General features: G+C 39.3%; 1 long non-coding RNA gene across 1 annotated transcript; it reads left to right on the forward strand.

Annotated features, from left to right (window-relative positions):
- The first annotated feature begins 14,380 nt into the window (after positions 1-14,380).
- Positions 14,381-116,165, forward strand: LOC122789429. The gene is made up of 3 exons (XR_006362809.1): positions 14,381-14,521; positions 43,035-43,073; positions 115,565-116,165. It is a non-coding gene; the product is annotated as an uncharacterized LOC122789429 (long non-coding RNA).
- Positions 116,166-144,179: the final 28,014 nt, after the last annotated feature.

Consider the following 144,179-nt stretch of genomic DNA (forward strand, 5'->3'; position numbering starts at 1 on the left):
GCTACTTAATGCTAGAAGTCTAAACCTCAAAATGCACTCACTCGAGGCACTCCTTAAAATGGAGAACATCGACATCTGTGCAGTGACAGAGACCTGGTTCAAGGCTCCAGAGAGCACCCCTGCATTACCGGGCTATAATTCATACTACACCTTTCAGCCACTTAACCTGGACTGAAGCACTAAAGGCTGAGGCGTGACCATATTCATTAAGGATATCCACATCTCCAGGCTAGTTGCTCAGCATAATGCATCCGAGATTATCCAAGTGCAACTAACTCTGGGCAAGACCGCAATCCAAATTGTAGCTTACTACAGATCCCCCACCATGCCCCAGGATTCCCACTCCTCATTTCTTGATACACTGGAAAATATGAGGGTGCAACCTAACACCCTAATAATGGGCGATTTCAACTACCCCACCATTAACTGGGAAAACTACTCGTACCAACTCTTGTGCTCAACGTTTTCTGGAATTCATAAATTCCAACGCCTTGGATCAACTTATCCACACCCCCACCAGGGGCAGCAATATCCTATTCCTGGTCATTACCAACATGGGTAACCGGTGTTCCACACCAGAGGTCAATTCCTCGTTGGTCAGATCTGACCACAAGTAAATCACCCTAGATATCCACATCTCACCCCCACCCCCCCATTAGGGAAACTAACGTAAAAAATTTCTCCAAAGGCAACTTTACACTTCTTAAGACAGAAGTGGCAAACTTCACAACACCCATGCTGATGGACAATAGAGGTACGACTGCTGAATCCGATACAATTGCACTTTATAAGCACTTACACGAGTGCATGGATCGTGCAATCCCTAACAGAACTAAGATGCTATCCTCCAAAAAAAGGAAGCCAATCTGGTGGCCCCCTGCTATAAACAAACTCTACAACAGAAGAAAGAAACTGTTGTAAAAAAGAGTAAAATCCCATGATTGGAGGAACTCCATGGTCAGCCTCAGTAAGAAACTGAGATCCCTCATAAAATCCTCCAAAGCTAGTTATGAAAACAAAATCGCTACTGATTATAAAGACAACCACAAAGCATTCTATAGCTATTTCAAAAATCTCAATAGCAGCACTCAGATCTGCTCCGAGTTATAGCACAATGGCACTAAATATACAGAACCAACTGTTATTGCCAACATCCTGGCAGATAGGTTCAGTGCTAACTTTACCCCTCTCTCATCCCCCTAAAGGGCCCATCTCTATACCGGAAGAATGCAAAGTTCCTGTAATCACAGCTGCACAGGTAAAAAAAAACACTCTCCAAAGCCAAGAACACCACATCCATGGGACCTGACAACATCCCAGGCTGTGTTCTACATGAACTACAGTAGTCAGGAAATCCTTCTACGTGGCACACCTCATCACAAAAGGTTTCTCATCCAGGAAAAAAGAGGTCATTGTTTCCTTCCACTCATCACTCATTAGACCCATTATAGAGTACAATGCCCCTTTTGGTATGTACCTCACAAGACATCTACAACAATTGGAAAGGCCACAGAAATACCTCACAAAGAGGATTACTGGCCTCAAACAGATGCCCTATGCAGACATCTCAAAAAACTCCAGCTTTACTCTGTCGCATATCACCTACTCAGAGGCGATCTCTGCCTAACATACAAAGCTATGTCAAATCCAGAGCTTTTGGACATGCTCCACGTAAAGAAATCCCAATCCCTCCAAGCTACATCCTCTAGGGACCTAAACCTTGTCACCACAATAAACAGAACATGCTGGAGGGATAGATTCCTGTCCCAGAGACTTCCCATACTCTGGAACAAACTACCTATCTATATCAAACAAAGCTTCTCATTAGCACTCTTCAAGAAAAATCTTGATGATTGGATAGGAGATAGGAAATTCACCCTGGGGATCACTTCTGTGGCTCTGCTTGACAGGGGCACAGGAAGATAATTTTCTTGGGTGGCAAAAGCAAGGGTACCATTTGGCTAGGCTTATATAGGCTCTAGGGCCAATAGCCTAGTACCTACCTATGAACTTATGAACTTGTACATCTTTTTCCTATTATAATTCTGTACTTAAATAGGGAACATTTATCTGAATACATAAATGGTCATTTTCTATGAAAATAGACAACCACAGGGATTGTGCAGGTATTCTCTCTCTTTGGATACATTTTTGGCTCCTTCCTCAGCAAAGAACCATCAGCTGCTCACTGTACCCCCTTCACAATTTCTGGCTACCTCAAACCAGTACTCAGGCCAGAGAGGAATCCCAGGCATTTCAATATTTCAATCCAGTGTCATACATGAATCTATCCTTAACTCAGGCTGTGACATGAAACAACAGCTACTGCAAGCCATATCTGGCTCTAGTTGTGTGCCCGTAAATGCTTTTGTCAGACCAGCTTATGTTGATCTAGGCAGAAATTATTTAAGAGCATGTGGGGGGTAGGTATACTGTACAGATTTTCTACACCACTGTCACACTTCTCTGCCTTTTATACTAAGCATTGCTTAGGCCCCAACATCTACTATTTGCTTGAGGGACACTTTTCTTCAGTTATTATTATACCAAATAAACGTTTAGTGTGTTTAACCATCCATGTTGTACCTTATTCTTATGCTTTCTTATCTGATATTTATGGTTTTATTGTTTTTTTTTCATTCAGGGTTAACTAACACTAAAGTTTCTCAAATCAGTTCTGACTGTTTCTTCTTCACCACTGGCTAAACCATAAATTAAAAAAAATAACAAGCCTTAGGAAGAGTGGAACATGTCTGAGTTTGCAATGCTCTGCCCTTTTACAAATTATTTGACAGGCTAGCTGTTAAACACATTCACTCTTGCTTTACATGTGTTATTATCTTGAGAGTTTTGGATGATTTATGTTGTCATTGCTAGCCAAATAGTTTGAATAAACTTGGCAATATATAGTTTCTGTAAATGTGAATTATTTGTTAACATTCTTTTATAGTAACTGTTATTTCTGTGTCTTTCCCCTTAAAGTCAAAGTCCTTAAATCTTTCTTGTGCTCAGCTGAATACACAGAATCACCAGCCCACTGGAGATTATAAGCCTCCCCTTTATGATCTAAACTATAAGATACAGTTTAAACGAGACATGCATTTTCCAGGTATAGTTTGTATACAGTGGCATACATGACCCCCCAGCCACCCAGCAGCTGCTTATATGTTCTTGGGGTACAGAATTGCTAGCAATATTAAATACAACACTATGAGGGTGTAAGGGAAAATACACTATAAGGTGTTAAAAATGTAGACAGGGCTAAGAAAACTAGTGTGTCAGTCACTCTGCTGCCAGACAAATGTGTTATCTGATAAATGGATGATCAAATGTAACAAAAAATATAAATATGCATATTAATGAGTATCCAAAGTGATGAGGCAAATGCCTATGTCTTGTTTTCTTTTTTTTAATTCTTTTTATTTGTTTATAAAAAGATTATACATCTACAGACATTAATACAAAAGAACATGCCCTACAAACAGACTTAACTATATACCCTTATACAGTGCCCAAAAATAACACACGTGAAACTATGAAATGTTACAATCATTTTAAAATGTATTCAAAAAACATCCTCCAATATTCTTTAAGATAAGCTTTCTGATTTGGTTTGTGAAATAGATACCTATGAGCCTTAAGATGTTTAATTGCAAGTAACTTAAATCCTTCCCATGAAAGTGAGTGTCTGTTTTTCCAGTTTAGTGTGATGTAATATTTTATTAACATGAAAATGGAAATTAAAATTCTAAGTTGCACCTTTGATAGTCCCGGAGGGGGGATATGTAACAGTGTAAATTTCCATGACAAAGTTGATTTTTGTAGCCTATTTTTTCTAACTGGACCCTTAGGGCACACCATAGTTTATATGAGCATTTACAGCTCCAAAATATATGTACGAGATCATCTTTTTGATTTTTGCAGAATTGGCATTGAGAAGAAGAGCTGGGGTGAATTTTATTAATTATGTTAGGTGTAAGATAAGCATTGTTTAGTAACATAAGCTGGGTGTAATTGAACTTTTTTAGAGGTATAAGATTGGAGCTAGTCTTGATGGCATTCAATATTTGAATGTGGGAGATAGAGGGATCCTGTTTCAGCCAGTAGTTAGAGTATATAGGCTCTTTTTGTGTTTTAAAGGACATAATGATTTTGTAGGTGTTTGAAATCATTTTCTTTTTGAGGAGGAGAAGGTTCCAAATTACTTTGCAGGAGGAGATATCTTTATCCGATAGCAAAGGGTGGTTTAAGAATTTATGGGATAATTCCATGATTTGTCTTAGTATAATTGTATACTTTTTGGGAAGATTCATATTAGTTCTTATATCTGATATTGAGAGGTGTTTAAAAGGTAGGAGATCTATAATATTCTTGTCCTTCAGAAGGGGGAATTGAGCTAAATTTAACATTATCCCATTCATTTTTAGGTTAGGATTAAGATGGAGTGGTTGTAAAATATTAAAGGCAGGGGTCACTTTTATGGAGTGAATATGTTTTTGTAATGTTCCTATTTTGGTTTTTATATCGCTATGTATCCTGATTTTAATCAGATTTTCTTTTCTAAGGGGTTAAAATTCAGTGATTTAATATAATTGTTGTAAAGTATGACCCAGACTGAATGCCATATGTTGGAATCCCTATTGAATGTGGCTATGTTAATTATCCTACTGCAGTTTATAATTTCGTAATATAATTTAAAATCAGGTAGTCCTAGACCTCTTGTTCTTTTGGGTATGAAAGTTTAGAGTACCTAATCCTAACGGATTTAGGAGACCATATAAATTTCGAAAGGGATGAGTATATGTTTTTGAAAAATTTGTTGTGTAGGATAATATTTGTTGCATTGAAAATATATAGGAATCTGGGAAGTATGTTCATTTTAATGATTGCTATTCTTGCAAGAAAGGGTAGATTAAGCTTAGCCCATCTGTTTAAATCATTTTGCACATTCGACCATAATCTAGTAATATTACCCTGGTAAAATGCTGTAGAATCTTGAATGAATGAGATTCCTAGATAATGGAAATGTTGTTTAATGTTTATACCTTTAGATGGGAATAAACTTGGGTATTGAGTCAACATATTAATAGGGAATATTAAGGATTTGTCTTTATTGAATTTGTAGTTTGCTAATTTGGAGAAGGTATCAATGGAAATCATAATTTTCTCAAGGTCAGAATTAGGTAGAGTAAAATAGATGTTTAACTCATCAGCATAAGCTGATAAGGATATTTTTGTGTTGTATATCAAAGGAATGTGATGAAACATTTTCTGTTTGATTAATAGAAATAAAGGTTCAATGAAAAGATTAAATAGAAGGGGGGGAAGGGGGCATCCTTGCCTTACACCATTTTTAATGTCGATCCTGGATGATACTTGTTTATTTATTTGTAATACAGTATATGCATTAGAGTAAAGAATTTTAATGATGTTAATATATGAGTGTGGTATAAGTGGTTAAGTCTGTGCTGATTCGTTCAAAGGCTTTGGATGCATCTATGGCCAGGGTGTAAATAGGTGTTTTAGCGAGAGTAGAGAGCAATATCAAGGCGTCTAGTGTAAGTGTATGATCAACAGTTTGTCTATGAATAATAAAGCCTGATTGTTCGGGTGATACAATACTGAGAATGGCATTTTTAAGTCTATTAGCTAGGATTGTAGCCAAGATCTTCATATCTAAGTTAACGATAGAAATAGGCCTATACATCCAGGGATTTTTGCTGTCAGAATTAGGTTTTGGAATAAAAATAGATCTTGATGTATTTAGATGAGCATTTTTTATTCCAAAGTGGATAATATGATTAAAAAGTAGAAGCAGGGCATTGGAAATTTTAAATAAAAAGCATTTATAGAATTCGGCCAGGAAGCCATCTGGGCCTGGAGCTTTCAGGTTGTTGATAGCGTAGGTAATTTCTTGTTGTGTAATTTCCCTGGCTAGGATGTCTTGTTGATCTTTAGAAAGTTTGGGGAAAGTTAACTTGCTTAAGATATTTTGAGGCTCTATTTTTGTCTAAAGGACTTTCCGGAGGGCTATATAGCCGAGAATATAATGATTCAAAGAGTTTAAGTATTTCTTGTGTAGTCTGATACCCTATCCCCTGATAATGAATTTCTGGTATAGAGGGAGATGGCTTGTTTTGATTCAAGATTCTGGCTAGAAATTTAGAAGGGAATTGGGCCCATTCAGAGTAGTTGGGTAATGTTTTTATTTCCTGACAGGAAATATTTTCAGCATGAAGAGATAGAAGTTCCTCTTGTAGTTGAATTATTTCCTTCTCAGCTTGGGGAGAGTACTTTGTTTGGATTTCGGCTTCTAACTTAGTTATATTATCTGATATAGATGATTTGTTCTTGTTGTAAAGTTTTTTGTAGCATGATGCTTTATTTATAAGCATTCCTCTAATCACTGCCTTAGTGGCCACCCAGGAATAGTCTATGGAAGATAAATCAGATTTTAAAGATTAAACAAATTGATCTAGGTAGGACTCAATTTCTGAAAGTATGTCTGCCTTCTTTAGAAGGTTAGAATTTAGCTGCCACCAAATGACTTTGGAATTTGAGAATATTTTGGAAATCCATTGAATAGTAGGGAAATGTTTGAGTGGTCCGAGAGAAATCTGGGCTCAGTATCAAATGTGATGTCAAAGTTATTAAGTATTGAGGAAATTAGGAAGAAGTCCAACCCAGACCAAGTCTTGTGACAGCTAGAAAAGAAAGTGAATTTGTTATTTTTGAGGGACCTTTTTGATAGATGTAAGGATCAAATAAACTGAAATCCTCCTTAAGTTCAATAATAGTTAAGGTAACGTATTTATTATATTTAGCATTAATATTTGATCTGTCTGTCATTGGATCTTGTATAGAATTCCAATCCCCTCCCACTATGTAGTAATGATTAAGAAAGGATGCCAATATTTTATAAATTGTCATAAGAAAGTTTTGCTGTGTGGTGCATGGGGCATATATATTAAAAAATAGGATAGGTTTATCTAGGTGTGTACACCGGGTGGTAAAGTGGCACCATCTACCCTCTTCATCAGAGTCATAATTAATTATGTCTTGTTGGAATGAATTTTTGATAATTATAGCAACCCCCACACTATTAGTTTTAGCACCTGATACAATAATAGTTTTAATCCATCGCTTCCCTCTTTCCTGTTCCCACTGGTCATTAGATAGATGAGTTTCTTGGATGAAAATTATATTTGATAAAGATTTGAACACCAGATGCATAAAAAGATTTATTTTCTTAATTGCTTGTAACCCTTTAATGTTCCATGACTCTAATTTCAGCATCTGTGCTTTTATTATTTAATAAAAAGAAGGCTATAGGTGGAGAATGTAGGATTATTTATGTATAGATAAATGGTAAACCTGTATGTTTGGGCAAAGATAAGAAACCCTTCCTGCTTATAACCCATGCCTAACCACCTCCCTTCTAGCCTGGAAGAGACTGGGATATTATGTGTTGTAGCAGTACATAAATATAAATTAGATAAAACTTGTAGTGAAACTAATATATTGAAACTAAAATATCCCAGTATGAACCAACAATATCTACAGAATCTAAAATGCATAACAATCCCAAACAGAGTAAAGAGCCAAACTCATAGCTCAGCAAACTTGAATTTATATGTATGTAAATATAAACTAAATCCATACATGGTACATACCAGCAAATCCTAGTGTAAACAATTAACGCATGGATGAGAGGCATCTCATACTCAAAACCATAACCCAGAACTTCAGCCTAGAATTTCCAAAGCGCTAGGAAGACTCAGGTCTGAATGTGTTGTATTATGTTCACAGTACATGCAACGTTTTGAGTACAAACAAGGTTGGAACATAATAGAAATATGACTTTAAATTCCAGTTTCCTTAAATGCAAAGTTAATACAATTCCCATGTTGTTAATCAAATAACTGGGCTCACATTGTGAATTGCTTTTAACCCATAATTAGCAATATAAGAGAAACTTTTCAGATTATACCATTAACCAGGTTATATCAACAAGAATTTAAATCAAAAAGAAAAACAAAAAGAGAAAGAAAAATTTCACACTGTAAAAATGACAATCATTACAAAACCTGTCTTGAGTATTCATTCCAACAGTGTTTCCCAGAATGTCATTATAACTATTAGACCCGTGGGTAAGCAAGGTAAACAAAAAAGAACTAAAAAAAAAGGCATATTGTCTATATACCAGAAAGTGTAGTTCAATACTACCTGTTACCCACAAGCCTTGCTTAAATCTTGTATATATTCTATCCCCACTAAATCCTGCACATAGAAAATCCGTGGCTTTGTATATTCAAATCTGGTTGATCCTCATCTAGATAGTACATTGTGAACAGCCTGTATTCTTTTTCATAGTAGAACCAAGCCTTGCCCAGGTACTACATATATGCTGCTCATGGATCTGTTTTTAGAGTCGAGATTTCTCAAAGGCTTCCCTACTGCCATCAGCATTGAAAATGTGATATGATCACAAACCTGTCCCTCAAAAGGCATCAAAATACCTTTTAAAAACCTTAATCACTGTTAAGACAGCCTCCCCCCACCCCAGGCGTTGCGTGAGCGGTAGATTAGGTGTAACTGTCTCTTTAAATACCTTGTAATGTTCCTCCTCGATATTTGGCTTAATATTCAGATGCCTGTTTCTTTAAAACATCGTGGAATTATGGGAGAGCTAGGGTCAAGGAGTGACATGGAGGTGAAGATTGTGGTGGAAGTGGAAGTTGTAGTCCCTTAAATAAAAACCTGGATCCACGAGGTAGAGAGGCCTCTCTCTCAGCCAGCTATCAGACAAGAGGAAATTCAGGAGATTATGGCAGATCACAAGAAGAACTGTAAACTTCCTCCGAGGTCTGGTGGCATCATCCAGAAGTGAGTAAAACATACAAAAAGGAGAGACACGATGAAGTAAGTTAGCGGTTTTGTTGTACTAGGTCAGGGGATTCATTGAATGTTTTAAAGAAGACCGATGTGGCTTCCTTACTTGCATGCATCCTTTGTGTTGGAAAATCAGAGTGTTTGGGTATTTCATCTGAAATTTTATTTGTTTTGGTATTAAGTATGTGCAGAAGGGTGCCAACTTTTGTCTCTCCATTTTTAACTGTGCAGGAAGGTCTGATGCTAGGTATATTCTGGTTCCATTCCAAACAATATATTTTTTGTTTTAGCTGCAAGCAAGATTTTGTTAACATGCTGGTAGTTTAGAATTTTGGCATAGACAATTCTAGGATTATTTTGGTCCAAAGATGGTTCTGAGAGCCCTGTGAGCTCTTTCGATTATTATCTGGTCTATAAAGGGAGCATTGTCCAGGAATGAAGCAAATATATTACTAATGGTTTCTGGCAGAGTGTTATGATCTATCCATTCAGGAATACCCCTTATTATGATATTGTTGCATCTGGATCTGGCTTCAAGGTCCAAAAGTTTCTGTTGCATATCTAGCATAGTTTTGGCATTGGAATTATGATCTTTTTGTAACTGCTCTATCTTGATTTCATTATCCATAACCTTTGCTTCAGTTTTGTCAATTCTTGTAAGTATTCTGTCTATGGACTCTCCAAAGGTTTGTAATTGAGTGGAAAAGCTTTGTATTGCAGCTTGAATAGGTTGCAATGCTAATTTCAATTCATCCATATTAGTTAGGTCTGTTTTCATTTTGCCAGTAGGTTTAGTACTTTCCTGTTGCTTACCTGTTCTTGCCCTTTTGGGTAATGTTTCTTTTTCCGGGGGATGCAATTGACGAATATTTTGCTTTTGTAGTTTGAGCATCCATGTGTATAGAGTCCTGTGACATAGTTGATTTTCTTGTTTCACTTGATTAGGAGATTGCAGGCCGAGGAATTTCAGAATTCATGGATCGCAGATGTAAGGAAAAGAAGGAAAACATCATCCACAATCCTCACTGGATTACAGCTCTTCCTTGTTCCTGACCTGGTATGTGGTAAGAAAAAGTGTTCCTTTATACCAAGGTAAGGTTATTATCCAGGTAAGTTAATTCTCTGATGCTTCTTGAAAGTAATATTTCTTGATATATTGCTGAGCTATGATCCAACACTGCTTATAGGATGGCAGCCATCTTGATCTCCTATGTGTTGTTTTCTAACAGTGCTCACTGATGTCAGCTGGTTCTGAAATATGTTTTTCTTTAAATTGCATTATTGTTTGTATCACTCCTAACATTCAAGTACAGTTTTTCACAAGTTTGTATGCATTACAGACGTTCCATGCATGTGACTCTGGAAAAGGATAACTTACAAGTCTGGATATGCTATTTTCATCTCCTGCATATTGGTTTAGAAGAAATTGAATAAATTTAGATCTGTTCTAACACAACTACGTGCTTTGCGAGGAAGTGCAGTAAAATCATTGCAGAATTTTGTTAAATAAGGCTGGCAACAGTATTATTAAATTAGATTTTCAGTACATTTGCTTTTGCTGACATGTCTTACTAGTTTGTGGAATATTTAGTCCCCTCATCAGACAACTGAACATTGTCCTTTAAACACAGTGAAGTATTACTGTCTTGGTAACCATTGTAACATCTGCTATTGCAGCATTCACTCAAGTATATGTTGCTGTGGTCAGCAGGCCCTGTGACATTCTGAATAATTATTTCCAGATATTCTGTAATCACCATCTCCATCATAGCACATTAGCATATTTTCACGCATCATGTCTGGAAGCCATTGCTTTCCCCCTGCGTTGCATTGTTTATGCAAATATTTCATATAATTAAAATTGAAAGTTATAAATACATATTCCAACATGCAGATTCAAATAAAGGAGCAGAGAGACAGACAAAATTTAGCAGAGATGACTGGCTAGGATGTTTAGACAGATATGCTTAGCCAATAACATAGAAGTAAACAGGTAACGTTAACTATTTACAGTAGTGTAAACACCAAATGAACTGTCACAGAAGTAAGTCTTGAATGGACGATGGTCTTGTCAGATGCAGAAAACACTAAAAACAAATGATTCTCAATTTGACTGACATCACAAAATGTACATCTTTACATAATGGCTTGGCATGCAGAAAGTCAGCAATGAGCAATAATAATTTCATAGGGTAATGGAAAAAACTCGCAATTCAGGTGTGTTTATTTTATGTAAGGGCTATTCTATGAACACACCTTTGCTGGAAAAAAATAGCAAATAATCCTTTGTTCTGTCAGTATTCAGACTAGTTTTAAGTTTTCAATCATTTGTTACATGGACAGTTGTACTATTCCTGATGGCCACTTTGAGACGAGATGCCACTTAACAGGGCAATATGACCTATAATGTGTCTGATAAAATTATAGTCAAGCAGAATTAGATCAAGCAATACATCATAAAAATTACACTACAGTATAAAGTCATAAAATGACAAAATGGGGCCTAACTTCACTGGGTGGCAACACTTTCAAACTATTTAGGTTTTATATTTATACATTTTGGCAACTGAATTTGCCTGCATATTTAATGAACTGCTAATTTAGTCAGCTTGTATTCAGTGTTGGGCTGTGTTTGCCTGGGCGGATGCCAGGCGAAGGAAACTGTTTTACAAATGTTATGTTTTTTTCTCCGTCTGTCTTTCTGGGAAAGTATGACCTTTACCTGTTTTTGAATGCAAATGGATATATATTATTATTATCTCAAAAGAGGGTTATCATTTACCACTGTAAGCTAACAAGCTGTGGCTCCCCATAGGTAACTTGAGATCTCTATACAATTCTATAACTATGACAGTACAGCCATGTCAGAATGAAAGATGTGTGGATTTGGAGGGTTCTGCCAGCCCTCCCTCAGAAGTAAGTGTGTGTGTGTGTGTGTGTGTGTGTGTGTGTGTGTGTGTGTGTGTGTGTGTGTGTGTGTGTGTGTGTGTGTGTGTGTGTGTGTGTGTGTGCATTTATGTACGTATATGTGAAAATAATAACTTATTTGAAAGGAAGTTGCTGTGGCTAAGGGGCACTGGAACACATTGTGGTTTACAGAGAGAGTGCTGGGACAGTGAAGCCTGGGGTATTAGGTCAGAGGCTAACCTCTGCTTGTCTGCAATCTAATATGGGGGTGGATTTTGAAAGCTCATACCAAGAGCAGCAGTGCATGTTCTGTTAATACTGTTGGGCCCAGGTTACATTTAGTAAAATGATGGTTGAGTAAGACTTGTGTACATTCTTCTTGCATCTTTACCTGCTAAGTAACAATAATGTGGCTTGAGAGACTGTCCCTCTTGTGCCAGACAGAGACTTTTTTCCATGTTTGGTTAACAGTGTATGCCAACAGTCATCACATTTTGTTGGCACTGACCTCCATTTCATCACATATTTCACTGGCACTGGTGAGATTCTAATATCATCTGTGATGTCGCATTGTAGTTGCCATTGCTGTGACTCAAACCCATCTGTGTCACTGCCATCAAAGTTTGGTGGACAGTTGGTGGAATAATGGAATTTAACATTTCAGCCTACAATAGTTTTGTTACCAAAGGAGTTTGTGTACTGTATCAGCCACAAGTTAAAATACCAAAGAGTTGGTTGGGCACAGCATTTATTTTATTTTATAGTCAGTTTAGTTTAGGAAAACAGGCAGCAAATGAGTACTTCTGACTATTACATGAAAATGTTAGTGACAACTACAAAGTAAAAGAAATCCAGCATTATCAGATGTCCAACAATGAGATGGTATCAGCTGTGTTTTCATCTAGAAGGCAGTCTGGCAGAGCTGTTTCTGTGTAGAAGGAAGACAAAGGACAATCTTTTTCATCTTAGAGGGACCTCAACACCCAACTGGAATTACAGCGATTGGAGCTTGAAATGAAGAATATGGAGCTTGCAGCTGGAGGCAGAAGAAAAGGAGAAACTGTGTCAGCCTGAGATAGAGATGATCATCTCTTACCAAAAACAGGTACTTCACGGACAGGGGAAAGCCAAGCCTTAGAACTCCAGCTCAGTGTAAAATGTCTTCCTCAGTATAAAGAAGGGGGTGATTAAGACAGCTTTATAAGGGCCTTTGAAAGGGTGTGTATTCAGCACCAAGTTGACCAAGGACAACGGGTGAGGTCTTTAACTCCTTTGCTCATGGGTAAAGCAATGCATGAAGTTTCTAAACTCAGAGATGTTGACTGTTTAGAGTATGCTAATGGTATGGGATGTTTACTTTTATGTTTTTAACTGAGCAAAGAGATGCATAGAAAGAAATATAGAGAAAATAGAAGAAAGACAGATGAAAGGGTGGCTGAAAATATTTCAGAAATCAGCGGTTATTTTCTCAGATGGGTGAATGGATGTAAGGTTGTCAAATTTGAAATGCTTGCTGTTCTTTCAGTCAGGAAACTAACCCTCAGACTTAGACTGAGGATGTGAAGATTTACTTGTCAGTTTAGAGTGTAACTCTGCTGGGGAGATGGGTAGGAAGGATGACCTCTATCCAGCTAGCAGGGTGTCACTGCATAGGAGGGGGTCACTGGACAATGATCTTGTGTACAAGGGAATCCAATGGGCAGTGCAGACCATCCCATTATTCTTGGATAGCTGGAGCCAGCTGTCAGTGTCCTCACTGGCATGGATGTTGAAATGGCATTCACAATCCAGCTGTGATATCATGACAGCATTCTCTGTTCCTTCCCTGGATTTTGGGGTTAAGAATTTATTATTTTAGCATAGGCTTCTGAGTACATAAAGGATCAGATCACGAAAACAAATAAATACTGGCATTTAGTGAAAGTCTTAAGAATTTGGATTTTTGAAGGCAGCCACATTCCTGTTTGCTCAAAAGTAGTTGAACTGACACATATTACTGATACGCATTTTTGTGATAGAGGCTCCTTATAGCACCTTAAAAAGTTAAGTATGCATTTGGGATACCTTGAATAAACTATATCATTAGGGCCAGTCCATCTTATATTTCTTACAGCAAATGTGTTTCACATTTCCATTTTGTATTGCTGAGGGAATTTCCATAATGTGTATTCTTAATGGCATTTTCCTACACCACTGCTGTTACATCACAAGCAACAGACTATGATGTCATTAACATTATGGCAATGAAGTACACAGTAAGCAAAAACAGCATATGAACTAAAATGAAATGTAAAAAAATATATACTCATGCATGCACACAGTGAGATGCACATAAACTGAACTGTTAAAGACAGATAATAAATCTGCAAAGAAAAAAATGCAGTTATCTTTTCAGAAGTTTTAACTGTAACAAAAGTAGTTTTGCAAAATTTAAATTATTTTTTCTATGAACAAAGTCCCACATACTAAATAAAAAAAAAAGTAACTTGATAGCATAACTACTGCCAGCTTACTAGTCTGAACAAGGAAGCAATGAACAAAGGACTGGCAAATATGCCCTGCAGCTAACAATGTATTTTTATAAATACCAGGTGTTCAGAACACTCCTGATAGCCTTTTAACTCAGAGGAGTAAGTACAACACAGAAACAGAATGAGGATTTTAAAACTTTTCACTTTACTAGCACTGCTGATTCTCTGCCTCTCTTCCTTTTCCTCTGCAGGTAAGTCTAAACCAAAATATGACTTGTTTATGAAGTTATATTAAAACATTTTTGGCTTAAGATTCCAGCATAACCTTAAAGGCATTTCAAATCAGTTAGCTATAAATTCAGATGATGTGAAAAAATATTGATAGGAATGTGTGGTAAATAAAATGCCAAGGCAGTTATTCATTTCCACAGAGTAATATTGGTATGTGTAAAGTTTTTTTTAAGTTTACACTACCCAAATTTATGGAGTATTCAGACTTTATCATAAGTCCCTAAAATACAATGAAAATGCATTGTTTGTGAAAAGATGAAACTAGCTTATATAGTTTGATGTTTCCAACTGTCTTTAACATGGATAAATAAATCAGATCAATTAAAGAAAGCAAATTTTGATAAGAAAGCTCATGAAGTTGCAAAAATAGAGGGTTGTTTCATTTATCTTGCATATATCTCAGACTTTTGATAAAGCATATAATATTAGTCAAAGAATGCTGGCTTTTTATTTAAATAAAATATGAAATAATCGGGTCTATATTATATACTCGAAGTTTCAAAACTTCGAACCTCATATGATTGACACCATATGAGTGAAGTCTGAAACCTCGAATATATAATTAAAAAGAAAAAAAAGAAAAACTTACCTAAACGCTCTGAGCAGGGGGGCAAGCACCCCCCACACCCCTGCTACTTAAATATACCAACTCCGAGATCGCACTTCAGTGCAGAAAAGGGAAATCTTCCCATTCTGTGCTGTACAGAACCATTTGTTTCAACCTTCGAATTTGTAAAAGTTTGATCATACGGTGTCGACCATGTGACATTCAAACTTTTGCAAGTTATAATAGGAACCCAAATAATCCATACAATACAGTATGAATTGTTAACAGTATGAATATATTATTTCCTAAGGCCACACATTAAATAATTGCAAAATTTCATGAGCAATGCTCCCTGCACAACAAAAAGGGGGAGAGGGGGTTGGGGGTTACCAATCTGTGAATTACTATAGTGATACTGTAAACCTGGAACCTATAAATGCATGAGATTTCCAAGTAAGCTATTCTTCCATTCGTTCATCCTTCTTACCTCCTAATCACATAATTTCTTCAACCTTGTATTGTGCCAAAAGTATTGTTATGCCATTCTTCCAAGCTTTGATACTCTACCAGGTCCATGTGCCACCAGTGCATGATAACAGATCTTATTTTTTATTTATTTATCTGTTTTTTTATTTGAGATTTTCTTTCTTTAGTTCAATGCCATTTTCTTAGAAAGAATACTGAGCTCTGATATTCACATATAGCTAGATTCAACTTTTTCTCAATTAAATTTTTGTTTTGGGAAACAAAGAACACACTCCATTTATATCAAAGTGGATTTTGAGCTTTCCTCAATAATGTATATGATAAATTGACACAGGAAAATAATTATGCTTACCTTCCGAAGAAGTTTAAAAGAGGTGTAGAGAATGTATGAAAGAATCTCAACTCATACATTTCAGTCAGTGGAAAGTAATGCATGTGAGACTGTTATTCTGTGAAAAGACCCTCTCAGCAAATTAATAAGGTTTAGTGTCACCTTAGTTCTGAACTGCAGCAAGTATATTTTAACAATATGGAATTCATATAAACAAATATTACTGCACTGCTAAAATTCACAAGAAGAAATAACCACAACATTTAAAAAGAGCCAGATCGTTTCATCCAAGAGTGTACAAGTTTCCCTGCCTAGCAATTAGCTGTTAGTCCTAGGTGACTAATACTGCAATCTGATGTTCACTCCTTGGTGGAACTGCCCAAACTTTCTTAAATTCCAGTATGTTTGCTGAACCATTTGGTATTTAATAAGACAGCTATATATACAGTGAGAAGAAAACATGACTTGTTGTTGCCTCCTTTCATTTCACATTATTTCAGACATAATTGTTACTATATTTTTTCAAATTATTTTTGAGAAAAAGATTTTGTACCAGAATGTCATCCATTTCAGTGACCATTACTGGTGTCTACCGGCAGTCACTTCCCGTGACTATACATTCTGCGACATGCTGTGCCAAACTCATACCTTCCTCTCTGCTACCCCCCAAAACACTAACATCTAATGGAGATGATAATGTGGACAGCACTGAATGTACTACCTACACTGACAAACCTCCCTGGTCAAATTCCAAAAGCTGGTTAGAGTGAATACTGCAGAATGAATATACAGTTAATAAGATTTTTGTCATATTTCTACATCAAGTAATAAGCACAACAGCATATCAGAAGAAATACTAGTAACCATATGAGACATGCTTACCAGCCAAAATAGTGTGTATAGTACAAAGTACAGTTTGTGTGAGTGTAGATGGGTATATACGTGTGTGTGTGTGTGTGTGTGTGTGTGTGTGTGTGCACACCGATGTGCTCATGCACGCACCCACCCACCCACATAGCCACACAGTCACACACAAACATACTGATTCTTTCAAAGATATTGCAGCAGAACTTGTAAAGTTGTGCCTGTTCTCCCAGCTCTGGTTGACTTGACATCTGTCTGATTAATTTATTTCTTTGGAAATAGTGGTTTCAGCAGGGAAACTTCCACAGTGATTTCTTTCTCTTTCTGGTTTTGTTTTTGCATTTGTGAATATGTCTCCATATATGTTTAAGTAATGGTAATGATTTTTTTTTTAGTGCAGCCCGCAAAAGTTATTTTTAAAAACCTGGAATACAGAATACAGTTTGTTTAAATTTAGAGAAAGTCTGAGCAGTTAGTTTAATAAAACTTTGTTTCTAAAGTGTAGCCAAACTATCTACATATGCTATGCTGTTGAGGTCAATAAAAAGGCTGAAACACGCATGTCCACATCTAATGGGGTTTGACTTTATTGGCCTGAATAGAACTATAAAAACTTAAAAAGTAAAAAAGTCATGGAGATGAAACACTTGATGCCGTTAAGGGGTGATCTGCATATATCTCATATCCTCCACTGCAGGAGGCTTAAGGTATCATATAGTAAAAACCCTAGCTTGGCTAGGTTGTTCTTGCAATTTTTAGTGAATGGTTTGTCGGTGTGTCCTTTTTACCCTGTGGTTTGGTTGTTTTATATATGTGTATGTATATTAATATGTGTGTGTGTGTGTGTGTGTGTGTGTGTGTGTGTGTGTGTGTGTGTGTGTGTGTGTGTGTGTGTGTGTGTGTATATATATATATATATATATATATATATATATATATATATGTGTGTGTGTGTGTGTGTGTGTGTGTGTGTGTGTGTATATATATATATATATATATATATATATATATATATATATATATATATATATATATATGTTCATAGGTAGGTACTAGGCTATTGGCCCAAGGGCCTAAGTAAGCCTAGCCAACAAGGTTCCCTAGTTTTCGCCACCCAAGAAAGTTATTTTCCTGTGCCCCTGTCGAACAGAGCCACAGAAGTGATCCCTAGGATGAATTTCCTATTTCTCATCCACTCATCAAGATTTTTCTTGAAGAGTGCTAATGAGGGGCTTTGATTGATATAGATGGGTAGCTTGTTCCAGAGTATGGGAAATCTCTGGGACAGGAATCTATCTCTCCAGCATGTTTTGTTTAATGTAGTGACAAGGTTTAGGTCCCTAGAGGGTGTAGCTCGGAGGGATTGGGATTTCTTTAGGTGGAGCATGTCCAACAGCTCTGGGTTTAACATAGCTTTGTATGTTAGGCAGAGATCACCTCGGAGTAGGCGATATGTTAAGCTGGAGATTTTTGAGACAGTCAGCATACAGCATCTATTTGAGGCAGGTAATCCTCTTTGTGAGGTACTTCTGCAGCCTTTCCAGCTGTTGTAGATGTCTTGTGAGGTGCATTGCAAAAGGGACATTGTACTGTATAATGGGTCTAATGAGCGACGAGTAGAGGGGAACAATGACCTCTTTTTTCCTGGATGAGAACCCTTTCGTGATAAGGTGTGCCATGTAGAAGGATTTCCTGACCACTGTGGCGATGTGATTATCAAAGGAGAGACTTCAGTCCACCTGGGTCCCAAAGTCTATTATCACACTTTCAGTTTTAAGTAGACTGCCACCTATGTGGTAGTTCATTGGTACAGAGTTTTTATCTAAGGAGATGACAATGCACTTTTTGGCATTGAGCGTTGGGCCATGGCCCTGACACCAGGCATCTGTCTCAGTGAGGCCCTTCTGTAGGATGTCCACATCATTTGGGGACTTGACTGTGGCTCCTAGTTTGCAGTCATATGCAAACTTCGTTAGCCAGAGACCTTCTGTGTTAGCCTGTACTTCAGAGAAGTAGATACCAAACAGGAGAGGACCCAGGACTGAACCCTGTGGTACTCCACTTGTGACTGGTTTGAAGTCGGATTTGGAGTTGGCAACTTTTACAGTGTGGGTACTGTCAAGTGAGCCAGTTGGCAACCCATCTTGTGCCGTAGGGATTTATACCTAATTTAGTGAGCTTTATCTATAATTCCAGAATGGGGGATGGTGTTGAAAGCCTTGGCAAGGTCAAGATATGCTGTGTGAACCACCTTACCCCTTGTCTACAGCTTTGGTGACTGCTTCAAAGAAATCAATCGGGTTCACGAGACATGATCTGCCTTTCACAAACCCGAACTGAGTGGGGTCTAAAGTTTGGAGGTTACCAATGTCTTTGTTTATAAGTTCCATGATGATACATTCCATAGTCTTGCAGGCCAGGCTTGTCAGGCTAATAGGGCGATAGTTCCCGGGGTCCAGAGTGGCTCCCCCTTTATGGGGTGGGATAACTGTTGCTGTGCGCCATTCAGTGGGCACAAAGCCTGATATGAGGCTATGATTGAACATGGTACTTAGGTGGGGAGCCAGTTCGTTCTGAAGTTCGTGTAAAATGCAGCCTGGGATGTTGTCCAGTCCCATGGATGCTGTGTTCTTGGCTTTAGAGAGTGCAGTTTTTACCTGCATAGTTGTGATTACAGGAACTCTGCATTCTTTCAGTATAGATATGGGCCCTTTAGTGGGCGAGAGAGGGATAACGTTAGCACTGAACCTATCTGCCAGGATGTTGGCAATATCAGTTGGTTCTGTAATTTTCATGCCATTGTGCTGTAACTCAGAGCAGATCTGGGTGTTGCCATTGAGATTATTGACATAGCTATAGAATTCTTTGTGGTCATCTTTAGAATCAGTGGTGATTTTGTTTTCGTAACTAGCTTTGGAGGATTTTATGAGGGATCTCAGCTTCTTACTGAGGCTGGCCAGGGAGCTCCTCCAATTATAGGATTTTACTCTCTTTTGCAACAGTTTCTTCCTTCTGTTGTAGAGTTTCTTTATTGCAGGGGACCACCAGATTGGCTTCGTTTTTCTGGAGGATAGCATCTTGGTTCTGTTAGGGTAGCACAATCCATACACTCCTGTAAGTGCTTATAGAGTGCATTTGTGTAGGATTCAGCGGTAGTACCTGTATTGTCCATATGCATGGGTGTCATGAAGTTCACCACTTCTGTCTTAAGAGGCATGAAGCTGGCTTTAGAGAAATTTTTGTACGGTGGTTTCCTTAATGGGGGCTGGGGGCGGGATGTGGATATCTAGGGTAATTAGCTTATTAACGGATCCAAACGAGGAGTTGACATCAGGTGTGAAACACTGGTTACTCATATTGGTAATGACTAGGTCTAGGATATTGTTGCTCCTGGTGGGAGTGTAGATAAGTTGATCCAGGGCATTGGAATTTATGAATTCCAGAAAGCTTTGAGTGAAGAAGTTGGTACATGAGTAGTTTTCCCAGTTAATGGTGGGGTAGTTGAAATCACCCATTATTAGGGTGTTTGGTTGAACCGTAATACTTTCCAGTATATCAAGAAAAAAGGAGTGGGAATCCTGGGGCATGGTGGGGGATCTGTAGCAAGCTACAATTTGGATTGCAGTTTTGCCCAGAGTTAGTTGCACTTGGATACTCTCGGATGCATTATGCTGAGCAACTAGCCTGGAGGTGTGGATATCCTTAATGAATATGGACACACCTCCACCTTTAGTGTTCCGGTCCATGTTATATAGCCAAAAGGCGTGGTATGAATTATAGCCTGGTCATGCAGGGGTGCCCTCTGGAGCCTTGAACCAGGTCTCAGTCACTGCACAGATATTGATATTCTCCATTTTAAGGAGTGCCTCGAGTGAGTGCATTTTGAGGTTTAGACTTCATTGAGTAGTATTGCCCTTAGTTTTTGCTTGCCTGTACCTGTTACGGTGGTGAATTTGTCATTTGAACCTTGCCTAAAAAAAGGTACTATGGGGCGGCAAGAGCCTTAGCCAGTATCCAGAATTCCAGAGGTGACAGGTGCAGGCCATCTCTGGCAAAGCATCATGGTTTGTAGACCATGTCATCCCAAGCAGATAGATACTGGATCCCCTTAGAATGACACCAGAAGCTTAGCCAATTGCTGAAGTCAATCATTTTGTCCTTGTACTGTGGTATCATTCTGGGTGATGGCAGGATGCTACTCAGGGCTAGGGTCATACCTGCCTGGGCTACAAGATCGGAGTGCCCTTCCATGTCTCTTTTTATGTAGCCCAGGGGGGTACATCTCGGGTCGTTCACACCAACATGGACAATGACAGAGTAATATTTGTACCTGTTGTGGAGTGACCTGAATGCATGGGTTATGTGGTAGATCCTGGCACCCGACATGCAGCTGACAGTAACCTTCTCCTTGTTTAGCCTGGTGAGTGGGACATCAGTGTGCCTGACTATAGAGTCACCTATGACTAGAGTATTGGGTACGTTGTTTTGCCTTATGGGCTGTGGTGGAGTGGCACACTGAGTTTGTGGGCTATGTATCACTTGGATTTTATTGGGGAGGTGGAGGTTGCTTTTGTTTCTACTTTGGAGGTCTCTGTTGCTTGGGCAGATTATTATTGACAGCCTCCATGAATGTTTTTGTGTTTCTATGTGTGGATTTTGGTGGTGTAGGTTTAGTGGGACTTTGTAATGAGTGTGTTGTGGTGCAAGTGTTTACCTTATCCTCTTGGCTTTCAAGTTCCGTCTTGGTTGGAGAGAGCTTTGCCCTCAGTTTGGCTAGATAAAGGCATCTCTCACAGGTTGTGGTATTAGGTGATAGGAGGAGAGCGTTGTCTGTGTACATGAGGCAATTGCTACATTGCTTCAAGATGCCCAGATTCATCAGGTAGACAGGAGAAAACACCGGAAGCTGACACTTGGACATGCCTGAATACGTACTGAAAAACTATTTGATATATATATATATATATATATATATATATATATATATATATATATATATATATATATAGTGAGAGAGAGAGAGAGAGAGAGATAGTGTGTGTGTGTGTGTGTGTGTGTGTATATATATATATATATATATATATATATATATATATATATATATATATATATATATATATATATATATGTATATATGTATATAATGAAATCGCCTAATAATGGGCGATTTCAACTACTCCACCATTAACTGGGAAAACTAGTCATGTACCAACTCCTTCACTCAACGCTTTCTGGAATTCATAAACTCCAATGCCCTGGATCAACTTATCCACACCCCCACCAGGGGCAACAATATCCTAGATCTAGTCATTTCCAACATGAGTGACTGATGTTCCACATGTGAAGTCAACGCCTCATTGGTCCGATCCGACCATAAGCTAATCACCCTAGATATCCACATCCTGCCCCCATCCCCCATTTAGGAAGCCACAGTAAAAAATTTCTCCAAAGCCAACTTCATGCTTCTTAAGACAGAATTGGTGAACTTCATGACACCCATGCAGATGGACAATACAGTTATGACTACTGAATCCTACACAATTGCACTTTATAAGCACTTACACGAGTGCATGGATCGTGCTATCCCAAACAGAAACAAGACACTATCCTCCAAAAAAGGAAGCCAATCTGGTGGTCCCTTGCCATAAACAAACTGTACAACAGAAGGAAGAAACTTTTGCAAAAGAGAGGAAAATCCCATGAGTGGAGGAGCTCCCTGGTCAGCCTCAGTAAAAAGCTGAGATCCCTCATAAAATCCTCCAAAGCTAATTACAAAAACAAAATCACCACTGTTTCTAAAGACAACCACAAAGCATTCTATAGCTGTGTCAAGAATCTCAATGGCAACACTCAGATCTGCCCTGAGTTACAGCACAATGGCACTAAATATACAGACTCAACTAATATTGCCAACATCCTGGCAGATAGGTTCAGTGCTAACTTTACCCCCCTCTCACCCCCTAAAGGGCCCATCTCTATACCGTTAGAATGCAAAGTTCCTGTAATTACGGCTGCACAGGTAAAAAGCACACTCTTCAAAGCCAAGAACACAGCATCCATGGGATCAGACAACATCCCAGGCTGCATTCTACACGAACTACAGAATAAATTGGCACCCCACCTAATTATCATGTTAAGTCATAGCCTCATATCAGGCTTTCTGCCCACTGAATGACGCACAGCAACAGTTATCCCACTCCACAAAGGGGGAGCCACCACAGACCCCGGGAACTACCGCCCCATTAGCCTGACGAGCCTGGTCTGCAAGGCCATGGAATGTATCCTCACAGAACCAATAAACAAAGACAGTGGTAATCTCCAAACTCTGGACCCCACACAGTTTGGGTTTGTAAAAGGCAGATCATGTCTCCTAAACCTGATAGACTTCTTTGAAGCAGTCACCAAAGCTGTAGACGAGGGTAAAGTGGTTCACACAGCCTATCTAGATCTTGCCAAGGCTTTCAACACCATCCCCCACTCTGGAATTGTAGATAAACTCACTAAACTAGGTATAAATCCCTATGTCACAAGATGGGTTGCCAACTGTCTCACTGACAGAACCCACACTGTGAAAGTAGCAGAAACCAAATCCGACTTCAGTCCAGTGACAAGTGGAGTACCACAGGGTTAAGTCCTGGGTCCTCTCCTGTTTGGTATCTGCTTCTCTGAAGTACAGGCTAACACAGAAGGTCTTTGGCTAATGAAGTTTGCAGATGACTGCAAGCCAGGAGCCATAATCAAAACTCCTAATGATGTGGACATCCTACATAAGGGCCTCACTGAGACAGATGCCTGGTGTCAAAGCCATGGCCTCAAGCTCAATGCCAAAGAGTGCATTGTCACCCCCTTTGGTAAAAACTCTGTAACCATGAACTACAGCATAGGTGGTAGTATACTTAACACTGAAAGTGTGATAAGAGACCTTGGGACACAGGTGGACAGTAGTCTCTCCTTTGATAATCACATTGCCACAGTAGTCAGGAAATCCTTCTACGTGGCACACCTCATCACAAAAGGTTTCTCATCCAGAAAAAAAGTGGTCATTGTTCCCCTCTACTCATCACTCATTAGGCCCATTATAGTGTACAACACCCCTTTTGGTATGTACCTCACAAGACATCTACAACAACTGGAAAGGCCTCAGAAATACCTCACAAAGAGGATTACCAGCCTCAAACAGATGCCCTACGCAGACTGTCTCAAAAAACTCCAGCTTTACTCCTTCGCATATCGCCTACTCAGAGGTGATCTCTGCCTAACATACAAAGCTATGTCAAACCTAGAGCTGTTGGACATGCTCCACTTAAAGAAATCCCAATCCCTCTGAGCTACACGCTCTAGGGACCTAAACCTTGTCACCACAATAAACAGAACATGCAGGAGGGATAGATTCCTGTCCCAGAGACTTCCCATACTCTGCAATAAACTACCTATCTATATTAAACAAAGCTCCTCATTAGCACTCTTCAAGAAAATCTTGATGACTGGATGGGAAACAGGAAATTCACCCCGGGGATTACTTCTGTGGCTCTGCTTGACAGTGGCACAGGAAAATAATTTTCTTGGGTGACAAAAGCCAGGGTACCTTTTTGGCTGGGCTTGCATAGGCCCTAGGGCCGATAGCCTAGTACCTACCTATGAACCTATTTAAATATATATATATATATATATATATATATATATATATATATATATATGTGTGTGTGTGTGTGTGTGTGTGTGTGTGTGTGTGTGTGTGTGTGTGTTTGTATATATATATATATATATATATATATATATATATATATATATGTGTGTGTGTGTGTGTGTGTGTGTGCATGGTACCTTTGAATGTTGATGGCAATATCGTCAAAACCGTTGTGCGAACTGCAGACTGCGAAATTCCGAAACCGCGAAAACCGAAGTGCTGAATTCCAGAATCTTGCCCCCTTTTTGACCCATGGTAGCACTTGTTTCAGCGGTGGAGCAATTGGAAATGTCGAAAGTCAATATTTATTCAACATTTCAGGAAGTCGGTGCTTCGGATTTTGCGTAAACAGTTCACGGAGGTGTACGTTCGACGAATGTGCTTTCACACATTCAAAGGTAAACAGTGTGTATGTATATATATATATATATGTGTGTGTGTGTGTGTGTGTGTGTGTGTGTGTGTGTGTGTGTGTGTGTGTGTATATTTCTTTTTCCTCTTTCTCATGCCTGGTGAAAAGGCCAAAATGTAGGTGACTGTTTCTAGTTTAATTTGATCTATTTTTGTCAGTGTTATGTTTTTGGGGGGGGGGTGGGCTGATTTTTATTTTTCTTAAGTTTGGTGCCTAGCTAACTTTTCCTGTAGTTGGTCAAGGGAGGGGGGGGGTATAAAAAGGACTGTGAAAAGTTTCCTGAAAAGTGTGTATAAGTTACTATATGTATGTAGCACATTATATTCCACATACGTGGCACCTATCCATTTTTATGTCATTTTAATGCTTTCCTTCCCATTCAGTTTTAATAGCTGCAGTTTTATATATCCTCTTTGGAGTAGCACTACCTGAATTGTTTTGTTTTAGTGAATAGGTCTCATCAAATAGGGATATAAGATTAATGCAAGCTAGTATTTTTCTTTCTTTTCTTTTTTGGTAATGTGACGTTACAAACAGAGTTGTACAATAATATGTAAATCTTCAACAGAATGTTCCATAAAATGATACCTTGAAAAATCCATATAAAAATTCCACAAATTTCAAAGTTATAACCCTTTACAGTAAAATTCAATTTGTTACAATGGATGGAGGAACTTTTTTATTACATTAAAATACATTACAACACATAATTACTCACATACATACTGCTAAACATAACACTAAAACTGCAAAAAAGGTGGACATATGTTTTTTTTTAATTTCTTTTTACCTGTAGAAATTCATGTTGTGCGTGTAGATGATACAGAAATTACCACACATCCACATCCTGGAATTCTGTATATGCACACTCTTGTGCTATAATATATATATATATATATATATATATATATATATATATATATATATATATATATATACATATATATATATATATATATATATATATATATATATATATATATATATGTGATATACAAATCTTTTTTTAAAACTTTGTTTATTCAAGTGATATACAAATCGTAAGTACTACAATAAAGTCAATGGTGTCCAAGTGGTACACTGTTTCAAAAGAGTTCGATGTGAAAATAAGATGGCATGGTTTAAAGATCCAGTTTGGAAGGCTCAAGGAAGACACACTGGAGTATTTTTCCCTTAGAAAAGGAGGTCTATGGCTCAAGCAGCCTTCCTGAAGTATTGAAAAGAAAGGTAGTGTCAAAAACAGTAACAGAATTCAAGAATGCCTAAGACGTACACAGGTAAACAATACACTCACACCAGCATTCAGTATCAACATTTCACTCAAACTTAAATATCTAGGAGTAAAACATAAAGCTGATATTCACACTTTTTAACTCTGGACAGTATTAAAGCTGACCTAGAAAATGGGAAAGTTTGCTTAGAGTATAATAATCCTCCAATTAGTTTGAATAATCATTCACATCCAGTACAAAAAGATCAGTTAAAATTACCCAGTCTTCTATGTCTCTATATACAATTTTGATAGTAGTTGAATTGCTTAGCATTTTTTGATATTTCTCCAGTAAATCAGTTACATGTCTGATCCTGTCAAACCCAATGACCAGGTCTTTCATAAATAACCTATATATTTCAGCTAAATTTATTCCTTTCTTTTAAGACATCATTCATTTATCCACAACTCCCACCATACATAAAGTTGAAATACTGAATATTTTTTAAAGAAATTTGAGTTGTCTATGGATTTCATGCTTTTATGACCATCATCATCATCATCAGCTCCCTTTTTCCCATTTTTTTTTCTACATGGGGTCGGGGTATCATGTTAACTGTCGCCATCCTATCGATTCAATGCCACACTCCTGCCTTCTTCGACATTCATGCCTGATGTCACAGATCTTTTCTCACACAATCCATCCACCTCTTTGCTGGATGACCTCATTTCCTCTTACCTTCTTCCTATCTGTCCCAAATCTTCTTCACCAGACTGTCTTCTGCTTTTCTGCACATGTCCAAGCCACCATAATCTACTGTCCTTGAGCTTTTCTGCAATTGGAGCTGCTTTTGTTTCTGTTCTTATGTCTTCATTTCTTCGTCTGTCCCACAGTGTGCATCCTACAACCCTTCTCAGGCACTTTATTTCCATCACCTAGAGCTTCTTCATCTGCTATGCCTTTACTGCCCAGGTTTCTGTACCGTACTGTAGTACTGGTTGCACCACTGTCTTCTTCACCTTACTTTTCAGCTTCTATGGCATTCTTCTGTCATACACTATACATGAGACTCTATGCCAGTTGGCTGCAGCCTCTCTGACTCTAGCTTTGACCTCTTCATTCAGACTTCCCTTCTCCTCAACCAACCATCCCAGATACTTGAAGCTATTAACCTGTTTCCCGATCATCCCTTCTGTCTCAATTCTCAGCTTCTTCTGATTTCACCATTTTGCTACCATTACAACTGTCTTATCTGTGCTTAGTTTCATCCCATGTGCCTTATAAACACTCAGTGATAATGCTAAGTCCTCAATAACCAATGGATTTTTAAGGTTGCCACACCTTCCTTTTTAAAACATCTTTGTTTGCATCATATCATAGAAAACAATGTACTAATTTCAAATGCAAAAATGATATACCATTCCTTCATTTAAAAGGTACAATCTTGGCAGCTTAACTTGATATTGATAGCTGTTTCTAAATTTTCTTCACTCTTTAGATATAGTAATAATAAATTCAAATCAGGTACATTATAGTTGAGATACATGAAAAAGAAGCATTTGGGAAAAAACTATGCACAGTTGCCACTCTGGCCTTTACAGTCATTAATCGTCAGACACATACAACCAAGTTTCAAATTACTCTTCTAGACCAGATGAAGGAGGAGATTGAGAAGGTGTCTAATAGGAATTCAAGGGAAAACATATTGGATCTCCCCCAGAATTATCCATCTAAGTCTAGGCCTTACTGTTGTAGGCATGGAATTCATAAGTATGCCAACAGTAAGGAGGTTCAATATATGAAAAGATGTCAGGAGACCAGCAGGGGGAAGCCATGGACCTGTACTCTTGGGAGCACGAATGACCATATGGATTTTTTCCTCCCATACAACCTAAATCCTCCATTCCAGTCTTGTTCTCAACTTATCTTATGTCTAGACAGCAGGAAGGGTGATCCAATGAACATAAAATGGGAAAAGTGGCACAAAATGCAAACTCGTGTAAAATAATCCCTCAGGGTGCAAACCTCAGTTGTTAAGAAAACCAAAGATGTCAGTATTCTCTCTATACAAAAAGATCAAGGCATCTAGCTTGCCTATTCCATGAGAACTTCTTCAACTAGAAGTAATAGAACCTTTGCCAAAACAAGACCAAAACAGGAGGTTCTACTCAGGACTCTTCCTACACCAGGGAAGGAGAATTTGATCTGTCATGGATCTGTTAAGACTAAATACCTATCTATAGTAGAGAGGGGGACACATTTGTTGTTTTGCAGGAGACCCATTTAGGAACAGAGAAGCACTGTAAATTTGGGAGGAAGGCCGCTAGGAGTGATAGCTATACTTAGTTATGCAAGAGGTAGGCAAAGTGGTCTAGTACTATTAGCCAAGAAAAGATTAAGTTTGAAGAGTGAAGAGGTATTAATGAATGAAGACAGGCAAGTAGCTGCATAGAGGGGATGCTATAACGGCCAGATATGTACTTTGGAGTCACTGAATTTTCCTCCGGGAGCAAATGTAAGCTGCTGAGAGCCATACTGTTGAAAATACTGTAATTACAGGAAGGATTGTTAGTTATAGCTGGGTAGAGGAATCTTGCATTATAGCAGGAGCATGGCAAGCCTGACCAGGCAGGAAAGAGCAATGCAAACGATGATGGAAAGGTTTGGGATGATGGATGCTTGGGAAGTTCGTAAGGTCAGGATGCAGTGTGGTTACACACAGTACAGTGGTAAATAATAGTGCTGGTTGAAGCTGGACAGATTTTTATGTCTCCAAGGACAATAGGGGTGTAGGACATATTAATGCAGATTCACTGCTATACTCTGACCATGATAGGGCAGGTAGAAATATCACTGGGTCAACAGACAAATGAAAGACATGACTGACGATTTCCCATCTTTCTTTTGAAAAACAAAAGAGATAATTGAAAGCTAACAGAGATATTACAAATCTTAACAGAGGAAATGTGTACAATTTCTGCAAGTGGGTAGGAAGATCTAAGGAATCGGTTAAGGAGGAAGATATAGTATATAGTTTGAGTGGGCAGGTTGACAGAGGATTGGAGAATGAGCCAGTTGATGGAAATTATAAGAGGAATTACAGTTGTTCAGAGGCAAACTAAAGCAGGAGTAGGAGAAGTGTCTTAAGCAGAGCTTAGTGGAGATACAGCAAATGGAGGACTTCAGGATCCTGTCTCAAAGTGTTGCTATTCGAGAGTCATATACCTAATTAATGCCAGCATCATCAATGGCCCTGGCTACTAGATTAAGGCAGGAAAAGCAGAAAGGGCAGTCTGGAGAGGAAGAATGAGAAATGATGGAGGGGGGTGATGGAGGAATAAGAAGAGAGACTAAGATAGTCTGCAGGATATTAGCAGGCAATGGAAAAGAGGAGAGGAGGGCATACTATTGCCAGCTAGTTAAGAATACTATTATTGAGGGAGGTTTTGGAACAGGTAAAGGAGCAGCTACTGGTGGACATCCTAAAACTAGAAATTCGAAAAGTGATTGGAGGGAGGGCACCAAGTAGTGCTGGCCTCCCAAAAGAAATCTGTTGAATGGCAAAAGATCCGTAGGAAACAGTAGGTGCATCTACCCTCCTGGCAAGTAAAAATAATAGCACTTATGCTTAAAAGAGATAGTCATCTTGAGGATTTAGAATCTCATCATCTGACAACAATTTTAAATTATGATTATAAAATCCTTATGAGCATTCTGACTAATAGATCGGCAACTATTCTACCCCTGTCATCATACATTAGGACCTATGTGGCTTTATTACTGGGAGAGGATATTTGACAACATTAATAGAATGTTAATGGTAGTTCAGGAAGCTGCTAAAATAAAGGGAAAGGCAGCCTTAATGGCCTTAAATGCTGAAAAAATCATCTGATAGAGTGAAGTGGAAGTTAATAATTAAGGTTATGTGGTAAATTAATTTCCCATATAACTTTGTAAGATTGCTGCAAAGGATATATGAAGGGGTGAGCACTCAAGTGAAAATACTGGAGAACTTTTTCAAGGCTGTATGATAACTATGACATGCTGTATGTTAATGTTAGAAAAATATGTATTAATGTGTGTATGCTTAATGCCAAATTAATAATCAAGTGTTTTTAATATGCTTTTCATTCTATTTTTCATGCACTATGTTTTATATAAATTGAGTTTCATATGAGACTGAAAAAGATGCTTTTTGAAAACTGCAGCATGCTTTCTGAAACTTTCAAGTTGCCCTCTGACCTAGTAACTGCTAGCACAGCAATATTCTTGTTTATGCCTTGTGGAAATGTACTTGAGAAGCAGGTGTTTATCTGCTAGGTCAGAAGTATATGAATGAACAATACCTTTTATTATAAATGTAATGATTCTAGACAAACAGCCTTGTCCAGAGGATGGGAACCTCTGCAGCTGCAGTAATTTAGAGATAAAGTAGACAAAGGATTATTAGAGAAATGAACTACTAGCATTGTGCTTGATTTAGCCGTAGTATCTTGAATGTAACATAACAAGTATCTAACTAAAAGTAACCAAGGCCATGTTGTTTTCCTCAGGAAGTTTCACATAAAAATTGTTTAAATCAGCAGAAATTCATGGGAAAGATGGTCAGCAGATGATGATGAAAAGGTGTTAATCTGTTACGTCAGCATGGTAGGACAGGACTAATTTGATAACCTATAAAAATGAATGTATTTCCTGTTTCTGGTTAGACAAACTCTGTATTAGCATGTTTTTGTCTCCTTGCTGCAAGATTAAAGTGCCTTAACCTAAACCTATCGTGTTTCGATCATTTTTAAAGTATATTTTTCCTTTGACAGTTAACTATGGCATGCAGTAGGCTGTATGTTAACTATGGCATACACTAGCCTGTATGTAACTATGGCATGCAGTAGGCTGTATGTTAACTATGGCATGCAGTAGGCTGTATGTTAATTATGGCATACACTAGCCTGTATGTTAACTATGGCATGCAGTAGGCTGTATGTTAACCATGGCATGCAGTAGGCTGTATGTTAACTATGGCATACACTAGCCTGTATGTAAACTATGGCATGCAGTAGGCTGTATGTTAACTATGGCATACACTAGCCTGTATGTTAACTATGGCATGCAGTAGGCAGTATGTTAACTATGGCATGCAGTAGGCTATATGTTAACTATGGCATGCAGTAGGCTGTATGTTAACTATGGCATGCAGTAGGCTGTATGTTAACTATGGCATGCAGTAGGCTGTATGTTAACTATGGCATATACTAGCTTGAATTTTAACTATGGCATGCAGTAGGCTGTATGTTAACTATGGCATACACTAGCCTGTATGTTAACTATGGCATTCAGTAGGCTGTATGTTAACTATGGCATGCAGTAGGCAGTATGTTAACCATGGCATGCAGTAGGCTGTATGTTAACTGTGGCATGCAGTAGGCTGTATGTTAACTATGGCATGCAGCAAGCTGTATGTTAATTATGGCATGCAGTAGGCCTGCCATGCCATGCTGCAGCTATTCACTAAATACCTTGAGCTTTTAGCCAACATGATTTGGCTTTTGGAAGTGAGAGTGTACATCTGGGACAGGCTGGAGTTAAAAATTATATGTGGATGGTATAATTCTGAAATTAGTATACCCACATGAAGACATGAAGAAAGTTTATGGGATCCTGTGGAAAATTTGCAGAGTTCTGAGGGTACCTAGCTGTCTGGCCAAAGGAGACGTATCAGGGCTCCTGGCAAGTCTGATATGGAAGGTTAACCTGTAAGTAGCACAAAAATTAGCAGAGCTGGAAATAGTTAGGTTTGGACCTGGAAGAAACGGTGAAGGTCTTACAGTGGCACATTGGCCACCATGAAACAACTACTTGGAGTAGATTTCTTATGCATATTCAGGGATACAAGATGACTCAGATCATCAGTACTGTAATAAACATGAAGAAAAAGGTCCGCTAGGGTCTGGCATTTGGGTTCGGTATAAATATTTACTTTTCCTTTGTTATTCTTTCTTTCCTTTACTTTTCTTCCAAATCGTGGTCGACTATAACAGCCCTAAAATGTATGTGAAAAAAGGTGAACACTGTGAACTGAATGGCTAGGGACGCAATAAACCATATTATTATTATTATTTTTTTAATTTTTGTTTTGAACTTCAAGATAATAGGAAAGTAGAGCTTCTAAAAAATGAACAGAAAAGATAGAATGTATTTCAACTGTAAGAGAGCATGTGGAGAAGTCAACACACAATGATCATGAACAGTAGGAATGGATAATTAAACACTTAACATTAAGAGCCCTAATATGGTGAACATTCAAGGCTGGATATTAATCAATGTTAAAAGCTGTGTAAAAAACTAAGTAGTTTATGTAATTAATTTTTCTTGTTGTTAAAACATGTTCCTGCTTATTTGTTAATTGCTGCATGAATAAAGGAATGTGTAACATATTGTATGCAACATTTAATAATTTGGGTTTCATTTTTCTCATATAACAATGTGGATACTGGGAATAAAGAGAGGCAGCATTTAAGAAAAATAAGACTAAATATCTGTCTGAAGGTTCCAACATTCAAAATGCTGACATTGCAACCCTAATCACTCCTTCTCCCTCTGACCCTCATGCTTACCTTGGACCTCAGTGACACCTGCCTTCATATACCTATTCAGAAGGATCACAGGTGCTTTCTCACATTCAATGTGTGTGTGTGTGGGGGGGGGCTCTCATTATCTGTTCATTTCCTTGTACTTTGAATGGCTATTGCACAAAGTGTTTTTACCTAGTGCCAGGATCCAATAATTCCTTATTATGGAACTGAAGGCAGTCCACTCTTCCCAGAAGGAAGTGGAGACAGCTCTGCATTTCACCTTGAACTGCTTTCAAAGCTTGGGGCTTTCCTTCAACTTGCTCAAGTCAAATCTCACCATCTCCAGGAAAAATAAGACAATGGAACACAGCAGTGATGTAATACATTTAATTGGACCAACACGGATTTTACAGTTACCTGATCTTTCAGAATAATAGGAGTGCTTCATCTGGATTCATGTACTGATGCAAAATATAGTAATTAAACATCCACTACACAGTGTATGTACCTGAGGTGTACATGTTCTAGTAAACATCTGAACTGTAAATTTTGTTTCCTCATTGGCATGTTTCAAGTGTCAATTTTTAGCATGAAATAAAAAGAGAAATTATGTCCTTTCCTTTGTAGGCACAAGTGTTTCTGTTAGTGGACTAGTACAACATTTTTTTAAATTTTCTAATCACCATATGCACGCTCTCCCTCAACGAACGCTAAAGACACTCCAGTTAAATCACAAGGAAAAGTTCTTCTTTGCCCATATGTTTAAAGGGCAGCTCTAGAGCTAGTAATATGAAAGGTACAATCCAAAAAGATCCAGAGCTTGAACGAAAACACAGTTTTATTTCCAAACAGACAAAAAGTGAGCGCTTTCGCCAAAAGGCTTCTTCAGACTTATGCAGTAGCACTCATGTACATCAATTTAAATATAGCTTCCTCTTTAGCTATTGGTTAGAGGCTTTTCTTAACATTTAATTATATACACGCATGTGTGATTCTATCAGCATATTTAAATAAATACACAAAACACTGGTTAAAAACATCCCTAGAAGCTTTTTTTTAAAAAAGCAACCCTTATATAAAAGCACATACATTTAAAACAATTCATATTGGCTCAACTATGAAAATAATAAATAATTAGCCATTTATTAAAAGTCAATCAGGGGTTATTTTGACTAAAATACATAACATTTAAGGAAAATATATTGGCTTAACTGCAAAAAATAAGCCATTTATCAAAAAATCAGAATGAGGGATAATGAGTAAATACAATAGCAATGAACTGCTATTTGGGTCTAAAAACCTTCCTGTTCCTAAGTATGGGTCTAATTTGAACCTTATCGTTCAAGCCTGGTGGTACATCAGCTTTTAACCTGATGATCCATCTCATTTCACATTCCAGCGTCACATTAATGACATCTCCTCCTCTAAAGCTGTTATATATCTTCTGTAATACATGGAATTTAAAAGTATGTTGTGTTCCTAAAGCCTGGTGGTGTTTAGCTAGAGCATTGACATCCGAGCCTATTCTTATATTATAATTATGCTCTCTAATACGATCTTTCAGAGAGCGCTCTCTAATACGATCTTTTCCCGTTAGTCTTACCTACATAAAATGAGGTGCATGAAACACATCTTGCTATATAAACCACATTAATACTGTTACAGTCAGTCTCAGTATTAAAATAATACCTTTGGTTTGTGACTGGATGGATAAAAACAGTTTCTTTACTTATATGCACACAGTGGTTGCATGCACCACATGGCAAGGTATTCCTAGCTATATTATTTAACTTCTCATTAAATTTCATCTTCTTAGGTGCACACAATATCCTTTTCAAATTGGGCTTGTTTTTGAATGCAAAGCTTGGTTTTGGTCCTGCTAATTCCCTGACTTCTTTATCAGAGGTCAAGATGTCCCAATGTTTACTGTACAGTTCCTTCAACATTTTTGTATCCCTTGTGTAATTCAAGACGGGTCTTACTATTCCTTTAGATAATTGTGTAATACCTTCATTATTTCTATCAGCCTCTAAAAAATAAGGTTTAGCCGTAGTGGTGCGTAACAAATCAACCTCTGATATCACCTTTTCAATCAAACTTATTTCATACCCCCTTTCAATAAATTTCTCTCGTAACTCTGCTACTTCACATTTATATTTACCTTCAATTGGATTATATCTAGAGGCTCTCAAGAATTGGCCTTTCAAAATGTTATGAAAGACATGACCAGGATGCATACTATTTTGGTGAAGCAAAGTGTTCCTATGGCATAATTTCCTATGGATGGATGTATTCAATAATCCATTTTCAAGCCTAGTTATTTCTACATCTAAAAACGAAATGCTAGTACCTGAATGATTAAGAGTAAATTTCAAAAAACTGGTGGACATGTTCAGATAATCAACAAAAGTATACAATTGTCCAGCATCTCCATACCACAGAAAAAACAAATCGTCTACAAATCTGCGATAAAATCTCACAAAATTCTTAAAATAGTCAGATTTGTACAATATCTCATCTTCCCATGCAGCCATTACCAAGTTGGCGTAGCTATTGGCACACGGGGTGCGCCCATAGCTTAGCATCTCTCTCTCTGAAGGTAAATCTCCTCACCAAAAACGAAAATATTATTATTTAAAATAGTCTCAAGATATAAAGCTATGAGATCTATTTTAGTTGGTAAAAAATTCGAATGAGTGGTTAAATAGTTTCTTACATAACTTATGCCCAATTGGTTCGGAATCATGGTAAATAAACTAACCACATCCAGGGTAACAAACAAAAACTCAGTATTTCTATTCAAGTTCCTGGTGTTCGTATACAAGTCAAGCATAAACTGCTTACTATCTTTCAAAATTGTGCTATTCCTATCTACCAAAGGTCTTAAAGTTGTCTCTGTATATATAGACAGAGGTTCAGTGACCCATCCCTGTCCCGCCACGATGGGTCTCATGGGCGGATCCGTGTTAGATTTATGTATCTTTGGTAGGCCCTGGATCATTGGCAACCTAGGACTATTGACTTTAAAGTACATATATAGTTCATCGGTTATGCTAGAAGTCATAACCAAATCATCTAACATATAATGCACCTCAAGTACCTTCTGCTTCACTACTTCCATATTAACTTTAAGATAAAAAGTCTCATCACTTAAAAGGCTATGCATTCTATAATCATAGTCCGATGTGTCCATCAGAACAATAGGACCACCCTTATCTGCTGGCCTAATGGTTAAAGTATTATCATTCTTTAGAGTCCTTAGTGCACATCTCTGTTTATAATTTAAATTTTGACCATGTTTCGTATGCTTGTATGTTAAAAAATGTTGATGTGTTTCGTCCTCTAATACTCTACCAAACACCTCTAATGATGGACATAAAGGTGGTATATAAGTACTGTTTGTACGAAAACTAATTGGGTTGTTATCGCTGCTACTTGCCCCAAAATTCGCTTTAAGCTGTAGATTCCTTGTAAATAATTTAGTATTAATAATCGAGTCCACTACATCATCCCTGCTAGTGGGTATGAAGCTTAAACCTCTATTTAACAGTTGTTCTTCTGCTTCATTTAAAATCTTTTTCAGAGTGGGACCCTGATATTCCTTTAACTATCCCCCTTTTGTGTCTTCCCCTGCTGGCAGATCTTCTCCCTATTGGGCCCTTGTCCTGTACTATGGGGAAAGGGGTATAGCTATTCTCCTTCTGTAAAATAATGGCATTACTACCAGTTAATATCTTTAATCCTGTTGTAGTGGGGTAAAATCCCTATTCGCCTCAGGGTCTACATTAATAACATTATCATGTGATATAACATCCATAGTTTGCGGTATTAAAGTTTGTTTGTTAACTATAGCTAAGGCAGGCCTCAGTTCATTTCTACTTATACCTTCCCTATTAATATAATGCTAACTTTTTAAATTTTCTACCATTTCCAGGCAAGTCATGTTCCTGGGTTCCTTACTTGATTTCAGCAGCTAGATGGACTACCTCACCTCAGACAAGATGGAAGATCTAGATTCGTACTTCTGATAATTGGCTATAAAATTGTTACAGCCAGAGAATTCCTGAGAGCACTGAGTTTGCAACTCATTATGTAGGGCCTGTTGCAGCACAGTCCTACCAAACTATGCAAATTTATATGTTCTGGAATCATCTCAGCAGTATGGACATCTGCAATATTGATATGTACAGTTCTGTTTCCCTCCCACCATCATCTCTTCTTATCTTGGGCATCCTGGGCTGGAATGATATAGTCTATCTCTCAACATTTACTCCTTCCTCATTGCTTTCCATGGGTTTCTGGCCTGCTCAAGTCTGGGTAACCATGTTTAACCTATTTTTCTAGGCCTTTGCTTCAAACAATGTGCACGTGTCCCTGTTTTGATAGGAATTTTAGGACCTTGCATGTGGTCATCTTGGGCAGTAAAGTTTTAACATGGCCTGGACATCCTTAAGGGTAGACAACCACTTGGCCTAAAGTGGGAAGGATACTAATCATGGAATGTTGGGCTGGACTTCTGATCTTCTGTGGCAGAAGTCTCAATAGTAAGGACTACTATGACAGCAATTTACTCAAAAAATATCCTGTAGGATCGTAGGAGATACAAGGCAATTGATTCACAAGGTGATTTATACCATGCCAATACTCACAGTCTTGGTGTAAATTTATGAGTACCCATCTAATCATTCAGGTTTAATTTCAACTTTACCAAGATGTTTCTTCAGGAGGTAGGTCAGATGCCAGTAATAAATGTGTCTCTCCAACACATTTTATTTAAGTTCTGGAAGAGATTTAAGTCCCTGGTTCTGGTTTTAGTGAAGCTATTTGACTTGTGAAGAAAGAGTTTATCAAGGAGAAATTGGTTCTTAATGGGATGGAATAATTTCACCCCAACAAGAGATAACACATCAAGCCTTTCCTGGTTGCTCAGAGATGTTGGGCTAGCAATCTTCTTGGATAGAAACCTCTGGGGCATTTCTAGTTGCTTACTGTGTCTAAAAAGGTACATGTCAAAGGGTACATTGTACTCAATAGTTGCCCAAATTAAAGATGCATACAGAGGGGAAGGTAACTTCTTTTGACATAGATGACATGCCTGTATATAGTGTACTTTTCTTTTCATGTGTCAATCATCTAGTAGTCAGTGTTGCCTAGTGTACATAAATAGTGTACAAGCATGTGTGTCAGCTACCTAAATAGTTACTTTTGTACTATAGTTATTTTTTATTCTGTAATACCTCACATCTGTCTTTTTCTGTTTTCTCCTGTAAAAGAGCTGACACTCTAAATTTCATTCAGGTAGCACTTGCGTTTCCTAAATGACAATAACGTTTCTTTGAATCTTTAGATGTTAGTTGTGCTAAAAGGATTTTCTGATTAATGTTGCTACATGATGGTTAAAGGAGAGGAGAATATCAATTCAGCTCAGTATTGGCTAGGCTTAAAATGGCCCATATTAGCCTAGTAATTACCTATGAAGCTTTGAAAAAGGAGACTCCCACTGCTAAGGCCTGGGGCACATCATTAGTTGACTTTATACTTTCTGAGGAGATACCTGACACCTTCATGATATGGGTTCTGTCTTTCAGCCGGTTGGTTATATACCTCACCATGCATCAATCTACTTTTAAGGCACTTACCTTATTAATATTGTCATTATATGGGATAGTGTTGAATGCTTTGGTGAGATCCAAATAAGCTGTAGGAACAGAATGATCACTGCCTACGGCCTGGGTGACATTATCAAGGAAGTTAATTAAACTGATGTCAGCCTAGCTTGATAAGGTTTTGATATTACACTTTATGAGGTCAGCTAAGATGTGTTTCATGGCATTGCAAATCAGACTAATCAGGTTATTGGATCTCTGGTTTTCAGGGTCTGTGATAGGGCTGCCCTTGGGTATGGACATCATTACTGCAGTGTGCCATCCCTCGAGGACAAATCCTGCATCTAAGATCAGCTTAAACAATTTAAGGAGGGTCCACAAGGGAATGCTTGATGCCATACCTCTCAGCTGTCCAGAATTTTGTTAAATGTCTCTGATTTTGTCTCATATTTTTGCTTTGTCCACTACAAAATGTTTCATTTTCTGGTAAGTCACTTAAGATTACAGATGGTTAATAATGCCAGACATTAGAGTTACATAATTCTTATTGCTGAGAAAATGCCTGTTGATGCAAAACCTGTTGTTTTATGTATTTTTAAGAGAATGAATTAGAGTAAAATTTTTAAAAATTGTCCTCGATTTTGGGCTTGTGTCTCCCATTATTCATGTTTTTTGTCCAGAATTCTTCTGTTTCTTTTAAGCAGCTTTATTAAATCATCAGATAGATTAAAAGGAAATAAAATAAATCATAGTAACAGTTTCCATTGTTATTTTTATGTACTATACATATATGTTTTCTTTTTAACAATATTCATTCATTCCAGGATTTCTTAACTTGTTCAATTCCTGCCTTCCCTTAAACCTTACTTCTCATCATGATGCCTTTGGTAATTTTCTCCAACTGGTTCCATCCTCCTTTTACCTATTTCTTATGTCTCTATTTCCAGGCATACCTATTGGAAAACATAATCATTGGTAGTCTCTGTTTCTGCACTGGCTTAGTTCTTAGAATACTTTCTGCTGCTTTATAAATGCAATACTCTATATGGTTCTTATTTTCTTTAATGACCTGTATCCAAAATCGTAGTCTCTATTTATCTCTTGATCTTCCTCCCCCATCCCCATTTCATCATCCAAGTAACTTATCAGGTCCCATGGATGATGTATTTGTGGTGCTAGAGAGCACCTTCAGTACATATTCTTTTGTGATATTGGGAAGTGCAAGAGATTTGAAAATTTGTGGAGTTAAGATAGTTGGTTCAGGGGTGTCTGCACTACATTAATCTGATAGTATATATGTTACGTCTGCTGGGTCTGATTCTGTGGCTCTATTTTAGATAACTTCAAAGCATCTCTGTATGCTATTTATTAGCTACATAATTTAACTAAGAAGGATTTATAGTTATCTTTGGCTTCAAAAGATAATTTAAGATCATGATAGTGTTTAATTCCTTACTGATATTCTTGATGCAATCTTTAATATGAAGAATTTTTGATTAGTTGCATGGCTTAAATTTTTTTCTCTTGTTATAGAATTTATTAAGCTGATGGACCACCTAAATGGTTTGTTTATATAGGTTCCACGATTCAGACCTGGTACCCTTAGTAGGTATAAGCAGGGGCCTGGGAGATTAAACATTTACAGGCTGCCTGTGTCCATTAGAGACAGAGGTGCCAAACCAGGAATGAAATTTCTGTTCTCTACCTAATTGTCCAAGTTACAGTTGAATTGGGGTTAAGGAGAAATTATGCTTCACATGGGAAGGGGGCCTGTTCCAGACAAGGGGTAGCCTCTGGGAGGCAAAACCACCTCTCTAACAGGTTGTGTCTACTCCAATCACATCTCCAGGACATAGAATCTAGTCTCCAGACACATTCTAACCACTGCTAACCCCCCCAAATTTAAAACTCTTCTCAAGTCCCACCTATCTAACTCTTAAATGCTCTTGTCTAAATCCTGACTGAATATTTTTAATCCTCCCTAAGAAATTCTAATAATAGATCTTGAATTTATAAAGCTACTCTTACATCTCTCACTCCTATCTTTTAACCACTTAGAGATATATCTAACTATGTTTCTGTAAATATTATAATGCTTTCCTCATAGCTGTGCTGTTTACCTAACAGTATTATGTTTTCTAACATGTGTGATTATTATTAACCAATTGAGCTAAAGTTGATCATCTCCCAATTTGTTTGTACTTCTCTTACAGTACATAAGTATTGTTTTGTAATTTATGCGACATTCTTTTTTTTTTTGATTGTCTCAACTTAGGTTAGTATTTTTTCTTAGATTCTGTATTCTCTGTGGAATTATTTCTGAGTGTCTCATCTTATGCTTACAATTTCTTGCATTATGTAATCACTGTAACTAATGGAGCTTCCCCCTGATCCTCTGCTGAAAGTGGGATACCCTCCCAGTTTGACTATCCTGGTAAACAAACATAAAATAAAATAAATAAAAATTAATAAATATTACAGGCAAGGTTTATGTTTTTAGAATGTGTAATTCTGGTGTTGTTTGTTTTGTGAATATGCAGGAGGTCCATCTGAGTGGGGTCTGATGATGCCTTGTATGTCAGGCATAGATCACCCCTCCACAGCATGTAGGGGACAGAATACAATGGTGGGGTTTTGAGGTGGTCTGCCTAGGACATGTTATTTATGCTCTGTATTCTTTTAGTGAGAAACCTCTGTGGATGTTCCAATTGTTGGATGTGCCTGGTTAGGTACATACCAAAGGAGACACTGTACTCAATGATAGATCTGATGAATGCCAAATATGAACAATAACCTCCTTAGACCTAGATGCTACACCTTTCTTTATAAGTTGCACAACAGAGGATTGGTTCCTCACTACCATAGACATGTGATAGTCAAAGGCTAGATTACTGTCTACATGTGCCCCCTAGTTCCTGACTACTGAGTTGACTCTTAGAGGTGTGTTGTAAATATACAAGGGGTGTCTGACTTCCCAAAAGATACCATTATGCATTTCTTGGCATTTAGTTTTAGTCCATGTCCCTGACACTAGTTATTTGTCTGTGTCAGCCCTTCTTGGAGAACATTACTGTTGGTGGGGGATTCTATGACTGCTCCTAATTTGTAATTGTCTGCTGATTTGGTCAGGGAGAGGCCCTTGACGTTGGCCTTATCTTCAGAGAAGTCGATGCCAAGAAGGAGCAGTCTCAGGACCAATCCCTGAGATACTCTGCTGGAAACTGGCCTATTTTGTAGAGGTGAACTCTCCAATTCTAACTTCCTGGGTCTTGTTTATGAGTCAGCTGGCTATCCACCAGGTGACATAAGGGTTTATACCTAATCTCTTGAGTTTGTCAACAATATCCAAGAGGGGTATTGTGTCAAATACTTTGATGAAGTCAAGGTAGGCAGTCTGAACTGCTTTGCCCTCCTCCATTGCTTTAGTAACCCTCTCAAAGAATTCCACTAGGTGGAGAAGGGATGACCTGCCCTTGATGAAACCAAACTGGGGAGAGTCCAGTGTCTGTAGGTTTTCTGTGTCATTATTGATCAATTCCATGATAATTTTTTTCCATAGGTTTGCAAATGAGACTAGTGAGATCTATGGGTCTGTAGTTTCCAGGGTCTGTAGATGGCCCACCTCTGTGCAGAGGGATGACAGTTGCTGTACTCCATTCATGAAGCATGAAGCCTGCTTGGAGGCAACAGTTAAATAATGATTCCTGAGGTCCTGATAGGTCCTGCTTCATGCTGTTTAGAAGGCAGCCTGGGATATTCTTGGGGTCCATTAATGCAATGTTTTTGGCATTAGACAGAGAGCACTGAGGACCTGTTCCCAAGTGATAGTGGGGGGAGTTATATTTAATGGTATTTCCTGAGTTATATTTCATGGTATTTCCTGAGGGGGAGGGGTAAAGTTAGAGCTGAATTTGTCTACCTCTAGGTTTGCTATATTTTCTGTCTCAGTATAGGTGGCTCCCTTAACAACACGTTCTGCACACAATTATGTATTGTATATGAGGTTGCAGACATAGATAAAGAATGCCTTGTGGTTGTCCATGACCTGGGAGGCCAAATTGTCCTCAGATTTGGCTCTAGCAGACTTTAATTTTCCTCTGGGTTGTTTGTTTAATTTGAGAGCACTTTTATCCTGCTGGACATCATACCTCCTAATTTTTGCCATAATTTTTGTCCTTCTGTTATACATCCTATTGATGTTGTGATTTCACCAGGATGGCTTGTGTTTTTTGTGGTTCTGTACTTATTCCTGCCTCGACTATTCTGTGGGCTGACTTTACCAGAGAGGACATAACACTAGTGGGTGTGCCATGCTCTCCCATATTAGTGAGAACTGTATCAGGTATGTTTGTACCTGGTTACTTTATTGAAAATTTGGCAAAGAAGTTTGTGTTTACAAAAATTCAGGAATCTCTGTATTTACGCATTTGGTGTTATATATGATTCCCAGTTAATAATGAGGTAATTAAAGTCAACCAAGAATATGTTATTGGGTTGGATGTTGAGTGTTTCCAGTAAGCTTAAATACCTTGTGGGTTTCCTTGGTCAAAGAGAGGGACCTATAGCTTGCAAGGAAGTGGTATGGAATTTTGTCTATTTTGATTTGAATGTGGAGAAGCTCAGATGCATTAAACATGTATTTTATGAGCTCAGTAATGTCAAATGCAATGTACTGAAAATAAAAATGTTCATTCTTTAGTATAAGCATACATTATATAATCTGTGTTTACTTTTTTTTTTTTTTTTTTTTTTTGCAGGAAGGTACTACAAAGTCAAGATTCCCAGGCAAAAATATGGTAATCATATCTGTGGCACTTACACACTGTCTAATATTCATACTGACAACACTTATAACACAACAGTTTATATTGTGCAAAAATTCTACACACAGAATGGCGAACAGTAGTACTTGTTTTAAAATTTGCTGATTTTTTTCTTAAAAAACATAAAGAAAGAGAGAAATAAAGACATATGAGTCTGTAGAAACATAGTAGATGATGAACCCAGATTTAGGAAAATTTATAATGATGCATAAAATGACACATAACTGATTGCAAAAGAATGATGCCAAGTGTGACAATGCTAGAGTTCACAGCAAAGTCACCAGTATGATGTGTACTTGAATGGACAGGGAAGCAAGTAATTCATTGGTTACAAGCTAACACATGCAGATTCTAAGCAAAAATGACACAAGGACAAACTTATAAACTGAGATAGCATATTTTTTTATAAGATGAGTATTTAACAATCAGTACGGTAGATAATACAATCCAGAATAGCAATTTGTACACTGGCTGTTGGGAACATTTGTTCTTGTTAGCAGATAAATTGTGTTACTTAGTTTCAAGAGGGGCTCTTACAGAAAAATAATCAGTAATTTACAAGAGGCAGAGTCCTGTATCTGCTGCTGCCATGCAGTGACTATAATCAGCTCGAAAAGTTGCTGCATTGCAGTTAGTGTCAGTATGCCGATATTCAATCACCCTTTCTTCATCTTCTTCCTCCTCCTCCGGTGATACATATTTGATCCCCTCTCACTACAGTGACTACCCTTTCTACTGTGTGTAATGTTTGAAAATAATCTACTCCGACCTTAAACCATAAGCTTAATTATTACCCAAAGCTACAAGGAACATGATTGGACAGAGCACCTATGGACATCTGTAGGTACCCTAACAGGACTTTCTCCCAGCCTCTGATATACAAAGCATCAATATAACGTCATCAAGGGCTTGGTGTACATCTGTGAAGGTTCAGCACCACAAATCTGTGATGTTCTTGTTTCCCTTCTTTTCAGATCTGTAATTGATTAGTATAAGGAACTTGTCAGAATCTGAAAGCAAAGTATGAGATGTAGATTAATAGTCAGTGTAAGCAGTAACATGGTGAATGACATATAATTACAGTATTTGTGTTTTATTCTTTAAGCAGTTTTCTTTCATTTGTGATTGGTACTTCTTCTCATATCTGTTTCTTTTTATTATTTTAATGTGTATAAAATGACACTTGCAGATTCAGTACTTCCTCTTAATGGCTGAAACTTCATCTCAGCTGACATAGCAAGTAATTGGCATCTCCTGGGAGTTTATGTATTATGTAATTGTTTTAACAAATACCTGTAGTGAAGATATAAGGGTTGCTATTAGGCAATCCCTGGGATTCAGAAAGGGTTATTGTAAGCGAGCAACTTCCCCTTACAGCTACCTTTATTGAGTCATGCACTGCCTGACCGCTGAAGATTCCCACAGTGACAGCATCACTGCAGAGAGAGGTCCTGCTGGACAGGCTACTTATTAATGAGGCAACCCAGTAGTGCAGCTAATGGTAGTTAGCAATATGCTCTCCCCGAGTAATGCCTGTGGCTCCCAATTTACACTAAATTTAGAAGGGTGAAGAGAAAAAATTATCACTGTCAAAAGATGGTGGTCACACACTGACTCCAATGAAGGCAGTCCTAGTGCATGTAAGTAAAGTGAAGTTCATTGAAGATACGGGAATGGGGTGGGGGGTATTAATATGTATATTTTGTGGAAGTCAGTTTGCAGGCCTGCCTGCAGGACAATGAATGAAGTGTGTGTGTGTGTGTGTGTGTGTGTGTGTGTGTGTGTGTGTGTGTGTGTGTGTGTGTGTGTGTGTCACAGCATGCATGTGGGTGAATGATTCAGTGTGTCTGTAAGTTTGATTGAGTGGTTTTGTGTGTGTGTGTGTGTGTGTGTGTGTGTGTGTGTGTGTGTGTGTGTGTGTGTGCCCGTATGCATGTATGTGTGAATACAGTGTGAGTGTAGTGGATATGCCATTGCCAATACAAAGTACTGGCTTCCAGAGTAAACGCTACCATCATCACAGGTCATATACTATAAGCAGTAAAAAAAAAAATAATTGTGATTCAGAGATCATTGTGAACATAACTGTCTCTAAATTGCATGTTCACCAAGTTGTGTAAATTGACCTAACTGCAGTGGGCAATTTACATAAGTGGTAAATTGTTTCTTTAAATAATTTAATCACAAAGAAAAAGTCAATTCTGTGGAATGTATATGGAGAAAAGCAAAGCTAGAAATGCCAGGAATATCAGCATATTTTGTGTCCTGTCTTGGTCTTCTAATGAAAAAGGAGCACACACTGTTTTACATAATTTCATTACTACATCAAGTGTAGCAAACAAAACTTAAAGAATTATCTGTTTAAAGACTCAAACCACCACTGATAAATGAAGTAAACCAAGTAGAAATAATGAAAAACCCTTTCCACAGAGAACAGAACCCCAAAAATAGGGTAAAAATAACCACTTTCATTCTTTATTAAATAGAACATATTCAGATTACACACAGTAAAAAGCCACAATCTTTTAAAATGTGAACAAACCAGTCACAATGCTTAGTGCAATGAAGGCTGAATATTTAAAGGAACAGACCCCCAAATTCAACATACATCATTAAAATATATTAAATAGCAACAGTTTCTCTGATAAAAAGTAACAATCTCAACAGTAAATACTTAAGAAAAAATAATGTTACCACTTTGTTCACTGCTGGAATAAAAATAAAACAAAATAACACAGTGCAGCATTCAAAGTTCATCTGCTCTAATATGCAATGAGCTAGACAGAAAAATCCTGTCATTTAAACTAGGGGTTTGTGTTGCATTCAATAATACCTGCCAAAAACTTCCCTAGTCCCCCAAAAGGCTGACCAGTTACCTCCTTGTGGGTTAAAATTAACTTTCTCCAACACACAAAAAATACATTTGTTAAAACTAGTACATATACCAGTATGTTTTGCTAAGGCATTAGACATGTTCTTAATTTTAATAGCATAACAATGCTGATATATCCTGGATTTTAAGCTTTTCTCAGTTTTTCCATCATAAAAGGCTAGACGGGATAAGCAGGTTGCCAAGTAAACCATACCACCATACCAGAAATCAAAGGAGCCTTCTATACTAATTACTTTAGGATAATTGTCCACCACAATACTGGGTCAAGTCAAGGGGAAACTGTTACTATTTAATATAGTTTGATGATGTAAGTTGAATTTGAGGTTCTGTTCTTTTAAATATTCAGCCTCCACTGCACCAAGCATTGAAATTGGATTGTTCACATTTTAAAATACTTTTTATCTGAAGACATTCTATATAATAAAGAACAAAGAAAGCACTTATTTTTACACCATTTTTGGCTCCGCTCTCTGTGGAAAGTTTTTTTGAGAGCTTTTACTTTGTTTAAAGAATCAGAATGGAAGAACAACAAAAATACTATTAAAAATCATATACATATTTTATCAAATATTATACAAATTTCAATGCAGCAGCAACAAAGAATAAAAGCCTTCATGGAAAGTGACCCGATCCTAAAATATACATTGCTCTATAATAGAACGATACAACTCTATGTCTGAGAATACAGCGGGCAAAAAATAAAAAAAGAGCACAATTGTGATACATATATGCAGACTAATGTCTAAATTGTCAAACCAGTCAAACATGTATACAGCCTCCAAGACATGAAGAATATTAGAGGCCACTGAATTATTTAGTGTGCAAAATTGAAGTGGTACATTTTCTCATTAAAAACTGTTATCCAGCACAGGCTAAACAATATCATTATTTTGGCAAAAGTAATCGTGTTGCAAAGTGGTGTAGATAAAACCTATGAAAAAAAGTCAAATTCAATAAGAAACCACAAAGGATAAATCACACTCAGAACAGATACAAAATATATCAAATTGTAAATTACAAAACACCACAAGAACAAGTCATAAATATTAACAATCTAGATACATATGTGTACTGTATTATATTATATTATATTATATTATATTATATTATATTATATTATATTATGTTATATTATATTATTGCTAGCAAGTATGGACAAAGGTTAGCAAATGCTGAAAGCCTGTATACAGAATATTTTAGTACCACTTTTGTAAATTAGGAGAAGCAGTTAACACCATTAGGAAGATAATTTCCTTTAGTATGCATCCAACAACGATCTTAAAACTAGCAACACAGCCCACTTCAAAAGAAAATAAATTTTACCAGTGAGGGATATATTTGAAACTAATGATAAAATCAAGTCATAGGTTATTAGTAGGCTAACAACCACTACGGTCCTTACAAGCCTAGTCATGCACCCCAAACCATTTGAGTCGCTGGTATCATATGGGGCGGCATGTTAGTAGGCAGGTAAGGATTTGTAGGGGGGGTGTTACTAAGGATAATACCTTTCTTTTTGATGGCCTTTGTCCATAAGGGACATGAGGAACAGATCAGGGGTAAATTTATGATTTCCCATTCAATTGTAAAGGTTTTGTTTGAAAAGCATCAAGGATCAATTCTGTTTTACATGGATGGGGAGCCTATTCCACAGTGCAGGAATCCTTTGGGATACATATCTTTCTCTCTAGCATGTTTTGTTTATGTCATAAGTGAAGTTAAAATCCCTGGATCTAGTGTTTCTGGTGCTGCTTGTTTTGTGCATGTGCAACAGATCTGTCAGGCTGGGTCTGAGGAAGCCCTTTAAGACAGACATAGATCCCCTCTCAGCAGCCTGTAGGAGATTGAATACAGAGACAGAGCCTGCCTTTAGGTGATCAGTATAGGACAGGGTATTCATGCTATGAATTCTCCTAGTCATAAACCTTTGTGGGTGTTCCAACTGTTGCAAGTGTCTGGTTAGATACATGCCAAAGGGGACACTGTATTCAATGCCAGGTCTGATAAGGACCGAGTAGACTGGTACTATCATTCCCTTGGACCTGGATGCCATACCATTACCTATAAGTTGGGCGAGATAGAATTATTTTCTTATTATCTTAGCTAAGTGTTGGTCAAAGACCAGATTGCCATCTACATATGTTCCCAGATCCCTTATTACTGGGTCAACTCTTAGGGGTGTTTTATCAATGGAGTAATTAACTTGGATTGACAGTTTCCCAAAGGCCATTATGAGGTATGTTTTGGCATTGGGTTTTGGGCCATGACTTGGCACCAGTCATTTGTCTGTGTTAAATACACACTTGCAAGATGTTTGTGTCTGGGGGGGAATCTATATAATAACTCCCAATTATCAGTCATTTGTGAACTGGTAAGCCAGAGGCTCTCAATGACCCCTTCAGTAATATGTCAATGTCTGCATGAGCATTTCACGGATATCAAAATTAAATGTTTACCCTAATGATCACTTCAGTAATTTGTTTATGTATGCCCAACCCCTTCACTGACACTAATCAAAACATTTCCTCCAATGACCCCTTCAGTAGTTTGTCCATGTCTGCACAAGCACTTCACTGATATCAGGATAAAACATTTGCCTCGGCGGCCCCTTCAGTAGTCTGTCCATGTATGCACAATGCCTGCTTAAAGCTATATTCAAGTAATCTAGTGCCTTAAATCAGAGATACACTCAGTGATTGGGACTAGGAGATTACTAATAATCTGAATAAAAGCAGAAAAAAATTGATATTGTCAAGATACTGAATTAAGTCATCAAAAGTAAAAAAAAAAAATTGCAAGCTGTTTCATCCAGCACTGGAGTTTCAGCATCTCACAACCTGGAGTTTTCATTCACTTTTTATTCCAACAAAATTTTATTTTCTGTGCTGGTCTTATAGGTCTTTGAATAAACAAACAAAATCTAGAAAATACTTTTTTTGAATAATGAAACAAGTTTTTGTTAAGGAGGTGTAGACCAACTAATATATCGCTTTCCATTAATTCCCACAGATTCTAGACTATCTTTCTGAATTTCAGTGGCGATGTGCTAAGTTTGTTTGTTTGTTATCAAATGAAAGGCTTAGAAAGTGAATTTAAAATACAGATAAAATAAGTGAAACTATAACTTACTACATATAAAAGGTAGCTTTTTTTTAATTTTGAACCCAGTCTGAACAATCATGCAGCTTCTTTCGCAGTTGTGCAGAACTGTGACCTGCTGCCAGATCTGAACCTTGTTGAGTCATTTATTACGGTATTACTGGTAAATTTCTGCATGGTCTAGGTCCTTAGTCAGTGGTAGGTTTGCAGTAGTAGCAGTATAGTGAATTCTACTCAAGGGTTTGTGCTTCTGTACTTTTTATAGCTGTATATACCTGCTTAAAGTTGTATTCCAGTAATCTGGTACTTTAATCTGTAGTGGGATCACAGTAGTGGCAGTAATGTGAATTCTTTTCCAGGATTTGTGCGTCACTATTTTTATAGCTGCGTATACCTGACTAAAGTTGCATTACAGTATTTCTGTTTACTTTGCTACTGTTTTTTTTTTTCCTGTTCTTTGAGTCTGACCCCCCCCCCCCCAACTGAGGCATTAAAGTAAAAGTTTCTGACATTCTAAGCATGGGACTTGAGCTCCAGTTTGTACTTTTTCCCCTCCCACCCTTTCCTTGTTGTGATTTTTAAAAAATGTGTTCTAGCTTCTGCCACTTATGGTAATCTGACTTCCAAAGTCTCTCCCTTCCCCACTTTTCATTGCTATTGTCTGTGTAGCCTATTTAAGTACTTTCCCACCCATTGTTTTCCATATATTAATAATATTAAGTGCCCACCCAGCAAACCAGTATTGCACTTGAGTAAACCTTCCTTACTACAAATTGTCTCCTGCTCATTTTCCCAGAGCTCCCAACTGCTTGGCACTCTCATCACACTCTGAGGGGTCTTGGGTTAATCCTGCTCCATCCTTGGAAGGTGAAAGATTTGTTTTATTTAGGCAGTTGCAAAATATCACAAAAAAGCCATACTCTCTGACAAAAAGAACTACTATTGCAAACTACAGCAAACTCACCACAATAATCCACAAAGGTTTTGGTCAGGCAAAAATAGACTCCTACACCCTGGTCACTCTAGCACACCATCTCCACAAGGAGCTGATAATAACTCCCCCCAGGATACTGCCAACGCATTCAATTCCTTATTTACAGACACCATACAGTCCCTAGCCCGTCAACTGTCCACGGACAACTCTAGTCTCCTTATCTTCTTACCTGATACTCTACCAACCTTCCAATTACAACCTATCCCTACTACTTGCATCCAAAAAATCATCCAAAAGCTTAAGCCATGTACCCCCTCTGCAGACCAGTTACCCTCAGAATACCTGCAAAAGGCTACTAAATACACTGCCTACCCTATATCCATCCTTGTAAACAGAACCATAAATGAAGGAATCATCCCAGACATCTGGAAAATCTCCCACATAATCCCATTACATAAAGGTGATAACTCCACTGATTATTCCAGTTACCCAGGTTTGAATGAACACATCTCTATTTTGCCACTATTAAGGTTAAAAGCTGTTAAGATATGATCAAACAAACCACAATAAATAAGGCCAGTAGATGGCACTATTTCATAGTAAATAGATGATAGTAAGTGATTTTAAGCACCATGTTCCCAATAATGAAATATAAAACAAATACAAAAACCCACGAAAGACACTACATTATTTAATAAAATTAATGAATGAATTTAAAAGTTTTTTATATAAAAACCTTGATTTTAGCAAACACTTTTTTAAGATAGTTGATTTTAATATTTTAACTGAATAAGTATGACTGTATTATTCAGTATGATACAAATAACACTGAATTTCATTTGTTCTTTTTTGGAATTGGAAGCATAACATGATTGGATAGGAATGAAACAAATTTGTATAAAATGTTTTTAAAATATGGCAGTTTTATCTGATGAAGTCTTTTGGACGAAAACGCAGAATCGAATAAAGCGTTCATTGTTTTGCAAAACTTTTAAGTGGATTTGGTGCATCTATTTCTTCCCTTTGCTTCTTTTTTGGAGTTTTATTTGTGACTGTGGAGAAGTTGGCCGTAGTGATTCTTGACTGGGTAGAAGCCCATTTTCAGCGGAGGCCTGTGGTGAAAAGCTCCAGTGTATTACAAAATATTTTAATAATAATAATTTTATAGTCTTTAAAAATAATACAAAAAACAACTACAGTTTAAATAATTATACCAAATTAGACATAATTTGAAAGCATTGGTTAAGAACAGATACAAATTCAATGGCAATGATTTAATAGAGAAATTTTGGAAAGTTTAAAGGTAAGTTAGTATAATGCAAACAGAAATTGCAATACAAAGTGAGGAAAATCAGTCTTATGGTACATTTAGACAGAAATCCAGTGGAGAGAAAGTGATAGCAGTAATGGAAGCGAGTGAAGAAGGGGGAGTAAGGCGATGCAAGGTATGAAGAGGTATTTGTCAACATGTAGGGGTATAAGTTATCCTGGTGTTGAGCAACAACACACCCAGCTTTTGGTTAGGACATCTTTCAGAATGGTTTTGAAGGATGGGAGTGGGGGTACTGACCTCATGGATAGGAGTGCACATGCTCCTACACCCAGTGGAACCCCAAGAGCAAAGCCCATATCATAAGCCAACATATTAGCAGGACTCTTGTCATGAGGGACTCCATTGTATGACCCACAGATGTCCCCCTCACCAGACTGAACAAGGAGAAGATAATGGTTAGTTGGTGATCTGGAACCAGGATTCGCCAAGTTACAAATGTACTGAAGTCACTACATTACAGGTACCAGTATGATTCTATCATAGTCCATGTGGGTGCTAACAACCTCAGATATTCTTTGTTGGACAATAGAAAGATTTGCCAAGTTACACACGTACTGAAGTCCCTACATTACAGGTACCAGTATGATTCTATCACAGTCCATGTGGGTGCTAATGACCTCAGATATTCTTTGTTGGACAAGATAAAGATTTGCCAAGTTACACACGTACTGAAGTTTCTACATTACAGGTACCAGTATGATTCTATCATAGTCCATGTGGGTGCTAACGACCTCAGGTATTCTTTGTTGGAAAATATAAAAATTCGCCAAGTTACATATGTACTGAAATCTCTACATTACAGCTACAAATATGATTCTATCATAGTTCATGTGGGTGCTAACGACCTCAGATATTCTTTGTTGGACAATATAAAGATTCGCCAAGTTATACATGTACAGAAGTTTCTACATTACAGGTACCACTATGATTCTATCATAGTCCATGTGGGTGCTAACGACCTCAGATATTCTTTGTTGGACAATATAAAGATTTGCCAAGTTACACGTGTACAGAAGTTTCTACATTACAGGTACCACTATGATTCTATCATAGTCCATGTGGGTGCTAACGACCTCAGATATTCTTTGTTGAACAATATAAAGAGAGACATGGTTGATCTATGTGCCTTGCATCAAGCAGCATTCTACCTTCACCAAGGATGATGCCACAGTATGAACAAACGATGATTAACTTCGATATTTGGTTTAGTTTCTGGTTTATTTTCAGGGGGGTTGATATTTCTCAGCGTGGGAGGACATGGTTAACAGACGATGTTGCTTTGCAAAGGATGGTCTGCACCTGTCTCCCCTAGGCTTCAGAATATTGGCTAAAATTTTATCCACCTTCTGAGAGCCATTTTTAGGCAATGCCAAACTGACAAACCTGCCAACATAGCAAATATAACCCAAAGAAACCTAAAGGTGTTACTGCTCAATGCTAAAAGTCTAAAGAAGAAACTCCACACCCTACAAGTTCTCCTCAGTCTCACTGACTCACATACTCACTGGTTAGTTGAAACACAAAGCCGTCTCCTTCAAAATAAAAATCATTTCTGTAACCCATCAAACTCTGTAACAGTGAGGAACTATTCCAAAGCAAACTACTCTTTACTAAGAAATAGTTTATCAAAATTCAGTGCCACTCCCATCCTCAAGTAAACAACAACAACCTACTATAGGTATCACTCAGAGGAGTTTAGAAGTGATTAGGAAGAGAGACTAGAAAAGCAATTCACAAAAAAGCAATAAGAGGACATGTATGAGTCTCAAATATGTAATAAAGTCTAGAAGATTTAGGGATTTTGCTTGGAAGTGTTTGCATAGGTATTTTTATACTCAAGCAGACTCCAAATAATTTTCCTTGGGTAGATGGCAAACGTTAGAGGTTCTGCTAGGAAGGAAAGCGATAACTGGGAACATATGTTTTGTGAGTGTAATGAGTTTGGCAGACTTTAACAATTCCCTACAGAGTTACATTGTCAGAAATATTAGGTGAGCAAGAGTGTAACTAATGAAATTGTTTTTTAAGCTGGGATACAGGATCAGAATTGCCTAGACATAGTAAGGCCTTGTTAAGTTTAATTCTGGTGGCTGCAAAAAAAAAAAAATTACTAGAAAATGAAAATCAAAGTCTAAACCAACTGTATTTGAAGTAGTGAATATTATAACAGAAATAAAATAACAGGAAATGGGATCTTTAGAAAAGGGTAGGAGCAAACTACATAGAAAAATGGGAATTGTGGGAGTAATCCATGCAGAATAATATTAATAGTAAGGAGGAGTGAGGTTTAAGGGAAGGCACAACTTGAGCAATTTATGTAATGCTGGATTAATGATAATTGTATAAAAGAATACATGTGTTGCCTAATGTTTCTAACTGTGAACATGCTAACATAGTTTGTTTTCTTTTCTATAAATGCATGTCTGCCTATATCTTAAGTGGTAATTCACTAAAGGTGTTAGAAAATGTCTGCTTGTGATCAAATGAATGAAGAAATAACACAGTATTACTGCTCAGTGCTCTAAGAACAGTATATTACAAGGCACTACAGCACCCTCACGCCCTCCCAGTCTCTTAGAAAAGGAATTAGAGATCAACACTCAAAATCAGAAACACATTTTAAATATTCATCTTAGAAAGTTGTTACTATAACAGTTTTTTAATTAGCAGACCACAAATATGAGTTAAAACTGGGAAGAACTGAGAACTTCTCCTCCCTATATATACATACACACCCACCCGCACCACACACACACACACACACACACACACACACACACACACACACACACACACACACACACACACACACACACACGGTCATCAAGTACTGTCATTTGTAAAACTGTGCATCTCAGATATCAGATAAATGCATAAACAATGTCTCAGAAATGTATCACAGCTTACTGCTACCAGACATGTACAGCACAACCACTGCAACCCCCCCCCCCTTTGTACCTTCAACTTCTTAGCTAAAGAATTAGAGGAAAAGTCCCCAAATCAGGAACAGCTTTTACAACACTTATCTTCTAGACTTATAAATTGTTAGAATAACAAACTTTGTATTAGCATGCATTTTCTGAAGGATACATCAGAAATTCACATGCCTGTCATTATTTAGTGTCTGGAATCCACAGCAACTTGCTAGAAAACATCAAAAGTTAAGAAGAGCTGACCAAAATACTTCCCATATTTGCTCAAGAATTCTGAGTAAAGCCAAAAATAAAGGAGGACAAAATTAGGGGGCGTTTTTAATGTTACTCTGATTTACTAAGAAGGTTAAAAGAACAGGTTTTGCTTTGATATGCATTTCAGAACAATAAGAAATATGAAACTGGAAACTTTAATGTCTGGCATCACTGACTGACTGTAACCTATAGTGATTTACCAGAAAATCAAACATTTTATGAAGGGTAGTACAGGCAAAACATGAGACAAAATCAGGGTCACTAACATTCTGCAAAATTATGGACAAACTGAGAGTTATGGGTAGGTAGTCAATAACTTCATTCAACCGATGGATGACAGGGCTGAGAGCCCCCAGTGAAGGCACAAAGTTGTTAAACCATTAAAGAAAGAAAAAAAATGTGATTGTATATTATAGCATCTGGCCATCTGAATGGCAGGAGAGGAATGCCACTTCAATGGGACCAAACACAGCCACAGACACAGCCAGTGCTTCTTCCTTAAAAATAGAACAATAAAAAAACACAGAAATCATGAGAAGTCATGATTTTATTTGCATATATCCCATGTGCCTCTGATACAAGAGGTTTGGGAGGTCACTCAGTGGAAGTTCTAGCTTTGCTAGAGTTTTCATTTTGTTTTTACTGATTGGTTTGTTAGTGACCTTCTCACTCATTGTTTTAATTCTGGGAGACCAGAATGTCACTCATGCCTAATATACTTGCTACATAAAAAAAAAAAAAAAAAAGCATAGCTATTGGACTACACAGGTACAGCTGTTGCAAGTTGCAACAATACAAAACTTACTTTTTATAAATCAAACAGAGCCCCTCCTTTAGTTAGAGTATCCAAGTCACCCGAGGCATCTGCAGCAGGCACTAGTGTTGCATTCAACACATTTCATTAAATTTGTTAACTTGCTTGTTAGCAACAAATTCCCATGAGCCTGTCACCAAGTCTGATCACGGCCATGTCTGCCATTGGGGGGGGGGGGGGTCAGGTTGACCAGATAATGGGTGGGGAGGGAGTTACAAATCAAGGATGACAATTAGATTGGCTACACAAAGAAGTGTGAGAATAAAAAACACTGACTATAAGATTTAAAAGGAACTTTTGATCAATGTTTAAGTTTAAATTAAAAAAAAATGGAAAATGCCACAAACCTACCTATCTCAGTGGAAGAAGCCAAAGTTCATCAAGCAAGGTAAATTGAGATTTTGGAAAGCAGAGGCGATAGGTCAACAATTCTAGATCTGCTAATTTAAGGAGATGGGCTACTGAGATGGGGAAAATAGAATTTCTTTACTACTGTTGAGTGCTGATGTTTGCACAATCCAGTTGAAACTTAAGGCTGAATTTTGTCAGGTTCTGACTCAACTGTGCATCTGTCAGAACTTGGAAAAGACACCTGTGGTGACACTGACATTTTTTGGCCCCCTAGCTAGAACTGGACCCTAGGGAGACTTGTACTGGATCCTGCCCTGCTCAGAACCTGGCAATTACATTTTCTTACACATTGCCAATGTCCCAGAATCACTGCTGTGATTTCTGTAAGTAAAAGCAAATACACACCCTTTAGGTTTTGACATTTTTTTTTGTGCTCTGTAAGAGGAGTGAAGTTACTACAGTATTTATTTACTTATTTATTTATGCTTACTGGAGTCGTGCACTGATCAATACTGACCAACTTCAGGCTCAGTCATGTAAGCAATAACAGAATAGTTCAGACTAGTTATACAAAAAACAATGTATGTACAGTCTAGTTAACAAGCACAGTGCAAATATAGAATCAAGCAGAGTGTAATGTACAATATATACATTAGCTTCTAATATGGATCAATCTTCAGTAAATGTTGAAAGAGGAGATGACTTTGAAAGGTGAAAAGGTTAGTGTGTTAGATGATGGGTTATGTGTTGGACTAGAAGCATTTGGTTTGGTTGAAGAAGTGTTTTTTGAGTTGCATTCTGAATTTGGAATAAGTGTTGATTTCCTCTAGGTTTGATGGGGACAGCTTGCCAAAAAGTAGGAGCCTGAGGGGTGAAAGCAGGTGCAGTGGTGTGGAGTCTGGGTCTAGAAGGAATTAGGGTCTGTGTGGCTTGTGAGGAGTATTTCAGGTTGTATGAGGAGTTTTTTTTTTTTTTTAATAAAGCCTAGCCGCAAGAGGAGTAAATATTTCTAGTGTGATACAGTAATGCTTACATGGAGGTGAGTTTGTAATGGAGGGAGAAGCAAAACCTGGAAGCCCATATTCAAGTTGAGAAAGGAGAATTCATTTGCCAGTGGCTGCTCTGGGTGGTATGGATAGAAAGGGGAGATCTGTTTGGCCCAGAAGGGGAGGTATTTTGGCTCTCACTTTGTTTATGTGGAAATGGTAATTTAGTGATTGATCAGGCGATAATCCTATGTATTTGAGGTGGAAGTTGATGTTGTGTAAGTAAAAGACAGTTAAAGAGTCAGGTGACTGGTGAATTTTCTGTGGAGTTCCAAAAGGCATAGTTTTGGTATTGGTGGGATTAAAGAGTAGTTTATGGTTAATGAACCACTGATGGAGCTAATATAAGTCTGACTGGAGTTGGCACTGAATGTTGCTGTGAGAGTGACCTGATCAGTAAATGACCATGTAATCAGCATAGAGGATAAGTGTGAGATGGAGGAGGTCACAAGGAAGATTGTTAATGAATATGGAGAAGAAGATGGGGTAAGCATTGATCCCTGTGCTACACTTTTGGTAATAGATGCAGATTCAGAATGGGAGGATCCTGTCTTACTCTGAAGTGTTTATCAGTAAGGATGTTTTTAAACCAGGGAGTGGCATCTGGACTGATACCAATTTAAATTATTTTGTTTTGGAAAAGACAGTGGTCATTGAGGTAAAATGCCTTTGTCAGGTCTATAAATAGGGCATTTGTAAGGAGGCCACTATCAGAGTTTTCACAGGATGTAATCATTTAGGGACCAAAGTGGTGTCATAGTACTTCATCCAGGCCAGAATCCATGCTGTTTGGAGGAAAGTAGGTCATGCTGCTGGATATGTATATATACCTAGAGAGAAAGAGACAGAGAGAGAAAGAGTTGGGTATAGACTACCTTTTATAGATGTTTGCCCAGAACTGGAAAGATGGATATTGGACAGAAGTGAGAGGTACCTTTTTTGGGGTTGGTTTTCTTTGCAAATGATTTAATTAGAGCAGTCTTCCAGATCTGTGACATGATGTTTTGTGGGAGACATAGAGTATATATGTGGGTGCGAGGAAGACACAGATGTTCTTTCCAGTGATATATGAACCAGGCGTTTATGCTCTCAGATCCAGGAGGGGTGTCAGTGGGAATGTTTTCAAATAGACTAAAATAGTGATTTCTTTGGAATGTGTGCATCTGAAGTATAAGAGGGGGGCGGAATGGTGGTGGACTATACAATGCATGATCTGTGGGAGGTGTGAAGTTTAATGATGTCAGATTGCTGTAGTTGGTGTGAAGTTTAATGATGTCAGATTGCTGTGGGAGGTGTGAAGTTTAATGATGTCAGATTGCTGTGGGAGGTGTGAAGTTTAATGATGTCAGATTGCTGTGGGAGGTGTGAAGTTTAATGATGTCCGATTGCTGTGGGAGGTGTGAAATTTAATGATGTCCAATTGCTGTGGGAGGTGTGAAGTTTAATGATGTCCGATTGCTGTGGGAGGTGTGAAGTTTAATGATGTCCGATTGCTGTGGGAGGTGTGAAGTTTAATGATGTCAGATTGCTGTGGGAGGTGTGAAGTTTAATGATGTCAGATTGCTGTGGGAGGTGTGAAGTTTAATGATGTCAGATTGCTGTGGGAGGTGTGAAGTTTAATGATGTCAGATTGCTGTGGGAGGTGTGAAGTTTAATGATGTCAGATTGCTGTGGGAGGTGTGAAGTTTAATAATGTCAGATTGCTAAATTCATTTAGGAAATCTACTGGAGATAGTTTTGTTGTACTACATTAAATAGTGTTTGTAAACAGGGTGTCATGAGCAGTTTTTCTACTAACCATTTGAAATGTCCGGACCTGTTAGAGTGAGTCCTGAAATACACAGACTGAATACGTATACTAATACTTACATATACTAAGTCTGAGAGGCCATTTCTTGGAATATTCACTTTTCACCGAGGTATGGCAATTTCAGAGTTGATATATATATATATATATATATATATATATATATATATATATATATAAGTACGGAGGGGGTGCAGGGGGGCTTGCCCTCCTGCAAAAAGATGTTTTAAGAAAAAGAGCTGTTTTCGAGATTTGCTCTTATTTATTAACTTTACGTTTGTTTACCTGGAAAGTCTGACTGGATGCAGGTCCTTTTTTAGCAGATGCCCAGAGAGAAAAGCTCCCCATACAACATTATTCAATCATGAAATGACAATTTAGTATACATAAGACAATCTGGTATACATAAAACAGTAATACTTTAGCATACACGATATAATATATGTCTCACAAACATAATACACTTACTTGAAGTAATTATTTTATGTATATTCATTGTTGTCATAAATTACATTTTAGGTATGCCTGTGCAGAATATAAAAACAAGATTGCAAAGGTAAGGATTTAAGCAAAATTATCATGAGTAAAGGTGGAATGAGGGGTTATAGGAGGTAAGACAAGGAACAAGAGTTAGTTAGTTGGGGTAGAAAGCGTGCAAGGACTAGAGTTAGTTAGTTTGGGTAAGAAATGCGCTCAGAGAGAATGAGTTATTGAGACAGCAGTAGGACGTGTGAAATACTACCAGGGCTGCACAGTTACAGAGCCTTGAGTTCAGTAGGTGTGAGTTTAGAGCTCTTTTGAAGGAGGCAGTGGAAGCTGTGGCTGAGATATTGGGGGAGTATGTTCCACTGTTTAGCAATAATATTGTGTAGAGGGATGTACATGCAGAATTATTGGCTTTACTCACCTCTAGTAGAAATTTTTGATTAGATCACAGGACTGTTGTTTTAGTGCTTGGGTGTAGTATGTTTTGTAGGGCTGATTTTTTTCAGGATAGAAAAGTCATTTGTGGGCTAGTATAAGCTGATTATAAAGAATGAGGGGGGGAAGATCTAACCAGTTAAGTTGTTTGAGAGGAATGCAGTGGTGTGTTCTGAATGGAGTACTGGTTGCAAATTTGGCAATTTTGTTATATCAAGCTTGCAATTTGGATAGGTCAGATGTCCTTAGATTGGTGAGGACTGGGGAAGGTGTACAGAAGAGTAAAGATGAGATGGGTACATGCAATAGTGGCTCTAGTGCTATTTGTTAGGAACTGTTTACTAATATATAGTATAGCTAGTTTTTTTTGTACTTTCTTTATAGTAAGGGATATATGTATGTTGAATTTCATGTTACTGTCAGTTTCTACCCCCAGCAGTTTGGTATGATTGACTGGTGATATGATTGTATCGTTACTGGAGGTGATGTTAAATGTTAGGTTATGTGTTGAATACTGGGTGGGTGGAAAGATAAGCTTAGTTTTGTTAGGATTTAGTATTAGTTGTGAATCAGTAAGCCATCTTTCAACAGCGAGAAAGAAGGATTGTGCTTGTTGTTGTACTTGGGGGAGGAGAAAGCAAAGATTAGTGTGGAATCATCCACATATGGGATGACTGAGGCCTGTAGTATGGCTGTATGAAGGTTATTGGTGAAAATAGAAAACAGCAGTGGTCCAAGAATGGAACCTTGCTGGACTCCTAGTGAGACTGGTAGAAGAGGAGACAGTTGTAAGTGGCATCTGACTGCCTGTTAAGTAACTCCTAAACCAGGAAATGGTGGAAGACCTGAAATTTAGTTCTGAAAAAGTGTTGATGAGTTTATCATGACTAATCATATCAAAATCCTTGTAAATATCTAGAAAGATAACTGAGACAAATTGTTTGTTGTTTCTATGGTTGTTTACTGCCTGAGTGAAGGACATGAGGCAGTAGTGGTGCTACGGGATGGTCTAAAACCATGTTGGGTTTTGGTGAGTAGATTATTAGAGTTTATGCATGTCATGATTTGTGTGTGTACACACCTTTCAAGGATTTGGGAGAGGGGAGACAGTATGGTAACTGGTCAGTAGTTAGTAAGTTCTTTAGAGTTGCCCCCTTGTGAAGAAGAATGATATATGAGAGTTGCCCCCTTGTGAAGCAGAATGATATATGAGAGTTGCCCCCTTGTGAAGCAGAATGATATATGAGAGTTGCCCCCCTGTGAAGCAGAATGATATATGAACATTTCTAGAACTGAAAGAATAGTTTTTTCTAATATGGAGCGATTAATGAGAGTTGCTACAAGAGGGGCGTGGCCAAGATGTCAGTCTAATAGCAGCAGAAATCCATAGTTCTTAGATTTTAATAACCTGAAAGGAAATATACTTTAATTTTTAGAAAAATCTAACTGAAAGTATACTAAAAGTTAGATTAACATAGACTCTTTATTATTTTATAAAAATTAATATATAGTCAAGAGAATTTTTTAATTATTCCTGTCAAGAAGTTTTCTACTGGAGATCTCAAGATGAGCAACCAGGAGAGTGCAGTGAAGAAATAACTACATCTTATAATAACAAACATCAAAGAACTGTCACTAAAAACATGAGCAACGTGAAGAACCCACACCAGGAGAGTGCAGTGAAGAAATAACTACATCTTATAATAACAAACATCCAAGAACTGTCACTAAAGCATGAGCAACGTGAAGAACCCACACCAGGAGAGTGCAGTGAAGAAAGAACTACATCTTATAATAACAAACATCCAAGAACTGCCACTAAAAACATGAGCAACGTGAAGAACCCACACCAGGAGAGTGCAGTGAAGAAAGAACTGCATCTTATAATAACAAACATCCAAGAACTGTCACTAAAAACATGAGCAACGTGAAGAACCCACAGCAGGAGAGTGCAGTGAAGAAAGAACTGCATCTTATAATAACAAACATCCAAGAACTGTCACTAAAAACATGAGCAACGTGAAGAACCCACACCAGGAGAGTGCAGTGAAGAAAGAACTGCATCTTATAATAACAAACATCCAAGAACTGCCACTAAAAACATGAGCAACGTGAAGAACCCACACCAGGAGAGTGCAGTGAAGAAATAACTACATCTTATAATAACAAACATCCAAGAACTGTCACTAAAAACATGAGCAACATGAAGAACCCACACCAGGACAGTGCAGTGAAGAAAGAACTACATCTTATAATAACAAACATCCAAGAACTGTCACTAAAAACATGAGCAACGTGAAGAACCCACACCAGGAGAGTGCAGTGAAGAAAGAAATACATCTTATAATAACAAACATCCAAGAACTGTCACTAAAAACATGAGCAACGTGAAGAACCCACACCAGGAGAGTGCAGTGAAGAAAGAACTGCATCTTATAATAACAAACATCCAAGAACTGCCACTAAAAACATGAGCAACGTGAAGAACCCACACCAGGAGAGTGCAGTGAAGAAAGAACTACATCTTATAATAACAAACATCCAAGAACTGTCACTAAAAACATGAGCAACGTGAAGAACCCACACCAGGAGAGTGCAGTGAAGAAAGAACTGCATCTTATAATAACAAACATCCAAGAACTGTCACTAAAGCATGAGCAACGTGAAGAACCCACACCAGGAGAGTGCAGTGAAGAAAGAACTGCATCTTATAATAACAAACATCCAAGAACTGTCACTAAAAACATGAGCAACGTGAAGAACCCACACCAGGAGAGTGCAGTGAAGAAAGAACTGCATCTTATAATAACAAACATCCAAGAACTGTCACTAAAAACATGAGCAACGTGAAGAACCCACACCAGGAGAGTGCAGTGAAGAAAGAACTACATCTTATAATAACAAACATCCAAGAACTGTCACTAAAAACATGAGCAACGTGAAGAACCCACACCAGGAGAGTGCAGTGAAGAAAGAACTACATCTTATAATAACAAACATCCAAGAACTGTCACTAAAAACATGAGCAACGTGAAGAACCCACACCAGGAGAGTGCAGTGAAGAAAGAACTACATCTTATAATAACAAACATCCAAGAACTGTCACTAAAAACATGAGCAACGTGAAGAACCCACACCAGGAGAGTGCAGTGAAGAAAGAACTGCATCTTATAATAACAAACATCCAAGAACTGTCACTAAAAACATGAGCAACGTGAAGAACCCACACCAGGAGAGTGCAGTGAAGAAAGAACTACATCTTATAATAACAAACATCAAGAACTGTCACTAAAACATGAGCAACGTGAAGAACCCACACCAGGAGAGTGCAGTGAAGAAAGAACTACATCTTATAATAACAAACATCCAAGAACTGTCACTAAAGCATGAGCAACGTGAAGAACCCACACCAGGAGAGTGCAGTGAAGAAAGAACTACATCTTATAATAACAAACATCCAAGAACTGTCACTAAAACATGAGCAACGTGAAGAACCCACACCAGGAGAGTGCAGTGAAGAAAGAACTGCATCTTATAATAACAAACATCCAAGAACTGTCACTAAAAACATGAGCAACGTGAAGAACCCACACCAGGAGAGTGCAGTGAAGAAAGAACTACATCTTATAATAACAAACATCCAAGAACTGTCACTAAAACATGAGCAACGTGAAGAACCCACACCAGGAGAGTGCAGTGAAGAAAGAACTACATCTTATAATAACAAACATCCAAGAACTGTCACTAAAAACATGAGCAACGTGAAGAACCCACACCAGGAGAGTGCAGTGAAGAAAGAACTACATCTTATAATAACAAACATCCAAGAACTGTCACTAAAAACATGAGCAACGTGAAGAACCCACACCAGGAGAGTGCAGTGAAGAAAGAACTACATCTTATAATAACAAACATCCAAGAACTGTCACTAAAAACATGAGCAACGTGAAGAACCCACACCAGGAGAGTGCAGTGAAGAAAGAACTACATCTTATAATAACAAACATCCAAGAACTGTCACTAAAAACATGAGCAACGTGAAGAACCCACACCAGGAGAGTGCAGTGAAGAAAGAACTACATCTTATAATAACAAACATCCAAGAACTGTCACTAAAAACATGAGCAACGTGAAGAACCCACACCAGGAGAGTGCAGTGAAGAAAGAACTACATCTTATAATAACAAACATCCAAGAACTGTCACTAAAAACATGAGCAACGTGAAGAACCCACACCAGGAGAGTGCAGTGAAGAAAGAACTGCATCTTATAATAACAAACATCCAAGAACTGTCACTAAAAACATGAGCAACGTGAAGAACCCACACCAGGAGAGTGCAGTGAAGAAAGAACTACATCTTATAATAACAAACATCCAAGAACTGTCACTAAAAACATGAGCAACGTGAAGAACCCACACCAGGAGAGTGCAGTGAAGAAAGAACTACATCTTATAATAACAAACATCCAAGAACTGTCACTAAAAACATGAGCAACGTGAAGAACCCACACCAGGAGAGTGCAGTGAAGAAAGAACTGCATCTTATAATAACAAACATCCAAGAACTGTCACTAAAAACATGAGCAACGTGAAGAACCCACACCAGGAGAGTGCAGTGAAGAAAGAACTACATCTTATAATAACAAACATCCAAGAACTGTCACTAAAAACATGAGCAACGTGAAGAACCCACACCAGGAGAGTGCAGTGAAGAAAGAACTACATCTTATAATAACAAACATCCAAGAACTGTCACTAAAAACATGAGCAACGTGAAGAACCCACACCAGGAGAGTGCAGTGAAGAAAGAACTGCATCTTATAATAACAAACATCCAAGAACTGTCACTAAAAACATGAGCAACGTGAAGAACCCACACCAGGAGAGTGCAGTGAAGAAAGAACTGCATCTTATAATAACAAACATCCAAGAACTGTCACTAAAAACATGAGCAACGTGAAGAACCCACACCAGGAGAGTGCAGTGAAGAAAGAACTACATCTTATAATAACAAACATCCAAGAACTGTCACTAAAAACATGAGCAACGTGAAGAACCCACACCAGGAGAGTGCAGTGAAGAAAGAACTACATCTTATAATAACAAACATCCAAGAACTGTCACTAAAAACATGAGCAACGTGAAGAACCCACACCAGGAGAGTGCAGTGAAGAAAGAACTACATCTTATAATAACAAACATCCAAGAACTGTCACTAAAAACATGAGCAACGTGAAGAACCCACACCAGGAGAGTGCAGTGAAGAAAGAACTGCATCTTATAATAACAAACATCCAAGAACTGTCACTAAAACATGAGCAACGTGAAGAACCCACACCAGGAGAGTGCAGTGAAGAAAGAACTGCATCTTATAATAACAAACATCCAAGAACTGTCACTAAAAACATGAGCAACGTGAAGAACCCACACCAGGAGAGTGCAGTGAAGAAAGAACTGCATCTTATAATAACAAACATCCAAGAACTGTCACTAAAGCATGAGCAACGTGAAGAACCCACACCAGGAGAGTGCAGTGAAGAAAGAACTGCATCTTATAATAACAAACATCCAAGAACTGTCACTAAAAACATGAGCAACGTGAAGAACCCACACCAGGAGAGAGCAGTGAAGAAAGAACTGCATCTTATAATAACAAACATCCAAGAACTGTCACTAAAAACATGAGCAACGTGAAGAACCCACACCAGGAGAGTGCAGTGAAGAAAGAACTACATCTTATAATAACAAACATCCAAGAACTGCCACTAAAAACATGAGCAACGTGAAGAACCCACACCAGGAGAGTGCAGTGAAGAAAGAATTACATCTTATAATAACAAACATCCAAGAACTGTCACTAAAAACATGAGCAACATGAAGAACCCACACCAGGAGAGTGCAGTGAAGAAAGAACTGCATCTTATAATAACAAACATCCAAGAACTGTCACTAAAAATGGACAAATTCGAAAACAAAATGGATATTATCAAACAAGAATGCAGTAAACAACTGGAACTTCTAAATGGAATAGTAAAAAAAAAAAAACAATCTAAACAGAGTCTTGCCTTAGAGGAAACAGTAACTGACCTGGATACTAGAGTGATAGAAAATGAACATCACAATGAATTTCTTCTAAAATAAAACACCAGGCTGATTGAGAAACTGGAAGACATTGAAAGTAGATCAAGGAGGAATAACAAGAATATATGGAATTCCTGAGAATGAAGAGGGTGCTAACATGATTCAATTCCTCAATAAGTGTTTTTTGTCAGCACTAAAGATTCCCAAATCCCTCTTTTGGAATTGAGGGGGCTCATCAGTCCCTAGCAAATCCAGCTTCATCTCTGAGTTCATCTAACCCCAGGTCTATAATAGTTAGATTTCTTTCTTCGCAAGACAAGGACTTAGTGCTGAAATCAGCTTGGACTAATTCCCCTATCAAGATGGGTGAAAAAGTTATTTGTTTTGACAATGACTACACCTCTACAGTCATATCCAGAAAAAAGTAGTGTGTTCCTCTAATTAAGTCCTTAAAAAAGCCAATATTAAAGCTCAAATCATTTTCCTGCAAGAATAAAAATCACCTTGCCAGGAATGAAGATCTTTGATTCCCTACTAGAAGCAGTACAATTTATCCAAAAGAAGAAAATACTGTCAGACATAGAAGAAATGGAATGGTCATCCCAGAGTTTGAAGAGACAGGCAACAAAAAACAGATGGTCTGTGAGGAAGGATCAAGCAAATCTAAAAAACGAAAGGACAAATGAATAATTTCCTTCTAATTTTAAATGCTTTGTTTTATGAATCATGATATATTTGATTCTGGAAAGTCTCTATGCTGTAAGGTAATGTGAATCATTTTTATTATTAACTTTCTCTTTTCCTTTCTATATCTACGTCTTCTAATTACATATAATACTAAGTATTTAAATAACATTTTCTCGCTCTTCTTTCTTCCTGTTCCTTTTTTGTTACCAATGCTGTTTTCTCTCTTTTCCCCATTATAATTACTTTACATACTTTTCCCTTTTAAATAACTACAAATGATGTATGTCTTCTAATTCTTCAGTAATAGTATAATTTGACTTAATACCAAAGTACATTTTTTCTAGTGGGTCAGTGGTGGGGTAACAAGGTGTTTCTGATCAGTGTTTCTAACTAGATGTTTTAGACTCTTTGTTTAGATACATTTAAACATTAATACAGTACATTAATGGTGTTTTATAGATAGCTAAATATAATATATATATATATATATATATATATATATATATATATATATATATATATATGTACTAGGTTCCTTTCTCTCTCTCTCTCTGGCCTGATTAACAGGTGGGTAAATGATTGAAATGTTATTATATGAATTCTGATTTGAGGCAGCTGTTGTTACTTCTAAACAGCTGTTTTTATGTGAAAGGGTTATTTTTTTCATGATGCTGATGTTTTGTGAGGAAACTGGTGTTCTGTGTGACTGTTTTCATAGGTTCATAGGTAGATACTGGGCTATCTGCCCGAAGGCATATATTAGCCCAGCCACGTTGTGCGGTATTCACCGCCCCTTTGGTTAGTTCCCTAGACCCTTGATCTAGCAGCTAGTACCCTTGGGCCCTATCTAGTAGATCTGTTGGTATGATCCCTGGTGTGAACGTTCTGTTATCCATCCACTCGTCAAGGTTCCTCTTGAAGAGTGATAGTGAGGGGCTCTGTCTTATGTAGATCGGGACCTTGTTCCATAGCAAGGGAAGTCTTTGCGAAGGGAATCTATCCTTCCAGCATATTCTATTCATTGTTGTGCTGAGGTTTATATCCCTAGAGCATGTAGCTCGAGTGGATTTGGTTTTGTTAAGATGGAGCATGTTCAACAGTTCTGGGTTGGACATGGCTCTGTATGTTAGACAGAGATCGCCTCTGAGAAGGCTGTATGCAACAGAGAAAAGCCTTAGTTTTTTTCAGTCGTGCTGCATAGGGCAACTGTTTGAGACCAGTAATCCTCTTAGTGAGGTACCTCTGTGGTCTCGCCAGCTGCTGGAGATGCCTAGCCAGGTACATTCCAATTGGTGCATTGTACTCAATAATGGGTCTGATGAGGGAAGAGTAGAGGGGCACCACTACATCCTTAGATCTTGATGCGAACCCTTCGTGATCAGATGGGTCACATAGAAGGATTTTCTAACCACCTTGGCAACATGGCTATCAAAGGAAAGCTGACTATCTACTTGGGTCCCTAGATCCCTTATTACTACTTCAGATTTCAGGGGGTTACCTCCTATGTGGTAGTTTACGGGTTCTCTGCTTTTTCCAAAGGGGATTACTATGCATTTTTTAGCATTTAGCTTGAGACCATGGCTTTGACACCATGCATCAGTCTCGTTAAGGCCCTTCTGGAGGATATCCATGTCGGCCGGAGACTCTATTATAGTACCCAGTTTGCAGTCATCTGCAAACTTGGTCAGCCACAGCCCTTCAGTGCTTGCCTGCACTTCTGAGAAGTATATGCCAAACAGGAGGGGCCCCAGGACAGAGCCCTGAGGCACACCACTCGTTACTGGTCTGGATTCGGACAAAGATCCCGCTACTCTTACTTTGTGGGATCTGTCTGAGAGCCAGTTTGTGATCCATCTTGTGACATAAGGGTTTATGCCCAGGTTGGTGAGTTTATCAATAATACCCGAATGGGGAATGGTGTCAATTGCTTTAGCAAGGTCAAGGTAAGCTGTGTGTACCTCCTTTCCCTTATCTATAGCCTGAGTAACTGTCTCAAAGAAGTCCACCAGGTTCAGGAGGCATGATCTGTCCTTGACAAAGCCAAACTGTGTGGGGTCAAGTGCTTGGAGGTTCCCAATCTCTCCATTTATGAGATCCATAATGATTCACTCCATTGCCTTACAGATCAGACTGGTCAGGCTTATTGGTCGGTAGATCCCAGGGTCGGTTGTGGGCCCACCCTTGTGCAGTGGAACCACCATTGCTGTGCGCCATTCTATGGGCACATATCCTGTCGAGAGGCTGAGACTGAACAGGGTATTTAGATGCAGGGTTAATTCATTTTGGAGCTCGTGTATGACACAGCCTGGGACACCATCTGGTCCCATGGAGGCAGTGTTTTTAGCTTTAGATAGAGCCTTATTAACCAACATATCAGTAATAATTGGAGTTACACAACCCCCTGGAATAGTAATAGGCCCTGTAGGTTGTGAGGGGGGGGTTTGCACTGAACCTGTCAGCCAAGATGTTGGCAATGTCAGTGGGGTCAGTGTATTTTGTTCCATTTTGTACTAGCTCAGAACAGACCTGAGCATTGCCATTTAGGTTTTTGACATAGCCATAGAAGGCCTTATGGTTATCCTTGGCATCCTTGGCAACTTTCTTTTCAAAATTGGCTTTAGTTGACTTGATGATGGCCCTCAATTTCTTACTAAAGCTGATCAGGGAAGATTTTTCTACTTGAGATTTGGCCCTTTTTTGTATAAGTCTCCTCCTTTTATTGTACAGTTTGCTTATGGCCGGAGTCCACCAGACTGGTTTCTTCTTGCTTGAGGAAGGAGTCTTGGTTTTATTTGGGACAGCACGGTCCATGCAATCCTGAAGATGTATATAAAGTGCCTTGGTGTAGGATTCTGCATCCTGGATATCATTATCCTTCTGCAAGGGGATAGTGAAGCTTTCCACTTCTGACGCAAGTAGTTTGAAGTTTGCTTTGGAAACGTTTTTTACGATGGTTTCTTTGACTGGGGGAGGTGGAGGGTGAGGATGTCTAGGGTTATCAGTTTGTGGTCTGATCTGACCAGAGAGGGAGTGATAATGGGTGTGGTACAATGGGCGCCCATATTTGTGATGACTAAATCCAATATGTTGTCCCATCTAGTGGGCGAACATACTAGTTGTTCAAGGGCATTTGAATTTATAAATTCTATGAACCTCTGGGTATAGGAGTTAGAACTTTGGTAGTTTGACCAGTCTATACCAGGGTAGTTGAAATCACCCAAAATTATGGTGTTGGGTAGGACCTTTACATTTTCCAATGCCTCAAGGAATGCTGAGTGAGCATCTTGGGACATGGTAGGTGATCTATAACAAGCTACGACTTGAAATATGGTTTTGCCTCCTGATAGTTGCACATGGATGATCTCTGGGGCATCATGCTGTGCCACTAACTTGGAGATGTGGGTATCCTTGATGAATATGGATACACCTCCACCCTTTGTACTGTGATCCGGTAACTGAGACGGAAGGTATGATATGAATTGTAACCTGGTAGTGCTGGGGTGCTCTCTGGAGCCTTGAACCAGGTTTCTGTCACTGCACAAACATTGATTTCTCCATACTGAGGAGTGCCTCGAGTGCATGCATTTTAAGGTTGAGACTTCTGGCATTGAGTAGCATTACCCTTAGTTTTTGTTTACCTGTGCTGGTTACGGTGGTTGGTTTGTCCTTTGAGCCTTGCCTAAAAAAGGCACCATGGTGATGGCAAGAGCCTTGGTCAGTATTTGAAAGCCTAGGGGTGACAGGTGCAAACCATCTCTGGTGAAACACCAAGGCTTGTCTATCATGTCATCCCAGGCAGACAGACACTGGATCCCCTTTAAATGACACCAGAAGCTTAGCCAATTGTTGAAATTGATCATTTTGTCTTTATATTGTGGTATCATTCTAGGTGAAGGTAGTATGCTACTCAAGGTCAGGGTCATACCAGCTTGGGCTACATGATCAGAGAGCTCCTTAATGTCTCTTTTCATATAGTCCAGGGAGGTATGTCTTAGATCATTCACACCAACATGTACAATGACAGCGTCATTCTTGTGCTTGTTCTGGAGTGACCTAAGTGCTTGGGTTATGTGGCGGATCCTAGCACCCGACAGGCAGCTGACAGTAACCTTCTCCTTGTTCAGCCTAGTGAGTGGAACATCTGTGTGCCTTACTATAGAGTCTCCTATTACTAGCGTGTTGGGTATGGTGTTTTGCCTTAGGGGCTGTCGTGAGGCACACTGCTGAGGTGAATTATGTGTTTTCTGGCTTGTGTTTGGAGGTGCAGGTTGCTTGCTTGTCTGGTTTGGAGGGGACTGTTTCTTTTTCAGATTGGTACCTAATGCCTCCGAATATGTTTTTGTGTATTTATGTGTATGTTTTGGTGGTGCTTGTTTTGTAGATCCATGTGTGACTGGTGGTGTGATGCTAGTGTATCTCTTCTCCTCTTGACTGTCTGTAACAGTCATGGGTTGAGAGCGCTTAGCCTCCAGTCTGGCTGTGTATTTGCATCTCTCACAAGTGTTTGTGTCTAGAGGTAAGAGGAGAGGGTTGTCTGTATACATGATGCAGTTGTGACATTGCCTCAGGATGCCCAATTCCACTAGCTGAACTGGAGAGTAGACCTGAATCTGACCTCTGGACATGTTTGGAAAAGTAAATTTCACCTGTCTTGTGGACAATCGAGGGTCTTATGCTGTATTATAATAGTGATGAAATTTGGAAAATAACAGTGCTGTCTAGGAGATTTAGACAAGTGCTGATTTGAGTTATGCAAGTGCTGCAATAAGAGCAGTTGATCTGAAGCACTTGAGTTGAGGCTTGCCTAGTTCTAAGGGGAAATTTGCAGCGCAGACTTTGTGGAGCCAGGAATAGTATACCCCAGCTAACCGGCACTGCCCGATGCTGCTCTGTGCGCAAGACCGCGCAAAAAGAGAGTTGCAGGGTTTTAAGAGAGAGAGATCAAGGAGTTTGGAACTGACCCAAAATGGCCAATAAAACTACAGTTTCTAGGCAGCAACCACTCCTACAGGGACAGGCAGGCTGCTCAGTGTTAACCACTGCCACTGGTGAACACAGAGACTTCCTTTAGCCCAAGTAAGCACTGGCCTCCAAGAAACTTACAAACAGTTCAGAACAGCAACTCTGTAACTGAACTTTTTTTAAATTATAGAAAGTGGGAAAATAGCAAAATTGTTTAGTTTTTTTTTGTTTTTGTTTAAGGATAGCAGAGACACAAAAGTAGCAAACTAGTCAGAACAGTGCAATAAATGACCCCAACACATGTATGCTAGGTCAGAGGCAGGTAAAATGCAATTTTAAGAAAAAATTATTTTAAATTAAGTGCAACACAAAAAATGCAATAAACTGGCTCTAGGTATGTTCTAAATACTGTTTCTAACACAGATATCAACTTTTGCAAGCAAGAAAACGTTGAAAAGTAGGTGGCAATGCAGTTTTTCTAAGAAATAAATCAGAAGAAATACTTAAAATCTCAAAAGTGGCTCCTTTCTTCTCTCAGCATTTTCTCCTCTTGCTAGGTGCTTCAGCAACCGCTATCAAGCCTGGAAAGATGCCAAAACCACGTGGTTGCAGGGTTTTAAGAGAGAGAGAAAACAAGGAGTGTGGAATTGACCCAAAATGGCCAATAAAACTAGAGTTTCTAGGCAGTAACCACTCCTACAGGGACAGGCAGTGAACACAGAGACTTCCCTTTAGCCCAAGTAAGCACTGGCCTCCAAGAAACTTACAAACAGTTCAGAACAGCAACTTTGTAACTGAACTTTTTTTAAGTTATAGAAAGTGGGAAAATAGCAAGATTTTTTTTTTGTGGAGATTCATGGCATGCACTGACAGATTGAGTGTATTTATTTTTTGCTTTCTGTAAACTCTAAAAGCTTCTAGATCTGAATTTCCTGCCAAAAATGCTTTTTTCTTCACTAGAGACAACTTCTGTTGTGCATGAGCCTATTTAGATACTTTTTAACAAGTTTATGATGCTGCAGCTTGAGGAAACAACAGTGATGACATCATTTGACCTTTTGAGCTTGTTAAATGGTTGTACCTAGAATTATTTTCTCTTGAAATTATCCTTCACTAGATACTTTAAATGGTAAATAATTAATTTTGATAAAAGTGTTTAACTTCTGTGAAAATGCCTGTTATCTTATAGATGCATACATTCTGCAGATTCAATGACACTATTAGTAACTAAATGACATCAAGTGAACTAGGAGCTGCATTAGAAAACAAAACCCATTATACATATTAACATCAGACTTATGTTATATATAACTAAACCTTTAGTAATTAAACAGAGGGTTGTGAGCCCCCCCTTTTCTCTCTCTCTCTCCCCCCTTCCTGATAAAAGATGTCAACATAGATATTGCTAATATATATGAATAATATGTGTATAATTGCAAAATATAATAGTTAATTGTAATAAGTGCTTATATATATATATATATATATATATATATATATATATATATATATATATACATATATATATATTCAACAGATCTTTACATGAAAAAATGTTAGATAGATGACTGACAAAATGGATAAATTATCTGATGTTTCTTGAAAAGACTTGGAAATAATGACAATCTTCTTAACCTTCAGCTTCCAATGTTTATACATACTTTGATCTGATGTGTATTTTGGCATATCTATGTATTAGAGGTGCTATTATCATATGCAACATATTCATATAGCTTCAGATATATTGGACACTCTTATTCTAATGTATATTTCATGGATTCAGATTTCTTTAGTTGCTTTCATAATGCTTTTATTTTTTGTTTTTATACTATATTCTTAGCAGAGATGGATAATTGTGTCATTTGGTATTGGAGTGGTGGTGGATGGATGGTTTAGTTAAGTTTTTAACTAAACCACAAACTTTATGTTTCATGTATGTGTTTGTAAACAGTTTGGGGTTTTTGAAAGTAGTGCTTAATACATATTATGCATCTGTGATAAGTACGTTTTCGGTAGATTTCAAGTCAACATGGAAGACAGGTCTTTCAGTTAGTAATAACATACACATTATAGTCAATGGCTTATAAATGTTTATCATTAAATATTAATGGTTTGAACAATAATGTCAAAAGAGATGGTTTGCTTAAATATATCAAAATGCATAAAGCCCATATCATCTTTTTACAGGAAACCCATCTATTAAACAAAGATCTACAAAAATACTCATTCAATGGCTGTACCATTCTGGCTCATTCATGTTTTAAGACTAAGAGAAGGGGCACTCTTATACTATGGAAAAATACTGATACTATCTCAAGAATTATAGATACAGTTTCAGATAAAGATGGGATGCTAAGCATGGTTATTTTGGAAATCAATAGGAAGTATTATACTTTGATTAATACATACTAGATACCAGGACTGAGTACTGTTGACCTGATTACTTTAAATGCAAAAGGGGAAATTATAGCAACAGGTGATTTTAACTGCCTATTATCAGGCAATGTTGTTGTGTCTTTTGGCTTTTCCCAGTGAGGGGTCGCCACAGCGGAACTCCGGTCTGCTAATGATTGGTAGTTGATTTTTACATGCCGAGTTACCAGCCCTGACACACAACCTTCAACGAAGGTACGCCCATTCACGCATGTCTCCATGCAGAAGACGCTCTAGCTGAGAATCGAACCGGACAGAGCTTACTGTGAGGCGACAACGCTACCGCAGCACCACCACCGTGGGTCCTATTATCAGGCAATAATACTTCTAAAAATGGTAAAGTATTATCAGGCAATAATACTTCTAAAAATGGTAAAGTACTACTAACATCTCAAGCCAAGAAGTTAAATGACTTTACAAACCAGATGCACCTTAAAGATATATATGGTCTAAGAGAACATAATTCCTTATTCTATACTTACTATTCATATTGGTTTCTTATACAAACAAACATTGATAAGGTCTTTGTATCAAATATATACTTTAAAATAAGTGACATATCTATAATGACTTGTCCACTTTCAGACCATAATGCTATAAACTTTACATTAACCACACATACAGATGATTTAAGATTTCTACAGAGAATCCTGCTTATATAACTAGGTTAAATGACTTTAGGGAATGGATAATGAAAGCAATAGATCTGTTTATGGAAACAAATGATAATGGTGAAGTGAATGATACTATACTATGGGACACCTTTAAAGTTTATACATATGGTAGCATAAAATCTTGGTAGCTTAAAAAAGGAGAGAGTGGGACAAAGAACTTTTAGACTTACAAAAAAACATAGACAAGATAAAAATAGATGCAAAACCAAATAACAAAGTAGCACATAATGAAATTTCTAAGTTAAATCAAAAATACTTAGAAGTTCTAAATCATAAGGTAGCCATAAACCTGGAAAAATTGAAATTACAATCCTATGCTGTAAATCTCAAATATCTACATAAAATAGCGGTAAGATAAAAAAAATAAACAATCAATATCTTATTAATGAGATTAAAATAAAAGTGATGGTTCAGTTAAGAGTACATCTAACTTAATGGGCATATTAGAAGTGTTCAAGAGCAGGTCTATATCACGTTGCTGAACTTTTAAAAGTTCAAACACCTTATAGTTGACACCGTATGTTCTAACTTTAAAAGTTCAAAAACGTAATATAAAAAAAAAAACACAAAAAACTTACCTGAAGGCTGTAAACAGGGGGGGGGGGCACAAGCCCCCTTGCACCCCCAGGTACCCCGCTACTTAAATATACCAACTCCAAGATCGCACTACATTGCATGAAAGGGAAAGCTTCCTTTACGGAGATCTCCGTTGAAACGTTCAAAGTTTTACAAGTTCGAGCATATGGTTTTGACCATATGATATTCGAACTTGTAAAAGTTCAACAATGTGAATGGGACCCTTCAAAATTACTATAATGATATAAATAATAACACACCACTTTTGGAGACAGATAATGTAATAAATACTTTTATTCAAGAAAATATAACTACTAATGTGTCAATGCAACAAAGTAACATATTAAATAAACAAATAACATTAACAGAATTGCCAAAAAATGTATAGTCATACCCTTTGGGAAAAACAAGGTAACCCCTAATTACCACATAGGTGGTAATCCATTAAACACGGAAGACGTTATCAGGGACCTGGGGACCCAAGTTGACAGTAACCTCTCTTTTGACACTCACATTGCCAAAGTGGTTAGGAAGACCTTCTACATTGCCCACCTGATCATGAAGGGATTCACATCCAGATCAGGAGAGGTCATTGTACCCCTGTACTCTTCACTTATCAGACCAATGATTGAGTACAACGCCCCATCGAATGTACCTTACCTGACACCTGCAGCAGTTGGAAAGACCCCAAAGTTCCTCACCAAAAGGATAAAGGCTCAAACATATGTCATACAATGCCCGACTAAAGAAACTCCAGCTCTATTCAGTCGCATACCGTCTGCTCAGAGGTGATCTGTGCCTGACATACAAAGCCATGTCCAACCCGGAATTAATGGACATGCTCCACCTCAAAAATCCAAATCCACCAGAGCCACGAGCAAGAGACTTAAACCTCAACACGGATATAAATAGGACGTGCTGGAGGGACAGATTCATCACCCAGAGACACCCCTACACTATGGAACAGAATCCCAGTCCATGTGAGGCAGAGCCCCTCACTGACTCTGTTCAAGAGAAATCTTGACGAGTGGATGGGAGATCGTAGGTTTACCCCGGGAATCATCTCTGTATCACTGCTGGACAGAGGCACAGCAAACTAATGGGTATAGTATTCTCATCCTAAGGGGTGGTGAAAGCCACACACACTCTGGCTAGGCTTATAAATGCCCTATGGCAGATAGCCTAGTATGAACCTATGAACCTAAGAAGTGAAAGAACAAATAAAAAATCTAAAAGATAATAAAGCTCCAGGACTGAATGGAATAATTCCTGAACTATATAATATTTTTCCTGAATACAGAACATAATAAAAAAAATGATGAGTGCCTTTACTGTGGTTAAGCAAAACTGTATAACACCCCCATCATGGAAATACTCAATTATCGTCCCCATATTAAAATAAGGTAAGGACCTCAAATCCTGTGATTCATATAGGCCAATTTCATTACTAAACACTGATTATAAAATTTTAATGACAACATTAGCTAATAGGATAAAGAAAACATTACCTAATCTAATATATAATGATCAGAAAGGGTTCATTCATCATAGAAAATTGCAAGATAACATTATTAAATTACTATCATTAATAGACATAGCATGCAAATACAAAAAAAACTTACTATTATCAGCCCAGACATAGGAAAGCCTTTTGATTCTATTAGTTGGTCTTATCTACAAAGAATTCTGACTGGTTTTGGATTCTCCTCAGATTTTGTCAACATATTAATGAAAATTTATAGTGGGACACAAGCTTATGTGAAAATCGGATCATGTCTATCTGCATCACTAGAAATCCTCAAGGGAACTAGACAAGGTTGTCCTTTGTCACCATTATTGTTTGCTGTTTCAGTGGAACCTTTTGCTACATGTATCAGAAACAAGCAAAATATAAAAGGCTTTCAAATTAATAAGGACTATTGTCCTAAGATACAATTATTTGCGGATGATATGTTATTAACGGGTGATATTGATGGTTCTTTGTATGATGTTATAATCACCTTAAGCAAGTTTGAAAGAATTTCAGGGCTTAAATTTAATCATAATAAATCAAAAAAATTCCTAATTAACAAAAAGATCAACAAAAACCTAAGAGAGAAAAGCCTGTTTAATTGGGAGAATGACGTATTAGAATATTTGGGTGTCAGTATAAAGAGTACATGGAAAGAGTCTGTTAAACTAAACTAAACTACAATAATATAATAACCACCATTAGTGAACTAATCAAAAGATGAAATAAAATGTTCTTCATAATGGAGGATAGGCTCTCTTTAATTAAAATGATAATTTTACCTAAAATGTTGTTTTATATACATTCACTGATACTACCCCATTTAAAAAATTAAATTCCATGCTACTTAAAATTTTCTGGTTCCCCTTAAAACCTAGGATTGCATATAAATGGCACATTAGAGCTTGGAACAGTAAATGGATAGCATTCACTAGCTTAGATCTTTATTCCAAATTAGTTATAATTAATGCAATATTACACTGGATCACACCTACCTATATATCTGGCTGGAAAACAATACGTGAGGTTCATATAACTGATGTCAGAACTATAGAAAATCAGTTTAAGGAACAATATGGAATAAGTAGAGTTCATTGGCTTTTACGTGAATTTTGTTTATTTAATAACAAGTTTGATCATTTTTCTTATGGCATTAATCAAATACTTAATAACTTAAAAACTATAAAAGATTGTAATTACAACATTAAACAATTTCTATTTCTTATATTCCCTATAGCATACTCACCTGATTGCCTAGATTCTTTCAACATCAATGCGATGCAAAAATTAAAGGAAAATAACTTGATATTCTGACATCAGTTTATTGAAAATAAGAGTATTAAACCACTAAACTCTCTTTTATGTAGTTTTGATAATAGTCAAGACAGTTGGTTGTTTATACACTCATTACGGCAGTTTATAGAAAACAAAATGAGAGTATCAATCAACCTAGAAACTGAATCTATACCTAGTTTGATTCAACTTTTTATTAGGTGTCTTGTAAAGACAGATAATGGAAAAATAAGTATCTCACCTATCTATAAAATACATAATATTAAATTAAATTTACAAAATAAATAAAATAGAAGACAATCTAAAGTTTGACTCAGATTTTTGGAATTACTATGTAAAGATTAATGGAGAACAAATATCTGATGAATCAAAAAATTGTTATTGAATTCTATGTATGGTACCTCTTTTTCATTATAATGGAGATTGTATGCATGGAAATTTATGAAAAGGAGTTTCTATACTCCACATAAAATAAATCTTATACTCAAAAACAGTGAAAGTAAATGTTGGAAATGTGATGAATTACTAGAGGCCAAGTGGGATCACATGTTCATTGAATGTAGAACTGTTGTTCAGTACTGGAGAGACTTCAGATATTTTGTAAATGCTTTATGGTCTGACAACTATCATATTTCTAACTCATTAATCCTATTCAGTGTTCCAATACCTAATGTAATACCTAAATCTCAGATTCAGTTACTCTGGTCAATTCTTGCACTTTCCAGAAAAGTTATTACTTTGAACTGGAAAAGTAAACAAGATTTGATATTTAAAGATTTTATTAATTTAGCAAAAGTTGTTTGTAAAAAAGAACTGCAAACCATTTGTTATAGAACTCATTACTCAGAAAAAAATAGCATTGCAAAAATTGGAAAACCTTTTGCACAAATACTGATAACCTCTCATGGATAAAATGATTGTTTATCATGGATGAATGTAAATATTGTAAATAGTTTTGTTATTGTTTTATTGTATTTGTTATATGTACATTTGCATATGTTTATAATGAAAACAAAATAAAAATGTTTTTGAAAAAAAAAAAGAATTTCTACAAGATATGCAATTGCCTTAGTGGCAGTTTTTAGGAATTCAGCTGGTAGTCTGTCAGTGGAATGATCTGTGGGTTTTACTTTGCTAAGCATTTTTTTTAATTGTGGGCATGGGGACAGGTTGAAGTGTAAAACACTGTTCGTTATTATGTTTTTTTGGTGACTTAATACAAGTAGAATGGCTTTGAGAGTTGGCTAGAGCTAGGATGGATTCTGTAAAGAATTTGTTGAATTGAGTTGCTATATTGGTTGAGCTGTCAGTAGTTACAAGGGTAGGGGTGCCAGTTTTTCCTGGTTGTAGTACTTTGCTGATGGTTGTCCAAAACTTTTTAGGATCGTTTTGTGTATTGTGGTAATATTTTGTTTTGTCCTGTTTGATTGTTTTCTTTGCCTTATTTCTAAGTTCTAGATATTTTTGTTTAGCATCAAAGGTACCTGCTTTCCACAAGTTTGACCAGGCTTTGTCCCTGTTATGTAGCAGGGATCTGGTTTCTTTAGTCAACCAGGGGGCATAATTAGCTTTAATTCTGATGGTTCTGGGGGTGCATGGTGGTTTAGTATGTCAGGGAAAGTTGAACTGAAGTATGATACAGTCTCATTTAGATTTAGTGTTTTCAATGTGTGCCAGTTGCATATTTTCAGAGTGGGTATAAAGTTGCTAGAGTTAAAGAATTTTTTGCTATGTATACATTGATATATAGTGGATTTCACTAGACTGGTTCGATGTCTGATTAGGAAGGTTGGTAGGTGATCACTCAGACTGTTTGGGAGACAACCTGATTGACTAATTTGATCTGGTCTATTTGTCACTATCCAATCAAGGATTGATGGCCTCTTTGTTGTTTTATCAAATCTAGTTGAAGATTGGATGGGTTGAGTGTAACTATGGAGGGTGATGAAATTTGTAGGGTTGTTGGAATTGCATGTTAATCAATCGATATTGAAATCCCCTAGTAAAATGGTTTCAACTCTCTTTTCAGACTCTTCAAATGTCTTTTCAATCTTTTTTATGGCTTTTTGGCACTCAGCATTTCAATTGCCAACATTTCAATAGAGAGCCAGTTTTCAACCTGTAAGAAAGTTAACGTCTTTCCAAAACTGTTTGGGTGAATGCAAGAGGACAATTTATTTCTTTGTTTGGAGGTTTCTTTCGTGCCTTATGATGGACTTCTTGGATAAGTTACATAAGGCTGTAAAGGAAGTGCGGCTGTCAGTTGTGGGGATTTGTTTCCATTTTTGCCAGGCTTTATCCCTTAGAGTTAAAAAAATGTTTGAGTTCAGTGGATAACCATTCAGTTTTGGTGAGTTTATAAAGGTTGTGGATAAGTGGGAAGAACTTGTCTTGCAGCTGAAGTAGACAGTTGGTTAGGCTTACAGCTGTTATATTAGGATCATGTAAGGAAAGTATATAGTTCCAGCTGTGGGTTGTGAGAAAGGTTGCAGATTTGTCAATATCAGTGTTACTGTGGTTTCTGAAGGCTTTCAATTTTGTTAGCAGTTTTACAGGATGGTTGACCATTGTAAAGGTGACTGGGCAGTGGTCAGTTAATGATGTCAGAATGTTTATGTTGGAGATGGAGTTTGGTATGTTTGTAATAAAAAGGTTGAGTGTGGAGTGTTTGGATGACCTGGGGTTAGGTCTTGTTGGTTCTTTTATGAGTTGAAGGAGACCGAGGTCTGCTAGCAAAGTACCCATGTCAGATGAAACGGGGCCACAGTAATTAGGGTTGGAGCCATCTAGAGTGATTGTGTTGTGACAGTTATTCAGGATGTTAATGATGGTTGATTTGAATTTGTTTAGGGAATGGGGGGGGGGGTAGAAAGGCTGTAGTGATGAGTTTTAGTTTGCATTTGTATGCTGGAAATTTTAGGAGAATCCAGTTAGGACTAGACTCTGAGTAGGAGTTTCTTTGGGCAAACTAAACTTTTGGGTTTAGGTTATTTTTGTACATAATTAGACAGCCTCCATCAGATTCTTTACCTGATCTGGCATCACTGACACACTTGTAGGAGGTTAGAAAGTGTTGGACTTTGGGGGGAGTCTTGTTTGACCAGCATTTTCTGGCTGCTAGATTATCTGGGTTGCGCCGTGAAATAAAACTACTTATGTGGTCTAGCTTATTTCTGATGCTACATGCATTGAGAAGGCACAGGTCAGAAGATCAGAGTAGGAAAAGACTAGTTTTGATGTTGAGGAAATGGAGTTCTTGGCTCTGGGTTGGGTTTAGTGTTACTCTTTAGAAAGAGTATAAAGATTAGGAAAGATAGTTGGTCTTTGGTGTATTTAGGCAGAGAGGAAAATTTTTCTGAGATTTAGTAGTTATACAGAAGTGTGATCCTAATGGTGGTGGTGAGCTGTGAAGTGGGTTTGATCTGATTAGTGGGGGGGTTGATGTTTTGTTAGTGTAAAAGTTATGGAAGTAGGGGTAATACATTATGATTTGATGACTGGTTGGGTAATTGTTTTATGAAAATACTACACTTTACATCCCAACATTACCCCGTAAAACACAAAGAAATTCCATTCACACAAAAAAAATTACAAAGGAAAATACAGGACTCCTTCCTCATGTTAAACCCCAGCCCCTTTACATCTCTCTGATTGTAACTTGCCATCATCTCTGTCTTTTCTTTTCAGCTGCATCTATCCTTAAAAGGACAGATAAAGTAAAAATAGAAAATAAATCCTCAGGTCTTCAGTGCTGCCCTCCTGCTGTCCAAACACTCCAAGATACCCAAGCCATCAGAGCTGTCCAAGCAAGCCTTTTATAAGCTGCTCTTAAAAGGACACTTAACAAAGCACTAGATCAGTTCTTTCAAAATAAAACTGTCCTTACAACGACACTAAAGAAAAAGAAAGGTAGCTTCTCAGCAGGCACCTATGTAAAGACACTGTCACTGTTGGGAAATTGCTCTCAACAGTTGCAGCCTTTCAGATCATTTATTTTATTGAAGTGAACCTAACGGATTGAAGCTTGCTTTAACATCAGCAAACTAGGAAGAAAGCAGTGCAGAATACTGACTCATCTTGGCTCTAGTGGACCTGTTTAGAACAGGCACACAAGTATGCACTGAGAAGAGTCTTCTAGCAAAGTGAACTTTAGAGTTTTTCACTGTAATGGCTTAGGAATCCAGGAAATGGTTTACTTCCTGAGTGGAAATATGGAAATTGAGGCACCTGCATGTCACCCACACTACATTCCATTCTCAGATGGGAACTATTATGTAGAAATTATTCTGTTGGAAAACAGGTAGTACAATATCCCAGGCCACATTTAAAAAATATATATATTTGCTGTATTTTGTTTAAAACTGTATTTTGCTGTCTACTAAAAACCACCAGTGTAAAAGTTTTGGTCAACATATAATACAACTCAATCATAAAGCCATTTCTGTCTTACGAAATTAAGTTTATTTACAAGAACTATCAGAAAACAAATGCCTTTCTTCTGCTTTGGAAACAACAGAAAACAAATGCCTTTCTTCTGCTTTGGAAACAAAAGAAAACAGTTTCTTCAGTAAAATAAACAATGTATGAAGTTCATTTGCAGCGGTAGCGTTGTTGCCTCACAGCAAGAGGTTCTCCCGTTCGATTCTTGGCTTGGGTTGGGAGTGCCTTCTGTGTGAAGTCTGCATGTCCTCCCCACAGTTGAGTGGGCGTTAGAAAGACATGCGTTGAATGGGCATGCCTTTGTTGAAGGTTGGGCATCGGGCTGGCAACTCGACACCATAAAAACCAACTGCCAATCGTTAGCGGACCAGAGTTCCGCTATGGTGACCCCTAACCGAGAAAAGCCAAAAGACAAACAACAACAACATGAAGTTCATTCTCTCTGAAAAACAATCATTTGTTTACTTACAGGCTTAAACCAACATTTACACCATTCCTCTCAGCTTTAGAAGAGAGTGTCCTGGAAATCATTTCTCCACTTTACTTCAGAGAACAGTTTCCTTAATCTCTAACACGTCTGCCAGAACTGATTGAAGAATACCAAGCACTTCCTTTCCACCCCTACAGGAATCCGGCATTGTTAGCAACATTACCATTACATATTGTTTCCATCAAGCTCCACTGTGATTTACTTATGTCCCCTCTGCCTGTTGATTTTGTCATTAGTGTAAAAAAGCAGCAATGCAAACATCTCAATGTCTCCAAACTTTATTAACAAATAAAGTAAAAATAACAAAACCTTCAAGTCTCATGGGACTCTTTCTCAGTGTTAAAAAATAACCCACTGAGGAAGAGTCCTATGAGACTTGAAAGCTTTGTTATTTTACTTTGTTTCTTATTAAAATTTTGAGACACTGAGACATTTGCACTGCTGCTTTTTTACATTTTTGACTATTCATTTACAGCAGTTCATTTAGCTACCAGAGCATTCTTCTGCACTGTAGTGCAATCTTGGAGTTGGTATATTTAAGTTCCAGGGGGTGTGGGCCCCCCACAGGGGGTGCGGGGGGTGTAGCCCCCCTGCTAGCAGCGTGAAGGTAAGTTTTTTTGTGTTTTTTATTTTTTACTTGTATGGTCAGCATTTCGAATGTCGATTATATGTTCTTCGCCATATGAATGTTGACCATATCAAGTAGATCAGTGTAGAGATATATATATAGACACATACATATAGATAGATACAGGCATATATGCATGTATGTGCACATATATATTTAAATACATATGATGATGATGAACTTCCCCTGATTTTGTGTGTGTGTGTGTGTGTGTGTGTGTGTGTGTGTGTGTGTGTGTGTGTGTGTGTGTGTGTCTATGTCTATATTTATCTATATCTATATATCTATTTACCTATATGTTCTTATAGAGGCAATGTTCTACAGCAAAGATGGAGCATACCTTCATAGTCTCCCATTGCAAGGTCCTTGACGGTGGAGTCCCAAGACAGGTACATCACCATCAAGGTGGCAATGTCCACCTCACAGGCCAATAGCCTCAGTTTGAGCATGGAACTGGCCTGGGTCATAGGGCAAATTCTGCTTGCCTGCAGTATGTTTTCTCTCCATTCAACTTGTTCCCAACCCTAGTGGCTGAGGGGAAATGAATGGGTCAGTTAGGTGACAGGGGAAGAAGAGCTGATGGTCAGCAGGAGGCAGATTAACAACACAGAAAAGAAAAACAATAGAAAATAAACACATATGTTACCTTAAAGAGGTAATCACAATGTCCATTACAAATGTTGGTAACATCAGCAACCACCCATATACAAAGTCACATACCAATAAATAAATAAATTGTAAAACCCTTTCATGTGAAAAACACCAAGTTTGTTACTATATATATCAATCTGTATGTATGTAGATTTGAGTGTTTATGCAAGATATATGTACATATGTATGTCTATACCTTGTACACCAATACCTTAACAAACAAGAATTTCTCCCAATACCAATCATTTTTTAAAGTCAACACTTATAGCCAAGGCACCACTCCCACACCCAAAACATCCAATCACAAGCTCATCAGCCCCACCCTCACAATCCCTCCCCCCTCTCCCCTTAGCTATCTTCCACTTTGGAACTAACTTGACTAATCCCAGAGACACCCTGCTCTCCACTGTACTACAATTTCCGCAATACCACAATAGTCAAACACCATTATGCCTCTAAAACCCACCTCCTTTGTACTCCTTCCTCCTGTTCTCTTCCTAAAGTACCTTCACCTTCTCACCAGTACTCTAAATTCTAATCCCTCTCCCTCCTTTCATACAACTTCTACATACCCCACATATGTTAAACACCCCACAACCACTATATCCCCTCATCTCTATTTCTTCAATAGCAACCTCCCATTCCCTTATAAACTCATTTGTGTCCACTGCCTCACATCCCCACTCCCTAACAACACTCCTATAACACAACACCCAACTCTCAAACAGGACACTAAGCACTCTAAATTCCTTGTTTCCCATAGTCATTAACTTATTACCAAGCTTCTCGCTGGTGACATTCTCCCAAACCCTGTTCCCTCTCCCTCTCTTCATTTAAACCCATCTCTTCCCTCTCCCCCTCATCCTGCACATCCCTCCTTTTCAGTACGCTGAATGGTCGAAGCTTATGTAACAAGATTCCAAACTTCCATGCCTGACTCCAACATAACCACCCAGACATCCTATCTGTTACTGAAACCTGTTTAAAGCCACACATAAAAGATCATGAAATCACTCCCCCCAGCTACAATATAATTAGAAATGACAGGACCCTCAAAAAAGGTGGTGGAGTAGCTCTTCTCTACTCCTTCTCCCTTACAGTTACTCCCTTTACCAAACCCATACCCCCAATTCACCAATGCCAAACTAACCCTGGCCCTCCTCCAGATGAATTGAAAAAAAACACATATGTATAGCCACTCTTTACATTCCCCGAGGAGACAATATCCCTATTCTTGAGGATATCCTCTCTTGGTTCTCCTCTAACATTACCAAAGAGACCATAATCCTCGGTGACGTTAATATTAACTGGACCGATATTTAATCTGCTACTTCTCCAAGAACCACAAAAATCAGCAAACAAAGATGAAAACGTGAAAGGATGTCACAAAACACAGCAGTTTTCCCAAAAGGATATTTTATTGAGCACTTTTGTCTCGCTTGTAACAAAAGACTTCATCAGAATTAAATAAAATTTTAAAGTTTATACTCTATAGTCAGGCACACTTATGTTCCACTCACCAAGCTAAACAAGGAGAAAATTACTGTCAGCTGCCTGTCAGGTGCCAAGATCCGCCACATAATGCATGCACTCAGGTCACTCCACAACAAGTACAAATATGACTCTGTCATTGTCCATGTTGGTGTGAATGACCTGAGACATACCTCCTTGGACTACATGAAAAGGGACATGGAGGAGCTGTCCGATCTTGTAGCCCAGGTAGGTATAACCCTAGCCCTGAGTAGCATCCTGCCATCATCCAGAATGATACCACAGTAAAAGGACAAAATGATTGACTTCAACAATTGAATAAGCTTCTGGTGTCATTCTAAGGGGATCCAGTATCTGTCTGCCTGGGATGACATGATCGACAAGCCACGATGCGTTGCCAGAGATGGCCTGCACCTGTCGCCCCTGGGATTCCGGATACTGGCTAAGACTCTAGCCACCCCTATAGTGCCTTTTTAGGCAAGGTTCAAATGACAAATTCACCACCCTAACAGGTACAGGCAAGACAAATCTGAGGGTATTGCTACTCAATGCTAGAAGTCTAAACCTCAAAATGCACTCTCTCTCGGCACTCCTTAAAATGGAGAACATTGACATCTGTGCAATGACAGAAACCTGGTTCAAGGCTCCAGAGAGTACCCCTGCATTACCAGGCTATAATTCATACCACACCTTTCGGCCACCTAACCTGGACTGAAACACTAAAGGTGGAGGCGTGTCCATATTCATTAAGGATATCCACACCTCCGGGCTAGTTGATCAGCATAATGCATCCGAGATTATCCAAGTGCAACTAACTCTGGGCAAGACCGCAATCCAAATTGTAGCTTGCTACAGATCCCCCACCATGTCCCAGGATTCCCACTCCTCATTTCTTAATACACTGGAAAATATTAGGGTACAACCTAACACCTTAATAATGGGTGATTTCAACTACCCTACCATTAACTGGGAAAACTACTCATGTACCAACTCTTGTGCTCAACGTTTTCTGGAATTTATAAATTCCAATGCCATGGATCAACTTATCCACACCCCCACCAGGGGCAGCAATATCCTAGACCTGGTTATTACCAACATGGGCAACCAGTGCTCCACACCAGAGATCAATTCCTCGTTGGTCAGATCTGACCATAAGCTAATCACCCTAGACATCCACATCCCTCCCCCACCCCCCATTAGGGAAACCACAGTAAAAAAAATTCTCCAAAGCCAACTTCACGCTTCTTAAGACAGAAGTGGCAAACTTCACGACACCCATGCTGACAGACAATAGAGGTATGACTGCTGAATACTACACAAATGCACTTTATAAGCATTTACATGAGTGCATGGATCATGCAATCCCTAACAGAACCAATAAGCTATCCTCCAAAAAAAGAAAGCCAATCTGGTGGTCCCCTGCCATAAACAACTCTACAACAGAAGAAAGAAACTGTTGCAAAAAAAGAGTAAAATCCCATGATTGGAGAAACTCCCTGGTCAGCTTCAGTAAGAAGATGAGATCCCTCATAAAATTCTCCAAAGCTAGTTATGAAAACAAAATCGCCACTGACTCGAAAGACAACCACAAAGCATTCTATAGCTATGCCAAGAATCTCAATGGCAACACTCAGATCTGCTCTGAGTTACAGCACAATGGCACTAAATATTCAGAACCAACGGATATTGCCAACATCCTGGCAGATAGGTTCAGTGCTAACTTTAGCCCTCTGTCATCCCCTAAAGGGCCCATCTCTATACCAGAAGAATGCAAAGTTCCTGTAATCACGGCTGCACAGGTAAAAAAACACACTATCCAAAGCCAAGAACACAGCATCCATGGGACCTGACGACATCCCAGGCTGTGTTCTACATGAACTACAGAATGAAATGGCACCCCACCTAAGTACCATGTTCAATCATAGCCTCACCTCAGGCTATGTGCCCACTGAATGGCGCACAGCAACAGTTATCCCACTCCACAAAGGGGGAGCCACCACAGACCCCAGAAACTCCACATTAGCCTAACGAGCCTGGTCTGCAAGGCTATGGAGCGTATCATAATGAAACTTATAATCAATGACATTGGTAATCTCCAAACTCAGGACCCCACCCAGTTCGGGTTTGTAAAAGGCAGATCATGTCTCCTAAACCCGATAGACTTCTTTGAAGCAGTCACCAAAGCCGTAGATGAGGGTAAGGTGGTTCACACAGCCTATCTAGATCTCGCCAAGGCTTTTGACACCATCCCCCACTCTGGAAATATAGATAAACTCACTAAACTAGGTATAAATCCCTATGTCACAAGATGGGTTGCCAACTGGCTCACTGACAGAACCCATACTGTGAAAGTAGCAGACTCCAAATCCAGCTTCAGACCAGTGACAAGTGGAGTACCACTAGGTTCAGTCCTGGGTCCTCTCCTGTTTGGTATCTACTTCTCTGAAGTACAGGCCAACACAGAAGGTCTTTGGCTAATGAAGTTCGCAGATGACTGCAAACTAGGAGCCATAATCAAAACTCCAAAATATGTGGACATCCTACAAAAGGGCCTTGCTGAGACAGATGCCTGGTTTCAAAGCCATGGCCTCAAGCTCAATGCCAAAAAGTGCATTGTTATTCCCTTTGGTAAAAACTTAGTACCCATGAATTACCACATAGGTGGTAGTCTACTTAACACTGAAAGTGTGATAAGAGACCTTGGGACACAGGTGGACAGTAGTCTCTCCTTTGATAATCACATTGCCACAGTAGTCAGGAAATCCTTCTATGTGGCACACCTCATTTTGGGACCCCAGGCACAGGAGTCACAAGAACCCTCTTTGAAGGGAACCCCTTCTCTGCAGTCCTCCTCAGAAGATCCCACTGGGGAGCCATTCTGGAAGAAATGGTGCAAGAGGAAGCACCTTGATTCACCAGAGGAATCTATCACTGAAGACACTGATTGTGATGAGGGGGAAGGGTCCCCACAGTCTCCCCCAGATGATATCTCATTCGGAGACATTCTCGAAATCCTCAAGCAGCGGAGAGACTGGAAGTCCTATAACTCTTCTTCTGAGGAATCAGTGTTCCTGCAGGCCTTCCGTGCCCAGCCATCTACTTCCTGGGTGATTCCACTGGCAGATGACCTTGTTAAACTCATTGTGCAGTGTGCCTGGAAGGCCCCGGACAATATAGAATATTTCCCTCTGAGGCCAGACAAAAATGTTATCTACACCTGAAGACCAGCCCCACTGGTCCTAGCAGTTGACAGTTGATTCTATGGTCATAGCAGTGGCCACCAAGAGGGAACTGGCAGAAGATAGTTCCACTATCCATCCTCCAAACAGAGAGTCCCGTACCATGGACAGACTAGGGAAATGGACCTATGCTTCAGCGACATTCACCATTTGGTTGCTAAACTATCTGGCACACTTTACTCATCTCCAAAGAGACCTAATTTCCAAAATGCCCTCCTCTTTGGTGGGGTACTGTCTGATGAGGTGCGTGATACTGTTGCCTCACTACTAGCTACCCTTGAATCCATCTCGAACCCCTCGATACGTTTGATATCTCACTCCACCGGGGGGGCAGCTCGAGCTGCCGCATCAGGCATTATCATGAGACGTAATCCTTGGATGCGGTTGTGTGACTTCGCAGACCCCTTTAAATCTTCCTTTGTCAATGCACCTGTCGACAAATTTGCACTTTTTGGACCCAAAGTACGAGACACACATGTAGTGAGAAAGACGGAAAGACCATGTCTGCTGTGGACATACTTTCTAACCCCCAGATGTTCTACTCCAGGAACCAGAAGGGAGGAAAAATGTGGTTCAAGAAATCCCAAGGACCTTTTCATGATACTCATGTTGAACAATCCCCCTGGGGCAACTCATATAGAAGACATCCCTTTCGGGGTAGAGGGGGTCTGTGCAACCAGGGCATTAAAGATTCTTTCTCCAGAAGACCCTACCAGTGCTCCTGAGCAGCGGCCCGATTGCTTCCCTCTGGAAGCTGTCAGGGGTCATTTTTCTCTGCATCTACCAGCCTGTCATCTTATTACTACCAATGTTTGGGTGCAGAGAATAATATCCAGAGGCTACCAAATACCTTTCAACTTAACTCCCAGACCCATCGAATGAATTCCCGATGTACCACCTAATCAGAGGGAATTAGCAGCCTTAGAGATAGAAAAGCTGCTAAGGAAAAGAGTCATCTAACCAGTCCCACCAGACCAAACAGGATCCGGGTTTTACTCGAGGTTCTTTTTTAGTGCCAAAAATGACGGGGGACTGGAGACCAATCCTGGATCTCAGCCTATTGAACAAATTTATCAAACCTCAAAAATTCTGGATGGTCATGATACAGTCCATTCTTCTCTTCCTAGGGAGAGATAACTGGATGTGCTCTATAGACTTCCAGGACACGTACTACCACATAAAGATGGATCACCACTCCCGGAGGTTTCTCCACTTCTGGCTGGGAGCCAATCACTACTAGTTCAGGGCACTGCCATTCGATCTCTTGACAGCCCCCCAAGTGTTCACCAAATGTATGGCAGTTGTGGTAGCTCATCTTCGACTACAAGGATTTCAGGTGTTTCTTGGCTCCTTACCGCTCCAACCAGGAATCTTCTTGTCCGCAGCTTCTCTTAGACTCAAGCTCTTGCTCTCTGCTTGGGGATTACAGTCAACAAAGATAAATCTCAAATGTCCCCAATGAAGACACTGTAATTTATTGGAGCGGTCTTCAACACAACATCCTGTCAAGCTTTTCTCCCCCCCCACAGGCTTTGGAAAATAAGACACCAAATCCAAGACCTTCTTCCTCAGACCTATGTACCAGCATGTCTTGTACTGCAACTCTTGGGCTCCATGGCGGCTGCCATTACATTAGCACCACTGGCGAGACTGCACATGAGAATCCTGCAGTGGCTCCTTTCTGCACAATGGTCGCTGCTATCTCACCCACTCAACCACATGATTCGCCTTACAAACCTTTGCAAGGAAGAAATGCTATGGTGGATGACGCCACAAATGAGTCTTTGGTGTCAATCTTTCTGTCTTTCCCAGCCCATGGCCATGGTGACCACGGATGTTTCACTGTTAGGGTGGGGGGGCATTTCCAGGGAAAGACTGTCCAAGGCACCTGGTCCCCCATGGAGGCCAACTTGCACATAAATGTCCTGGAACTGAGGGCAGTTCTCTTAGCATTGCAAGCGTTCCATGCATCCCTTCCCTCAGGAACCATTGCAATTCAGTCAGACAACATGTCAGTCATCTGGTATGTCAACAAGCAAGGCAGAACCAGGTCTTACTCCCCTGTATTGGGAAGCCATGAGGATTTGGCACTGGACGATAGTTTACAACCACTTTCTTATACAAATCCACATTCCTGGGAGCTCCAACCTTACTGTGAACAATCGGAGCAGGAATATCCTGATGCCTCATGAGTGGTCCCACAACCCTGTAACAGCAGATCAGATCTTCCAGCACTGGGGCAAGCCTTGCTCCGCCCTGTTTGCTTCCCCTCTAAACTACAAATGCAGAAGCTATTTTGCCCTGCTCCCCCCTCAGGGGTAACCACTGAGGGATGCTCTAACACACGATTGGCCCCCAGGACTTCTGTATGGCTTTTCCTCATTTCCCCTTGTCCCAAAATTTCTCCAGAAAGCTCAGAGGTTGAGAAGCAAAGTGATCATCATTGCCCCCTACTGGCCACATCAAGTCTGGTTCCAGTTTCTATGGCCTCATCTGATTCACAGCCCGTGGATTCTGGATCATTCCCAGGACCTGTTATCTCATCCTCAGGGACTGTGTCCAAACCTGCGTATTCTCAAGCTCACAGCTTGGTTCCTCCACTTCCAATAATTGCCAGGCTGCCTGACATCACATCTCCTCTTCGTGAAATTCTTCTGGCCTCACACAAACCTTCCACTAGAAATGTTTATTCTAGTAAATGGACTAGGTTCTCTATTTGGGCCAAAGACCAGAACTTAGATCCTTGCTCTATGCCTATTCAAAAGATCCTACAATACCTGACTATTCTTTTACATGCAGGAGCCTCAGCTTCAATGATCACTGTACATTTAGCAGCTATCACCAATTTTCATAATGGACATGATAATTCTTCGATTGTCACACCGCCTATGCAAGACTTTTTTTGAAGGGAGTATTACATGTTAAACCTCCGGTCAAGCCTCCCTTAGAATCCTGGGACTTGACTCTGGTGCTTCAGCCTCTCACAGGTTCTCCCTTCGAACCCTTTGATTCATGTGATTTGAAATTTTTGTCATGGGAAACCATATTTCTAGTAGCACTTCGCTCAGCAAGAAGAGTATCTGAGCTGCAGGCCTTGAGTGTCAAGAGTCCTTACTTGATCTTCCACAGGGATAGGGTGTCCCTTCATACTGACCCTTCTTTCTAGCCCAAGGTCATTTCTGGCTTTTCCATTAACCAATCTACTGACCTGCCGGTTTTCTTCCCTGGGCATTATAATAGAGAGGAGTACCTTTTGCACACCCTTGATGTGCATCGGCAGCTTCGTTGTTATTTGGACAGGACTAAATCTTTTAGGAAAACAGATCAATTGTTTGTGGCCTTTGCAGGACCCAGATTGGGTAAACCTATTTCCAAAGTGACTTTATCCTCTTGGCTTAGAAACATCATTACCTTTATCTGCCAAGAGAATAAGCTATCCTTACCTTCTAGAATAAAGGCTCATTCTACCAGATCTATGGCTACTTCTGTAGCTTTTCATTCCAGGGCCTCTATGGATGATATATGCGCAGCAGCCACTTGGGCAAGACCTCATACCTTTATATCTCATTACAAATTGGATTTGACCTCCAGGGGATGAGCATCTTTTGGTTCTATGGTGCTCATGGATATCCTTTCTTAGGGCCACCCAGGACTCAAGTAGCTGGGGACTCGGTCCTAGCTGTAATGAAAGAACAAAGATTTACAACATCAGATAAAGAAGTTATGTCTTACCATAATGTTCCATCTGTGTTGTAGATCTTTGTTCATTCATTACTTCCCGCCCTCCTTCCCCTTGCCTGGACTCCTGGTGCACTTTAGGAACTCCTGGTTAGGGTATTTGCTCAGACAGAGCCTCCTACTATCTTTTCTATTACTACATCTTTTATCTAGGGTGGGCAAACTCACTCTTGAGTAACTAGGAGAGGGGCATTATGGGTAGGTCTTAGCTGAGAGTTTTTGGCTTGCGTGAGCTGGGAAACAGCTGTTTCAGTTCCGAGGATGGAACCAAGGTCCTAGCTGTAATGGATGAACAAAGATCTACAACACAGATGGAACGTTATGGTAAGACATAACTTTTTTTTTGCTTTTCTGACTGTATTTTCACTGCAGTTGTGGATTTTTTGTCATATTGTATAATACCATCATTTTTCAATAGTATTACATAAATGTAAATGCATTGTCTTGATATTATATTGTTGTTCATGGAGCTTTTCTCCTCGGGACTCCATTGAAGATGGGCTCCTCTTTGCCCAATGGACTATCCCCATAAAAAAAACTGTAAAATAAATAAATAAAATGTACTTATGTGTACTTTTTTATCAACAAACACTGAAATCAAAGTTAATTCCTCTGATATAAAGACATCAAAGGACACATCTGTCTTTACATAAAAATACAAAAAAACAATGGGTCAGATTCAATAACACCTACAATAAGTATACACTAATTGTACACTGTCTTTATTGAAGAATATCTTTACCACATTTTTTGTGCTTTCTAGTCACTCAGAAAGATTATACTAAGTGTACATGTGTTCTACACTTTGTGGTAACCTTTATGAATCCCCCTGAGTATTTAAAGCTACAAGAAAATCAGTAGGAAAACTAAACTTAAAAGTAAGAAGAAAAATGTGTGAATTATGCTTGTGTTTTCTATTAACTCAAAACAGTGTATGCTTAGTGTACACATAGTGTAGGCATTAATGAATCCCAGGGAGTGAGTTTATAATGGGGGCATTCCTTGCATTCCCAACATCCTTGCATCTCTTTATACAATAAGTCTACCATTGTACAAAATTGGGGAAAAGGGGAAACCTCCATATCGCCACTGTTCCGCTCTTGCACAAACATCCTACTCACTGTCAGTTAACCCATAAATTGACTATTCATGTGCACTGATAGCATCACTCTTTGTGTGAGATTAGTGTACACTGATAACATCACAACTAGTGTGAGATTAATGTGCACTGATAGCATCACTCCTTGTGTGAGATTAATGTGCACTTATAGCATCACTCCTTGTGTGAGATTAATGCACACTGACAGCATCACTCCCTGTGTGAAATGAATGCACACTGATAGCATCACTCCTTATGTGAGATTATATGCACTTATAGCATCACTACTTATGTGAGATTAATGTGCACTTACAACATCACTCCTTGTGTGAGATTAATGCATACTGATAGCATCCCTCCTTATGTGAGATTAGTACACACTGATAGCATCACTCCTTGTGTGTGATTAATGTGCACTGATAGCATCACTACTTGTGTGATGCCCATGCCCTGGCCCAGTAATCAAGCAGCCTCAATCCTCACCACTAGCACCAGTGAGGGGCGTCCACACTGAGAGGGATAACAAGTACACATACAGTAAAGTACAATTTCCCTTAAGAGCACACAGAGATCACACTCAGTCTGGGGCTGGTTTCTCTCTTTCTCTCCAGATTTGCAATAAGACTCCCCACTGGCACAGCTATAGAGTGGAGTCCTTAGCCACACACATACACACACACACACTTTGAGATATGATTTTTATACAACCACACAGACACTCCTGGGGAAGGCTGACACAAGTTCACTAGCTGTGCCCCTTCTGTCCAGGCTATAAGGTAGTAATCCACTGCCACCAGAAACCCTATTTATCAGCTACCAATAAGGCCCTTCCCAAAGGGTGTCCAATTATACTGTGCAATATTATTATCCAAATAGTAAGTGGATGAACAGCAAGGCTTATTGGAGTGGCTTTGTACAGTATCACCAAATACATGCAAGTACTCTAGAGCTTAAATTATGTCTACACAAAACAGCCACAGTTGAAAGGTTTAAAAAATTTTAATAATAAATAATAAAAACACAAGACAAATCTTCTCAATTCAACACAGTGCTAGTCAAGAGTTCAGAAATCACAGTTAAATGCTTAAAATAATACTGTAAAATACTCTGACATAAATATAGAAAACAGCTAGACTAAATCTGATTAAATTCTTATCTAACTCTAAAAGCAATCACAGTTCTAAATAAACTTACATACAGAGCAAAGACAGAGTACTGGTGAGTGAGTGTCCTTCAGACAAAATCCAAAATGCTATCTCTCTCTGTGAGATCCCTTAAATTGATAATACATCACTGCTGATCACTTTAGATTACATCATTCTTGACACTTCTCTGGTTTCCAGGGCAGGCTACCAGAAACTCTAAATTTACATTTCTTAGTTTTCTTAGTAAGCTTGCACCTGGCCAGGAAGCCATAACAATAAAATACATTATACATGTAAAACCTTGCAATTAACTCTGGTCTCAAAACAACAGAAGGGATTCCTCAGTCCAGACATTATGTCTCCAAGCTTTAAGATCAAACAGTCATACAATGCTTGACATATCAGCTTTCTTCCAGCAGAGTGCACTGTGGTTACATTTTTGAAGTTCAACATTTAACACAGCTTTCTTACATTTAAGAGGATAAGCCTGTGGATTATATTCATATTTACAATGGCATTTAATTATCTACAAAATTCTATCTAGCTAGGCTGGCAGCCTTCACATATCTTCACAACTTGTATAAGACTAATGTGCACTGATAGCATCACTCCTTGTGAGAGATTAATGTGCACTTATGGAATCACTCCTTGTGTGAGTTTAATGTGCACTGATAGCATCACTCCTTGTGTGAGATTAATGTGCACTGATAGCATCACTCCTTGTGTGAGATTAGTGTACACTGATAGCATCACAACTAGTGTGAGATTAATGTGCACTGATATCATCACTGCTTGTGTGAGATTAATGCATACTGATAGCATCACTACTTGTGTGAGATTAATGTGAACTGATAGTCTCACTCCTTGTGTGAGATTAATCTGCACTGACAGCATCACTCCTTGTGTGAGATTAATGCACAATGATAGCATAACTGCTTGTGTGAGATTAATGCATACTGATAGCAACACTACTTGCATGAGACTAATGTGCACTAATAGCATCACTCCTTGTGAGAGATTAATGTGCACATATGGAACCACTCCTTGTGTGAGTTTAATGCGCACTGATAGCATCACTCCTTGTGTGAGATTAATGTGCACTGATAGTATCCCTCCTTGTGTGAGATTAATGTGCACTGATAGCATCCCTCCTTGTGTGAGATTAATGTGCACTGATAGCATCCTTCCTTGTGTGAGATTAATGTGCACTGACAGCATCCCTCCTTGTGTGAGATTAATGTGCACTGATAGCATCACTCCTTGTGTGAGATTAATGTGCACTGACAGCATCCCTCCTTGTGTGAGATTAATGTGCACTGATAGCATCACTCCTTGTGTGAGATTAATATGTACTGATAGCATCAATCCTCCTTGTGTGAGATTACAAAGACCACAAGCAATATCAGAGGATCTGCAGTTAATAAATGGAAAATGAAATCTTACCTGAATAAACATGAAATATATACACAGTTACAAATAAGGTTAGAAAGGCAATAAAGAGCCTTAGATGACTAGCAGATATTTAATGTTAGGTGAAAGAAGAAGGGCAGAGGAAGAGGAGCAGGGAGGTAGGATGGGAGGGGGACAGAGGATAGAAATGTAATGTGATGAATGGTGGAGCAATAAGGATTTAAAAATCAAACTAAGTTTGTGATGTTTGAGATTAAATGCGTTGTTGCCTTCTGAACCAGACTATGACAGAAACATGATCTGCACTTAAGCGTTACAAAACCAGAGGTGGGTAAACTAAAGCTTTCTGAATGTATATCTGAAAATGTGTGGACTTGTGACTCTTTTCTATTAAATGTGCAGAAAAAGTTAATAACATTTGCAACTTCCTTCTTCCGACAAATACAGCAATTATGCATATGATATGAAAAGTATGTTTTATAGGCATGAGAACCAGCAAGTGTAATCATTCTGCCCTGTGATTACAAGATCAATGATTAGTCCTAAGTGTGGCAGCTAAAGAGAGGTAAATGTACAATCAGAAGATTCTTTAAGATGATAGCAAATGATGATCAAGTAAAAATTCAGTAGGCAAATGTATAACTCTGCTTACTTGCGTCTGTGGATTCTGTATTTAGAATATGTTAACAAAATGGCTTAGCAAACAAGTCAGAAGAAAACATTAAGAATTATCATCCTGCAGCTTATGACTTATGAGTACCCTTCACTGCCTGCAACATGTATGGAAATGCAACCAGTTTAGGACAGGGTCAGTAACTCAGTGCAAACCTAGTTAGAAAAAAAATTTAGATGTCAGAAGATGATTTCTTTCTTGTAAACCCTTTGCTCAAAGGTGTATTTTTTGTTTTCTAGTGCAGTTTCATACTCCTCGATATATTTAACTGTTAATAGAATTGATTAACTTATTTCTTATGTTAATTATCTTTACTTCTTTACTTTAAAAAATCTTGTGGTTGGTTATCTATTTGCTTTGTTAGCAAATGATAAGAATGTATTTAGTACTAAATTGTGCCAAGCTGTTGGCATCCATCTCTAGTTGGATAGACTGATCTGCTATGCAATATCACTTGTGTTTATAATTTTTTTAGGTCATTAAAAGAGTGAAACAGTAACCACAAGGTCTCCAGCCTGATAATCTGGGGTGGTTGCAGTTTACCACCTTGGGCCAAGGCAGACAGATAAACTATTGGAGAATATTACTAGTATTCATTGGAAATTAGTGTGTGTGTGTGTGTGTGTGTGTGTGTGTGTGTGTGTGTGTGTGTGTGTGTGTGTGTGTGCATCCAAATTTGCACATATGTGTATTCTTGTATGTGCATGAGTGAGTAAGGGCCAATGTTCAGCTACTGTGGGTAAGTAAACACTGGAAATGACTGAAACATACATAGAGGGTGAGAAAGTGGTTCAGAGAGCTAGATCAAAGGCTTTGCTTGGTGAAATGTAAAATGTGAAGCTGTTCATGGGTGTGGATGGTATAGAACTGTGAACTGGACAACACTGTATGTTTACTGTATGTATATGTGGCCAGGCTGCACTTAGGACGCTATTTAGAGATTTACATTTATACATTTAATTTACAAGTTAAACAGTTAAGTACTAGTAATGTAGCTCAGGAAACCATACTTTTAAATTGAAAATTCTTAGACTAAAGATAATTCACAGGTGGATAGCGGTGTAAGTACAAAAAGTCTAGATACCATCTACTGCCACTGTTTTACAGTGGTGGCAGTGGCGGATATTGTAATTCAACTTATTTAGCCTGCAAAACTGTTTTGTCACAGAAAATGCTTCTACCTCTACAACTCGAAGGTAAATATACAGATGTATAGATTGCACAGCAGTTATATTATTTTGTAGAGATAAATATTTTAGAAAACAGGCAGAAATGAACTCTAAAGAAGTTGCCAAGATGTCAGTTTCACAGCTTAAGAGAGTAAAACTAATGAAAATGCGCATGCCACCTTGTCCAAGGAGGACATGATAGCAGGCCTATATACTGATGGAATGCTGCAAACTAAATCTGGGTACAACCTGGCAGGTGCTGTGAGTGTGAACCACTCAGGGAAAGGGCAGCCCAAACCATCCCCAGATGACATTTAAGAGACAGGAGGTGAAGATTTAATCACTGGGGCTTGAAACAGCTGACAAAATAAAACAACCTGAGGTACAAAGTGAGAAAAAGCAAGATGAAGAAAGAGAGAGAGAAGCACTACCGTCATGACAGGGAGATGCTGACATTTTGCCAAAGACATGTGACTACTGGGGAGGGAGAAAGCCAAACCCAAGTTGCCTAGGCTAGTATGAAATTATTTCCACAGCTTATAAGGGATAATGACTTTGCTAGGCATTTGAACTGGTATGTAATCAACACCAAACTAACCAGGAGCACTGGCTGAGGTGTTAATTTTGTGAGTAAGACAATGTATGTTGTATCAAAATGAGTGCTGCAGATTTAATTATGATAAAGCTAAACAATGTGTATCTGAAGATTCTAAACTGACTCCTGAACTGTACAGGTCCAGTTACAACCTGTGTCCTCCACATCGGTGAAAAAACAAATACATACATACATACATGCATACATAAACTTCTACTTAAACTCAGACTTGCTCCACTGCAGCTGACAACCTCCCACATGAATACCTAAAGGTAGCTGATGATACCATTGCATACCCAGTCTCTACCCTCATCAATAGATCAATAGCTGAATCCTGTGTGCCCTCACTATGGAAAAAATCCTATATTATCCCTCTTCATAAAGGTGGCATCTTGTCTGAAGTCTCTAAATTCTAGCATATTGCAATATTATCACATCTTTCAAAAATTCTTGAAAAGTGAAATCATAAGAAACTTCTCCACTATATCCTGCAAGAATGGCTCTTAACATCTACCCAACATGTCTTCCATTCAACACAGTGAAACTAGTACCCTTCTATCATTCACTGACACTATAAACATATACCGGGACTCAGAAAACTTGTTTGTTCTTTATTTCTTGACCTGTCAAAATCTTTCATTCAGTTTGTCACCCTAAACTGCTGTATAAGCTATATCAACTCAGGCTCTCACCTTCTTCATTACTGTGGTTTAATAGCTATTTAACTGACAGGCTCCAGTCTGTAAAAAGGCACAATTCTCTCTCTCGTTCGCTCCATACCTGCAAGTCTCCACTGGTAAACCCCAAGGCACTATTCTTGGTCCCCCTCCTCTTTAATATCTTTGTCAAGGACCTCTACACCTCTGTAGGTCCAACCTCTTTTATACAATATGCTGATGGTTCTATGCTTATATGTGCATCTAATAACTTTCCTCATCTCTTCCATATCACAGAAGAAGTTTTTTGCTCAGTTGAAAAATGGCTCCATAATGCCCAGATACTACTCAACCCTTAAAAATCAAAGTTACTAATATTTTCCCCAAATCACGCATGCCTGATATAGCAAATTTCACAATCTTTTCATTAAACAAAACTGAAACTTAAGTAGTCTCCCATACAAAACTCCTTGGTGTAATTACAGATAACCTTAAATTTTACCTTCATGTTCAAAATAACATAAGAAAAATTAGGCATGCTCTACAGGCATAAAAACTTCCTTAACAACAAGACCAAAACCACTCTTGCCACTACCTACCTCCTCCCATCTCTCTCACACTGTGCACCAATCCTAACCAACCTTTAGACCAAGTTATAGGATCATAGGAGGTCACTAGGCTAATGGCCCTGGTGCCCTTACAGGCCTAGCCAAGAGTTTATCCCCAAAAAAGAAACCTCAGTCAGCACCTTTTTCCCCCTGTCAATGAGTGACACAGGTGGGACCCCTAGGACAAATTTGTGGTTTCCCATCCACTCATCAAGATAGTGCTTGAAGAGGGTCAGCAAGGTACTCTCTTTGACAGAAAGGCTTTACTGAAACCAACAACTGGTGTCAGAACCATGGCCTTAAGCTCAATGCCAAAAATGTGTCATCTCCTTTGGGAAAAACTTGGTTCCTATGAATTATCACATCGATGGTAGTCCACTGAACACAGAAGGTGTTATAAGAGATCTGGGAACACAGGTTGATAGCAGCCTCTATTTTGATCACCACATTGCCAGTGTGGTCAGAAAGTCCTTCTATGTGGCATACCTCATTACTAAGGGTTTTGCATCCAGGAAGAAAGAGGTCATTGTCTCCTGTACTTTTTCCTCATTAGGCCAGTCATTGAGTACAATGCCCCATTTGGCATGCACCGCACTAAACACCTGCAACAACTGCAGAGGCCACAAAAGTACCTCACAAAGAGGATCCTAGGCCTTAAACATTTGCTCTATATAACAAGACTCAAAAAATTCCAACTATTCTCTGTCTCATATCGCCTACTTAGAGACGATCTCTGCTTGACTTACAAAGCCATGTCTGACCCAGCTCTGTTAGAAATGCTACATCTAAAGAAATCCCAATCTCTCCACACCACACACTCCAGAGACCTCAACCTCATTACCACAATCAACAGAACATACTGGAGGACATGTTCATAACCCAGAGACTGCCCATGCTATAGAACAGACTGCCCATACATGTCAAGCAGAGCACCTCACTGGCCATCTTTAAGAGAAATCTTGATGAGTGGATGGGAAATAGAAAATTCACCCCAGGGATCACTCCAGTGGCTTTCCTCGACAGATGCACTGGGAACTAAGGTCAGGTGGCACTATGCCAGGGTAATATGGGTTAGGCTTGTAAAGGCTACAGGGCCATCAGCCTAGTACACACCTATGAACCTATGATCATGTATGGGAAGTCTATATCAGAGATGAGGCAGCCTCTGGGAGACAAACCTGTCTCTCCAGCAGGTTTTGTTAAAATTGCATATTAGAGTTAGGCCTTTTGAGCAGGTAATGTGTGAGGAGTTAGACTTATGGATATGGAGCATCTTTAGTAGGACAGGGTCCAATATTGCCTTGTAGGCAAGACACAGATCACCTCTGAGCAATCTGTACAATATTGAGTAGAGTGGCAGAGATTTGAGCCTGTCTGCATAGGAGAAGTGTTGGAGGCCATGGATTCTCTTTGTGAGGCATTTCTGTGGCCTTTCCAGTTAGTGCAGGTGTTTGAAGAGGTACGTACCAAATGGGGTGATATACTCAATTATTGGTCTAATGAGGTAGGAGTACAGAGAGGTAATAACCTCCTTTTTTCTGGATGTAGTCCCTTTACTTATGAGATGAACTAAGTAAAAGGCTTTTCTGACTACTGCCACTGTATGATGCCTAGTACACATCTATGAACCTATGAACTTAAGGCCATGACTTTGGCACCAGTCATTTGTTGCTGTGGTACCCTCTTGCAGTATGTTAACATCATTTGGGGAGTCAATGATAGCACCCAACTTACATTCATCCACAAACTTGGTCAGCCACAGGCTTTTTGTCTTTGCCTGAACCTCTGAGAAGTAGATGCCAAACAGTAGAGGTCCCAGGACAGATCCCTGGGGAACACCACTAATGACAGGTCTGCTGTCAGAGGTGGAGGCACCTATTTTGACCTTGTGGGTCCTATTGGTGATCCAGTTGGCCACCCACCTGAGGAGATAGGGATTTACGCCAAGTTGTGATAGCTTTTTGATGATGCCTGAGTGGGGCATTGTGTCAAAGGACTTGGCCAAGTCAAGGTAAGCTGTATGTACTGACTTTTCCTCATCCAGGGCCTTGGTGACAGTCTCAAAGAAATCAACCAGATTCAACAGGCAAGATCTGCCCTTGACAAATCCAAACTGGGTGGGGTCAAGTGCTTAGAGATTGCCTATGTCCTTGTTTATGCAATCCATAATAATATGCTCCATGGCTTTACAGATCAGACTTGTCAAGCTAATGGGACAATAGTTTCCAGGGTCAGTAGTGGCACCACCTTTGTCCAAGGGGATAACAATGACAGTTTTCCACTCTGCTGGAATGAAGCCTGTACTTAGGCTGTGGTGGAATAGGATGCTCAATGGCAAAGCCAATTCTTGCTGGAGATGGTGCAGAATACAGCCTGGGATACTATCAGGTCTCATGAAAGCTGTGTTCTTTGCCTTGGATAGGGCTTTTAACACTTGATCTATGGAGATGTGAGGTGTGGGAGAAGTATCAGGGATGTCAAATGGGCCTTTGGGGGGACATGGGGGGGGATTTATGCTGAACCTATCTGCTAGCAGGTTGGTGGTCAACAGGATCAGTGTAAGTGATACCATTAAGTTCTAATTGTGGTTTCCTTTTTGTTTCAGATGCTAGTTTCAATTCATAATTGGCTTTGAAGGTTTTTACTAGTGATCTAATTTGCTTGTTGAGGCTAAGGAGGGAGTTTTTCCAATTTGGAATTTGTTCCTTTTTACCCTTGGATAACAGTTTCTTCCTTTTGTTGTAATGCCTGTTGAGAGAGGATGCCCACCAGATAGGTTTGTGTTTCCTTGAGGGGTGGGTTTTCACTCTGTTGGGTATGGTTAAGTCCATGCAGTTGTACAGGTGCTTGTATACTGCACTAGCATACTGTTCGGCATAGTTGTCTGCAACCTTTGAGGGAGGCGGTGGTGTGAAGCTACTGATACACTGCCTTAGGAGGTTTTAGTCAGCTTTTGAAAAGTTTTTTAGCCTGGTTATGGCTGGGGTGGGGTGGGATAGAAACTTCAAATGAGACAGACCGATGAGCTGATCTCACCAAGGAAGAACACACTATGGGAGTGGTGCAGTGGTCCCCCATGTTGGTGAGAACCAAGTCTAGAATGTTATCTCCCCTTGTAGGAGATGAGATGAGCTGGTCTAATGCATTAGAATTGATGAAGTTAAGGAATTGCTGAGCTGAGTGAATGTATTATTGCAGGAATATGTCACCCAGTCTATGGTGGGGTAGTTGAAGTCACCAAGGATCAGGGTGTTAGAGGTTACCTTGATGGAGTGAAGTAGGTCCAGGTAGGAGGAGTGGGTGTCCTGAGTCATGGAGGGGGGTCCATAGCTGGCTATAACTTGGATGAGTATCTTGCCAACTGTCAGTTGCACCTGGAGTAATTCCAGTGTGTCATGCTGGCAAACAAGTCTGGAGGTATGCCTGTTCTTAATGAAGATAGATACTCCAGCACCCTTAGCCTTACTGACCTCATTTTGGGGTCAGAATGTGTGGAATGAGGTACAGCCTGATAAGATTGGGGTGCCCTCCACAGGCCTGAACCAAGTTTCCATGACTGCAAAGATGTCAGCATCTTCCAGTGTGAGGAAAGCCTCCAGTGAGTGCATTTTCAGGTTAAGGCTCCTAGTGTTAAGCAGCATGACCTTATGTTTTAAGATTTGTCTTTGGGACATTGCCTAAAAAAGCACAATGGTAGAAGCAAGAGCTCTGGCCAGGATCTGGAATCTCAGGGTTGACAAGTGCAAGTCATTTCTGGCAAAGCAGTGAGGCCTGTCAACCATGTCATCCCAGGCAGACAGATACTGGATCCCCTTGGAAAGACACCAGAAACTAAGCCAATTGTTGACGTCAATTATTTTTTGCTGGTATTGTGGTATCATTCTTAGTGAAGGTAGGATGCTACTTAGGGATAAGGTCATACCTGCCTGGGACACATACTCTGAGAGCTCAATCATATTTCTCTTCATATAGTCCACAGTGGTATGTCTCAAGTCATTCACACGAACATGGACAATGACAGAGTCATACTTGGACCTGTTTTGGAGAGACTTAAGTGCGTTTGTGATGTGGTGGATTCTGGCACCTGACAGACAAATGACTGTGACCTTCTGCTTATCGAGCCTGGTGAGGGGGACATCAGTGTGTCTCACTATTGAGTCACCAATGACTAGCATGTTTGGTTTACTGTTATGCCTTATGGGATGTGTTTGTGAGACACTGGTGTGCTGTCTGCTGTGTGTGATGTGTTTGGTGTTGTGTTTGGAATGTTTGTGAGTGTGCTTGGAGGTCTGTGTTGTTGTAAGTTTTTATTGAGGACATCTGCATAGGTGTGTGTGTTTGTTGTGCTTGGCTGTGTGATGTTGGTGGTGTGGTGTTTGTGCTGGCAATCTCATCTTTGTCAGGAGTACGAACTGTGGCACGAGATGGCATGCATTCCTGGTTATTGGTGTAGATAAGTAAATAAGCTGGAGGTGAGCTATAATAAGGTTGCAAAATTTGCCACCAACAAACAATGCCGCAGCCACCGCTGTATTGTCCTTAAGGCTTTTAACTTTAAGTTACATAATACTTATCTCCACACACAACATTATTCCCAAAGTCGATAACTGCCCTGCCTTTTCTCCTATTCTCCATTCCTGTCACCCTAACAGACTACTTTGATATAATGAGCAACATCTTCTCAGCATATACAAACCCCACAAATCCACTGGCCAAAGTCTCTACTCAAACTTTGTTGCTAAAAAATGAAAGTCTATCCCTCTGCAAATTAGATCTACTTGTAACCTCTCCAGCTTCAAACAACTACTAAAAGACCACCTAAATAAAACCTGGATCTGCTCCTGCACTATCCCAGGCTGTACTAGTCCCTCCCTCCTTCAACCATCAGCATACTTTGACTAAGTGTGGTGTTTGTGCTGGCAATCTCATCTTTGAGAAAAGGAGTTAGTAAAATCTATTTCTTAGACAGAGAACAAATATATTTTGCCTAGGCTATAATATCTAGTCATCTCTGCTCCAAAGAGTGTACTCATTGCTTAATGTCATCTTTAGAAACTAATTTGTGAATACTTTTCTACTGACAGTATTCTTTTTCTACTTATTATAGCTGTCCAAATATATGCACTATGTATGTATAGGTTCACATTATGAACCGAAGCTGAAGTTTTACTTAATTAATATGTCATTCTTCTGTAGGAGGCTTTTTAATAAGTTCATTTAAGTATAACCATATTATGTCAATTTGGGGCTTTTATTCCCAGGCCTCCCCTAAAAATGGGATAGTATCCCGTTTAGACTTTTCCAGAAAACAAATGTCAAATAAATAAATGCAGAAAGAAATTTACAGAACATAGAAGAAAGACAGATAGTAATGTGAGTGACTATATTTCAGAACGAGCACTTCCTTTTATAGGCGAGTGGGTAGATGTCAGGTCACTACATCTAAAAGGCTAGCAGATCTTTTTCTGAGATAGGAAGTACTTGGCACTCTGTCAGAGGGCATGATAATCTGGTTTGATAATCCTGCTGAAGAGATGAGGAGGAAGGGGGTCATCTAACCAGTACATCACAACTGTACACAAAGGGGATACCCAGTATGATGTATGAGCATAAGGGTAACTATGGGACAGTCTAAGCCATGACAGCAAAATTCACAGGGAAAGGGGGAAGCCACCAGTTTTAGTACATGCCCACACCTTGGGTTCAAATATTTTCAGGAGAACCAAAGCAGGCATGGATGGTACTAATGTCCACTGAGGCAAAGTGTCAAACATAAAGCAAGCAGGAGAAGCACAATGACTGTGGTGTGTTGTCTGGAGATGACCGTTGCACCTTCCTCATGAAAGGGGAAGAGACCATTGCCAACAGGGAAAAAAACATCAGACATAACAATTCGTAAGCCTGCTGTGATTAAAAGGTATCAATACTTGCCAGACAGCTCACCGCAACTAGGGTCTTGGAAGGGACACCTTTTCAAGTACCACTTATATTGGAATGGGAAAGAGGGCAAGCAGACAAGTAGGTGGCAGTGTTCAAAGATATCTCAGTGGATGTTTTAATAGGAAATTATTTCAGTAATTCAGTACATATCATTACACACCACCAGGCAAGAAGCCATGCACAAGGGAGGCCACAGAAGAGACCCCAGCCACTGCCAACACCTTCAGCCAAGATTAGGGATGAAGCTATTTTTTGGGGTGGGGCTAGTTAGTGGCAGCAAGCATGAATCCAAGCCCACAGCTGTTGAAAGGTACCAAGCTTCCCTTGGTAGGAGCTACGCAAAGGTGTGAGGTGATAAAAGAATGATTCAATTTAAAGCACAACTAGATAAAGAAATCAGACTTCCTTTGGAAGAAGAGCTGATGAGGATCAGAAAGAAGGAGCTGACAGGCTCACCTGTTAAGCCATGCTTGATAGACCTTGAGCAAGGTAGCCAAGGATGTTTTTGATCCTCAGGGGCAGGGAAAGCCCATATTCTGGAAAAAAAGGCTATTGTACACAGAATAGATTCTTGTACAAGGGCAAGAAGAAGTGATACAGCAGTTAGCATTACCAAAGGTCTACTGAAGGGCACTAATGTTCACAGCCCATGCTATGTCTTTATGAGATCATATGGGCAGAAATCATGCAAGAAAAAAGGTTATGCAGAATTCTGATTGACTGGATACTACAAGATAGCAGTGCAAGAGGGTTGGCAGGGCAAGAGGTAAAGCCAAAGCTGCTTTGATACCTTTTCATTTCAGAGAGAGGCTAAGGGCATTGTGGAGACTTCTTAGTCCACAACTAAAAGTTACATTCTATTAGTGATGCTTTTAGATACCATGAAGTGGAAGTTTTGCTCTCTGTTAAGACAACAGAACTGTTAAACGGTGTGTTAGAAGTTTTCAGCAGGGTGGGCTTCTCAGGAGAAATAGTGGCAGATAGGGGTACCAATTTTATGTCAGACCTGCTTGGCCTATTTATGAAAGCATTATGAGGTAAGGCATTTAAAGACTATAATTTTACATCCACAGACCAGAGCTCTGTTGGGAAAGATTTAACTCTAAATTAAAAATCATGTTGAGAGCATTCACAGGCCACTTGAAGCAGGAATGAGAAAGGTAACTGCTCCACTTCCTTTTTGTGTACAGCCAAAAAGATGTCCCTGGAATCCAAAGGATTTTCCCCTTTTAGTTAATGTATGACTACAGTGTAAGGTGGGCCTTGGATTTAATTTGTCTTGAATGGTACGGTGATTGTTAGTATCACAAGGAATTCATTATGGCACATATCCCAAACTTCAGGATGAGACTTAAGGAGCTACTGCAGTCAGTACAACGGCACCTTGCAAGAACATGAGCAGAAAAGGGCTGGTATAACTGAACAACCAGGGCCAAAAGAGTATTCTTTTCAGCAGAAAGTGATGGTACTTATTTCTTTCAGACACAATAAACTTCAGGCAGCCTGGAAGGGTCTATTTACTATTGCAAGAGTGATAAGTGAAGATAACTACATGGTTAAATTGTCAGACAGGAAGCAGAAACGCAAACTCTACAATGTTAACATAATGACTCCCTGCCATGATAGAAAGACAGTGCAGTAAGTAGAACAGGGAATCGGAGGGGGGGGGGTATCTTCCAGTAAAACTTTTCAGTGATGATATGTCTGTCACCTCAGTGGATAAGGTAGCCTTTTCACAATATCCATGTCTTACATTAGTTTAGGAGATTCAAGCAATTCAACAAGAGTTTGGGGACATATTTACTGATAAACCAGGGGTACCTCCACAGGAGCATAATGTGGACACAGGGTCTCAATGGCATATTAAACCGGCCCCTTATAGGGTGCATGAGGAGGTTTATCAAACCCTGAAGGAGGGGAACTACAGGAGATGTTGGATCTTGGGGTAATCCAGGAGTCCAACAAACCTTAGGTTTCACAGGTGGTACTGTTGTCAAAGAAAGAAATATTACCAGGTTTTGTGTAGACAATAGGAAACTGAATAATCACACAGAGTCAGATACGTATCCTTTCCCCAGGGAAGATGCAACCTTTCAGGAGTTGGGTGGGGTTAAGTAACTACTATTGGCCTGACTAAGGTTTACTGGCAGCCCGCATTTGCAATTGCAGCAAGACAGAAGTAAGATTTTTTGACCCCCTTTTGGGTTTTATCGGTTCACCAAAATTTCCTTTGGGATAATGAACATCCCAGCAACCTTCCGTAGACTTAGCAGGAGATGTGGACTATGGTCTTGCTTACATAGATAGCACTGCTAACTACTGCCAGCCCTGGTAAGAACATGTTAAATATAAAAATAAAAGGAAAACCACAAGTAATGGTGAAGCACTGTGTCACACAAAAAACACTTTAATCCACTGGTTTAGCACTTTCAACCCAAAAACTAGGCCTTCATCAGAACAAACTGCTAAAAAACTGTCCCATTTTTATACCATCATCAGTACACATCAAACCAATCAGATCTCAGTTTTCTTAAAACTTAATATAAAAATATATATATATATATATATATATATATATATATATATATATATATATATATATGTATAAAATACATCCTAAATAATGCATTCATTTTTAACAAGCATATAAACTATTTACATTTCATCTGCTAATAAAAATTGTATCCCCTTCACATAATCAGAATTCACTATGACCATTGAACCCCCTTTGTCTGCACGCATAACCCTGATAGAATTGTCTAAGGCATCAACTTTAAACTGTATTTGCCTTAGAACATCTTCAATTTCTTTTGGTAAGGCAGCCAGACTGAGTTTATCTATAAGTCCATCGATCCACTTGGCAAGCTTATGCTCCTCTTCTTCATGGTGCTCCTTAAGTACTTTAAGAAATGACAAACCTGTGTCTTCACAGATCTTTTGCCATTTGTTAAGAAAGGTGTTGCTAAAAATGCCATTGGGAGTATTATGCACCTACAGACCCTTAGGGACCTGTTTTATACCCAGACTGTATTTCAAAAAAGCAATGTCCCACTGAAGTTTTTTTATATTTTAAAAGGGAAGCTTCTAAGTTCTTAAACAACCATTCCTTGTTAAGAATGACTCTGGGCATGGAGTCTGATACTCCTGAAATGTCCTCTGTCTCTATGGTAATAACTGCTGGTGCTTCCATTAAATCATTGACCATACCTCTCCAGAAACAATTCTGTTCATCTGGATGGTACGTCAACTCCAAACCTACCTTTGTGGTATACATGGCAAAATGCTTCACCTGTTTTTCATTTTATAATGGGAAGACCAATAGGCAACTTAAAAACAGGATGTATGAACATTATTATGCCATTAGAAAGAGATATGGACAATGCTCTTTATAAGCACACATTAAACTGTGTGGGTAACAATGACAGAGTTAAGTTTCTTTTCACAGTTATAGATCATGTTCCAGTGGATTTCAATTGAGACAGAGATGAGAAACTAGATTTTAGAGAGTTCAAATGGCAGGTTTCTTTTGGATGCATGCAGGGCACCAGGGCTTAACAATGGTGTCAACTATAAAGCTGTGTTGAAAAGAAAAGCCTATTATAATAAATGTAAATAGTTTATATGCTTGTTAAAAATGAATGCATTATTTAGGATGTATTTTATACACATATATATTTTTTATATTAAGTTTTAAGAAAACTGAGATCTGATTGGTTTGATGTGTACTAATGATGCTATAAAAATGGACAGTTTTTAACAGTTTGTTCTGATGAAGGCCTAATTTTTGGGCTGAAAGCACTAAACCAGTGGATTAAAGTCTTTTTGTGTGACACAGTGCTTCACCATTACTTGTGTTTTTTCTTTTAATTTTACAAAGTTACACAAGGTGTGAGACATGTTTGCAGTTTTTTTTCTTGAACATGTTAAATATGTTAGGAAAGTGCTGGACTAAAAATGAAAAGGTTAACTATTTGGGGCAGCAACTATCAAAAGTGCCTTTTTAGGTCATACAATGGGTTATATTGGGAAGGTTCAAACAGAGCCCACCAAAGTGGATATGGCCTATGCCTGCAAATAAGAAGCAGGTAAGAGCATTCCTAGGCTATGCTATATGTATATATATATATATATATATATGTGTGTGTGTGTGTGTGTGTGTATATGTATATATATATATATATATATATATATATATATATATATATATATATATATATATATATATATATATATATATATATATATATATATATATATATAATTTATACAAAATCTGTCCCCAACTGTAGTACAGTTGAAACTTCCCTTATAGACCTTAACAGAGAGACTAGACCAGATAAAACTGTCTGGGCTACAGCCTGCAAGCATGGATTATGAATGCTTAAAGATGCCTTGAGTGATCTGCCTGTGCTAGCTATTCCTGACAGCAACAATCAAGAATTCATTACATAGGTAGATGTTTCAGACCACAAAGAGGGTCTGTACATAGCCATGTATCCTTATAGGAAGAACAGCAGCCCATAGTGCATCTCACCCACAAACTTCAGTCAAGGGAGAACCCATATGCAGCTGTTGAAAGGGGGAATTTGGGCATAGTCTGGTCTCTACAAAAGCCACTTGTATGTCAAAATGTTGACTGTCCTTATAGACAACCATTTAAAGTGGTTATAAATGGCAACCAGGTAAAGCAGAAAGATTCTTAGATTGAGTTTAATATTACAGTCCTATAATATGACTATCCAGCACAGAAATGGTATTGCTTATGCCAATGTAGATGGTCTAATAAGAAAGGTAACAGGATAGTGTGTACCAAAAGAGCGCCCCCATCTCAAGCATCACTGTTTGGGGGTGTCATAAGAAAACTTACATGAGATCTAGATGGGGAGAAGATGCAATGTTTGAGAATACAAATGCCACTAGTGTCCACGCCTGAATGTAAGAAATATGTGAGCTGCATGTAACCTGCAGCAGAATGTAAGAAATATGTGAGCTGCATGTAAGTCTTAAGATACCTGCAGCAGGTAAACTAAAATGTGACTGTGGACCTTCAATACAGTAATCATGATCAGAGACTTTACTCGCACATATAAAGATGGTGCACATTTGGTTTCATTTCCATGTCTGTTAGAATGGTGGTCACCAACCTTTTTTGCACCAAAAACCGGTATCAATGTAAGACAATTTTCCACGGACCGGCCATCTAGCGGCATGCATAATAAAGTCTTTATTTATTTATTTACTTAGTTATTTTGTTATTTATTTGACATTTGTTTAATGAGGAGGCCAGACCCAGGGAGAAAAGCTCCAAAGTACAATAAAAAGACAATTGGCAATAATTACCAAAAAAAAAAGTGTACAATCTGCTTAACAGCATAACATTGATCTACTACGGTTGAAAGGTAAGCAAACCTAATGGCAACCTTTCTGATTTTGTTTATAAGAGCAATATTTAACATCTGTCATTATTTGGATCTGTCCAGCATACCTCCTAACTGTACAGATTTTCACAAAATGTCCAGAGTTTTGCCTCATATTTTTGATCTTTTTCTCCTAAAGTTGTCATTTTTTGGCAAATAACTGGCAGATCATTGAGGCTAAAGTCAGAAAATAATGAGACAGTTGAACTTCATACTTCATACCCTTCAGAAAATTCATGCTAAAGCAAAACCTGTATTTCTATCAACTTGCAAAGTTTGTAAGAGGTATGGGTCCCTATTTCGGGCCTTTGTCCCCCCATTATTTTTGGCTTTGTCCAGATTTCTTGATCTAAGTAAGAGGTTGAGAGGTGTGTGTGTGTGTGTGAGTGACAGAGAGAGGGAGGGAGAGAGAGAGAGAGAAAGAGAGTGAAGAGTTGGTGTGATCGCTGCAGCAGCAGCAATGAGGTTTGTGTACCTGTCGTCCATACCACACACACACACACACACACACACACACACACACACACACACACACACACACACACACACACACACACACACACACACACACACACACACACACATCGCTCTTACTCTTTTCCGATCTCTCACACAGTCATAGTCACTCCCTCATTCATACCTGCATTCACTCACACATCACTCTTACTCTCTCCCGCTCAAACACACTCAGTCACATTCTCATTCATACCTGCATTCATTCATTCACACATTGCTCTCACTCTCCCAGTCTCACACATACACACACACACACACACACACAGCCACTTCCTCATTCATACCTGCATTCATTCACACACCCACTTATGCATTCATTCATACATCGCTCTCACTCTCCTAATCTCATACCCACATGCCACACACCCACTTATGCATTCATTCATACATCGCTCTCACTCTCCCGATCTCACACCCACATGCCACACACCCACTTATGCATTCATTCATACATCGCTCTCACTCTTCCAATCTCACACACACACACACACACACACACACACACACACACACACACACACACACACATACGCAGACACTTCTTCATTCATTCACACATTCATTCACACATGACTCTCACTATTCCGATCTCACACACACACACTCACAGACACTTCTTCATTCATTCACACATTCATTCACACATCGCTCTCACTCTTCCGATCTCACACACACACACAGCCACTTCCTCATTCATACCTGCATTTATTCGCACATTGCTCTCACTCTCCTGATCTCTCACATGCACGCACACACACACACACACACACACACACACACACACACACACACACACACACACACACACACACACACACACACACAGACTCTTTTGCTTTCATGCACGCATTCACTCACACACAGACAGACACATACACACTAATACAGGCATTCACTTACCTTACCTGATGGCCTGGTTCCATGTGCTCCACGGACTGGTACTGGTCCATGGCCCAGTGGTTGGGGAATGCTGTGTTAGAATGTCATCTGTAAGAGTATACCAGGCTGTCATGGTACTACGATCAGAACAAAATCCATGTTGGTTCCTATATAACAGAGTATTTCTTTAAGTAGGTGGAAAACTAAAAGAAAACTAATTTTTCAAAAGATTTAGCTAACATTTGAAGTACAGAGATAATACATACATGTGTCTGTGTGGTTTTCAAATGTACAGTTTACAAGAGTTCAGAGAATGGGCAAACTCTACACCTTCACCTTAACTGGGAAATGAACACTGTCCAGCAGGATGTTGATGTAGAGCTAATGCTTACTCAAAACAAGTTCACCTTTTCATGGCAAAATTTTAAGTTGCTGTGAAGCTGGGTCATTAAAAAGGCAAAGCGACACCAATTTTTTATGGTTGATAAACACTGCTTCGCTGTGTATTGCACAGAAAAGAACACAGAACAGACAGGCTGTGCTGAAATTTAACTGACATCACTGAATAAATAGGAATGATTTATATAAATATGACATTGAGATGCATTTATAGCATGCAGCTGTAATCATTGCCAAATTCACACATTAGCTGAAAAGTGTTTCATGCCTCATGGACGTCCACATCCTTATTGCACTGATCAAATTATTTCAGATGATGTCATAAGAAATGGCAACGCTAACATTCTCATGGAAACAAACTATGAAAACTCTCTAATAAAGGATATTTGATTTAAATGTGCTTTATTGCAGAAGTCTCTGATATGTTTGTCTTCCCTCTTGTTTCATTCTGTTACCCCTATTGTAACTTTCTAATGTATTAATTTATTGGTTTTATTTTCCTTGTGCTGAAATAAGAAATCTCATTCTGGGGTGGGGGTAAGATGGTGGCTTGAGAGAAGCATATTTTAGTTGCTTCTGTACTACTTAGGAAAATTTTGACAGGAATTTACAATCAAAGTTGATCCAGTTTGTTTAAAGTAAAGGGAAATAATGCCCTTATTTTGCAGATTATCTTATGGAAAATTTTACATAGATGTTAATGTGTTTATGCTTGCATATAATATTTTAGTAAAAATATTTAGCAAAAATTCTACATAGTTCATTTATCATTGAACATAGAATTGAAATTATATACAGAAAGGAAAGAAAGAATTGTTTGGAGTTGCAAATCTTTAATCAAAGCACATTGGCAGCACATGGTTTATCTCTGTGTTTCTACAACCTTTTTGAGAAAACTGTTCAATGTTTCTTGCTTCTCTAATAAATTTATATTAGCTAAACAGTTGGTGGTGTGTAATGCTGCAGGTCACTGATGTGTACCCAAGCCACAATTCCCACTTCTGTTGAGCTTATTAACAATAGCCAGGAACATTATTGCAAAGAACTGGAAAAATTAAGTTACTCCATTTGCAAAATGAATAAATACTGTCACTGTTGTGTGAAAATGTCTACAACTAAGATGAACACAAACAAATAACTACAAAGTGTACTTACTGGATAAAATTTAACTTATTAATAGAGAAAGTTAATCTATATATTGTTAGTAATGTATAGGGTTCACAGGTTGATAGGAGGTTACTAGGCTATTGGCCCTAGGGCCTTTATAAGCCTAGCCATGTTATACCCTTGTTTCTTTATTGATCAAGTTGTAAGGTCTATATCTACAGCATGAGTTTGTGATCAGCACTAACTGCCCTTATCCAAGAGGGACATAGGTGACACCCCTGGGGTAAATTTACGGTCTCCCATCTGGTTGTCTAAGTTATGCATAAACAGGGTCATTGAGGTGACTGTTTTACATGAACTGGAAGTTTGTTTCAGAGAAGTGACAATCTCTGGGTGACACATCTGTCTGCAGCATGTCCTGTTAATGTCACAGGTTGGGGTAAGATCCCTAGAGTATGTGAATCTTGTCCCATTTGACTTGCACATGTGCAGCATTTCCATTAGGGCAGGGTCTGAGACTGCTCTGTAGGCAAAGCACAAGTCGTCTCTTAGCAGCCTCTAAGATACAGTTTACAGTGACAGGGCCTTCAGTCTGTCCATGCAGGTCATGTGTTGAAGGCCCTGAATTTTCTTGGTGAGAAACCTCTGAGGTCTCTCCAGCTGCAGCACGTGTCTGGTGAGCTTTGTAGTTTATTAGTAGTCTGATGAGGGATGAGTACAGGGAAGTTATAACATCCTTAGCTCCGGATGCAATGTACTTACTTATGAGATGTGCAACATATAAGGCCTGATTTACTACTGTAGACACATGGTGACTGAAGTTAAGGTTGCTATCAGCCTACGTTCCCAAATATCTCACCACAGGGTTTCAGCTAAGGGGGGGGGGTACTGTTAATACTGTAATTTTCAGGACTTCGCCTTTGCCAAAAGGGGATGATAATGTATTAGTTTGCATTTAGTTTAAGTCTGTGGCTTTGGCACCAATCATTTGTCTGTGTAAGCCATTTTTGTAGTATGTCAACATTGTTGGGGGGACTAATGATTGCACCCAGTTTGTCGGTGAACATGTTAAGCCACAGGCCAACTATTTTCACCTGGACTTCTGAGAAATAGATTCCGAACAGTAGGGGACCCAACACAGATCCTTGTCGTTCACCACTGGTAACTGGTCTACTGGTAGAGGTGTAATCCCAACTTTGACTCTACGTGTTCTGTCTTTGAGCCAGTTGGCGACCCATCTAGTGACATATGGTTTAATTCCTAGCTGGATGAGTTTCTCAATGATGCCTGAGTGGGGAACTGTGCCAAAAGCCTTGGCTAAGTCAAAATAGGCTGTATGTACTGTTTTTGCCTCCACCCAGGGCTTTGGTGACATTTCGACACTTGTATAAACAGTTACTTGATTTAGTTTAGTGTGTCTGTTCTTATATATAGTATTTAAATAAAATATTTAAAAAGAAGAATCTCATTCCTCGGCCTTACTGCTTTTTTTTTTGTCTTTTCTTTTGTAATTGTGCCTATTGTTTGAAAACTAAGGATATAAAACTAAACATTTTTCTTTTTTTTTGCAGGTCCGCAAAAGGTACCTAGAAAACCCAACAGATCCTATCCACGTGCTAAACCTCTTTCATAAAGAAGGCTCCAATATGAGAAAAAGGATACTGTTTTGGAAATGGCAAGTGAGAGGTCCAAGATTTGAAAGAACTGTAGCAGCTCCTGAGGCACTCTAAAACTCCTAATGCTTCTCTCTGAACCTTTAAATGGCTACAGCTATATTCATCATTATGCACATACAAAAAATATTATGGGGAAATGAGTTAAGCTTTCAACAATTAGAGCCACTAATATGTTGGATACAATGACACTCTCTTTTTCAGGACCAGGTTGTAACAATTAACTCCAGATTTTTTTTATAAGGTGTATGATTTTGGTAAAAGTTCTCATCTCAAGCAAATTTCTAAATGCATATTTGCTGTATATTGCTATTGTGACAATTTCAATTATTTTGTTTGTGGATTTCTTGTTGAAAACATGTATTACAACAAAAATGTGTATGTATAATATAGCTTGAGTGTAACAATTTGAATTATTTGCTGTAAATGATATACTAAGATATTTTTACAGGAGTGGGTCTGAGTACCAAAATAAAGGAAATACCCTATGTTCTTAAAATGAGATGTGGTCTCGTAGGAGTTGTATCAACATCAGAAAAATGACACACACACATGCTGTGGAAGATTCCAGTGGGTTACAGTGAAATTATATACCCAAAAAGTTGTCATCTGAAAGTTTCAGTCTTGACATACCATCTTTTTACAAGCATCTTTTGCAGAGGACTAAGACTATCAGATGCTAATAAACTTTATCCCAGTCGGTTGATTGATTCCTTCTGTTGCTTAACTAGGCAGTACTCCTTGATTACCCCTGTAAAGCAACCTGTGTCAAGTGGGTTTACCTAGTTAAAATGGATAAAATAAGTAAACATTTTGTAATATTGTAAAACTTCAATTACATTCCAGGTGCTTTTACTTTGTAAATTACTTATGACTGTTAGTGAGACTTTCTTACAACCAAATGATAATTTAGGACATGGGTTGGAAGCATTTTCACTGCAGGAGGCTATTTATATTAATAATGAATTATTCTATGTTAATAATTATTTCAAGGTTACTTATATTAGTAATACATTTTCCAGGTCTATAACTCAGTGGGCCTTGAAAAACCTAAGGCTGCTTGTATGTAAGACACTAAACATGTACACTACATGAAGCACTGCCTTGTATCATTCAGTTACAAAGTACCCAAAACAATGAAACCCCCCATCTTCACTTACAGCATGTGTCATTCTCTGTTCCCAGAAAGAATGCTCATACACAAGCTTGGCAGTGGTATCTAAAAATAAATGAATAAATAAAAACAGAACACATTAAACAAAACAAAAACATTAACTTAAATCAAAGACACAATATCCTAACCATGGCACAGAATAATGAGGTAGTGTGCCTGGCATTATGCATGTCTCCTTGTCCTGACCAGGCAACAAATGTGAGTCAGCTGTGGAAGGGATGGCTAAGACCCTCCTCAAGACTTGAAACTGGCCTGATCCCTACTGTCTAGATTTCTCAAGATTGGGAATGGATGGGCTGATAGAAAAAAAAGGCTATATGGCTCTAAGCCAACCCGGAATGTCATTGACAGAATGAATAGGCCAATATGGTGTACACAGAGGGGCTTAGGGTGAGAAGAGGGAAAGCAATAATCAGCATTATATCTCATGGACTGATATAATTTGTCAACCATCACTCAAGATATTTGTTATACATTCATAGCTATAAAGGAAAGCAGATCTCTGGAAATGCCAGCTATATGTAAAAAAATGTCCAGACACCAAGAAACTATGTGCACATGTGATACATGGAGCCCACAAGATGCATGCACAGAGGCTCAGTACATTACCTGTCAAATAATATAGTATTGATTCTCTAACCTAAGTTGAAAAAAGGACAAATAACAAGTAAATCAAAATGGATCAGACTGCTCAAATCATCATGGATGTCATCAGGTGAAACATAGTACTACTGTGAGGGTTGAAATTAAGCTAAATCTTCTACAACTGGACCATACAAACTGTCTAAACCAAATGTTTATCCACAATTTTAGCATGAAAACAACGGCCCAGAAAGTCAGCTTATCACCTGTGAAGCTGTTATTCATCTCAAGGCCATTTGAGCTCCAGCAAATGATGCACAAATGCTACCTATAGAAAAGACAGCACAGTGTATGAAGGGTCTGCTCTACTAATGAGACTCGTGGCTACTGTAGCTAAGGCTGAAAGTAAGACCATAGGTAATAAACTGCTTTGAAAAAATGCATCAACAGTCAGCTCTGGGACGGCCAGCACAGCAAATTGCCAACACAGTTAATCGGAGAAACAGGGAGGGGGGGGGGGGGGTTGGAGACTAGAAATGTTACAAAGGGAGGATAACAAGTAGAGCTAAACAAAAAAGGATAAACAGAATACATGCCAGGTGAGGTGAAGAAGGGCAATGCTACCACTTATAATATAAGTTGAAGGGTGACTGGTAAAGGTACGGAGGAATGGTTTAGGGAGAGACAGAGTAATAAGGAGGAAAGTTGCATGGGTGACAAGCCAACATCAGGCACAGGCACAGACATGGGTGATACTGCTGCAAAAGGTAAGCATAACAGTGGATGGACACAGAAAAAGGGTGGCACCTGGCAATGAGGAGGGCTAGACAATAAAGAAGGTATGAGGACCGATACATAAAGCAGAAGAACACCTGGTTAGGAGATGGGGTAAGGTACATGGCAAATGCCAGATCAGCTCTGAGGCACACTCACTGTGTGTGTGCGCGCGTGCATGCATGTGTGGTGCATGGTGTGTGCGTGTGTGTGCGTGTGCGCGCGCATGTGTGGTGTGTGTGTGTGTGTGTGTGTGTGTGTGTGTGTGTGTGTGTGTGCGTGCATGTGTGGTGTGTGTTTGTGTGTGTGTGTGTGCATGTGTGTGTGTGTGTGTGTGTGTGTGTGCATATGTGTGTGTGTGTGTGTGTGTGTGTGTGTGTGTGTGTGTGCATGTGTGTGTGTGTGTGTGTGTGTATTTATACATAGAGAGACAGGTAGATAATGTATTACTGTATTCTCTTTTTTATCCTCCTTCTGTAGGTCCATTTATGACTGTAGCACAGCAGCCATGACAGCCACATCAGGCTGGACAGTGGTCACCAGAGTGGTGCAGATCTCCATATCGAAGCTGATATGCAGGGCTTTTAGGTAGTCTCTGTGGCTATTTTTCAGGAAAGTTAGAGGTTCATCTTCTAACAGTGATCCATGGGGGTTGCCCATGGTCTACCAGCAGCAGCTGCAGAGGCTAGTATTATCTGAAGTGAGCCATCAGCTAGATACCCATCTCAACACCATGGAGTGCCTACTGGCCTGGCAGGATGAGTTGCCTGAAGAGCTCATTAGTAGTCATATAAATGGTCTTGTATAGGTGTGGCCTGCATGTCAGCTATGGTGATGACTGATGTATGTGTGAGTGTGCCTCAGAGCTGACCTGGCATTTGCCAAGTTTAAGGATCCTCCTGTTGTATATTAAACTTTTTATTATTTGGAACCTGGAGCCTTGCCTGCGCTGTTTTTTTAGTTCAGTTTTTCTCTACTTCTTGAGTGCAGGTACTTGGATTTTGGTGGTAGCTGTTTTTGTAGAAGAAAATCTTGCTCTTTGTAAGAGACATGGCAAGAAATGTCCATTCACACAGTTTTGTTTAAACAAAAGGAGTGCCCTGTATGCAGAAATGCATGTTCAGACATCACATTATGTGCACTGTAACGTAACTATGATGTGTAATGAGGCTATGAGCTATACCAGTTCAGTGTATGAGCTTAGTGTGCATACATGCCTCTAGCCTCAGCATGAAGATGGTAGCACTGGTCAGTGAGGATAGTGTGTTACATTAAGGTACTGATTCACAGACCATCATGCTAAATTTTCTCATTACCATAACAGCCTTGTTAAGAGGTCCTTATTAGCATCATATAAAGTAGAGGTCAAGCAAATTTCTAAATGCTTATTTGCTGTATATTCCTATTGTGACAATTTCATTTTGCATTAAGACCTTACAGAATAAGACTTTGGACTTTGAGACAGGCATAGTGAAAGAAGGCAAGATGCCCTGTAATACACATCTCCACTGTACTCAACTCTCATGGTGGATGATTACAGATATACAGGAAGTGGTGTGGGTGGGTAAAGGAGCAACAGAGTGATATGATACTGCCATATCCACCTGTAGGGGCATACCAGGAGCTACATGCACCTAGGCAAGAGGATGCTGTATGGAAATGTAGTGAGGGACAGTGTGTTTACAGCACTACAAGTTTCAATACACTGAAGCAGGAAGGTGAGTAATGTTAACATGCCCTTTACTATAGCATGTACAAGAAAGGGGAGGCATGGTCACAGCACTACAGCCAAGCAGCCATCAGATGGGGCAAACAGCAGTATATATTCACATGGGTCATTCACAGGGCACATACAAACATGCATACAGACCAACAGAAGTACACATCTTACTATGGACCCAAAAGACAGGCAACAGCTGGAAAAGTTCCAGACTCAGCAAATTGAGGTGTTACTGCAAATCCTTCACATACACAGCCAGCTCATTCTGGCAAAATGTAACATGGACAAGGTTGACAGATGGTGTGTGGCAGGAACTGGTGCATGACATCAGTGCTGTGGGTGGCCATAAAAGCATTCTGCAAGTGTAGTAAAATGCAACTGATTTAATGCTACATGCCATGAACAAGCAACAGGACATTTCCAAGGACATGTCCAACTCAGAAACACCTCCAAGAGATGAAGGAGTTCCTGGTGTCTCCATTTGAGGAAATAAAATGGACTCTCATACCTGGTGGTGGTCTGAAAATGGGTGCTTGGCTGACAGCAACAACTCAAATGTCTCTAGTAGGTGCAAAAGGCCAGTAACAGCTGTTACATTTCCATATTGTTCACTGTACTGAATGCATTGTAAAACTTGTTCAACAACAGGCTCCTACATATTTGTCCTCCAGGTACCTCTGGGCTGTAACTACAACACTCTGCATAACAAATTATGTATATGCCCATATGTTATTCACATATTGTGTCATCTTCCCAGTATAACTGTCAAGGGAAGTTAGCCATATGTTGCATTGCTGGCACAGGTATCATGGCTTTCTGCTTTCACAGGCTACACAGAACAATTGGGCACATGATGACAGCAGGGTCAACTTTATCCAACAATGATGGAAATGTGTACATGGCACATTCTGATGATACACTGCCACTGTCAGTAAGACCAACATAGGAGGTCTCACACACACATAAACACACCCACACCCTAAGTACAAGTACTCTGTAAAGGAACAGGTCAAAGCCCGACCACATCACAATTTGGTTGATATACTGTAACTCTGAACCCCACCCAGCCTATGGAGGAGGACCCAGACTAAATGGCATCTGAGAGCATGTGCACCAGAAGGGGAGAGTCATGGTTGTCTGTGGCAATACCATGACTCCACATCTGTTTCTAACCTGGATGCAGCAATAACATTAATCTGGATGTGCCAGTCAGTGATCCAGGCATAGACAGGAACAACCTAAAGCAGTGTGGAAATGGTAATCTGGTGTGAGACAAACATGATAATGGGCATCACCTGCATGTCCTGTAGGATGATGTGTAACTCCTGCATGTTCTGCAGGCTAACATGTAGTATCTTCAGAGTGACATGGAGTACAGGGACAAGCAGCAGAGAGTGCTGCATGGCCTGCAGGATGATGTGCAGCTCTTGCAAAATGGTATGGAGTATAGGGACAGGGAGCAGACAGTGGTACATGGTGTGGAGGATGATGTGCAGCACCTGCACAGTCTCATAGAGTATGGGGACAGGGAGCAGACAGTGATGTCTTGTGTGTAGTATGGTGTGCAGCACTGGCACAGTGACATGGGGTATAGGGGCAGGGAGCAGACAGTGCAGAATTGCCTTTAGGATGATGTGTAGCACCTGTACAGTAACATGGGATGTAGGGGCAGGAAGCAGACAGTGCAGAATTGCATGTAGAATGATGTGCAGCACCTGTACAGTGACACAGAGTATAGTGACAGGAAGCAGACAGTGCTGCATGGTGTGTAAAATGATGGGCAGCGTTTCCACATTGACATGGATTAGAGGGACAAGGATCAAACAGTACTGCATTGTGTGTAAGATGATGTACAGCATGTGCACAGTGACATGGGCTATAGTGACAGGGAGCAGACAGTGCTGCATGGTGTATAGGATGATGTGTAGCACCTGAAGTGTGACATACAGTATACAGACAGGGAGTAGACAAAGCTGCATTGTGTGTATGATGATGTGCAGCATCAACACAGTGTCATTGGGTATAGTGGCAGGGAGCAGACAGTGCTGCATTGTCTGTACTATAATGAGTACCCCTTGCATGGTAACAAGAAGTATAAGGATGGGGAACAGACAGTACAGCATTGTGTGTAGGATGATGTGCAGCACCTACACCATGATATGAAGTATACGGACAATGAGCAGACAGTGCTGCATTGAGAGTAGGATGATGTGCAGCATCTGCACAGTGACATGGAGTATAGGGACAGGGAGCAAACAGTGATGGATTGTATATAGGATGATATGGAGCACCTGCATAGTGACATGGAGTATACAAACAGGGAGCAGACTGTGCTGCATTGTGTGCAGAATGATGTGCAGCACTTGCCCCATGGCATGGAGCATAGGGACAGGGAACAGACAATGCTGAATGGTCTGTAGGGTGGTGTGTAGCACCTGAGCAGTGACATGGAGTATAGGGACAGGAAGCAGATAGTACTGCATAGTATGTAGGATGATGTGAAGCACCTGCACAGTGACATGGAGTACAGGGACAGTGATGTGCAATACCTGCACAGTGACATGGAGTACAGGGACAGGGTGTAAGCAGTGCTGCATTGTATATAGGATGATGTGTAACACCTGCACAGTGACACAGAGTAAAGGGATAGGGAGCAGACAATGCTGCATAGTTGTTATGGTGATGTGCAGCACCTGCACAGCAACAAAGTGTATATGGACAGAGAGCAAATAGTGTTGTATGGTTTGTAGGATTACCTGCAGCACCTGCACAATGACAGTGAGTATAGGAACAGGAAGCAGATAGTGCTGCAGGGTGTGTAGGATGATGTGCAGCCCCTCCACAGTGAGATGGAGTATTGGGACAGGTGCATACAGTACAACATTACATATAGGTTGATGTGAAGCATCTGCATAGTGACATGGAGTACATGGACTGGGAGCAGACTGTGTTGCACTGTGTGTAGAATGATGTGCAGCACCTACCAGTGACACAGTAAGTGCTGCACTGCATGCAGAATAATGTGCAGCATCTGTTCAGTGCCATAAAGTATAAGGACAGGAAGTAGAGAGTGCTGCATGGTCTGCAGGATGATATGTAGCACCTGCCCAGTGCCATAGTGTATATGAAAAGGGAACAGTGTTTCACTGTGTGTAGGATGATGTGTAGCACCTGCACAGTGACATGGAGTATAAGGCCAGGGAGCAGACAGTGCTACACTGTGTGAAGGAAGATGTGTAACACTTGCACAATGATATGGAGTATAGGGATAGAGATCAGGAAGTACTTCATTGTGTGCAGGATGTCCTGCAGCACCTGCACAGTGACATGGGGTATATGGGCAAGAAGCAGATAATGCTACATGTTGTATATAATGATGTGAAGCAGCTGGACAGTCACATGGTTTATAGGGACATGGAACAAACAGTGCTGCACTATATACAGGATGATGTGGAGCACCAGCACGGTGACATGGAGTATACAGACAGGGAGCAGACAGTGCTGCATTGTTTGTAGAATGATAGGTAACACCTGCACTAAGACATGGAGTAAAGGGAGAGAAAGACAGTACTGCATTGTGTATATGATCACCTGCAGCACTTACACAGTGGCATGGAGTATAGAGACATGGTGCAGATAATGCTTTTTGGTGTGTAGGATGATGTGAAACACCTGAACAGTGACATAGAGTACACAAACAGGGAGGAGGCAGTACTGCATTGTGTGTAGGATGACCTGCAGCAACTGCACAGTGACATAGAGTATAGGGACTGGGACTAGACAATGCTACATTGTGTGTAGGATGATGTGCAGTACATGCACAATACAAGGAGTATAAGCACAAGGAGCAAACATTGCTGCATTGTATATAAAAAGATGTATAGCACCTACATTGTGACATGGAAGATACTGACAGGGAGCAGACTATGCTGCATCATGTGTAGAATGAAATGCAACACCTACACAGTGACATAGAGTATATGGACAGGGACTAGACAGTGCTGCATTGTGTGAAGGATGATCTGCAGCACCTGCACAGTGACATGGCGTATAAGAACAGGGAGGAAACAGTGCTGCATTCCATATAGGATGATGTGGAGCACCTGCACAGTGACATGGAGTATAGGGACAGGGAGCAGACAGTACTGCATTGTGTGTAGGATGATGTACAGCACCTTCACAGTGATAAAGGGTGTAGGGACAGGGAGCAGACAGTGCTGCATTGTATGTAGGATTATGTGCAGTACCTGCACAGTGACATGGAGTAAGGGGCAGGGAACAGTGTTGCATAATGTGCATGATAAATGTGCAGCACCTGCACAGTGACATAGGGTATACTGAAAAGGAGTAGACTGTGCTGCATGGTGTGCAGAATGAAATGCAGCACCCGCACAGTGAAGAAGGGTGTAGGGACAGGGAGAAGACAATGCTGCATTGTATGTAGGATTATGTGCAGCACCTGCACAGTGACATTGAGTACTGGGACTGGGAGCAGCCGGTGCTGCATTGTGTGTAGGATGACCTGCAGCACATGCACAGTGACATGGACTAGAGGGATGGGTATGCAGACAGTACTGCATTGTGTGTATGATGATGTGCAGCACCTGCACAGACATGAAGTACAGGGACAGGGTGCAAACAGTACTGCATTGTATATAGTGAAATGCAGTTTTCTTCTGAATCATGGAGCTGGGAGTTAACCACTGATGGCCAATTCACTGTCTCTCTAGAAATACTGACATGGTTAATAATAAAATATCTTTAGTTGCAGATAATATAATTATTTTGAAAATATTTCAAATATACCTCATAATAACTTGTTTGAAAGAATATCTCCTTTTTCTAGGTCCTGTTATCAGAATTCTTTATTATTAACCTTTAATTCTCCCCTTTAGATACTTTTAAATCAAAACATGCTACCAAATGGTATAATTTGCTAATAAATTACATACAAATCTACTTATCCACTGTTCCAATTAGTCTTTCCCCTCATGTACATAATAAAATCAGAAGTCCACTCTTTTGTGAGAGGAAGCCCCTACTACTGCTGGGTGTATCCGCTGTCTGTAGTGGCTACATTGCCTCATGCTGCATTATGCATGAACTTCCTTACTGAGGTGGAGAATCAGAGATCTGTACAGGCGTACACACACACACACACAGACACACACAGACACACACAGACACACACACACACACACACACACACACACACACACACACACACACACACACACACACACACACACACACACACACACACATCTTTTTGGCAAACCAGGCAGCCAATGAAAGTCTGCAAGAAGCCTATTGTAGGCTACTCTAAAGGACCAGCAATGTGAACTGTTCCCTACCACCTGGCTCTTGCCATTGGGAGATGGGTGAACCAATAGGACTTCTTGAGTTGGAATAAATGGGCTATAGGGCTCATGCCTAGCTTGGGAACACCTGGCTCCTATCCTGTGGAAAGAATGAGCCAAATGGGTGAAAGTAGCCCACCCCCACAAACTGTAGCTTAAAATAATGCAAAAACAAACAAATTATAATCCTAGACTTGATAACCTATAAATGTGTAAATATGTTAGCTTTGTAGATACAGTATTGGCACAAATTTCTCTTTGCTTGATCCTTCTATTCCTATTGATTTCATTATCTAGAATGAGAAGGTCATTTATTCCATTTAAGTTCTGTATCCATGCCTGGCTCCATGGTGCACAGGGATGGAAGCTTTACAATGACTCAGGTGACAGGAGTTCATTTTGCTGCTTCTGCACCAGAGGAATTTGGTATGAAGGAGGAGTGAAGGGGCATGGCCCACTCACCTAGCCTGGGCTCAGGGAATGGCCCACTCACCTAGCCTGGGCTCAGGGAATGGCCCGCTCACCTACCTTGGGCTTAGGGAATGACCCGCTCACCTACCTTGGGCTTGGGGAAGGAGTGCATGCACATGGGAGCATGCAGAGTATAATCTCCATGGTGGAAACTGGAAGGGGGATCATCAATTATCCCAGTGAGTGAAACTACTTAGAAGGAGAACAGCTTGTAGAAATTAGGACAGTCTCTCTGCTCAGGAGGTGGCAAAACCCCTCTCAGCATATTGTCAAGTGCATGTAGTCGGGTTAGAGCACAAGCAAAAAAAGTCAAATTACCTAAATGATTGCCTCTCCCAGCTCACTCTTGCTCCAGTGATCAGGAATGAGTGAGTCTGTTAACCAGAAGGGTGGCAAATAATCAAATAAATCTGTATCCATTATGAAAAGTCTAACTCAATGCATGTTATTTTACCATTCCCATTAAGACAGTTTGTATAGTGTCATTTACACAGCTTGTTTAATTTATGTTTATGCTCTTATCACTCAATATAGATTTCTTACCAAACGTATTATCTTTACAGTGGTGCTATGCCAAGGCAGTGTCTGAAAAGGGTTATTTGTCCAGGCCACTCACCTGGTTAACACATGACAAATAAAATAAATACATAAATTATTTCCATATTCTTCACAGAGAATTAAAGCAGTAAACTCAGAAAGCTAGGAATATGCAACCCACAATGGAGACTGTCAGAATGTACAGTATGCCACTGGGAAGAATTGTGTTTTTTTTTTTTTTTTACTATCAAAGCTATAATCTTCCAAATATGTAATCTGGTGAGGAAAAACTGTGAAAGCAGCAATAACAGCTTTTTTGGTACACTCAGAGTACATCACTTTTGCAATTATTGTAAAAGTTATTATATTCCAGTTCTTGATGCAGAAACAGTAGACTTTCATTCTTTAAAGGCTTTTTATCAGCTAAATGTTACATGAAAATCATTTTGGCCTTTTTTTTGTAATCAAAAGCAATGTTATAGCTTTAAAAGTGTAGGCATCTTTCATTAAAGAATTGCTTATTAAACCTCAACTTTAATGCCATAAAAACAACTATACTGTTAATTTTCACTAATTATAATAAAAAAAGTTTAGTGTCTCAATTATCTTACTTAAATTGAACTGAAAAAGAACAAATCTGAATTGCTGACCAAACTATCCTTTAGCAGGCCATGCTAGTGGGTAGAAAACATACTGCCAATTTTTTAATACAGCCTCATCACACCCTGACCCCAGTATGAACCAAACATGACCTTTATTTTATGGAGACTCCATCTGGCTTACACAAGCAATCCACTTGGAAAGAGCTTCATCTCATTAGTTGCCATCTTGAAATCATATACTTCTGACTTTATAGTCTTAATAAAGATAATATTTACTGTCTCATTGCTAGGCGGGGTCAGACCTTTTCCATTTTCTTTTACTAGCCTACTTTATCAGCAAAACCAATAACATTTCATTCATCTGTAATTTATTTGAATCTGCAGATCACAAAATGTTACATCTGACTAATTGAACTAATAGCAGTTATCCTTGTTGAGAACAGTCTAGATTTAACCTAAACCAATACTTTGGGGGTATGGTTTAACAAAGAATGTACCAGTTGTGCAACTATTCCCATGCTACACCTGATGGAGACTGTTAAGCAAATTGTAGGTCACAAAATCAGTCAGTCATATGTAAGACAGGAAATCAGAGGCCTGGGTTCCGACCTCACTGCTACCAACTATTTTCAGAAAGGCATGATTGTTGTTGTATTATGTCATAAGTCAACTTTAGAATACATTTCAGTAGATAGACAGAGCTGCATATGTTTCTTAAAGCTATGAGGGTAATGTCACACGACAAACTACTTCAATTGATTTTCTTAGATGTATCTGGCAAATTCATACTACAGTTTTAATCTTTCAACATTCAGAACCTTATAACTAAATTCTTCTTGAGAAATGTAATAATTTTATTTTCTAAAAGTCTAGGTCTGTGTGCCTACTTTAGAGCAGAACTTTCAGTAGACCTTCATTAATGATACTAAAGTTCCAAGAAAATAAATAAAAAAAACTGGTTTATTTTATTCAACTGACTTGCAAATTACTGAAGTTGCTGATTCTGTTAAAACATTTCAAACTGGTAAATGAGATATTTTACCAGTTGTCATAATATCTGCTGTTACAAATACACCTTGGTATTTGATCCTATATGAATGAGGCCACTTATAAGTGGTTTGTTACTTGGGATTTACAGAATAGTGCTGAGTGCATAAGAGTTATAAACTATGGGCAGAAGGCTTTTAATAACTACATACATATTTAGGCATATACTGTGAAACTTGTCTTGAAAACACAAAAATCAAGAAAAAAACAGGAATGAGCCAGCAAACTGTAGCCTGGAACACATTTTATTAAAACAACAAAAAGACAACCAGACCGGTTTCGGCTGGCATTGAAAAACACAGCCTTCCTCAGTGCAAATACAATCATCCCAATGTTGTCATTTAAATATGCTTAGAAAGTAATTGATTGGTTAATCCTAGAATTGTTCATTAAGACCTGGTGGGAATAAACCACCTAATTTCACAATCCACTTCTTTTCTTTCAAATTTAGAAGAGAGTGCCAACCTGTTTTGTTCTGTTTATTGCCTTTTATAAAGTCAATAACCATAAAAGAAAGTTTTGCAGTTTGGTGTGTTAAGTGATGTTTATATAGGCATTATGGACCTTGTGATTTTTGATATTACTGATGTGTTCGGAAATCCTCAGTCTGAGGGGACGTGAGGTTTGTCCTACATAAAAAGATCCACATGTGCACGTGGCCAAATAAACCAACCAGTCAGAGCTGCAGTTGGCAAAAAAATGGATATCATAAACTACAGCAGAATTACGACTGGAAAATTGTTTACTTTTACTGACTTTATTACAATTACTACAATGGCCACATGGAAAACAGCCAATGAAAGGTCCCCCTGTTAGTGTGGTCAGTATGTATTGAGACATCCTGTTGTCATGTGGATGTTTATAATGATTAAAACAACCACCTAAGTTCTTGCCCTTTCTAAATGAGAAAAGGCATCTGTCAGGTATAATATTGGATACCTCAGAATCATATTGTAGAATGTTCCAATGTCTGTGTACACTTTGTATTAAAGTGTCTGAGTTCCTACCAAAAGTCATGGTGAACCTAATCGGTTGTGGTACCCTGATGTTATGTTCTTTATAACATAACAAATCATCCCACTTAAGTTTGTTGACCAGGTTGCTTGCATGCAAAACATGTCCCATTTTATACCCCCTGGATCTGAATCTGTTGGTAAGATCTTTTCTATGTCCTTGAAAAGAGGATTCATTGGAACATATGCATTTCATTCTAATAAATTGTGATTTGGGGATATTTCTGGCAATATGTGGTGGATGGAAGCTGGAGGCATGGAGGATAGTATTATATTCAGGATGTTTCCTGAATACCTTAGTATCCAAGGTGTGATCAGGTAATCTATTTATCAGTACATCCAAGAAAGTGATAGTATTAATGTCATAATGTACTGTAAAATGGAGACCCCATTTATTACTGTTGAGATATAACAAAAATTCAAACAATTCATTGATCCCACCTTTCCATACCATCCAACAATCATCCAAATAACGTCTCCAGATATCCAAATGATGCAAATGAATGCTGTTATGGCTATTATAAATAAGATTCCTTTCCACAAAGGCCATAAACAAATCAGCATAAATTGGAGCAAATGATGACCCCATAGCTGTGCCCTTTGTTTGCCAATAGCAGGTCTCCTGCTAAAAGAAGACATTATTAGTGAGAACATGTTCTGCATGGCTACCCAAAAATTCATTATATTCAGATTGATATAAGTCCAACATGTCCAACCAGTGTGCCAAAGCCTCCAGGCCACCTGAATGGGGAATGTTAGTATAGAGGGCACTTACATCAAGTGTGCACATTAGCCAATCTGGTTCTAACTGTGTTTCAGAGATGATCTGTAAAAGTTGGTGGTATCCTGTAATCATGAGCGTACCAATGACAGTAGTGGCTTGACTTGTTTGGTAAGATAGAGACAAAGGTTCTGTGATATAGCCCTTCCCTGATACGATAGTTCTTTCTGGGGGATTGGCAGGGTTCTTATGTATCTTGGGTAGGAAGTATATATATATTGATTAGATGGATCCTAGATCATAAGCTGATACATAACCTCAGTGTTGATAATACCAGCATCCCTGGCATACAATAAAGAATCATCAATTTGTTTGTTAATCCTAAAGGTGGGATTGATTGCCATTTCAGAATAATATTTATTATCTGTAAGTTGTCTCCTTGCTTCATTATCATAATCTGACCAATTCAAAATGACAACTGCCCCACCTTTGTCGGCTGAAATAATAACTATATTGTTATTACTCTGCAGTTCCTTGATTGCTATTTGTTCAGCTTGTGTTATATTACTGGGTTTCAATCCAGCATCTGATCCGTAAAAATGTAGATCTTTGAGAATATTGTTTTGAAATTGGTGCACAATAGGGTGCATGGGAGGCAAAAATTGTGATTTATGATAAACAAATTTATCTTGACTATAATCATTGTCATGGTCACCAAAATATAATCTCAAATTTAACAACTTACAAAAAGACACAACGTCTTGTGCTAAAACATCTTCAGATACAAAGAAACCTGGTATAAATGTAAGGCCTTTATTGAGAACAGACAGTTGTGTGGATGTCAACACAAAATCAGATAAATTTAAAACATTCGTATTAGAAATTGCATTTATTTCTGCATTGCTAACTTCAGCAAACTCTGAATGCTGTTTATTTTTCTTGTGTTTTCTGCCCCCTCGCTGGTACCTAGGCCTAAAGGGATATTGGTTGGTGTTCTTTTGGGAGATGGTGAGCCTGACACAGTCTGCAGATCATTATCAGTGCAAGAAGAAGGATCATCTGTAGATGTTCCAGTTTCTGGGGTACGATTTCTTAATATTGACCTGGGTCTTTTCCTTTTAGGAGGGCGAGTTTGATGTGAAAGAAATCTGACATGTTTATTGGTGGTACTAAAAGGGTTTGTCCCTTGGTAGTCCAATTGGCCCCTATTAAATTTTTTGATTTTTTCAATTTTAATTGTTCTTCCAGATTACTTAGATCTGTGGCTAGTTTCGTAAGATGTTTATTAAAAAAAACACACACACAAGGTCACTGTTTTAAAGTTGTATGGCCAAATGTGTTAAATCAAATCAGATCAGGATTATATTGTCTTAACCAAAGGCTGCTGCAATTTAATAAAACCACATCCACATCAATTCTCGAGCAGACATTCAAGTAATAATCCATGTCTCTTAGAACATTTTTAATGAAAAAAAATGTAAAGCATTTACATCATTCAGCTGAGGTCTATAGTTAAGCAAAAATATTGAAGATAATAATCTCCCAAATCTTAATATCAATATCTCTACCTTACATTGACTTTTTCTAAGTTTAACTTTCATATTCATTATCTAACTTTATGTGTCTTATAGAACATAATGAGCCGGATTCACGAAACCTGCGTGTAAGACTTAATATGTCTTACTCGGAGGCTGCAGTTGAACGGTATGACGTCAGCATGCCATGCATATTCATGAGGGCATGCTGAATCATACCCAAGTCTAACACGGTCCATGTAGGAAAGTAGGGGGCGTGTCTGATTGCCGAGTACAGCAAAGGGACACGCCCCCAGAAGAGTCAGAGTCCTGAAAGTAAACACCCACGAGCGAGTCCGCTGAAATGTCAAGGAACACACCACACATCCCCACAGACTAAACCCTACTGAAAATATGTAAAATGTAAAAATAGCAGTTTCCTTTTTTTTATAACTTCCAAAATGTTTGCCCGCATTTGCGTTCATTTGCGCGGGTATGCCCTTCGCTCAACCACATTTAGCAGATATGACATTGAAAAGCATATAGGATCAACATATGCAAATTAAGCAAAGTAGCAATAGCATAGCAGTACAGACGTTGCCAAAAGAATAGGTAGTCACGGTTTGAGCCCCACAACATCCCCCTCCATTTTTCTTTAAATAAGTATGAAACAATTCCCCGATATATATAAATTTAATTTAAGTAAAATGTAATGAAATGGCCCATGTATTTCTGAACAAAACCTATATTATGTATATATAAAAAGGATCATAATTGTCCGTAGCTGAGCAGCACTTTAACAAGCTTAATATGAGTGCCCGTAGCTGAGCAGCGCTTTAACAAGCTTAATATGAGTGCCCGTAGCTGAGCAGCGCTTTAACAAGCTTAATATGAGTGCCTGTAGCTGAGCAGCGCTTTAACAAGCTCAATATGAGTGCTTATGGCTAAATAACGCATTACCCAGCATAAGCTGTTTGCGTGGAGCTGCGCAGTGTGCCAACCAGCTTATCATCGGGCAATATTGGGCAAGCTGTAGCAAAGTCGCCTTTACACAGACACACCTACTAGCCTGTCTAGACAGTAGTAAAATAAAAAAGCAATGGCAAGGATTGAACCCGGGATACTGTGCACCATAGTCAAAGTACTGAACCACTAAGCCATGACAGTTGTACTGAGAAATACAGTATTACCATACATATAGGAATGAATGAAAATATAACCATGACAAAGCAGGTTTGCTGTAAGCAGAGAAATATCCAAAATGGCCAATCACAGATAAGTGTGGGAAAACCGGCATATATAAGCCCCATAGGCGGGAATACACACCATAACTGATTGTGGTACCCATTTGCAGTCAGGATGGCAGGTGCAGGAGAGGGAAATCGCTTTAGAGCACAAAGGTGGGGTGTTGAGGAGTCAAAATATATGGTTTGGCTCCTAGTCCATGATCATGAAGCGCAACTCATGCAGGGCCAGGTTCAATGGGGAGCGTATAAGGCAGAGGCATGGAACCAGTTGGCACATGATCTCACCAGTGCCACAGGCATTCCGAGGACTGGTGAACAGGTCCGTCACCACCATGCGGACCTGAAGCGACGAAAGGAGGACCAACTGAACCGATGGATCCAGGAGGCCTGCCAAATGCCCAATGCCCCACTACTAAGTATCCATGTAATTAAGTATGTAAGAAATGCTATCCTAGCCTATAGTATGGATAGGTATGTTACAATATTCCTTCATTTATATTACAGCTGCAGGTGTTCATTCCATGAATCGGCAAGCCTATGCTGATAGGCTGGCGAGGTTGCGCCACCAGGCAGGTTAGTAATTATTCTGCTGGTATTGTTATAGAATATAAGTGGGACAGCTTGTAAAAGAGTTCAGTGTTGTAACCCAGTAATAAAGGTCAAATAAGCCTAGAAGAAAGATTCTGCTAGTATTGTAAGATTAGATAAATGATGCAGCCTGGAAAAAAAGTATTGCAATCCAGTAATAAAGATTAAACAAGTCTCAAATAGAGTTTCCACCTGTATTGTAATATCAGATAACTGCTTCAGCCTGAAAATGAGTGTTGTAATCAATCAACAAAGGATAGACAACTGTCGAATACATCCTTGTAAATTCTGCCATATGAAATAAGTGAGTCAACTGGAAAGGATTGTTGTAACCCAGTAATAAATGTTAATAAAGCCTAGAATTAAGTACTATCCTGAAATGTAAATATAAAATAAGTGAGAGAGTGTGAGAAAGAGAGTTTGAAGCTACCAAGAAATCTGTAATAAGTCTGGAATAAAGGTATACTGCATTCACTACATAATGAAATGAATGAGACAGCCACAACCAAAGAGTGAAATGTCTTTAATAAAGTACAGAACCTGGACTGTGTCCGTCCCACAATTTGGATATGTTGCTGTACCCTTGCATTATGGAGATAGTATGGTTGTATGAAATGCTGAACATCCACAGTTGTCTAGACCCATATAAATCAAATGTAGCAGGATGCTTTACCTGAACACAGCCAGATATGAACATATATGAATAAAAATGGAATGTATATTAATGTAGCAGTAACATCCCCATCACCAACATTCCTAAGGTTACATACAGGAAACTGTACTAATACATGTAGGGGATATATATCTGCATCTACTAGGAATGTACAGTATATGTATAGGTAGTTTACGTTGTTAATGTAATATTTCTCCACCCTACCCTATTTTCACAAATTATGCCATTCCACACCAAACTGGGTATGTGTATTCACAATTAATTCCCATGGACATTTGTCCTGTTGGTTTATACATATCTGCATGTACGTTGATGCATGTGCCCTGTTCACATATCCAAACCTGATGGCCTGTTGCCACCAATCAACCCTGCATGCTGTTGGAATGTCCACTGTTGTTCTAAATATGCATGTGTTATGCTTGCTGCTCAATGTTCGGAATTCATGTGTGTTTGGTTAATGGGAATACTGATGCATGCTGTTACAACTAATTTTGAATGGTGTTGTTTGTTACTAACCCAAAATACCATAAAATACTGCTAAACATAGGACAACAGGGAAGGCGGGTTCCAGCAGACCCACCTCTCCCACCTCAGCTGGCGAGTGCACCTGGCACCAGTGCCCAGGCCGGGACCTCCTCCTCCGGTGGCCCTGTGCCACCTTCAGGTGGAAGCGCTGCAGGGGATGGGGCTCATCCCCCCTCTGCAAGCGTGGCCGGAGGAGAGCCTCCACTCACCCTCCATAGGGTCCGGTCTGTGGTGCGTAGTGAGATCAGGCATTCTGTGACTGATCCCCTACGCCAGCTTGAGGCGAGGGTGGTGCAACTCATGGGTGTGCCTGCCCATCCTATCCAGCCCCGGCCTGGGCTGTGAAGGCGCAGTGGTAACTGCCCATGGGTGGGGATCTCAGTTCCACTGTTGCCATCTGTGGGCTCATGGGCTTGCGATATCCAAACATCCAGCCCGTCAATTGTGTTTACCCCCCACATGTGTCATACTCTGCCCCTGTATGCATCTTGTTTGTCTTGTCTGTTAACCTCCCCAACCTACCTCCCCAAATATACCTACTTCCTGTACCTCACATTCCACTCTCACCTGAAAAAAAAATAAAAAAAGGGCACTCTGTTCCCACAAAAAAATTACGCCCATACATAGCTGCCCATTTCGCATACATGTCTGCTGGACATGTAAACTGATAATTACAATTGGCTGTACAACATATTTTGTTGTCCTCACCCCTCTCTCAGGGGTGGAAGGTGTCAAATCTCACTCTAAATTTCTAACATATGCACAGCTGTTGCTGGTAAAGAATTGGGCAGCTATGGGCCTTCCCTACATCCTTCCTGCACATCCCGAGCTTGTTTTCCTACTGTCCTACCCTCTTTGTGCCCCCTTTTTCACCACTTTCCTATTTCCCCATTTTCTTTTCTTTAAAAGAAAATAGCGCAGGTGTTAGCGGGAGTAAGCACTTTTAAGCAGTAGTCAGCGGGTGTGCGCTTAGCTAAGCGTAGATAAGCATAGCTAAGCATCGCGCAAACCTGCTTACAACTGCTTAAAAGTGCCTTAGTCACTCTGTATGACAAGGCCTGTAGTCTGCTCATCAGCAAAATAAAATACCCCTGTCAGTCTCGAACCCAGGACCTTGGAAACACTAGACTGCATGAATTACCACTCAGCCACAGCAGATATACAAGAACTTGGTGCTGAAAGAAATATATCATGAAATACAAGGAGTGAATGTAAAGGGAAAATAGGAAGGCCATTACACAAAGCTTGTTCTGTGTATCTTTACTGGCAATTCTTGTGGAATTGCATTACATTAGTGTGATAAGAGAAACAGCCATGCTAGTAGGTAATAATGTTACAGTAGCACCTTACAAACCCCACACAGTATCAGAGCAGGATAAACACCGCCATATTTGAATAGGTAAGAGGCCAGACCTCCCAACTGTGACTGATTTACAGGGATGTCCCTGATTTGCAAACAAATGTTACCTGTGCCCCACTGACTCCCTGTGAAATGTACTCACAGTAGGCAGAAAGGTGGGGAATCCCACGTAATGGTAACTGTCAATAAGTTACAGTAGACACTACTTGCATGTCAGAAATGGTGTAGTAATACATATGCTCAAAATACCCCACAGTCACAACTGCAGAATATCTGAAATATATCACGGGTGTATCCCACTGATATGTACCTTTCCCTGAGGCTGGTCAAATATATACCTGAGAGTATCTGAGGCCTGGAAGTGTCAGAAACACACAGGCATATCAGCCTGTCTGCTGTTAAACACTCTGTGAATAGCTGTAGAATTACTTCCACAAGCATGCCCTTATGTAGGAGTACAACACAGAAATATCAAAGGATGTAGCCATCTAACATACTAATGACAGTATAGCAGTTCACAAGCACTGCATGTGCCTGATATTCATAATTGTTAGTACAATATACTTAGTTGTCCTCACCCCTCTCTCAGGGGTGGAAGGTTTCAAATGTCACAGCAAATGTCAAACATATGTACAGCTATTGCAGTTAAAGAAATGTGCAGCTATGGACCTTCCCTACACCCAGCCTGCACATCCCTAGCTGGTGTCCCCACTGACTTCCTGCTTCTCGCTTACAACTGTTTAAAAGTGCCTCATTCACTCTGTATGACAAGGCCCAGTACTGCTCAGCAGCAAAATAAAATACCTTTGTAAGTGTCAAACCCCAGACCTTGGGCTCACCAGACTGCATGAAGTACCACCAAGCCACAGCAAACATATAAGAACTTAGTGCTGAAAGAAATATATCATGCATTACAAGGAGTGAATGTAAATGGAAAATAGGAAAGCCATAGCAACACATTCCAGTAAAGACAAATATCAGGCATTCAAGGAGTGAATGTAAAGGGAAAATAGAAAAGCCATAGCAACACATTGCAAGAACCACTGTTGTATGCCAGTTAATCCACAAATCCCACAGGAAAGTACATACTCCCATGTAAACAGTGTTAGCATTAGCAGGTGTGAGTTAACATACACACTGAGAAGAGTGCACTGGAAGAAGCAACAGTCAGGTTTCAGTACAACATGCATTTCAGTGGCTACAACACAGCCTCAGATATGAGAGATATACCAACCTTCTGACTGACACAACAGTGTCCACAGCAAACCAGCATGGTCCCCACCTTGCAAAACTGAAAGGCCTACGCCTACCTAACCTATCATTTTATAGCAGTGTCCTGAAATCACAGTGAGAACTGCAATTACCACACAGCAGGCTGCATGCAATTACTAAATGCTGGCCACCAATTGGTGCAGAGGCCATCACATGCACATGTGCAGATACCTACAAAAGCAGCCTGTACTGCCAGTCCACACATGCAATAATATCATTGCAGCAACTGGAGGGAGAGAGAGAGAGAGATAGAGACAGAGACAGAGACAGAGACCAAAAAAAAAAGCCAGTAAGCAAGCCAGCAAGAAAACCAGCAAGCAACCCAGCAAGCAGGCCAGCAAGCAAGCCAGCAAGCCAAAAGAAAAAAGCTGTCAGAGACAAAGGTAATGTAAACTACATAATCTAATAATCTACATACTGTGAACCCTCCATATGTGTTAGCAGTCTGTATCTATATGTATATGCAGATGTGCATAGGGCAAGGGACATACTGCAACTGTTAGTGAAGGCTGGACATACATATGTAGTTGAAGGTTGCTATGTGCACATATCAATATAGGTTGTAGTGTGTGGCATTGAAAACAGCATGCAGTGCAGGTATATGTCATGTGGTGGTGAACTTCTGTGGGACTGAGCCAGTGAGGCCTGCTACAGCTATACGGCCTGAGGACAGCATAATGCATTCTGCACAACACTGTGCAATATCATTACAGAATGGTATGTCTCACAACTGTTTCAGAAGTGATATTCCCACCATGAAAGGTGGGCAGTCTATGTGCCTACATGTGCATGTATATGTACAGCAATGGATGTTTAGAAGTGTGTGTGTGTGTGTATATATATATATATATATATATATATATATATATATATATATATATATATATATATATATATATATATGTATATAGACAGATATGTATAGATAGATAGATATATATAGATAGAATATGTATATACATATAGATATAATAGATACATACATATATAGATATATATATGTAGATACATACATATATACAGATAGATATGAATGTCTATAGATATGTATATATATATATATATATATATATATATATATATATATATATATATATAATAGATACATACATATATAGATATATATGTATATACATACATATATACAGATAGATATGAATGTATATATATATATATATATATATATATATATATATATATATATATATATATATATATATATATATATATATATATATATATATATATATATATATATATATATTTATATATATATATATATATATATATATATATATATATATATATATATGAGAGGGGGACATGGGGGCAGATGTACTGCAACAGGTGCCTGGTGACCAAGGCATGGACTGAACACCAGTGTTGATATTGCAGTACCATACCCCATTCCAAAACATGTTACCCACTAACTACCACATAGGTGGTTGCCCGCCTACCACTGGAGGTGTCAGAAGGGAACATGGGACACAGGTGTAAAATATCCTCCCCTTTGATATCCACAGTGGCGCACTAGTCTTGTAATCCCTGTACATGGTACGTGTCATCACAAAAGGTGTGTCAGCTAGGGAATTGTAAGTCAGTGTGCCTCAACACCTCACAATGTCCTATGCAGTATGTACCTCCCATGAGAACTACAGCAAGTGGAAAGGCCACAGACATACCTAACAAAGACTGATAATGCCCTCAAACACATTCCCTATGCAGACTGACTCACAAAACCACAGCTAGAGTGCCTTGCATACTTCCTACACAGAGGTTACCACTGCTGGACATACAGAGTTATGTCACACCCATACCAGTCGGCCAACCACCATGGCAACACCTCACAATCCGTCCAGCCTACATGACCTAGGGCCCTAATCCTTGTCACCGCACTAAACAGCACATGCTGGAGGTACAGGTTTCTATACACAAATATGCCATACCCTGGACTAAACCACCCAGCATTAACAAACAAGGCTCCTTATTAGTAGATGTCATACATACTCCTGATGAATGTTATGGAGATAGGTAATATGCCCTGTGAGTCACCTCTGTGTAACCGTTTCACAGGAGCAAGTAAAATCACATTACATGTGTCCCAAAGGGCAGGGTAGCATATGGCTAGGCTGCCCTAGGCCCAGGGCCAATAGCATAGTACCTACCTATGACACAATGCACACACACATGTACTCAGTGCAATACCAGCTATGTGAGGTTGAATGAGTGTGACACTGACTGTGTGCAAGGTCTGTAAAGGTGTGATAGCTTAGCGTGAGTTTGTGTCTGTCATGGTAGTTTGTGTCGTAGGTGTGAGGCCAGAGAAAGATGTGTCAGTTATCGGGATGCAAACATAGTAGATTGGCATATGTTGTGCTGTAGTTTCCTGTGTACGACTGCGGTGTCCCATCGTAGGCAGAAGCAATACATGTATGCTCAGTAAGTGGTACTGCTGTTGAATCCAGCTCACATATGAACTGTTGTACTACCTGAAGTTGTAGGCCTAAACACTACAGTATGGTGTATGTTCACATTCCCTGGTAACACTGTCTGGTGTGTTTCCTGTAGTCTGCACAGATTACATACCTCATGCATAGGTATCTGTAAGTAGGGGCACACAGTACTATAAGGTACACAGTTAATGCTCATCTGTGTCGTCATACATTTGTGTGTTGTATGTATGTGTAATGTGTGTGTAATGATGCCTGTACCATGGCGCAATCACATGTGTGTTACAGGGTATGTGTGTGTACCTGGCAGCATGTATACTCTGTGACAGCAGTATGCTGGCTATATTAACAACTGTGCACATATGTCAGGTAGGGGTATGGCATCAAAGACTAGGGTGGATTACCATTTAAACTGTAAATGTGCATTGCATTCATTGCATGGGATGACAATATTCTTCATCCATTAGCTTGATACATACCCCAGTGTGAGGTTGTGCATTGTATCCCAAACAGTGTGCCAAGTGCTGGTGTATACTAGTTTGTTGTATGGAGTGTGGCAGGCACTGTCAGACAGTTGTGGGCTGAGCACTGATATGTGGTATCAAACATGTGTATCCCTGATAGACAGACAGATGCTATATATGGCAGTTAAGTGATATCAGTACATTAGAATATTAAGTGTGCCACATGACTTGCTCACATATTTTCTTTTCCTTCCAGGGTGATGGTGCATCAGCGTAACCCACCTTATACAGCAGCAGAGGATCAGGAGATCCACCAGAGCCTGGTGCAGAATTTCTCTGTGCTGTTTTCCAGGACCAGCCAGAACCAGCATGAGAGGGCTGCACTGTGGCAAGATCTTGTCCGTCGGGTAAATGACATAGGCATGCATAACCGGACATATGAGCAGGTATGCCATCACTGCAGTGATTTAATTAGACATGTCCGGCAGCGTGCGTCTGATATCCACAGACAACAGCTTGCCACAGGTGGTGGGGTACCTATCCACCCCCCCTCACCAGTGTGGAGGAGCACCTCCTAAGTGTTGTGGCTCCAGGCCAACAACAACAACATCCACAAACATGTGTCATCATGGAGGCTGGAGCCACCCAGCATGTTGAAATGGAGTGTGCAGGTAACATGCCATATCTGTAGTTGACTGTTCTCTGTACTGGTAGTTTATGCATGTGTGAGATATGTACTGTGTGTGTAGCTGTTAACCTGCCTATTCTTCTGCAAGATTGATATTCTGAGCATAATCTGTACACCTGTGAAAGCCACCTGTTGTACTACTGTACTTTATCATACTCACAGTATCAATGGCACAGTTGTGGCCACTGGCAATCACTGTCATATTTTTGCAGGTCCCTCTGGAGTGACAGCAAGGCAGCCAATCCATGCTGGTGAGTGTGTAATAACAATACTATTGCTAATGACATGTGCATGTCATATGGAGGTGTAGTGTGTGCACATGTAACACCTACGCATAATGCATGCTGTGCATGTTTGCTGTGAGACTATGCATATCCCATTATTCTCAGTAGCTGCCTCACTCACATGCAATACACAGAGCATGACACACATGTGTGGCAACACAGTACTGGACATTGTATAGGCATACCTGATACACATGTACACAACACACACATGTTTGGCATAGACACTACACCTTAGCCTGCTACACATGTCCAATTATGACACCTGCTGTATGGCCACCCTTCAGTATCCCACTTATCCTCTATGCAGCACACATAATATACCTGAGGGGTAGAGGCCTACCATGTCTTTGTGCAACAGTCTTGAACAAATAATACATTCATGTTAGGCAATGCTCACTATTGGCCACCTTACACACCCATGTAACAAGTGGCTGTGTAATTGTGGATGTAGTCATGTTACTGCACTTCAGGTACAGCATGCTAGCTGCCTGTCTGGCACACATTATTATTGTTGACTGACCACAAGAAGCATGTTGATCATGGCTCACGTTACTACACCACATCCAGTTCCACTGACCACAAAAGTACACATAGCAGTTATTGCGTAGCACCGTCATGTGTTGTGTGTGTGTGTGTGTGTGCAAATATATGCACCCACAGCTTGTAACACTTGCACAACATTGTTATGTCCTTGTACACATTGTGTCCCAGGGTGGAGACAATCACTGAACAACTACACACAACCATCAAGTACACGTATACTGTTATTAACAAGGGCTGTCTACACTTGCACTGCATGTTCCTGTGCAACACATAATCTGCATGCTGACACGTGTGCAGTGATTTTTCCTTGTGATACTGTCACCCACCCTCAAACAGTATTGTGTATGTGTTGGATTGCAGGTGTGTCTGTGTTTGTATCTGCTGTACTGAGGAGTGTGCCTGTGTGCCTGTGTGCATGTGTGCATGTGCGCCTGTGTGCCTGTGTGCATGTGTGCCTGTGTGCATGTGCCTGTGTGCATGTGCGCCTGTGTTCATGTGCACCTGTGTTCCTGTGTGCATGTGCTCCTGTGTGCATGTGCACCTGTGTGCCTGTGTGCATGTGCACCTGTGTGCCTGTGTGCATGTGTGCTAACATCGTGTACACATTTGTAAACTGTGTTTCCTATCTTCCTCTCACAGGTTCTGATGTTGCTCTGGTGGAGTGCAGCAGGGAACCTGAAGCCACTGCTGGGGATAGTGATAATGATGATACATGTGTAATGGCACAGGGAGGTGTGACAGGGTCTGTCATTGGTCAGCCAATCGACACTACACAGCAGTCAACCCCATCAATGCGCACAGTCATCCTGCCGATACATCCATTGTCACCAATGTCCTTAGCTGAGGGACAGCATACAGTGGGCATTGACCAGGGTAGTGTGGTATCATTGGCACATGCATCCCCTCACAGCAGCCATGGCCAGATTCCTGACATGGTACCACACAGGCAGATGTCCAGGGGTTCTCGTGGGAGCATCCGTGGTCGTACTGCCCCTGTCAGACGTGCCCACAGAGGTCTTTCAACCTCAGCTATGTTCCGGCTGTAATGCAGGCACAGGCACATATGGAATGGTACACCAGACAGGGTCTGAGGGAGCTTAGAGCACATCGCACCGCTATGAATGACACTATGCGTGACATTGCGGCTGCCATCCGTAATATCAGCGAGGTCATTGATAGACGTTGGGGGACACATTAGATCTCTTCCACAACTACATGTCCAGGAGCCAGGACAGTGCAGGATGGTTGAGGCGTCAACGTGGATGTATGACAGCAACATCAGCAGCTGGCAGTCGTTGCGGATGACAACAAACCCGCAGCCACTCCCATAGTGCCAGTACCAGCCCCAGCAATGCTGGGTCTGTGCTGTCATTACACCATCCTAGAAGACCACGTGCACGTGGCTCTGGACAGTCCCAGCAGGGACATGTGTCCAGTCAACAACCCACTGCTTCTGATGACAGTACCCAGTCTGGCTTAGTACCTGATACTGTCCGTAGCACCCCTGCCAGGCACAGGTACAGTGTCCGTGGCCAGAGACAGTGATCTGTATGACCTGGCAGGTACAGTCTGTGGCTGTCCACAAACACTCATATATGGCAGCCACATGGTGGAACTGTGTGCAAGCATACACACACACATAATGCTAACACCTAGGGCTAACACATACACACACACATCGCATCAACATTGCCCCATGTTGTACTGTTGTCCCTCACTAACACACACACACATACATGTCGATTGGATGTGTCAATGGCAGACTCTGGCAAACCAAGTACACACCCTGTGCATATGATGAAACTGTGCCACCTCCTGCCATCTGTAACATTGATGCAGGAACAGGATAGCATGGTGCTGATGCACAGGGTGACTACATAGCACTGTAGTAATAATATCATGTTGTTAACAGTACAGTGTAATGATATTGTTGTGGGTATATTCGAGCATGCATGATGCATTAACTATGATTGTCATTGTAGTTTTGTATACACCAGTGTTAATTCCCAAAGTGTACTGTCTGCACATGTGCCACATGGCTGTTGTGTGTACCTGTGCCTGCATGTGTTGGGGTGTGGACAGTACATGTGTGATGTTTGCAGCACAGAGTTGCAGGTGTACATTTGTGAACATGGTTAGCATGGAACATGACATGGTTTGACAGTATGCTGTGGGTGATACGGTTTCCATATGTCAATGGTCTGCATTCTGGTACTATACACAGCCTACATAGCCTGACATTCCGTGGTCATTACATGGTGTCTCCTCAACTGATACACAGATGTAGGAACCTGGTGTCAGTGATATCCCTGCAGTACTACACTATACCAGTAGCCATTCTTACTGAGCCCCACACATCCCTGGGAACAATACTCTTTGGCATATAGCAGTCTCACGTACATGTCAACACACTACGGATATGTCCATCCACGACTGCAAATGCATACAGTGGCCTACAATGCATTCTACACATGACACACCTAACCACCACAAGGGTATCATACAGACAGATACCTGTTGTCCAAGCCATGCTGTATTGCTGTAATGCAACTGTAGCATTGTCATCGGCATGTAGTTAACATAGTATTCCAACAGTACCATGTAGGTGGTAGCACCCATCATGTAGAACGGGTAATGGTGTGTACATGTGGACAAGTGTTATCTTGTCTATCCTGTGATATTCACATTTCCAAAGGTATTCTGCAGTCCCTCGGTGTATCACCTAAGCAAGAAGGTGTCTGTATGCATATCGGCAACAGTTGCCATACACCTACACTGGATGTCCATCACTCACAGACTTTGCTGTGTTTTAACATGTCTGACATATACTCCAGACATGAACCCTCACCCACATTAATCTATCAAAGCTTTCATGGGTGTGTGTCACATAGTTGGCCTAGG

This window comes from Protopterus annectens, chromosome 14.part0 (assembly GCF_019279795.1).
Source record: "Protopterus annectens isolate FY-2018-M chromosome 14.part0, PAN1.0, whole genome shotgun sequence".
NCBI lineage: Eukaryota > Metazoa > Chordata > Ceratodontiformes > Protopteridae > Protopterus > Protopterus annectens.